This window comes from Loxodonta africana, chromosome 4 (assembly GCF_030014295.1).
Source record: "Loxodonta africana isolate mLoxAfr1 chromosome 4, mLoxAfr1.hap2, whole genome shotgun sequence".
Lineage (NCBI taxonomy): Eukaryota > Metazoa > Chordata > Mammalia > Proboscidea > Elephantidae > Loxodonta > Loxodonta africana.
The window spans coordinates 111,341,211-111,485,389 of NC_087345.1; the positions used below are offsets into that span (position 1 = coordinate 111,341,211).

The 144,179-nt window shown below is 38.7% G+C and overlaps 1 protein-coding gene across 4 annotated transcripts; it reads right to left on the reverse strand.

Moving 5' to 3' along the window:
• Positions 1-4,309: 4,309 nt before the first annotated feature.
• Positions 4,310-106,887, reverse strand: STK38L (serine/threonine kinase 38 like). 4 transcript variants are annotated; one of them, XM_010595520.3, is made up of 14 exons: positions 106,771-106,887; positions 41,258-41,402; positions 35,666-35,717; positions 27,697-27,819; positions 27,184-27,267; positions 20,100-20,223; positions 18,292-18,446; positions 17,827-17,929; positions 17,582-17,643; positions 13,045-13,162; positions 12,461-12,584; positions 10,061-10,156; positions 7,120-7,211; positions 4,310-7,018 (listed from the first exon to the last, which is right to left on the reverse strand). In XM_010595520.3, exons 2-14 carry the CDS (start codon positions 41,389-41,391, stop codon positions 6,891-6,893), a joined length of 1,395 nt encoding a protein of 464 aa, XP_010593822.1. In that variant the 5' UTR covers positions 41,392-41,402; positions 106,771-106,887; the 3' UTR covers positions 4,310-6,890. The 4 variants fall into 4 exon arrangements, 3 of the variants coding, with proteins under 3 accessions (XP_010593822.1, XP_064140520.1, XP_023410741.2); XM_064284450.1 differs by lacking the exon at positions 106,771-106,887 and adding an exon at positions 80,924-81,317; XM_023554973.2 differs by lacking the exon at positions 106,771-106,887 and adding an exon at positions 56,010-56,145.
• Positions 106,888-144,179: the final 37,292 nt, after the last annotated feature.

The following is a 144,179-nucleotide window of genomic DNA, read 5'->3' on the forward strand; positions in this document are numbered from 1 at the left end:
TTTTAGAGATTAGATCTTTGACTGGTTTGTAATAGCCAAATTTTTTTTTTCCCCAGTCTGGAGGTTCTTTTACTCTTTTGATGAATGTGTTTAATTGTGTCCCATTGGTTAATGTATCTGTTGTTGTACCAGTACCAGGCTGTTTTGACTACCATAGCTATATAGTAGGTTCTGAGGTCAGGTAGTCCAAGTCCTACTTTATTCTTCTTTAATAGTGCTTTACTTATCCGGGGCTTCTTCCCATTCCATGTAAAGTTAATTATTACTTTTTCTTAGATGTGAAAACATTTCAAGATTAATCTTTGGTGAAAAAGTAGGGCCGCCCACAAAATGCAGTTATTTAATTAATTTATTCACGAATATTTATTGAGTGCCTACTATATATCAGGCACTACTGTAAACACTGACTTTTATACTTCACCTATCACGTGTCAATTATTTTGTATAGGTGTTCTTATAACAATCAGATGAGGCAGGTATTATTTCTGCCTAGAAAAGTCCAACCAGTGTCCTTATCTTCTTAGTTCAGCAGCTCTCAAAGTCTGATGTGCATAAGAATCATCTGGGAAGTTAATGTTCAGAATTTCAGACCCACTCCCAGAGATTCTGATTTAGTAGGTCTAGGGTGACATACTAAATTTTTATTTCAGATAAGCACCCTAGTTGAGATGGAGCCCTGGTGGTGCAAATGGTTAGCACTGGGTTGCTAAATGAAAGGTGAGCCATTTGAACCTACCCAGCTGTTCTGTAGGCGAAGGACCTTGAGACCTGCTTCCATAAAGGTTACAGCCAAGAAAAACCTACAGGACAGTTCTCTTCTATCTCTGCTATGGGTAAAAAATGCCTCGACAGCACCTAAAAATCCTAGCTGAAACAGTTGCTCTGAATACTACAGTTTAGGAAATACTGTTTTAACTTGTCAAAAATGAGTTTTTGTAAGCCTAGGTTGTTGCAAGGGATAGGATGTACATATGCAGCAGAATTTCTACTCGCAACAAAAGGTCAGGGTAGCAGTAAATTAAAATTTCAAGAAAACTATAAGAGAGAACAGAATTTAGGACAAGAATGAGGGAGTACTTGTACAGGTATCTCTTTATATGCAGAATTACTGCTTAAAGTTATTTTTCCTTTAGGTACTGTGTGCATTTATGTGTGTGTGTATGTGTCAAGCATGCAGCTGACCACGTAGGTTAATTTTTACTTTTACAGGTTTTGGACACTCTTAAAGCAAATTTGGTGTCCCAGGTCCTCTCAGTCCTCTCACTATTATATAGAATTGTACACGAGGATTCTTCAAGTTTTGTTCATAACAATCTTGCTCTAGAAGACACGGAAAGGCAAAAACGTTACGCCAAACACTGAGTTTCCCTTTCCTGTTATGATTTTCTTCCTTTGAAGGAGACTTAAAAGTCATCCTAGGTTTAGGCGTTTGATAATCATTTCCTACGAAAAGTAAAGTAACTGAGAGATAACTTTGTGGTAGTTAGCACACTCTCACCTGAGAAATGTCTTGACTTTTATTAGTGAAACCCATCTTCCCAAGTTAGACAAACCAGTTGCATCAATACTAATTAGACCACCTAACGCATGACTGGGTTTTGGGAGGAGTAATGTAATGAGGTCCTCTAACTGCTTTGGGGAAGATGGACCAATGAAGAGGTGACCTGCTCTGATGAACAGGAGCTGGGAAGGGTGGCAAAATCTCTGAAAATACAAACCCTGGTCACTGGGCCATATGTCCATCCTGTTTGTATGACTCTCTGAAGGACAGGGATCCAAGCAGCTGAGCAGTGGTCTAGCACAGTGGTCCTCAGTATTTTGTAGATTTTGGGCCAGTCGTCAGTTCCTAGGAAATGGCACAGCCAACAACAGAATCCAAGTACAGTGACTTCAGATAAGAACCACTGCTATAAACCTGTATGGGATGCTTTTGATTACCTTGCAGTTTGTTAAAAAGAACCCCAATTTGGTTCTGGTATCAGGTGTACCTTAGTTGAGTCCTCACTTCAGTACCAGGGATTTGAACCTTGATAAACTTGAAGCCAATCATGGTAATTAAGGTCCCCAGGCCAGGCACTGGTTTAGGAATGGAAAGATGACACAATCATGGCCCCCAATCATACAGTGTGGGGGTCAATCTGCTTAGAATGCTTCTGGAAAAGATTTTCCTTGCTCTTAAAAATGGGGGTGCACAATAGTTTCTCTTTTTAAGGCCTTTGGGTGTTATATGAGGATTTTGATACCTGCAGCCACCTAGTCACTCTGAAAGGACAAGACTTAAGAGAGTGCCAACATTCAGAGGATGACAAAGTTGAAAAATGGAAAGAACCTGGATTTTCAAGGTGTTTGAGTCCCTATTTTGGAAACTTCCTATCCTGGGTCTTTGTGTTACACAAGAAAGTAATTTTTCTTATTGTTGAAGCCACTTTTACTTGTGTCTTTAAAAGTGTCTTTGGTCCCTTGCAGTCAAAAGTACCCAAAGTGACAAATCTGTCACTATCACCCTATGTATTCTTCTGAGGTCCTGGAAGTGTATAAGGTAAGTAATCTGTTAACGAATCACGGCTGTCATTTGGGGGAGTAGAAGGAACACTGGGGCTCAAGAGCAATTTATTACCTGTGTTTTGGGCACATCACAATCACTCAGACTCATATTCATCATCTGTAAAATGATGGTAATTATGTTTATGTCACAGAGTAATTGTAAAAAAGAAAACAAATAATGTAAGTGAAAGCATTTTTGTACAACTGTAAATTCTTTTTATCCATTAGATACTTTTGAAGGATGAATTTAGAATTTCCAAGTATTCTCTAATGTCCGAATTTTGACATTCAACGTTTTCTCTGTTTTGTCTCAGTCTTACAATGGCATTATTGAAATGATGTGAACCAGGGAACAACTGGCACAGCACACACCACAAGTATGCTGAACAGGATTCGGAGTGGCTGTTTCTGGGTTCGCAGATAGAGTATCAAGGTCTTCATGGCACAGGATGTAGTGGTGCCCAGGTACCTGGGCCACTTGTATCTCTAGTCTACATACTATTTTGAGGCATTTTCAATTTACTGAATGCTCACCAGTTTTGGCCCAGAAGTGTAATTAAAGCCATACTTAGGAAAATTAGTCAGGGAGTTGTATATAAGCTGTGTATCTACTATGTACCTCATATTATAACTTGTAATTTGTGCAATCACATGCTTTTAGCTGCAGCTCTGAACAGAAATTTTAAATATAAATTTACTGAACTACCTTGATTGTTTAAACATAACATGATTGAAACTTCAAACGTTTATCTTGTTCTTGATGTGATCTTTAGGTGTAAAAGTTGGATACATTTACAAAATAGTCTTTGAGTTTTTGATAAAACTTTTCTCAAAACTCAAAAACAAAACCAAAAAACCTCACCAACAGAAATTTTATAAACACAGCTTTTATTTTTGTCTTACCTTCAATGAAAAAGCTTTCATGCCAAAATATTTTTAACTCAGTAACTGAACACAGAACTCAATAGCCTGATGACTAGTTTTCTAGACAACTGCTGAATAATTTATATTGCTTTTTGTTTAAAAAAAAAAACAAATACCTATTCCTATTATTCATTTTGAAAGCAGCAATATCCCCTCACATTTTTTCATAAAAATCTAAAATATATATAGTAGTCCCAAGTGTCTTGTATTTGTATTTGTTCTGTTTCATTAAAAATTTTCAGAAATAAGTGCACTTATAAAGAGAAAATAAAACTTCAATAAATAAAGACAAGGCAAAATAATCATGATTGTAGCAAAACAGTCTCTTAGAATGTTCTGAATCTTAATAATTCCAAGACGATGTTTAGTAGCTAGTATCTCTACTGATTAAAATCTCAATTCATTTATTTCTAGATCATCGAAAGAGGGATAGTTGTTTCTTCTACCAGCAGAGACCATTACTGATTGATTGTCTAAAGGTTTTTCTATAATAATCTACCAAAAAAAAAAAGCACTTAAAAATATTTTAAAATTTACAGATTTATACAACGATATGTGAGTGTTTAAAAAAACAGAAATATTATGCTGCTATAGAAATAAATGAAACCCTATCTTAAGTTCTGGCAACCAAAGAATGTTTTCAATATTCCACATTTGTTCTTTTCATTCAACTAACTAGCTTAAGTGAACTAGTTTCTTTAACTAGCTCAATCAGCCATATATTCCATTCAGAAGAGGCTGATTCATAAGCAATTGCTTATTTTCAGATAGCACTATGTTTCAATAAATTTAAAGGAGATTTAAAGCTACAAGAAATGCATATAAAGAAAAATAACATAACTTGTTTTAATACAAATATTTTTAATAAAAAAGTCGAAGTCTACATTAAACCAGGAAATCAATAAATCTGAGTTATACAAGCTTTCTATATACTTAGAAAAACCAAAAACATAGTTTATAATAAAACTCTTTTAATTCAAAATAGAGTCCAATTTAAAGAAAACGTCATTGTGCCCAGTTGATCAGATAGGGTTTTGTCATTTAAATTAAACAGTTCACCTGAATATGGGAAATGTATAATAGAGGAAATTCAATCTTCAGGGTACTTTGCAAATTATTTGGTTAATTTGCAACATGAATCAAATTCTTAGCTTCCAAAGGGCAGACACAGTCTTTAATTGTTTTTAGATAGGCACTTAAGAAACGTTTATGATGAGGAGAAAACCCCAAAGATTGTGAATCACCCTATTAACTCCAGGGAAAAATGAGACTCTAAACAAAATAAACTTTACAGAACTACTCTTCCACTGCCAGGAAATCATAATTATTTCCAAATCCTTCCTAATAATAACACAATGCTCTATTTTTATACAATTAATAAGTAAATTTAGGTAATTCAGCTTTTATGTCAACCTCTCAACTCTCTCTCAACTTGAATCAATGATGTTCTTCTGTACTAGAATAGTATGACACTGCAGTGTCCTCATATCTTACCTATTCACTATCACCCTAAGAAAAACAGTTCTTTTTTAAAAAGGGCAGGTGGGGAGAAAATCTGTTAAATCCCAGCAGACGTTATAGATAATTTTTAAAATTAAAAGCAGTTACAGTTAGAAAAATCATAGCCAAATTCAGATAATCCCAGAATTTTAATAGCTCTTTCCGGGACACTCAGCCACATGATCTAGTCAAGAAAAACAGAGATAAAATATTAGATAAACACATAAGTACTCAATATACTTTAAAAAAAAAAAAAAAGAGGAAAGAAACCCTTGATGGCCTTACTGAAACACTGGAATTACCTAGCAGCAATATTTGTAAAAGCTTTTGCAGATCTGCATAATGTTCCTATGCTAGTCTTCCCTTCTAGGAAGAACATTCCTATAAATAAATCCCTTTAGATTTGGATCACAGATCATTTGCAATGCTTATAATTGTTATATTTAAAACGAATTCTATCAATCAACAGTTAAGACAAACATCAGGCCATTCTTTGATAAAGTGTTATTCCTCAACTTTTACTTATGAAACCAAAACCTCAGAAAATCATTTTAGAATGAAAATGTTGACTTAGAAAAGACTATTTCATTCTTAGGGAAACATCCAAATTACTTAGTGCTGACATTCTCTCTCCTAACCTCTCATTACAACCTCCGTGGACTGCATTTACTTCCCCAAGTCCACCTACATAAGCCACAGTGATGAAGCTGAACATGAACAATATTACCCTTGAATAAGCTGACCTCTATCAATGATCTGTCATGTCTGAATACAGCATTCCCACAGGAAAGGAAGTCTACTCGGCTGTGAACATCCACTCTGTTCAGAATCTTTGGTACATTTGGAGTATAAGAAAATAATGGCACAACAATACAAGTATAATCAAAGGAAAATGTTTCATTAAAAGAAATAAAAGCCATGATATGTAACAACTTTCTAGAAAACCAAAGTAAACAGCTCTTTGTTCTCTACAAGTCCATTTATGTGATCGGAAGTCTGACATTTAAAAAAATATTTTAATAAAAATACACTAGTTGTACAAGCAGCCTTCATGGTCTTTTCTTAAATTCAACTCACCATAATCAAATTAAAATAAAGCCATGTCCTCTTATTAAAAAAGAAGTCTTCTTGTCTCAAGAAAAGCAACTTTACATTTTATATAATACAGTACATCTCCCTATGAGTATAGAGACTACGTATATAAAGGTCATCAGTATTTCTGAATGCAAAGGAAATATATTAGTGAAGTCATTGGGTGAAGGTGTTAAACTTCCTCTTCCTTATAAACCTGTCACTCCCTACTGTGGAGTTTGTGTGATAACATGATCATAAATTTTATTTTTTAAATAACCAGTGCATTTCCTTTTTTAAATTTCTTAAAACCATTACAGAAATTGATTTCATATATAGTCAATAGATGTCCAAACCAAGAGAGCAAGTCTTCTAACACCAACTATGCAAGATGGCTTTTACTGATTATCTAGACCCATAAGATTTGCTGTAAAACAGCAATACTGCAGTGTTACCTACAGGTTAGCCTATGTTGCTTTAAATGATATGTGTTTCTCCTGAATTGATTAAAAATGTTACAGTACAAAGCCACAGGACACACAGGCAGAATGGACCTTAATACGCATGTAGGCAGTGCAGTTAGAAAGGGATGTACGTTCCTTTTATTCCAGTACCTTCGCATAATAAAGTTAACAAAAACAATAAAATATTAAAAAAAAAAAAAAAGCCAGCTGGCACTGCCAACCAATTCCTGTAGTAGTCTTAGAAATCCTAATCCTGTAGAATTTCCTCTTGTAGTCAATAAGCACCACCGTCTTCGGGAGTATTTCAGTGTATTGTTATCTACGCCAAGCAAGCCTGGTGATGCAGCTACCTGAGTTCTCTTGGGTATGGGTGAATGGGATCTTCGTTCATAATTTCCCAGCTTTCATGTAGGTGGGGATAGAGCCACGCTGAGTCAAGCCTTCAAACCTCTTATATGTATAATTAAGAAAAACCCAGTCTTTGGATTTGTAGTCCGGTTCTGTGGTGTTTGGCACTTGAAAGAAAGATTAACAAAGAGCAAGATAATTCATTAGTGAAAATGACATCACCTTCATAGTCTTTTAACAGAGTTAGTCATGTTGCAGATTGTCTTACCTGGTTGTAAAATATCAGATTCAGGAAAGTCATCAAAATTTGAAGTATCATCAATGCTTTTGATTTCTATAGGGATTGCTGCTGGTCTTTCCCTATAAAAAAGTGACAAAGTATTGAGCAGCCATGGTAAATTTTCTTGAACTCTTAACTTTCCAATAAATAATTCTACTTGCAAATTCTGCATGCTGTTCCACAGGTATTACAAGAGCCAAGGAAATTTACTGTGGAAATAGTTAAGAAGGTTTCAAAATAGTGATGGAGTGTAATTTTTTATAAAGATATTTTCATGTAGTTAGAATTTTTATCTTTTTGTACCAAGACTTTCTCATGCTACCTTTAAAATGGAAAACCAAGCGTTAATGAAAAGAAATAGTAAAACAGAAGAAAGAAAGAGGTTTTATAATTATATAAAGTAACTTGGCTGTTGTGGGACTGATCTTACCTAATTGATTCAGGAATAGAAGTCTTCTAATAAAGCGTCCATAAATCAAAAGTAATTTGGGAAAAAAGTGGCGCGAAGGTTGAAGGGACTAATATTTGTGATGAAATCTGAATGTGACAACTTCTCAGTTTTTACTGCTTCTAGGCATAAGGCTATTAGCTTTATTTATTCAAACAATATTTATTGGTGCATATTTTACAAAATTATGTAAAAGCATGTATACATTTTTCCTAAAAATAAACTTACATTAGTTTTTTAGTGGAAAGAACCATAGACTCTAGAGCCAGGAGCCCTGAGAGCTAATCTTTCCTGGAGCAGTAAGACCTTAGACAGTCAAGTCCCTACTCTGGGACTCTTATATCCTCATTAAGTTCACAGTCTCTAAGCGTCCTTCCAACAATATGAATGGGGGTATCATAGTTCTATTGAATGAGATGATAAATGTAGAGGACAGTGCAGCACAGCAGAAGCACACTGCTGGGTTCCAACTCTAGCTCTGTCACTTACTAGCTGTGGCTGTGCAGGCAAATAACTTCTCTATGTCTTAGTTTCCTCACCTGTAAAACAGGATAATAATACAGCGAAACTGTGAGAGCCAGAACACAAAGGGACTGTCTTGTTTTTCAGGGTCTCACAAGTTTTCCACCTTTGACAGCCTGCAGTCTTACCACTTTTCTATCGCTTTCTCCTAGTGGAAAATCTTTGCATTTTTCTTCTCTGACAGGTTTCTGCCTTACACAGGTTCCGGCTGTCACAGGTTTTATTGTAGTACCTGTTTAATAGGTTCATTGTGAGGATGAAATAAAAATTGCATGTGAAGTGCTTAGAACAGTGCTGGGCACGTGGTAAGTGTCAAGAAATACTATTATTTTAATCAATAGAGTGCCTAACACACAGCAGGATCTCCAGTGAAGATCTGCACTGAGGAAGCGCCATGTAAGCTGTCCTGAAGGGTGAAAGGAGCTGGCTAGGCAGGGCAAGGACAGGAAGGAAAAGAGCACTTCAGTCAGAATGAATACCAAATGACAAAGCTCTGAGGTGAAGGAGTGGGAAAGGTCATCTAAGATGCCACTCATACAGTGAGGTAAGAGCCATACCAGGCAGTCCTGAAAAGCAGTTAGGGATTCATAACCCAGTTCTAAGTGCACAGGGAAGGAGGAATACGGCATGATCAAATTTATGTTTCTAAACTGCTGCTGTGTGGTGAACAGACCAGAACTACTGAAGGTAGTTTGGCCACAGACTGAACAAAGGCCAATGCCCACAAGTAACTACAAGCAAATTCTTGAAAGATACTTGCATTATTTAACTCCCCTGCCCCTGATTTTAAAAAAGGGACTGTATTTATTATGAATTAATAAAGGAAAAGCCATATGCTAACCAATAAACCAAAGCCACTGCCATCAAGTCAATTCCAACTCATAGCGATCTATAGGACACAGCAGAACTGCCTCTATAGGATTTCCAAGTTGTGGATGGTGGATTCAAACTGCCAGCCTTTTGTTAGCAGCCAAATGCTTAACCATGCGCCACGAGGGCTCCGCCATATGCTATAGAGAGGATAAAAATGAAGGATTAGAAAGTCTGGCTTCCAAACATAACCCTAGAATTTTGACTTAAGCAAGTTATTTTACCCCTCAGAGGCTATTTCCTTATCTGTAAAACAATAATATTAATCAATGACTTACCCTGTTGTTTTTTAATTTCTTTAATGGCTAAGTGATAATAAGGAATCCTTGGGTAGCGCAAATGGTTCAGTGCTCAACTACTAACCAAAAGGTTGGGAGTTCAAACCCACCCACAGGCGCCTCAGAAAAAAGGCCTGGTAATGTGCTTTCAAAAGGTCACAGCCTTGAAAACCCTATGAAGTGCAATTCTATTCTGCACACTTGTGGTCGCCACAAGTTGGAATTGACTCAACGGCAATTGGTTTTAAGTGATAACAAGAACACAGAAATGTCTGTGGAGACTGGTACTCTGGACTAAAGTGAGAGTGCAATGCTGCTGTAGTTAGGTGACTCACAGCCATTCCATGTGATAGAGCAGAACCGCCCCGTAGAGTTTTCCAGGCTGTAATCTTTGTGGAAGCAGTTCACCAGGTCTTTCTCCAGCAGAGCTGCTAAATGGCTCCAAACCGCCAACCTTTCAGTTAGTCACTGAGTGCTAAACCATGGAGCCACCAGGGCTCCTTAGTGTGCAATGTACATACACATCTTTTCTGTGCTAACAGCCTTCCTCGTGTAACTGAATAAAAAAAAATCTAAACAGATATAAAATGTGTGTGGTTTTGTTTTCCCTTAAAGTGGACATTAGTCTAACATGAATTATTTAGCTGTAGCTGTGATAGTCCCAAGCATTTATATAACCTAGAAAACCCTGACTTATATATAACAGTGTTACTTCTCGTATTTAATCTAGCAGGATCGGAGGCAAATTAATCACTAAACCTAGAAATTCGTTTTCATGGAAACCTCCCCTGTCCAAAGCCTATGAACATACCTGATGTGTCCCCAGTCTACACCTTCAAAAAAGGGGTGGCCTTTTATTTCTTCTACTCCACTATTCCCAATTCTATTTTCAGAATCAATACAAAACCTAGAACATGAAAACAAAAGTTACCATAAGCAAGTTACATCTAAAATATTCTACGGATTATTTCAGACATGAATCTTTTTAATGCCTTTTTTTTTTTTCCTGTTCACTGAAGTTTAACTATGTTTATTGTGGGATATATGGGAGAAAATCAAAATCATCCACCACTGTAGTGCTCAGAGATAACCACTGTAAATGTTTTGACACATTTTCCTGCAGTCTTTTATCATAATTTTTAAAACTGTTGATACAATAGTAATTTAGGACTACTTTTTTCATTTAATATACTGGGAACATTTTCCAAGCTCATATATATTTTTCTACAACTTCATTTTTAAAGTTTACATATGGATACATGATTATTTAGCCAGTCCACTACTGTTAAATTGAGACCATTCCCAGTTTTCACTATTAAAAATAAACATATCGTAGCTTAATCTTTATAGGCATGTGATTATCTCTATAGGCAAAACTCCTAGGAGTGGAGCTACTGGGCCAAAAGTCATGCACAGTTTAAAGGTTTCTGATAATATGCTGCCAACTGGCTGTTCCCACAGGTTGTCCCAATTTACATTTCCTTCCAGTCATTCTGCACAGCACAAAACACTTTGTCCCTAAGTTGAGGAACAGAATGAAATCCTTTATTTAGAAGAGATTTCACATATAGACTTTCCTGATATGAATTTCTGCTACTAACAATTTCTTTTTTCTTTAATACGATAGTGTTATTGTATTTTAATAGGCATGATCTTTTGCTTTTAATGTATATCAGAAACTGAATATAAGACCCCTTCCCTCTCCTTAAGTCTTACTTTTGTTTGTGTATTTCTTCTAGAAGTTCACATTTTTTTTTTTTGCAATTTAAGAGCTAGAGATTTTTTTTTTAATTAACTTTTATTGAGCTTCAAGTGAATGTTTACAAATCAAGTCAGTCTGTCACATATAAGTTAATATACATCTTACTCCTTACTCCCACTTGCTCTCCCCCTAATGAGTCAGCCCTTCCAGTCTCTCCTTTCATGAAAACTTTAGCAGCCTCCAATTCTCTCTATCCTCCCATCCCCCCTCCAGACAGGAGATGCCAACACAGTCTCAAGTGTCCACCTGATATTACTAGCTCACTCTTCATCAGCATCTCTCTCCCACCCACTGTCCAGTCCCTTTCATGTCTGATGAATTGTCTTCGGGGATGGTTCCCGTCCTGTGCCAACAGAAGGTTTGGGGACCATGACCGCCGGGATTCCTCTAGTCACATCCAGACCATTAAGTATGGTCTTTTTATGAAAATTTGGGGTCTGCATCCCACGGATCTCCTGCTCCCTCAGGGGTTCTCTATTGTGCTCCCTGTCAGGGCAGTCATCGATTGTGGCCGGGCACCAACTAGTTCTTCTGTTCTCAGGATAATGTAGGTCTCTGGTTCATGTGGCCCTCTCTGTCTCTTGGGCTCTTAGTTGTCGTGTGACCTTGGTGTTCTTCATTCTCCTTTGCTCCAGGTGGGTTGAGACCAGTTGATGCATCCTAGATGGCCGCTTCTTAGCTTTTAAGACCCCAGACGCCACATTTCAAAGTGGGATGCAGAATGTTTTCATAATAGAATTATTTTGCCAATTGACTTAGAAGGCCCCTTAAACCATGGTTCCCAAACCCCCGCCCTTGCTCGGCTGACCTTTGAAGTATTCAGTTTATCCCGGAAGCTTCTTTGCTTTTGGTCCAGTCCAGTCCAATTGAGCTGACCTTCCATGTATTGAGTGTTGTCTTTCCCTTCACCTAAAGCAGTTCTTTTCAGCTAATTAATCAGTAAAAAAACCTTCTCCCTCCCTCCCTCCCTCCCTCCCCGCCTCGTAACCACAAAAGTATGTGTTCTTCTCAGTGTATACTATTTCTCAAGATCTTATAATAGTGGTCTTATACAATATTTGTCCTTTTGCCTCTGACTGATTTCGCTCAGCATAATGCCTTCCAGGTTCCTCCATGTTATGAAATGTTTGACAGATTCGTCACTGTTCTTTATCGATGCGTAGTATTCCATTGTGTGAATATACCACAATTTATTTACCCATTCTTCCGTAGATGGACACCTTGGTTGCTTCCAGCTTTTTGCTATTGTAAACAGAGCTGCAATAAACATGGGTGTGCATATATCTGTTTGTAGAAGTTCACATTTTTGAAAACTCTTTTTCTTTATTGATTTCCTTAACTATACAGATCAGGGTTACCTCTCCCAAAAGTGAAATGGGCAACTTAGTCTTTTAGGTACCCGTGATGTTTTAAGATACCATGAACTCCTCTAGGCATTTAATCACTAACCTTAGAATTAAATCCTTGGCTTTCTCAGATATAGGTACTTCTGGTGGAAATACCAGTGTTTCTTTCCAGTTCATCACTTTTCTGTATGTTTCTTGAGGTGTTTCAGAGCAGAATGGTGGATAGCCTACGTATCAGAGAAAACAAAGTTTTATGAGCTTTTCTCATTTAATGTGTTATGCCTACTTCACATGTGCTACAAGAAACAAAATAATCTTGAGAGCTCTATTTAATAATAAAAAAAAAGCCACCATGCATCAATTTACCACAAAACTGTAGTTAGTCAATAAAACAACCAAACAAAATCAAACAAAGGATTTAAAGCACTGTCCTCCCCTCCTTTTACCTGAAAGGCCATGCAGATACAATTTCTATTCATGGGGAGTTTGGGTTAAATACTTTCCTTCCTAAAAGAGGATCCCTGGACAGCTCATTGGTATTTATCATTGTGTATTTAATATTGGGAAATGTCAGAACTAGCTTTTAAAGAGTTCAGATATTTTAGCCTATGATATCTGCAATATGCTCAATCAATGGCACTCAAGGACATTTATATATTATGTACATAAATTAATGTTAAAACATACCTATTAGCATTTCATACATAATCACTCCCAAAGACCACCAGTCACACAATTTGTTGTAACCAGTCTGCATGAATACTTCTGGGGCAATGTAATCTGGTGTCCCAACTGTGGAATATGCCTGCAAAGGAGAAGCTTATCAAACCAGAATTCCTTTTTTTTTTTTTGAAAGATCTGAGTTTGAGTATGGCTTACTACTGAAAAAAGCAATATATATATAGAAGTTAAATTTTTCATTCAGTACATTTTTTTTTGCATGTTTATCATGTGTAAGGCTCAGTGATAGGTACTGAGTCAGATAAAATATTATGTAAGACATGATTTTCGTCCCTCCACCCCCATCTGAGGAAGCTTACATATCTATATAACAAAACAAAACAAAACCCATTGCTGTTGATTCCAACTCATAGCGACCCTACAGGAAAGAGGAGAACTGCCCCATAGGGTTTCTAAGGAGCAGCTGGTGGATTTGAACTGCTGACCTTTTTGGTTAGCAGCTGAACTCTTAACCACTGTGCCAGTAGGGCTCAAAGTTATCTATATATTTAACCCTAAATCTATTTCAAAAAGAATGAAAAGCCAATTAAAAAATGGGCAAAGGATATGAACAGGCATTTCACTAAAGAAGATACATGCACACCTATGTTCACTGCAGCACTATTTACGACAGCAAAAAGATGGAAGCAATCAAGGTGCCCATCAACAGATGAATGGATAAATAAATGATGGTATATTCACACAATGGAATACTATAGAACGATAAAGAACAATGATGAATCCATGAAACATTTCATAACATGGAGGAATCTGGAAGGCATTATGCTGAGTGAAATTAGTCAGTTGCAAAAGGACAAATACTGTATGAGACCACAATTACAAGAACTCGAAAAATAGTTTAAACAGAGAAGAAAATATTCTTTGATGGTTATGAGAGTGGGGAGGGAGGAAGGGAGAGGGGTATTCACTAGTTAGATAGTAGACAAAAACTATTTTAGGCAAAGGGAAAGACCATACAATACGGGAAAGGTCAGCACAACTGGACTAAACCAAAAGCAAAGAAGTTTCCTGAATAAACCGAATGCTTTGAAAGCCAGAGTGGCAGGGGACCATGGTTTCAGGGAACATCGAGGTCAACTGGCATAATAAAATCTATTAAGAAAACATTCTCCATCCCACTTTCAAGAGTGGCATCTGGGGTCTTAAACACTAGCAAGCAGCCATCTAAGATGCATCAATTGGTCTCAATCCACCTGGAGCAAAGGAATGAGAACTAAAGACAAAAGGTAATTATGAGCCCAAGAGACAGAAAGGGCCACATAAACCAGAGACTACATCAGCCTGAGACCAGAAGAACCAGATGGTGCCCGGTTATAACCAATGACTGCCCTGACAGGGAACACAACAGAGAACCCCTGAAGGAGCAGAAGACCGGTGGGATGCAGACCTCAAATTCTTGTAAAAAGACCAGATTTAATGGTCTGACTGAGACGTGAAGGACCCCAGAGGTCATGGTCCCCAGACCCTCTGTTAGCCCAGGACAGGAATCATTCTCAAAGCCAATTCTTCAGACAGGGATTGGATGGGCCTCTGGGATAGAAAATGATACTGGTGAAGAGTGAGCTTCTTGGATCAAGTAGACACATGAGGCTATGTGGGCAGCTCCTGTCTGGAGGGGAGATGAGAGGGCAGAGGGGGTCAGAAGCTGGCTGAATGGACAAGAAAATGGAGAGTGGAGGGAAGGAGTGTGCTGTCTCATTAAAGGGAAAGCAATTACCAGTATACAGCAAGGAGTATATAAATTTTTGTATGACTGACTTGATTTGTAACCTTTCACTTAAAGCACAATAAAAAAAAAAAAGAATGAAAAGGCTGAATCCACTAGACCTGGCTTCCTCACCTACTACTTATGGGTTCTTGGGCAAGTTATTCAACCTCTTTGAATCTCAGCTTCTGCCTCCATAAAACTACAGTAACAATACCTGCCCTAACAGAGTTGATATGAGGACCAAACAAGAAAAGAAACGTGCGTTGTAAACTATAAACTACTATCAAAACATCAGGTGTTTTAATTATAAATTTAATTTCAGGGTACTCTTTGGTACAAATGGTTAATGCACTCAGCTGCTAACTGAAAGGCTGGAGGTTCCAGGCCACCCAGAGATGCTTCAGAAGAAAGGCCTGGTTATCTACTTCCAAAAAATCAGCCACTGAAAGCCCTATGGAGCACAGTTCTACTCTCACACACACGGGTTGCCGTAAGTCTGAATCAACTCAATGGCAACTGGCTTTTGGTTTATCCATCAGGATAATTCATGTAAAATCTTACAAAAACGATTCATTTAAGGCAGTTGTTCTCAATTAGGGCTAGTACTCCAGGGATCATTTGAAAATGTACGTCAACAGATTTTATCATCCCAAATGACTTGTGGGAGGGCATAATTGGCATTTAAGTGGGCAGAGAACACAGGTGCTAAAGAACTGTTCTGCCCAAAATGTTAATACAGTCACAGTACCCACCTCCCCTCCACCCGGAAACACTGATATAAGGCGTGATTACTGGCTACAGGAATAGTAAAACATGCACGTGATTACTAATCTGTGATATTCTGGGATACAGAATTCCCCTTAACATATTTTAAAGTAGTATTTTTTCCCTTTAAAAATAAAAATACTGCAATTCTTTTCTCAATTGTAAAATCTGACCTAAAAGTGACACATTTAAAAGTAGAACAAAGTTTTCCTCCTTAATCCATAGCTCAATACATTTTAAAAACTTTTTTTAAACATTTAAAAGCAATGAATGTTTTACAATCACAGGAAGCTTGCAATTACTTTGGCTAATGAGAGAAAGAGCTCAAGAATCTAAAGGTCATTGTATTTTATTTTAGTGGGTATCAGACTTTTATTTTTCAGTCTATTTACTTTCCTAAGGGAAGGCTGTATGAGTCTCCATTTCATGACTTGGTTGAATACAGTAAGTATTTATAAAGTGTATGTATGTGCCAGGCATTGTACAAAAAATTAGGAAAACAAAGTCGAAAAGCACATTCTAATCCTGAGATTGTTCATGGACCTACTCAACAGGATTAAGAGTAAGTGGAAACGGGGAAGCATTTCTTATATTTGATAAGTAACGGAGGGGAAACAGTGTGGGTTTAAAAAGAGGTAGCAGAATTTCACATAACAAGCAGTCTCTGCTCTGACCAGGATCACAATAGAGAATTCTGGTTAGAATGGGTGAAAAATGTAGAACAAAATTTGAATTCATAAAAAAGAGCAGGCTTACTGGTCTGATAGAGACTGGTAGAACCCCTTAAGACAACCTACTACCATGAACTGAAGCCACTCCTGGAGGCAACCTTTCAACCAAATATTAGACTGGCCTATAAAATAAACAATAATATCCATGAGGAACACGCTCCTTAGGACAGCCAACTACAGGACACCAAAATGGCTGCATCCACCTAAAAACAAAGATGAAAAGGCAGGGAGAGGGAGGGAACCAGGACAAATGGAAACAGGGACTCCAAGGTAGAAATGGGGAGAGTGCTAATACTTTGAGGGGATTGTAACCAATGTCATGAAACAAATTGTGTATGAATTATGGAATGGAAAACTAATTTTCTGTGTATATATTCACCTAAAGCACCATAAAATGATTGAAAAAAAAAAAAAAAATCCCCAGATTACAAATGAGTTCCACTCCTAAACCTATCTTTAAATCGAATTTATACTTAAGTCAAAACAGCTGGATACAGTTTGTACCTAGCATCAGTCAAATGTTTGTTTTAGTATAACAGTGTATCTTTCCATGCATAACGAACATTAAAGAAACACTTTGAGGTACACTGAGAGATCTGTAACATAATAATACAGTTGTAATAATGTTTTGATGTGTGTTGCAAAGTAGCACCAATTTGGTATTATGAACCACTGTATGTACCCCGGATTTTTAATATAATAGGCTTTATGGGGTTGCTTTGTAACCACAGGTTGGACGTTCGTAACCTGGAGGATGCCTGTAAAAGATTAATTAAATTTATACGTGGTAAAGTCTGCTTTCAAAGTTTGTTTCCTCCATTCATTCTAATGTTGTTGACATCCAAAGCTTTGTTAATTTTGTCTATAAAAAATTTCTCAGAAACACACAACCACTTTATTTGTTGATTGATATTTGTTGTATCAGGATTTAACCACAAACATAACATGAAAAAATGGAAATCATGAGTTATCCGCTACAATCACATTATTTTAGTGTGTTTTACCTAGAGAGTTAAGTAAACAGATGGGTTACGAACTTATAGATCTGCTCAATAAAATACTAATTTCAAGTTAAATCATAAAGTAAAAACCAGAATTCTACTTGATGGACAAAAACACTTCACAGAGTCTAAGATAATAGCGTGGCCCCAGAACAAACTCTATTTTTGCCACGAAGTAAGTGCTAATCGTTGTGAAGACACAAAACAATCAAGTAAAACCCAAATGTGATTTTAGGTCCAGGGCACAAAATTCTTTCTCAAAAACATGACTGACTCACCAGTTGCCTCCTGTTCTTCTTCCACGTTTCTGCTTTCCTCTTTGAGTTCATGTTCTGAAATGCTAATTTCAACAAGACAGAATTGTAATTATGAAGGAAAAATTCTCACCAAAACCAAATTCACGCAGATACATTTAAAACATATTGTTTTAAAGAAAGAGAAAGGAAGGGGGAGAACCTTTGGGTATTGACAGTACTGAATTAAACCAACTATTATATTTTAACCAGAGAAACATTAAACTTACAGAAGTCACTTGGTGGGTTGTGTGTGAGGTTTCTGTAGAATTCAGTTCTGTGAGCTTTCTTTAATCCGGTGCATAAGCCAAAATCAGATAACTTTACATGACCCTAAAAAATAAAATCCAGTAAAATCAAGAGATTACATTAACTTTGAAAACAAAAAAAAAACCCTTACTACAAACTCTTCTTTTGAATGCCTGTTATAAAAAATGTCTTAGTTACAAAATTCATATAGGTGAAAATGTTAAATTATAAACGTTTGATGATGATGGCTTTAAAAAGCAGAAAATGGGGAAATAAAAAGTCAGCCATATTCCCTTGACGTCATTTCACTCCAGAGTCCCCTCCTATTGCATCATTCTATGAAATAACTTAGTTTAGCAGCTATATAAGCTGCAGCTACCCAATCAGAAAATCAGCTCATTATAAAATAATTAGCAAGGTATAAATTCATCACTTTATTCACATGCCTTGGCATCCAATAAAAGGTTGTCTGGTTTAATATCCCGATGGATGAAACCCAACTGGTGGATTGCATCTATTGCCAGAACCGTTTCTGAAATGTAGAACTGGGTTTCCTCTTCCGTCAAGGTATCTTTCTTCATTAGCAATGTCATCATGTCACCTAAATAAAGATAAGTAAGTATCATATTATTGGAAACTCCTTTTAAAAGTTTTCTTTGTATAAATGCAACATATGCCTATTTTACATTTTATAATCCATCAACCATACCTCTAACCATCTCTACAGTCAAATAAAAATAAAGCGTCATTGCATAAGTAAAACTTTTATGATATTTAATGGCTTTAAAGTAGAAAGTATGTGAAAACAAATCAGAGCAGAGTGGTAATGAAGTAATAGCCACAATAAAACATCCAGAATGATAAGCTGCTAAGGAAAACGTGTCAAACTCTGCAAAAGAATCAGAATAAGCACACTTGGAATCTAGATATAGTCTTTCAAACTAAAATTTCAAAAACATCTTGAATTCTTTAGGTCCATCAAAAATAGGACATCATCCCACCAAAAAGTCACCATTAGAAATTCTTTATTTTTCAGGAATTTCTTCTTAAAATGGGACAAAGAACTTACAACCCAGAACTGAGAACATTAACATTTTTTCACGTGTGCTTTGAGTCTTTAAAAATACATACATGTGAAGTATTCTTTGTTCTCTACACCCACTTCTTTTTCCCCTTACAGAATAACTATTCTTACAGATTTGATTTGGTCTGTCTCCGTCCAGCTTATTTTTAAAATATATATTTTATACACACATATACTAACCTATGGATATACGGTGTCTTGTTTTAAAAAATTACACAAACGGTATCAAACTGTATCTATCATTCTACACTTTGCTTTATTCACCCTACTTGGTGTTTTTGAGATCTTCCCATTAACGAGCTTTTTTTTTTTTTTTTTTTTTAAAAATTACACAAACGGTATCAAACTGTATCTATCATTCTACACTTTGCTTTATTCACCCTACTTGGTGTTTTTGAGATCTTCCCATTAACGAGCTATAAAGATATAGCTCATGACTTTTAACTGCTGTAAAATATTTCATCATATAATTATGCCACGTTATATTTATCCATTCTTCTACTGCTGGGTATTTATGCTGCATCTAGTTTTTCACTATTACGACAATGATGCAATGAACATTCCTGTACCGACCTCTTGTGCACACGTGGGGAAGTCATTAGGGAATACAACTAGTTGTGGAACCACAGGATAGTAAGATACCTGCATTTTCAACTTTAAAGGATATTGCAAAATTGCTCTCCATAAGAGTTAGGGATCAATTTACATATATGATTTAAAATTTTTTGTGTGCTCTAGTTTATGAGTATAAAATGGTATCTCATTCTTGTTTGAATTTGCATTTCCCTGAATATGGGTGGAGTTGAACATTTCCCTATGTATACAGACTAGCTAGACTTTCTCTTTTGTACACTGTCTATCATTTGCTCATTTTTCATTAGGTTGTTTACCTTTTTCTTTGCTGAGTTGTTTTTAACCCTAGACTTACAACAATCTAATTATATACAGTGAATCCAGAATGGGAGTATTTAAAATACGCCAACCTTATCATTCCTTCAAAATATGATTTTTGTCAAAAAGGATTACCAAGGAAGGAAATACTGAAAAACCCTGACTGACTACGTAAAACCTCAAACCTAGGAAAATAAAAGTAAACCTACTTAATAAAATTATTTTGACACCTAAAGATGTGCCTGTGTCAATTTATCATTGCTATTATGTCTGCTTTACCTCCAGGTAGAAATTCCATGATTAGATAAAGGTTCCTCTTATCTTGAAAACTGTAAAACATCTTCACCACCCAGGCACCATCTGCTTCTACCAAAATATCTCTTTCTGCTCGGATGTGGGCCACCTAGATGAATATATTTTGAAAAAATAATTGCAACACATTATACATTTTTCAGTGTATCCACCCAGTTTCTTAACTGTCATGAAGTTTTAGAAAATATACAGTTTGAAGCATATACACATGTCCATATTCTCATAGGGTCGCTATGAGTCTATGGAGTACTTTGGGAAACAGTTTTAGCTTATTATCCTTAAGCCAGAAAATATGGGATCCACAGATATACTATGAGAAGCTGAGGCCTTTGAGGTAGGGCAATGATTAGCCTAAAAACTTTCTAACCAGAATCTCCACCCAGCCAAAATCCTGGCTTTGTCGTGACAAAGCTAGGATCCTTAGCAAAATATTTTTAACTGTTAATAGTCTAACAAAGGGCCCCTGGCTTGACTTTTACCTATTCGGCTGACTTCTTAAGAATAAAAACTTTTGTATCTTTATATTAACTTATTATTATTATGTAAAATTTGTATCATATCTATAAACGTGAGCCCAGTAAATTAGTCTAACTGTGGTTTTGTCACCAATTTTTGTGAGACACATAATTACTTGGGATACTATTAAGTGAAATTTTTCATAGACTGGCAAGTTTTATAAACTAAATAATTTATGGGGGTGGTAACTGAAAGGTCAGGGGTCCGAACCCACTAGCTGCTCCACGGGAGAAACACGAGGCAGTCTGCTTCCATAAAGATTTACAGCCTTGGACATCCTATGGGGCAGTTCTACTCTGTCCTGTAGGGTTGCTATGAGTCAGAATCAACTCAACAGCAACGGGTTGGGCTGGTTTGGTTGGTTGTATAATTCATACCATTGACCATGGGATTGGTCAATTTGCAGATACTTTTGCATTAATGTTCTTATACATTCTTTCCTCAAAGATTAATTGACAATTAGATTTGATTTTATGCTTCTGCTGCTTTCAGCGTGTACCAATATAAATTCTGGCTCCAAAACACATGAGAAACAGATTTTAAAAATCTTTTCATGATAATATAGTATAACCTGCTTAAAATATCATATTTAAAATTACTGTATTATTACATAGTGCAGTAAATGCTCTGAGATCAAAACACAAGAATAAGAGTCAGGAACTAAGACCTTGCTTTCTGGTACCAAAAAACTTCATGGTCTCTCTGAATCTATTTCCTTAAATGAAAAGTGGTAGCAAAAATACTTACCTACCTCTTGTTTCTTTTTTTTTTTCTTATTTTTAATTGTGGTAAGATATATATAATACAAAATGAGCCATTTTATCCAGTTTTAAGTGTACAATTCAGTGACATTAGTTACATTCACCACGTTGTGCAACCAATCACCACTATTTCCAAAACTTTTTCATCACCTCAAACGGAAACTAAGTTCCTATTAAGCAATACCTCTCCATTCTCCCCTTCCTCCAGCCCCTCAACCAAACCAAATACATGGCTGCTGAGACAATTCCAACTCATAGTGACCCTACAGGACAGAGGAGAACTGCCCCATATGGTTTCCAAGGCTGTACATCTTTACAGAAGCAGACTGCCACATCTTTCTCCAGCTGAGCAGCTGGTAGGTTGGAACCAGCGCTCATCTCCAGCCCCTTATAACCAGCAACTACTCTGGTCTCTAAGAAGTTGCCTATTCTTGATATTTCATATATGTGGGATCATATAATATGTGGCCTTTGTGTCTGACTTATTTCACTTAGCATAACATTTTTCAGGTTCATCACGCAGCATCTATCAGAACTTCATTTCTCTTTATGGTTGAATAATATTCCATTGTATGTATATACCATATTTTTTTGTCCATTCATCTATTGATGGGTTGTTTTCCACCTTTTGGTTACTCTGCATAATGCTGCAATGAACACTGATGAAATGTATCTCTGAGTCCCTGCTTTCAAGTCTCTTGGGTACATGCCGCACACACCTAGGAGAGGTACTGCTGAGTCATGTGGTAATCCTGGCCAGTGCACCTCATGTGCAGGCACCATCTGTCCACCAGTGGAGGCTTACATCCTGCTATGATGCTGAACAGATTTCAGCAGAGCTTCCAAACTAAGACGGACTAGAAAGAAAGGCCTGGCGATCTATTTCTGCAAATCTGCCAATGAAACCCCCATGGTCCAACCCACCATCGTTCATGGGGATGGAGCAGGACCCAGCAGCATTTAGCTCTGTTGTGCATGGGGTTGCTATGAGTCAGGGACCAACTCACTGGCAGCCAGTAACAACAACAGTAATCCTATGTTTAACTTTTTGAAGAACCGCCAAACTGTTTTCCACAGATGACACACCATTTTACATTCCCACCAGTAATGGATGAGGGTTCCAATTTCTCCATAATCTCTCCGACACCTGTTATTTTCCTTTCCTTTTCTTTTTTTTTTTAATAACAGCCATCCTAGTGGCTGTGAAGTGGTATCTCATTGTGGTTTTGATTTGTATTTCCCAAATGACTGATAATGTGCATTTTTTCATGTACTCATCAGCCATTCATATATCTTCTTTGGAGAAATGTCTACACATATCCTTTGCCCATGATTTTGTTGTTGAGCTGTAAGAATTCTTTATATTAAATTCTTATCAGACCTCTTGCCTTTTAAAAAGCATTTTACGGTCATAATGGAAAAGCCATAACTTCTGGTGTTACATCCGGTGTTGTCAGGAATAATACCTACACCATAAAGTTGACTTGGTTATTTTTAAATATCTTAAAGGCAGTTTACAGGATATGTTTCCAAAATGGGATATAAAGAATGTGAAGTCTGACTCACAATAATCTGGTACCACAGTGAGGAAGTTACTTCTTACTTAATTTTGTTTGGAAGTTAGAATAAAAGTAAATGTGATAAAACTTAAAATACTGACATACTAGAATTTAGTGGAAAAGGTTTTCTGAAGTGAAAGTCAGTGGCGACAAATGCGTATTAATTTATGTAGGAGGAAAAACAACCTCAAATGCAAAGCAGACTTGATGCTGGGCTCCCGTGAGACTGCTCCTTCATAGGAAAGAACAGTGGCCCAGAGGCTCAAGTTTCAGCAAAACGTACTATACCACGAACCACGTATGTAAGTTTAAATTTTTTAGTAGCCATATAAAAAGAAATAGGTGAAGTTAATTTTAATAATATAGATTATATAACTCAATGTATCCAAAATATTATCATTTCAACATGTAATCAATATAAAATTTGAGTTACTTTTTTTTTTTTTTAAACTAAGTCTTCAAAATCTGGTGTGTATTGTACACATACAGCACATCTCAATTCAGGCTAGCCACATCTTAACTGCCCAGTCGCACTTGTGGCTAGGAGCTAAAGACTATAGCTTGAACTAACTACCCCCTCTGTCCTTCCTCTAAGACTCTATACCCCAGGACTAATCCCATTACAGTTTAGCTAGACTCCTATTTTACCTCCTTGTCTCTAAGGTCACCTATTTTCACCCAGACCTTTATTCCCATCATTATCTGTAACTCTCTAAGCCAATTCAATATCCCAAACTTCCTTGCTTTCCAAACCTCTTCCATTCTATTCCCTTGAATGAAAAACATCTTCAACAAAGTCCCCTTTTGCCAGTTCCCATCACCTTCTCACTCTAATGGAAACCAGGCTGTCTACTGAGGGTTCATCCTTCTGCAGCCTGCTCTTCTCTCACTTGTTGGTGACAGGGTAGGTTTCCTCCTCATTCCCCATGGCAGCTTCGGAACCATTTTGACACCTTCCTTCTCCAACAACCCCAACTCCTTTAAAGTGCTGCTGTGAGACTACATTAGCCATCATCTGTCCTCAGAGCCATCATTTCAGACCTCCTGGTCAGTCTCTTTCATGAATTCATGATTTCAGCTCATGGCTCACTCTTCCTTTCTACTCATTCTTAATGACTTTAGCACTCATATGAATGAACCATCAAAAACCCTATCTACACAGTTCCTTGACCTTTTACTTACCTTCAGGGATCCACTACACATTCACTATACCTCCGTCACCCATGGTAATCTTTTTGTCCTCCTCATCATCAGTAACTGCACCCCCCACACCATAAAAAAAAATCTCAGTTATAAGCAACCCTCTTTCTGATTCCCACCTCTTATTCTTGTCTCTCATTCTGGAATTTCAACCTCCATTACATGAAAACCCTACCACTTCTTCTCTATTACCCTCCTCATAACCTCACTTCTTTCTCTACCTACCTAGATTCTTACATTATTATGATCACTCTTGTGCAAGTGATTTAAACTCCCTTTTCCTTCTCTCTCTTTACTGTATCTGACTGGCAAAACACCAACCTTGGTTTAAACCCAAGTTTCTGTCTATTCTGTACCTGCCCCTGAGCAACTATGTTTTACTAGAGAAAAATCACCAACCTATGCTAACTGGTTTCATTTTAAAGTCATGGCTGCAAATCTCAATGGGTGTTCAAACTGTTTTTCTCTAACAAATTTGCTTTCTCATACTTCATAACGGCTATTTCACAACTTCTCTTTCTTTAAACCTCTAACAACCCATCCCTCCTTTAACTCTGAGCTGATGACCCCACTTACTTACACTCAGGCACAAATTCAAAATTTCCCACTGCCAGATCTATCAACCACCTTCATTTGTTTCAATTTCTATGGTTTTTCTTCCAATTTTAATAGAAATACGAAGAATACCAAAGGCCAACTTCTCCAACTGCCTTCCAGTATACTCCTGTAAATATCTACCCTCTCTTTACTGCATCTTCACTTTTTTCCTTTCTAATGGATTTTCCCCATCAGCATTCTTCCATATGCTACAGAATTTCCCCTCTTAAAAACAAAACAAAACAAAAAACTCTTTTCGGTCCTAAATCTTACATTATCAATCTACTCTTTGTTCTGTTTCACATGAATGATTTATCTATACTCACTTTCTCCATTTCTTACTTCCCATCCTCTTTTCTACCATTCCAGTTAGGCTCTTCCCCCTAATCCACTGGAACTGTCCTTGTCAGCTTACCAAAATCTCCATGTTGTTAAACCCAATGGCCTGTCTTCTTGCTTTCTCTCTTAGCAGCATTCAACATAGTTGACCATTTACCTCTTCCTTAAATATTTTTTTCTCTTGGCTTCCATGACATCACATTTCCTAGTTTTCTACTATTTGACTAGATAAATATTCCTTTCTGGTGTCCTCTGCTGGTTTCTCTTCTATCTAGTGTCCCCTTGGGCTTGGATCTAGGCTCTCTTCTTCTCTATCTACACTCTTTACCTAGGCAACTTCATCTTGTCTCCTTGTGTAAATATGATTGACACATTGACGATTTCCAAATGTATGTCTCCAGCTCAAGTTTCTCCCCATATTCTAACCAACTGTCAACTTAATATCTCTTCGTGGATATCTAATAGGCAGTTCAAATATAACGTGCCACAAGGAAAACTCTTCATTCCATTGCCCTCAAACCTGTTCTTCCTCCTTTCTTTTCTAAATCAGAAAATGTCACCATCATGTATCCCATTCCCTAAGACAAAATTCTAGGCATTATCCTTGATTCTTCCCTTACCCTCACTGCTCTTATCCCCCAACATACACTCTATCAGAAAATCCTATTCAATTTTACCTTTTCTTCAGCTTTATTACTATAACCCTAGTATAAACCACATTCACATCCGGGCTGGACCTGCTACACAGTCTCTTAACTACTCTCTCTGTTTCAACTCTTGCTTCTTCTACAAAGAGAAATCAGATCATGTTACTCCCCTGTTTAAATAAAACAAAACCCCTCCAATGTCTTCCCATTATATTTAGATAAAATCCAAACTCTTTATCCATGACCTTCAAAGCCCTACATAATCTGGCCCCTGCCTAGCTCTCCTACTTTATGTCCAACTGCTCTTCCCCTCAATTAATTCTAGCCACAATGGCTTCTTTCCCTTCTTTTGGCATTCTTTTTCTTCTTTGAACTGGCTAATATTATTCTAGTCTCAGGGCCTTTGCATATGCTGTTCCTTCTGCCTAGACCTTTCTCCTAACAGATCTTTATATGTGTTACTTCTTCTCATTCTCAGGTCAAATATTCTATCCTCAGAGATGCCTTCTCTGAACTTAATCCTCTCCTAAACCCAGATCATCTGTATCACATTATCCTTTGTAAAAATTTTCTTCATAGTACTTATTAACCACGACAACCTAAAATAGCTGTCTGGCTTCTCCACTACTACAAAAGAATAGGATCAGGTTTATCTTGTTAATCACCGCATTCCCAGAACCTAGAACAGTACTTGGCACACCTTAGGCACCCAATAAATATTTGTTGAATGAATGAAAATACAAAGTGAAAAAATGCAGTAAAAAAATAGATCCAAGTGGGTTACAGTTAAATAAAAATCAATATTATATTGCTGTAATAACAAAGTAAGTTTTGGGTGGCGATTAAAAGACTGAAATAAAGCATAAGGTACAGAGAGGTGCCATCTCCCTCCATGGCCTCATTGTTGAGTCCTTCACTAGACTATGTATTCAATTTAGGGTTCTAGAGAGGGTCCACCCAGACTGGAATCAAAGGTAAACACATAAAATAATTTATTATAAGTGTTTTCACACTTTATGGCCATTACATAGAACCGCATTAAGCCACAGGAAATATGGAGAGAGCCCAGGTACACCAAAAAGAAGTAGTTATAGATTTTGGAAATATATCAAATCAACAAAATTTCAGGAAACTAGTTTTGCATATCTGATATACGATAAAGATAGAGGATGCTGAGAACTGTCCTTTATTTTTTGACTGAAGTAAAAAAAGTAAATATTTCAGAAGATATTTAGATTTACAAATTTGGAAGAAATTTTTACTCTAAGAACTGAGAAACACTGAACAAGCTACCATTAATACAGAGGCATTGATTTCTTTTCTAAAAATCTAATACTTACATACCTAATATTTATACGAAATAAATTCTATTTCTAATATACATTTTTAATATTTATGGTCCTTTAGGTTACATGTGTTAAAGAACACATACCTGCTCCTTTTCAAGCATATCAGCCTTTCTCAATATCTTCATTGCATAGATATGGCCTGTGTCTTTCTTCTGGACCAGCCGCACCTAAAATTTAAAAATATATCATATTATAAACATTAAACAGTCACTATTATTTATTTGGAAACCCTGGTGGCATATGGTTAAGAGCTATGGCTACTAACCAAAAGGTCGCCAGTTCGAATCCACCAGGCACTCCTTGGAAACTATGGGGCGGTTCTACTCTGTCCTGTAGGTTGCTGTGAGTCGATAATCGACTCGACAGCAATGAATTTTTGGTTTTTATTATTTATTCAGGTGTGAAAGGTAGGTTCTTTTAAATGAAGCAGGGGTTTGCCATTGTTGGTAGTTCAGGACTTATATTTTAAACTATCTTTAAGATACATGTATTTTGTGGCAGATATGGATTCCTATGTATGCCAAAAGATAATCAGGTGCTCAGGGGATCAAATGGGTAGAATTTCCAAGGAAGGTAACTTTGAGAAAGCAGCACACCTCTCCAAAAGCTCCTCTTCCTATAACTTTTAGAGACTCAAAGTCATCCAAGCCAAGTCTGGTCCTCTTGAGCCGTAAGAACTCTGTTTCTTTGCGAGCATGCTGTGATCGGCGTAACTTTTTCTATTAAAAAAGAGAGAATTTTATAATCAGATTGTTTCCAAGGAAACCTACCACACTAAAGACAATACACATAAAAATGGGGTAAGGTATCATAAATATTATATAGTAGTACAATAACTTATTTACCTAAGTATTAAGCATTCAAAGAACAAAACAAGCTAAAGAAAACATTTTATACTTTTTAACAATTGGGAATCTTGAGGTGGACTCTATTAAGTATTTCATCTTAACCAGTTCATCTTTTATGTGTATGTATCTGTGTGTACACATACAGATGTGAGTTAAGTGCCATTGAGTCTATTTCTACTCTACTCATTTATTCTTTCATCCATACACTAACTTAATTCATAAAGATTAAACTTCAGTAAGTGCTAAGAGTATTCTGATACTGCTTTTTATTCTGTCAGGAAATCTACTTTGCTTGAATTCCATAATTTCCAAGGTTGCTCTGTCACAGCTACCAAGGCTTACAACACCTAAGTAACACAATGTCAGTGTTTCCATAGAGATTTATTTATGGTAGAGTTTATTCTTGAACAAATTTTAATAAACTGCTTGAGGTTCGACACACAACATCTCAAAAATATGAAATTAGAAAAAAAGCAATTATGAGGAGAACGCATTAAAATATTCAAGCCAGGGATTTCTTAACTGATACTACAATGATCACAGAAAATAACTACTTTAAAATATCTTTACGAGATACACATTTTATAGCATTATGAAGAAGTACTATGACATAGGCTGATTATAAACAAGCATTTATTGCATTGTTCTCAACCTTATTTTTTTCCCTCACCAAACAAAGTTCTGTTTTTCGATACAGTTAATTCCTAGAAGAGGTAACACAGTGTGGGAAAAATAAATAAGTGAAAATGCTGAACTCCTGTTCATCTTCAGCTAAGCACTAACAAGCTTTCAGTGGTTCAGTTCTGAGGGTAAATAAGTCAAAATAATAAGGAATGACCATAAAAGCTAGAAAGCATTATTCCTTAATGTAGTTCAAGGAATAATCACTGATTAGTCCCTTCTTACTCCTGTTTATATCTGTTTTAAAAAAGGGTAAGGTGAACTATTAATTAGAAATATGTACATGTGTATCATCAACACAGTGAATTCTGATACTTCTAAAAAAGTCAATCCAAAAGGATGCAATCAAGAAGTTATGCAAGCGTCTTCAACTGCAGTCAAACAGCTAAATGAAATGACATGCTTAGGCACATCAATAGTGGAAATTATGGCAGTATGAGTATACAAATTAAATTAATTAAAGTATATAAATTAAAGAGGCCTAGTCTAATTTCCTTTTCCATATCCAATACCGATTGCAACATACAGTGGTACTATGGAAAAAATAAGTAGTCAACAGTGAAAGAAAATTTCCTTTTTTTAAGAAGGCAGGCAATAAAGGAAATTAAATGGCTACAATAAAGATGCAATAATCATTACTCTATTTAACTAAAAGCTATTCATATCTGGTGGCTGTGTATTAGTTTAAAAATAGATTTCTATAATCATGGAGTCAGGTTTTTTTTTTTTCTTTTAAATATCAGGTTAATATAGTTATAATTACATTTATGTAATTATAAAAACAAGGACGATGGAACATAGGGCAATGGGGAAGACTCTTTCCTTCTTTATACCTAACAAATGCCAAATACACTTTTTAGCACATAGTAGATATTCAAAAACACCTTTTGAATGATAAAAAATAACTGAATTACTAATAAAACAAAGCCCTTGTGGTGTAATAGTTAAGCGCATGGCTGCTAATCCAAAGACTGGTGGTTTGAACGCACCCAGCAGCTCCTTGGAGAAAGATCTAGCTATCTGCTCACATAAAGACTATAGCCTAGAAAACTCCATGGGGGAAGTTCTACTCTGTCCCATGGGGTCACTATGAGTCAGAATTGACTGAGGGCACAAAACAACAAAGACAGCCATAAGACAGTCATAAAAGTAGCTTTGAAACTTTTAAGAATGTAATTTAAAAAGCCACATGGTGGCACTATAGTAACAGGTCTTCCAAGGCTGTAAGGAGTTTTTTTTTTTTTTAATTGCATAAATGGATAATTATAAGAATTTTAAAAGACACTTTGGATTTCTGCCTTCGTGGATTATAAAGCAGAATATAGTTGGATGTAGGTGCAGAAACTTGCTTAATTTGAATGGAAAACATGACCTATTACACAGCTTCATAAAGTGTGCTCAAATTGAGATGCAGTTGAAGAAAATAATGTTCATCAAGCATCTGCTGGGCTATATAATGTGACAAATAAATGATGTGTATGTATTTTGGGGCACAGCTATTTAGTGGCAAAAAGAGAATCACAAGTGTGTGAAACACATCATTCTACAAAAAGGAAATCACTTATAATGTCATTATACCACTTTAAGAAAATCTACTCCATGATTTTAATCTTAAAATCACTGTAATGGTTCCGAGGTAGCTGAATCAATTTTACATTAAAAAAAAAAAAACTAATAAAAAAGCATTTTGACACATCTGGTCAAAACTTAAATACAGATCGGGAACCAGACAAGGATGCCCTTTATCACCACTCTTATTAAACACTGTGCTGGAAGTCCTAGCCAGAGCAATTAGGCTTGATAAAGAAATAAAGGGCATCCAGATTGGCAAGGAAGAAGTAAAAATATCTCTACTTGCAGAGGACATGATCTTATACACAGAAAACCCTAAGGAATCCTCCAGAAAACTACTGGAACTAATAGAAGAGCTCAGCAGAGTATCTGTATACAAGATAAACATACAAAAATCAGTTGGATTCCTCTACACCAACAAAAAGAACATTGAAGAGGAAATCACCAAATCAATGCCATTTACAATAGCCCCAAGAAGATAAAATACTTAGGAATGAGCCTTACCAGAGATGTAAAAGACTTATACAAAGAAAACTACGGTACACTTCTACAAGAAACCAAATGAGACTTACATAAGTGGAAGAACATACCTTGCTTGTGGATAGGAAGACTTAACATTATAAAAATGTCTATTCTACCAAAAGCGATCTATACATTTAATGCAATTCCAATCCAAATCCCAAGGACATTCTTTAATGAGATGGAGAAACAAATCACCAATTTCATATGGAAGGGAAAAAGGCCCCAGATAAATAAGGCATTGCTGAAAAAGAAGAACAAAGTGGGAGGCCTTACTTTACCTGATTTTAGAACCTATTATACCTCCACAGTAGTCAAAACAGCCTGGTACTGGTACAACAACAGATACATGGACCAATGGAACAGAATTGAGAATCCAGACATAAATCTGTCCACGTATGAGCAGTTGATATTTGACAAAGGCCCCGAAACAGTTAAATGGGGGAAAAGACAGTCTTTTTAACCAATGGTGCTGGCATAACTGGATATCCATCTGCAAAAAAATGAAAACAAGACCCATACCTCACTCCATGCACAAAAACTAACTCAAAATGGATCAAAGACCTAAATATAAAATCTAAAACGATACAGATCATGGAAGAAAAAATAAAGACAACATTAGGAGCCCTAATACATGGCATAAACAGTATAAAAAACATTATAAAGAACGTAGAAGAAAAACTAGACAACTGGGAGCTCCTAAAAATCGAACACTTATGCTCATCCAAAGACTTCACCAAAAGAGTAAAAAGACTACCTACAGACGGGGAAAAGTTTTTAGCTATGACATTTCTGATCAGCACCTGATCTCTAAAATCTACATGATACTGCAAAAACACAACTGCAAAATGACAAATAACCCAATTAAAAAATGGGCAAAAGATATGAACAGACACTTCACTAATTTAGTGAAGACATTCAGGTAGCTAACAGATACATGAGGAAATGTTCACAATCATTAGCCATTAGAGAAATGCAGATCAAAACTACAATGAGATTTCATCTCACTCCAACAAGGCTGGCATTAATCCAAAAAATACAAAATAATAAATGTTGGAGAGGCTGTGGAGAGATTGGAACACTTATACACTGCTGGTGGGAATGTCAAATGGTACAACCACTTTGGAAATCTATCTGGCGTTTTCTTAAAAAGTTAGAAATAGAACTACCATACAACCCAGAAATCCCACTCCTTGGAATATACCCAAGAGAAATAAGAGCCTTTACACGAACAGATATATGCACACCCATGTTTGCTGCAGCACTGTTCACAATAGCAAAAAGATGGAAGCAACCAAGGTGCCCATCAACCGATGAATGGATAAATTATGGTATATTCACACAATGGAATACTACACATCGATAAAGAACAGTGAGAAATCTGTGAAACATTTCATAACATGGAGGAAACTGGAAGGCATTATGCTGAGTGAAATTAGTTGCAAAAGGAAAAATATCGTATAAGACCACTGTTATTAGAACTAGAGAAATAGTTTAAACTGAGAAGAAAACATTCTTTTGTGGTTACGAGAGGGGGGAGGGAGGGAGGGTGGGAGAGGGACATTCACTAATTAGATGGTAGATAAGAGCTACTTTAGGTGAAGGGAAAGAAGACAGCACGCAATACAAGGGAGGTCAGCACAACTGGACTAAACCAAAAGCAAAGAAGTTTCCTGAATAAACTGATTGCTTCAAAGGCCAGAGTACCAGGGGCAGGGGTCTGGGGACCACGGTTTCAGGGGACATCTAAGTCAACTGCCATAATAAAATCTATTAAGAAAACATTCTGCATCCCACTTTGAAGAGTGGCATCTGGGGTGTTAAACGCTAGCAAGCAGCCATCCAAGATGCATCAATTGGTCTCAACCCACCTGGATCAAAGAAGAATGAAGAACACCAAGGACACAAGGTGATTACGAGCCCAAGAGATAGAAAGGGCCACATGAACTAGCAACTACATCATCCTGAGACCAGAAGAACTAGATGGTGCCTGGTTACAACCGATGACTGCCCTGACAGGGAACACAACACAGAACCCCTGAGGGAGCAGGAGAGCAGTGGGATGCAGACCCCAGATTCTCATAAGACCAGACTTAATGGCCTGATTGAGACTGGAAGGATCCTGGTGGTCATGGCCCCCAGACCTTCTGTTGGCCCAGGACAGGAACCATTCCCAAAGGCAACTCTTCAGACAGGGATTGTACTGGACAATGGGTTGGAGAGAGACGCTGGTGAGGAGTGAGCTTCTTGGATCAGGTGGACACTTGAGACTATGTTGGCATCTCCTGCCAGGAGGGGAGATGAGAGAGTGGAGGGGGTTAGAAGCCTGTGAAAAGGACACGAGAAGAGAGAGTGGAGGGAGAGAGTGGGCTGTCTCGTTAGGGGAAGAGTAATTGGCAGTGTGTAGCAAGGTGTATATGGGTTTTTGTGTGAGGGACTGACTTGATTTGTAAACTTTCACTTAAAGCACAATAAAAATTATTAAAAAAAAAAAAATCTTAAGTAGATTAATTAGCCTTAAAAGGGGAATCAAACATTTTTGTGGTAATCACATCCTTTCTTCTCCAAAGACAAAAAATAAGAAATCAGTGAACCAAACATTTCATGGCTCTCTCTTGCAGCTTGGACTCAGCTATTTTCATTTTCCAGTAAACTAAACCAAACCCAATGCCATCAGTCAATTCTGACTCATAGTGACCCTACAGGACAGAGTAGAGCTGTCCCGTAGGATGGCCAAGGCTTTAATCCTTATGGAAGCAGGCTGCCACATCTTTTTCTCACAAAGCGGCTGGAGGGTTCAGAGAGCCAACCTTCTGGTTATCAGTTGAGCACTTTAACCACTGCCCCACCAGGGCTTCTTTCATTTTTCATTAGAGGAAATAATATTCCATTTTTGATGGGATTTTCTTGACTGAGATGCAACTAGTAACACATCATTTTCTTCCTTTGTCCATTCCTTTTTAAACGGGTTTTTTAAACTCAAGATCTGTAAGGTACCTGGTTTTTATAGAAGTTTTTTATAAAAAACTTTTTATAAAAGTTTTGAGGTATGAAAGGGTTCAGATAGCAATTTCATTTTAGTATATATGTTCTACATGGCCAGATTATACAGTTTAGAGATTTTGCAATTTTCACAAATTATTATGTAAATAATTTTCTATTAGAGGATGAGTTAAGGATGAACACTAGTTTTAAATTAAAAAAAAAAAAACTAGATTCTTGAGTTTATAAAATCATTTTGTTCAATTAAAAAAAAAAAGAAGAAGCCACCCCACATAAACACACTTCTCCAAGATACTTTACATTAAGGGTAAAAGAGTTTACCTATTTTATAGAATTTGACACGATACAGGACCTAGTTTAGGCCCTGACAACAAGCATTTGTGGAATTAAAAATATCGTTATGGAAAAAATTTTAGAAACTTCATAAATAGTTATAATAGGTCACTGACTTAGGGGCTAATTCATCTCAAATTTCTCTAAGTTATTTGTAAGATTCAAAGAAAATAGCTCTAAATGAAGTCAATACTTGCTGTAGACCAGACGCTGCAAACTAAAAAATGTTAAACTTCTTAATCTGAGTTGTGACTCTCTATTGCCTAGAAAATAAACTATAAATCTCTTAGAGTAAGCTATTCCAAGCATAGCCTTACATTAGGAGCTATTACTACTTCCTTTATTGCACCCTTTTAGCTCAAATGAAATTACCTATTACTCTGCATGTATTGTACATTCATTATTTTGTATGTACTTCTTATCTGCGCTATAGATTCTACCCATTCTTTAAGGTTAAAATTAAATGTTAACTCTTCAATGAAGCCTTACCTGATACCCTGAATTAAAAAAAAAAAACTCTGTATTTTCAAAGGTGGCAACATTCCGTCTTCTGTACATAATTTAAATACATGCACCTGCCACTCATATAATTTCTCTTCCTAACCTGATCCTATAGGGTCGCTGTGGGTCGGAATCTACTCGATGGCAACAGGTTAATGGGTTAATCTGAAAACTCCTTGAGGGCAAGGTCCATTGTTCATTTGTTATTTTACTTCACCAACATTTATTCTCCTCCTCTGCCTCATGCTGAATAAGACATGAACCGGGCGTATGGACTTTCTACTTTATGGGGAGATGGTATGTTAAGTGCCGTGACAGGTAAGGGAACAGAGTTACAGCAGAATGTAAAGGAAGCACCTTGGGAGGTGGGGAAGTTTTCCCAGTGGAACAGATGCTTATGTGAAGTGAGGCCTAAAGCTCTTTGAAGAATGAGGGTTGAGTGGGGGTAGTTAGGAAGAGTTCCGAATGGTAGAAACAGCATGTCAAAAGCGCTACAGGCGAGGGAGGGTGGGTTAATGTAATTCAATATCGTTGGTGAGATGACGCTAGAGACAAAGCAGAGGCCAAATCCTAAAGGATCTTGTATACCAATGTTAAAAGTTTGCAGTTATCCTGAGAGCACTCTGGAGCCAATGAAGGGTATTCAGCAAAAGAATAACAGGATCAAATCTGTTTTTAGGAGATCACTGTAGTTGCAGTGTGCGGAAAAATTAGGGGAGGGAGTAGGGCCAAGACTGGAGGTAGAGGGACCAATTAGGGATAGCTATATGGGGGTTTAAATTAGGATAGTGGTACTGGGGCTAGAGATGTGGCTAGTTTTCAGAAATATTTGGAAAAACTCTGAAAGGATTAGGAGCTGATTGATCCTCTTGGTGTCCCACTTTCTTGTTCTACATACCTAGAATAGTGCAGATACTCTTCACTAAATATATGTTCTTGGAATTAGAAAAAAAACTGCTGCCACCTTTTAACGGTATTCATAAGAGCTACAAAGAAGCCCACAGTCAAATGATGAAATTCACGTTATCTAGCGTTATAAAATCATTTGATATCAATAATGAGAAAGTCACTGGGGTTGCTTTTCTGCAGTAAGTACAGCTTACGTTACCTCTTCATCTGCTAATCCTTCTTCTTCCATGGCCACTTCTAACTTCTTCTGCCTTTTAAAAAGAAAAAATAATTTCTTTTCACGAGGTTTCCAACTACTCATGTTTAAGAAATACACATTCATTTATCCAAGTTTATCACTTCAGGTTCCTAAGCTAAAATGCAAAATCTTTTGCATTAGATCACAATAATCACTAGGAATAGTTTTCTTTCTCAAAATAAAAACCCAGATTTAGCTTTCCTACTAGCCAAATGAATAATTAATTATAAAACTTATTCCACTCTCCTTCCTAAGTGAATTGTTAGTCAAGATGACTAATGTTCTAATATTGAAAATTCTGTATTAATATCCAATCTACTACAATCATTAATATTTACCAGTGTTTATGCTAGAGATATGCAAAACTAAGGACAGCAGAGCAGCTAAAAGTAAAAAACTTTTAAGGTGGAAAGGCCTGTGTTTGAATCCTGATTCTAACACTAATGAGCTTGTCTAAATTCCTAGCTTAAACTCTGTGCTCAGTTTTGCTAATCAAGGAAAGATGCTCAATGGAGTTGAATGTTTTTTATTCTAATTCTTCAAAAATTGGAAAGTCATACACATATATAAAGTAGCCCCATTAACCATCAGAACATTTGCCTTACAACTCATTTCTCAGTGAATATTAGTAGCTCTCTTTCTGTTGGGCTGGTTTTTCCTAAAGGTAATCCTGGGAGAACTCCTCCAAACTAGTTCTAGAGTCTGACAGAATAAGGTGAACATTCCAGGATCTCTGCAAGTGGACATACTCGTTGAGGATTGAAACTTCACCCACATGCTTCTTCAGCACTTGTAATAGGTACCTATCGTGGAATTTATCACACTAATTTTTATCTGTTGTTTACACTTTGTTCCCTTAGAATGGAATAAGTTCCTAACATCAGATTCCGTACCCTGGCATCATGCACTCCTAAGCACTGCTTCTTGAATGGTTTCTGGTTTTCTCCTTTCAGAAAGAAGTCAAGAGAGTAAGAGAACCATTAACCTGGGAGGGACTATCAATACCTAAGCAACTTCATTCTTTCAACAAATCTCCACTTCCACTTTCCTCAGTCCTTGCCAAGCCTAACACTGCATGAAGTCATCCCTAATTCTGGGGAGAAATGTAGTATCTTTCAACTATTTCTGCCATATCTAAACAGAAAGACCCACGCCTTCTCTCGTGCTAAAAAAAAAAGAAAGAAAAAAAACTTTCCTCCTAAAATGCTTTTACACTTAGCTCCGATTGTTACTTTATTAGGCTTATTGATTGTTGTTGTTAGGGGCCTTCAAGTCGGTTCTGACTCATAGTGACCCTATGTACAACACAACAAAACACTGCCCAGACAGTCCAGCGCCATCCCCACAATTGTTATACTTGAGCCCATTGTTGCTGCCACTGTGTCATTCCATCTTGTTGAGGGTCTTCCTCTTTTTTGCTGATCCTCTACTTTACCAAACATCAGGTCCTTTTCCAGAAACTGATCCCTCCTGGTAACATGTCCAAAGCAAGTAAGATGAACTCTCACCATCCTTGTTTCTAAGAAGCATTCTGGCTGTACTTCCAAAACAGATTTGTTTGTTCTTCTGGCAGTCCATGGTACATTCATCACTCTTTGCCAACACCATAATTCGAAGGCATCATTCTTCTTCGGTGTTCTTTATTCATAGTCCAGCTTTTTCACACAATACCATGGCTTGGGTCAGACACACCTTAGTCCTCAAACTGACTTCTTCGCTTTTTAATGCTTTAAAGAGGTCTTTTGCAGCAGGTTTGCCCAAGGCAATACACTGCTGCTTCCATGGGTGCTGATTGTGGATCCAAGTATAAGGAAATCCTTGACAACTTCAATATTTTCTCTGTTTAACATAATGTTGTTTACTGGTCCATTTGTGAGGATTTTTGTTTTCTTTATGTTAAGGTGCAATCCATACTGAAGGCTGTAATCTCTGATCTCCGCCAGTAAGTGCATCAAGTCCTCTTCACTTTCAGCTAGCGAGGCTGTGTCATCTGCATATCACAGGTTGTTAATGAGTCTTCCTCTAATCCTGATGCCCCACTCTTCTTCATATAGTCCTGCTCCTTGAATTCTTTGCTCAGCATACAGATTGAATAAGTATGGTAAAAGGATACAACCCTGACACACATTTTTCCTGACTTTAAACCACTCACTATCCCCTTGTTCTGTTCCAACTACTGCTTCTTTATCTTTGTATGGATTTCTCATGAGCACGATTAAGTGTTCTGGAATTCCCATTCTTTGCGATGTTATCTATAATTTGTTATGATCCACAGAGTCAAATGCCTTTGCATAGTCAATGATACACAGGTACACACCTTTCCGATATTCTCTGCTTTTAGCCAAGATCCATCTGACATCAGCAATGATATTCCTTGTTCCCAGTCCTCTTCTGAATCTGGCTTGAATTTCTGGCAGCACCCTGTCAATGTACTACTGCAACCATTTTTCAATTATCTTCAGCATTACTTGCATGTGATATTAATGATATGTTCAACAATTTCCACATTCTTTTGGATCACCTTTCTTTGGAACGGGCACAAATACTGATCTCTTCCAGTCAGTTGGCCAGGTAGCTAGTCTTCCAAATTACTTGGCACAGATAAGTGAGCACTTCCAGCGTTGCATCCGTTTGTTGAAACGTCTCAATTGGTATTCCATCAATTCCTGGAGCCTTGTGTTTTTGCCAATGCCTTCAGTGCAGCTTAGACTTCTTCCTTCCATACCATATGCTACCTCCTGAAATGGCTGAATGTCAACCAATTCTTTTTGGTACAGTGACTGTGTACTTCTTCCATCTTCTTTTGAAGCTTCCTACGTCTTTCAATACTGTACTGGTATTTGAAATACCAGTGGCATAGATTCCACCATCACAGCAACACACAAGCCACCACAGTATGACAAACCAAAAGACGAGTGGAGGATTCAATTGGTTAAGTCCTATGAATTCATTATGTCTTCTTAAAGTGCAAACTTTCAGAAAATAAGAGCTGATGGTTTAATCGGACCTCCATGGCCCCAAACTAAGATTGATAATTTATTTCTTTTAGTATCAGGAGACACTTTTATTTTTACTTTCCTTTGCTTGGAAATAGGGGGCAAAATGGAATTTAAGGTTTCAGCAAGAAGAGACAGCGAACTTTTAAAATTCTGATGAACAGCTTAAGTGCCTCCCTTTTGAAAAAATAGAGATCTTTCTTTACTTGGTTCTCTTCTACTTTATTCATTCTCCCTTGATCTGATCTACTTCCAGATACTTTAATGACACCATAATTACTGAGACATTTGCACATATTTCTAACTTCTTTTTTGTGCTTTCTACTTATGCCTACTTTTCTGTACTTCAGTTTTTCTCTTTTGCCTTTTTTGAACTGATTTTTTCCTCATCCCATTTTTTTCCCCCTTCTACTAGATTTGGAAGTTACAAACTGTTTTATTCTCTTAGTGGTTACCCTTGAAATTACATGTATGCTTAATTTATGAAGTCTGAACTTAATCAATCTTTGCCTCCTTTTTACTTTGATCTCAACCCTTAGAGATATAAAGATCTTCAAGAACATTTTTATTCCAATTATTCTCACCTGACTTATAGTCCACTGTTGGCAAATATTTTAATTCTATTTTTAAACGCATAAGACATTATATTGTTATTACCATCGTTTTGTACAATTTTTGTTTATATTTACCCACATATTTACCACTAAGATCTGTTTGTGATCACTTTTTCTGCCTAAATTGAATCTTTTAAAATTTCTGTTGACAGCAAACTCAGTTTTAGCTCGTCTTTGTTCCAGTCTCTCTCTTCTCTTAGGAATTTTTACTAGATATATGTAGCTCTTCTCACTATTCATCATGTTCCTTAACTTTCTTTCAAATTCTCCTATTAGGTTTCTCTAAGCTACCTTCTGAATAATTACTTAAGTTTTATTTTCTAGTTTACTAATTCTCTCTTCAGTGGTGTCTAATCTAAAATTAAACCTGTTCACTGAGATTTTAATTTCAATAAGTATAATGTTTATTTCTAGGAGTTCTGCTAGTTTCTTTTGAAATTTTTAAAACTGTAATAAAAATATATATGAAAAACACTTGCCATTTCAACAAGTTTTATGTATACAATTCAGTGACATCAAATGCCCTCCAGGAGAATACTCAATTTTAGTGTTTTACTTACTTCTTTAGGTCCCTGCCTTCACTTGATTGCTGGCCCAAGGATTCCTTTCTTTCCGGATTACACACGAACTTTGACGATTTTAATAATTTTAAATGTAAGTTGTTTTCAGTGTAAGGGTTGATCTGAGCACCTAGTCCATCGCATTGCTAGAATGGACTCCTAAGGTGTCAGCTACCACCTTCACACAAATTACTTAATTTTAGTACATCCTCTCTCTCAAAATCCTAATTTTCTTCTTTATCTATCAGTTAAAGTTCGTACTTCACACTACCTAAATGTCTTTCCAGAATCTCAAACATAATATGCCCAAAATTAAGTTCAAAATCTGACTCACCTGCTCTTATTCTTGGTTCCTAAATTGGACCACTATGCTCTCAGGTGCCCAGGCATGAAATTTCAGAGCCAAGATTAACTTATCTCTGTCACATTTTATATCTGGCTAGTAGCCATACTTTGTTAATCTTTCTCACCTGTCATTTCTTCTACTGTCGTCACAATTCTAGTTCAAGCCTCCCTTCCATTTGCCTGGACCACATCACTAGCATTTACTGTTTCTAATCTTTCTCTTCCCGCAATCCATCCTACACACCACAACTATTCTTCCAGAGAAAACACTTCTGATCATTTACTTCTTTTGCTTGAAAATCTTCATGGCTCTCTACTACCTGAGAATAGCTAACTTAACAAAGCATCCAAGGCATTCGAGGCTTTCAAATGTTGAAATCCAGCACTTCCTGTGCTTGTGCTAAATTGGACATTGCCTGACCTAGCCATGGTGGTCTCTACTATCCTTCCTCCAGCTCTTTTACCTCTTTCTCCTTTTATGAATGTATAAATAGTACTCTTCCTTTGGTCCTATTAAATGCCACCACTATTTATGAAGCTGTCCCAGTTGCTTTAGTCAAAAGCAATCTCTCCCTTCTTTGTCTTTCTATTAGTGATACTTCTTATTGTTTCTTGTAATGCTTACGTACATTATCTCCTTGGCTATATTCTATGTTTCCTGAAGGCAAAATAACATCATTCGTTTTTTCATTCTTTCATTCCCACTAGAATACACACAACAGTGTAAATGCTTTTGAATTAAAGTCAGTCATTCATAAAAAGAAAGTATAAAGATATAATTTTATGATTGGAAAGTTTTGTTTAATATATCAACCGAATGTGATCTAAGTACATGAGTGCACAGGACTTTGGGTCTCTCAAGAAATTATTTTTCAAAAATAAAACAAGTAAGTTGGTGCACTGTTAGTTCAGGAAACTTAAAAATAGCATTCAGGGATCTACAATTCTCATATTATTAATGAAAAACATACTTACACCCCACTCACGACATAACAGCTTATTTAGCGAAGGAAAAAAATTTCACTAGCCTTACTATACCTGGTTTCTCTCTCTTCATGCTGTAATATTAGATTGCTGTAGAAATTCTCCAATGTGAGCTTGGCTACCGTCACTCTCTCTCGGGTATGGTTGCTCATAGGAAAGGTTGTTGTAGTCCCTGCCGTCATTGCCATAGTAACAGAAACTGAAACAACATATCAAAACAAAGTATTCAGTAGAAAACAAAACAAAATTTTAAAACTTTCTATTGCTTATACAAATCCTGGAAACAGTTTAATTTTTACTAAAAAAAATTCTACCCCAAACAGTTAACACACCCAAATTTTCCACATTATAAATAATAAAAAGCTAGTAAAGAAAGAGAAAGATCCACCATTCCCACAGCAATAGAAATGAATTTTGAGCTGGCAAAACCCAGAGGTGAATTACGGTAAAGAATCACCAGTGATAGTCCACATGCAATAAAGACATATACAAATGGTCATCTTCAGTAAGCATTCAGAACAAGAAGGTTCTATCTCTTTGGTTGTTGTTTTACTGATTACTGAACAAAATCTTTAAAATTTTACAAATACTTATGCTCCCCCATACCCCCTGCCTGCTAAGATTTAATGTAGTTCTCTTAAATAGTAAAAAGTAACTCCTGCCCTATAAATTCTGTGAAACATGAAACATCAGTCTAATACAGTCCCCCTGGGCATATGTTTCAGGGAAAAACTACTTTTTGAAAAACGCCCCTTTGAATGGGGCCCATGCCATTTCAGATAGTATTATAACAAAGATTAGTATACTTCTCCATATTCTGAGATTGATGCCATTTTCAAATGAAGCTTAAATGCCTGAAGGAACTAGGGAGGAAACACAAATGCATGAATCAGGCCAGGTGACAAAAGGGAAGTTTTGTGGCCTTAACCGGGGAGTGTGTATGTGCTTAAAGGCATTCAAGTGCCAACTTTTAAAAATCACTGATCCAGCCAAACAGAGCACTGACAAGATAAGGAATATCGCAAAATGGTTGCTCCACAAGGGGGCAGTCTCAACTTTGGTGGCTGCTGTACATAGGCATTAACCCTAAGAGACTTGCCTATCACAGGCCCCATCTAAACCAGAAGGACTAGAACAATCCCATACATTAAAGAAGCTTTTGCTTATCTGGACTGAGATCGTAACAGCCCATCCTAGAGAAGATCCAGATTGCCAAGAGGGACCATCCAGATTTGCATTCTTAGCTGAAAAGTATTCCTCCAAACCTGCCATCTACACCCATTTCTCTTTAACTACATGAAGATATAGACCCTGGATATGGACCTGAACTGGACTAAACTCCAGAGATGATGCAATGAACAAAAAAGACCTTTCTTGTTCTTTAATGGCAAGCAAGTCAAGTATACCCATTGCCATTGAGTCAGTTCCAACTTATGGCAACCCTACAGGACAGAGTAAAACTGCCCCATAGGGTTTCCAAGGCTATAATCTTCACGGAAGCAGACTGCCACATCTTTCTCATCCCTGCTACCCCCAGCAGCTGGTAGGTTTGAACCGCTGACCTTTCGATTAGCAGCCAAGTGCTTAACCACTGTGCCACCAGGGCTCCTATCAAAATACAGGTTGAAAGTAAACAATTTAATAAAGGTACACTCTCAGTCTCATTGTCCTTATTGAGTTTATACCTCAGTGTACTACCTGAGCCTCAAACTCACTATGTCTAAAATTTGTTTTGACATCATAAATGAGTTCCTCTGAAGATTACTCTCAATATTTCTATAATGGGAAGCTGATGTCACTTGTTTAAAATCATTCATAGCTCCTCACTGCCTACAGCAAGTCAAATTAACATACCATGATAAACCAGGGCAACTCACAATATACTGAGTGCTGGCATATACCAGGAACTTTATGATATTCTATTCACTGATTTCCCTCTTTTTTTCCCTGAGGACTCAAGGTAGAGGCACCTTCCATGTGTGCTTGCATTTCCCGCTCACAGCAGCCCTATAAGGTAAGGAATTGAAGCTTGGAAAAGTTACATAGCTAGTAAGCTGTGGAGTCAGGACTCCAACTCCAAGTGCTGTCTCCAACTTGTCATTCTAGTCTCTTCCTCTGTCCTTCCTCACCACTCACTCTTTTCTCAACATACCTGATACTTTCACGCCTCCCAGCCCTTGAATGGCCTATCCCTGAAACAGTTATGTCCTGTACATTGTTTGTAGGAACCCTGCCAAAAGGGACATTACATTTGATGTTCCTTTGTAAGTGCTCTCTAGCATTTGTACCAATATATTTCAGGCACTAGAGTTTATCACTTCATTTGCCTATCCCATTAAACTAGGAGCAACTCTAGGCAAGAATTTTTCTTGATTCATTTTTTAACATTCACCAAGATAGCATCATATCTGACACACCTGTAAAACCAAAAAAACAAATCCATTGCTGTTGAGTTGATTCCAACTTATAGCAAACCTATAAGACAGAGTAGAACTGCCTCATAGGGTTTCCAAGGAGTGACTGGTGGATTCAAACTGCTGAGTTCTTAATCACTGTGTCACCAGGGCTCCATCTGACAAACAGTAGGTATTAATGAATGAATGGGTCAAACTATCAGACGGAGGAAGGCAGGATTAAAAGAATTAGCACAAAGTATTAAGTGCAGTTGTGGAAAGAGTTTAGAGATTTAATCCAGGCTCTGCTGCTGTCTCAGATATCCAGTGCTGCTATAACAGATATATCACTAGTGGGTAGCTTTAACAAACAGAAATTAATTTTCTCAAAGTGGAGACTTGATGTCCAAATTTAGGGCGCCAGCTCCTAGGGGAAGGCTTTCTCTCTGTCAGCTCTGGGGGAAGGTCCTTGTTGTTCCTTGGTGATGATCTTCATGTGGCATAGCATCTACCTTCCACCATTTCTGCTTGTTTGCTTGCTTGCTTAATCTCTTTTATATCTCAAAAGAGATAGACTCTAGGCACACCCCACACTACTCGTGCCTCATTAACGTAACAAAGACAACCCATTCCCAAATGGGGATTATAACCACAGGCATAGAGGTTATGGTTTACAGAGGTTACGGTTTACAGAGGTTATGGTTTACGGGCATAGATGTTACGGTTTACGACATATTTTTGGAGGACACAGTTCAATCTACAACAGTTGCTGACTGATCACATGGTCTTATTCAAATCACCAGAACACTCTGAACTCAAGTGACTTTCCCCCAAGACAGGGATTACAATATTTGCTCTGCCTAGTTCACAAGCCGAGTCTAAGGCCATCTGAGATAACACATCTGAGAACGGCTTATACAAGTGTAAGACATTAATTCAGAAACCTACTTCACTTTTTTAATGTGCTAAATGCTTTAATAATCATGATATTTAAAAACTCCCAATAAAAAATAAAAATAAATTAAACTAAAAAATTATGCCCAAGTGATTCTAAGCATTAAGCTGCTCTTCTTGGTATGCTACCTAAGGTAATGTTGCCAAACCATATTTGGAAATCATGTTCTATATTTCAGGACCAGATGCAGAAAAGTCAAGGAAGGAAAAATGAAACATCTCCCGAATCATGTTTGTTAACCAGAACTTGCTGGGAGGAGAGGGAGGTGGTGGACTGGAAGTTGAAGAATTCAAGTAAATTTTAGAAATTCAGGTTATACAAAGTTAAACAGGTTTTTTCTTACAGCACTTTCCAGGATCTTTAAAAAGCTAACATGCATTCTAAACCTTCAAAAGGGGTATAGGTGTACGATTTTCGGGAGTGGTATTCTAAGGAACCTCCTGTAAGCATGTAAAATATAAGTTCATAGATAATTCTCTCCAAATACTTCTTAATAAAAAAAGTCTGTTTCTTTTTTCAACAAACATTTAAGAAATAAAAATACAAAAAAAAAAAAAAGCTCAGAATCTCCAACAAAGAACAATACCTAGGGATTTTAGAGTACTTTCTGATTTGCCTTTCTTCTAGTGAGCAAAGACTAATGAACAAAGAAATGTCCAGAAGATAGCACTTGATAGACAATTTTCATATTGGGTTGCCAGTTCCCAGGGGGGAAAAAGGTCAAGACTTAATTAACAAGAGTTGTCCAAGGTCTATACATTTCTTTCAAAAAGTGAATGGTGAAAAATGAAACAAAACCTTTCATAATGAATTTTGAGAAAAGCCCGAAGAAATAACACATCAATTCTAGAGTTACATGGTTCATAAGCAATGCTTGTAGGAGTCAGAAAGAAAGGTGTATGATGAACTCAGGGTGTCCTTGGAAGGCAGCTGACTGGCTGCCAACAGACTTGGTAGAACAGGTTGCCCTGTTTACTCTGCCAAAATGCAAGGTCTGGCCTTCAGCTCTGTCACAGTCACAGGACAATCAAATTCTGGAAGCCACTTTACCCTAGCAAAGGTCACAAAAGAGAATGGTAATTTATTAATTTATATATAATAAAAAGTCTAGCAACAAGAGGAACAGACTCTTTCATCTTCTGGCAACCACATTCTATCATTATAGGCAAGCTACACAGGAAGTCTTAACTGGAATTAAAAGATTGCTTTCAGAAGACTGTTTGGTGAGCCTGGCATCAAAACAAATAACTGTTATTCAATTTAAATGTTTAATGGTTTCAGGATAAGGCGGCATCTTAAAAAAAAAAAAAGACTGACAGCCATCTTACCCAGGGCACCTCTGCCCACTGGAAAGTGGCAAGGGGATGGCCCCTATTAAACTCTGCTGCTGGATGGACTTTCGCAGAAGGAGAGTTTAGGGGCTAGAGGTGGGCAGAAATACTAGTTACCAAGACTTTTGTGGAAATTTTTGTGAAATATAGAAGTATGTTAGGAAATTCAAAACAACTGTAATGCACTACTCTAAAATCTACAAAATACTTCAACACCTCAACAACAAAAAGACAATCAAATTAAAAAACGGGCAAAGATATGAACAGACACTTCACCTAAAAAGACATTCAGGCAGCTAACAGACACATGAAGAAATGCTCGTGATCACTAGCCATTAGAGAAATGCAAATCAAAACTACAACGAGATACCACTTCACCCTGACAATACTGGCACTAATCAAAAAAAACAGAAAATAATAAATGTTGGAGAGGTTGTGGAGAGACTGGAACTCTCATGTACTGCTGGTAGGAATGTAAAATGGTACAACCACTATGAAAAACGATATAGTGCTTAAAAAGCTAGAAATAGAAATACCATATGATCTAGTAATCCCACTTCTAGGAATATATCCTAGAGAAATAAGAGCCATCAAACAAGTAGACATATGCACACCCGTATTCATTGCTGCACTATTCACAATAGCAAAAAGGTGGAAACAACCTAGCACATCAACAGATGAATATTGTTGTTGTTGTTAGATGCTGTTGAGTCAGTTGAGACTCATTAAAAAAAAAAAACTTAGTAGCAATCCTACAGGGCAGAGTAAAACTGCCCCATAGGGTTTCTAAGGATTGGCTGGTAGATTTGAACTGCTGACCTTTTGGTTAGCAGCCAAGCTCTTAACCACCATACCACCAGGGCTCCAACAGATGAAAAGATAAACAAATTATGGTACATACACACAATGGAATACTATGCAACAATAATGAATCTGTGAAACATCTCACAACATGGATAAATCTGGAGGGCATAAGTCAATCTGGAGTGAAATAAGTCAATCACAAAAGGGCAAATATTGTATGAGACCACTACTAGAAAAACTCAAGAAAAGATTCATACACAGCAAAAAGCATTCTTTGACGGTTATGAGAGTGAGGAAGGATCCGGAGGGCAAATCACTAACTAGATAGTAGACAAGTGTCAACTTTGGTGAAGGGAAAGACAATGCAATATAGGCGAAGTCAGCACAGGCTGACCAAGGCAAAGCCATTGAAGCTTCCTAGACACATCCAAAAACCTTGAGGGTCCGAGTGGCTGGGGCTGAGGGCTATAGCTTCAGGGACATTTAGGTCAACTGGCATAACATGGCTCATAAAGAAAATGTTCTACATCCTAATTTGGTGAGTAGCGTCTGGGGTCTTAAAAGCTTGCAAGTGACCATCTAAGATACCTCTATTGGTCCCATCCCATCCAGAGAAAAGGCGAATGAAGAAAACACAAGAGACATAAGGAAAATATTAGCTCAAAGGACTAAAGGACCACATGAACCGCAGCCTCCACCAGTCTGAGCCCAGAAGAACTAGATGGTGCCAGCTATCACCATTAACCTCTCTGACAGGGATCACAATAGAGAAACCCAGACAGAGCAAGAGAAACATACAGAACAAAATTCAAATTCACAGAAAAAGACCAGACTTACTGGTCTTATAGAGACTGGAGGAACCCCCCAAGACTATGGTCCCCCAACACCCTGCTAACTCAGAACTGAAGCCACTCCTGAAGTCCACTTTTCAGACAAAGACAGGCCTATAAAGCAAAAAATAACACACGTAAGGACTATGTTTCTTAGTTCAATCAAATATATGAGACCAGATGGGTAACTCCTGCCCAAAAGCAAGACAAGAAGGCAGGAAGGGACAGGAAAACTGGATGAATGGACACAGGCAACCTGGACAGGAAAGGGGGAGCGTGTTGTCACACTGTGGGGATTGCAACCAATGTTGCAAAACAATATGTGTATAAATTTTTGAACAAGAAACTAACTTGAACTGTAAACTTTCACCTAAAACACACTGAAATTAAAAAAAAAAAATGTTTACACTAATAATATAGTAATAAATAGTTTAGATAAAAATTTATGAATCTGAGGACTTTACAAAGGAGAGGGATAAATGGATCAGGTTTCTCCCATCATAAGATGGAAAAGTTTAACTTCAAAATCCAGACTTGGATGTCAAATAATGAAACACATGTCCTTCAGATACTATATAATGTTATTGTGTTTTTTCCATTCCAGTTACACATACAGGCAAGTGAGTAGGCCTTGTTTAAAAACCAAACCAGAGCAAAAATTATGTCTTATTCATCTTTGCAATGAAAGTGTTACAGCACCTGGCAGAGCACTGAACACACAGCAGGCATTTTGTAAATGAAGACAAATAACTACAATCAAATTTTATCTTAAATTATGTATGTGTTTTATAAATAATAATTTCATTTGAGCTAAAAACTAAAGAATCACGTAGTGTTAACCTTCAGGAACAAATCTTCAAATACAAATGCAGAAAAGTAAAAAAAAATCCTACCTTTAGTCTTGATTAAATTGTATCTTTTGGAGATTAGCTTAAAAAGCAAGAAAAAAATATTTTCCTTCTAACCAGACACAAACGGCTTCAAATTATACAAAGCTAGGAAGACAAGTGATCAAATTATTATGAAGAATGACACAACAGGTCGGAAAAAGCTGGCATATATCTAGATGTATGTAAATTTATTCCTCCAATGGATTTAACACTATTCTTTGTCTTTTACTAAAGCCTTTTCTTTAGCCAGAAAAAAGAACAGGATACAATTTACAAGTCTCGAATTCCTAGACTGATAAAAACAACACCAGGTGCTCCTGAATTTCCTGCTCACATGTTTTCTAGAGACTCCCCTATTCATTAATGGAGACAATACCAATAGTCAAGCCCAACATTCTTTAGTTTATCAAGACTGGGGAAAGGAGATTAACAAATCTGGCACTCAGACTATCTATAAATAGATGTGGTATCTCCAATCACTCACCATCAACCTTCTAAAGCAGAAAAATAGAACTGTTTTACCTACCGGTGAAACAAACCAACCGAGGGCTTCACCTTAGTTTTCACACGCTACATTTCAGCGGAAGGACTATCCTTAATGCTACTGTATTGCCTTGGAGTATAAGAGTCTTCCTGTACACATCATTAGGTGTAATCACAGTGGACTAGACTCCTCAGGTTGGGAAGTGTGTATGCTGGGTCTGTCCTAATGAGAGAGCAGTCACAGCCTCTTGTGAGAACAGTCCAGAGAGCAGGAGATTCAGTCAGACACAGGGTCAAGTGCCAGCATTCAACTTTTACTAACTGCATTATCTCCCACCAATATTTACTGCAGATATACACTATGTGTCACCACTATACTAAGCACTGAGAATATAAAGGATGAATAACATATAATTACTGCCCTTAGGGAGTTCAAAGTCTTATGAGGACACAAAAGAGGGGCAAATTAGTTCTCTAAAGGGAAGAGGAAGAGATGCCTGAACTAACTGAATCTTAGAGGGAAAGGAGTAAGAGTTTACCAGCCATTCACTTAAAACACCATAAAAAAAAAAAAAAAAAAAAAAAAAATCACCAGTCAGATGGACAGGGCAAAAGAGGAAGGGGGCATAAGACATGAAACAGACTGACACCCTTGAGCATATAGAATGGCTGAATGTGGTGAAATCGCAAAAGATGAAGATGGAAAGACAGCTAAGGATCATCATAAAACACCTTTTTTGTCATGTTAAGAAATTATCCTGAGCACAAGTAGGAGTCTTGCAACGACTTAATTAAGTGAAGAACTAATAGCCAATAGAGAACATTTATTGAGTGTTCACCCAAGTTCCAGAAACTCTTCTATGCATGTTATACATTTTAAGGCATTTAATCCTCATAACCACCCTTCAACCCTAACTGATTTGCACTTCAGATAGGTTACACTACTATAGGGAGGTTGGCAAGGGGCTGGGGGTAGAGATTAGACAAACCAAACCAAACCCATTGCCAGCAAGTTGATTCTGATTCTTACCAACCATACCGGACACAGTAGAACTGCTTCATGGGGTTTCCGAGGTTTTAATCTTTATGGGATCGGACTGCTGCATCCTTCTCCCGAGGAGCAGCTGGTGGGCTCGAATCACCAAACTTTTCAGTAGTTAGCAGCCCAGTGCTTAAACACCACGCCACCAGGGCTCGTGAGATTAGACAAGAGGAATGTAAATCAGACTAAAAAACCAAAACAACAAACCCACTGCCATCGAGTCAATTCCGACTTATAGGGACCCTATAGGTCAGAGTAGAACTGCCCCGTAGAGTCTCCAAGGAGCACCTGGTGGATTCAAACTGCAGACCTCTTAGTTAGCAGCTATAGCACTTAACCACTATGGCATCAGGGTTTCCAAATCAGATTAGAAGGCCTCAATAACAAGTATCCAGGGGTTACAAACTGGTGGCCTGCAGTCTTATTTTGTTTGGCTTGCACTGTGATTTAGCATTTGTAAGATTTCACATAAAAATCCAAATTTCTGGTACCTCTTAGAAAATTAGACCTGTCAACAATGACCTGCACGGAAAGAGAAAACTGAACCAGAGAAGTGCTTGCCCCCACCTGACACTGCATGCTGCCAGAGTCCACCAATTTTGTACTTTCTCATGTCCAGCCTCCTTTGTTCATTTGATTACATGCCTGATCCCATTAAGCAAGTTATGTATAATCTATTGGTTTTTTTTTTTTTTCAAACTCTAAATAAAATAGGTATAGAAAGGAAATTTCTCAACACAATCAAGGGCATCTATGCAAAACCAACGACCAACATCATTTTTTTTTCTTTTAATTGTACTTTAAGTGAAAGTTTACAAATCCAGTCAGCCTCTCATACAGAAATTTATATACACCTTGCTATATACTCCTAATTGCTCTCCCCTTAATGAGACAGCACACTCCTTCCCTCCACTTTCTCTTTTTGTGTCCATTTGGCCAGCTTCTGACCCCTCTCTGTCCTCTCATCTCCCCTCCAGACAGGAGATGCCAACATAATGTCATGTGTCTATTTGATCCAAGAAGCTCATTCTTCACCAGTATCATTTTCTATCCCAAAGTCCAGTCCGATCCCTGACTGAAGAGTTGGCTTTGGGAATGGTTCCTGTCTTGGGCTTACAGAAAGTCGGGGACCATGACTACCGGGGTGCTTCTAGTCTCAGTCAGACCATTAAGTCTGGTCTTTTTATGCGAATTTGAGGTCTGCATTCCCACTGCTCTCCTGCTCCCTCAGGGGTTCTCTGTTGTGTTCCCTGTCAGGACAGTCATTGGTTGTAGCTGGGCACCATCTAGTTCTTCTGGTCTCTGGTTTATGTGGCCCTTTCTGCCTCTTGGGCTCATAATTACCTTGTGTCTTTGGTGTTCCTCATTCTCCTTTGCTCCAGGTGGATTGAGACCAATTGATGCATCTTAGATGGTCGCTTGCTAGCATTTAAGACCCCAGATACCACTCTCCAAAGTAGGATGCAGAATGTTTTCTTAATAGATTTTATTATGCCAATTGACTTAGATTTCCCCCGAAACCATGGTCCCCAAACCCCTGCTCCTGCTATGCTGGCCTTCAAAGTGTTCAGTTTATTCAGGAAACTTCTTTGCTTCTGGCTTACTCCAGTTGTGCTGACTTCTCCTGTATTGTGTGTTGCCCTTCCCTTCACCCAGGACAGTTCTTGTCTACTAATTAGTGAATACCCCTCTCCCTCCCTCCCCCCACATAACCATCAAAGAATATTTTCTTCTCTGTTTAAACTATTTCTTGCGTTCTTATAATAGTGGTCTTATATAATATTTGTCCTTTTGCAACTAATTTCACTTAGCATAATGCCTTCCAGATTCCTCCATGTTATGAAGTGTTTCACAGATTCATCACTGTTCTTTATTGATGTGTAGTATTCCACTGGAAACCCTGGTGGCGTAGTGAATAAGTGCTATGGCTGCTAACAAAAGGGTTGGCAGTTCGAATCGCCCCAGCGCTCCTTGGAAACTCTGTGGGGCAGTTCTACTGTCCTATAGGGTCGCTATGAGTTGGAATCGACTTGACGTCACTGGATTTGGGTTTTTGGGTTTAGTATTCCATTGTGTGAATATACCATAATTTATCCATTCATCCATTGATGGGCACCTTGGTTCCTTCCATCTTTTTGCTATTGTAAACAGCGCCGCAATGAACATGGGTGTGCATATATCTGTTCATGTACAGGCTCTTATTTCTCTAGGATATATTTCAAGGAGGCCAATGTCATTCTTAACAGAGAGAGACTGAAAACATCCCACGTGAGAACAGGAACAAGACAAGGATGCTCTTTATCACCATTTCTATTTAACACTGTGCTAGAAGTCCTAGCTAGAGCAGTAATGCAAGAGAAAGAAATAAAAGGGCATCCAAATTAGTAATGAAGAAGTTAAACTGCCCCTATTTGTGGATATGATACTATAGATAGAAAACCCAAAAGACTCCATGAAAAAACTACTAGAACCAATATAAGGATTCAGCAGAGGAGCATTACACAAGACAAACATAAAAAAGTCAGTTGGATTCCTATACACCATTAAAGAGAACAATGAAAATGAAATCATGGAAACAATACCATTTACAACAGCCCTAAAAAAAAAAAAATACTTAGGAATAAACCTAACCAGGGATGTAAAAGACCTTACAAAGAAAACTACAAAACACTACTGCAAGAAGCCAAAAGGGATCTACATAAATGGAAAAACATACCATGCTCATGGATAGGTAGACGCAACACTGTGAAAATGACAACTCTACCCAAACTGATTTACAAATACAATGCAATACTGATCCAAATACTAACAACATTCTTTAGAGATGGAAAAAACTATCATTAACTTTATATGAAAAGGGAAGAAGCCCTAGATAAATAAAGCATTACTGAAGAAGAATAAAGTTGGAGGGCTTGCACTACCTGACCTCAGAACCTACTATACAGCTACACTAGTCAAAACAGCCTGGTACTGGTACAACGACAGATACATTGACCAATGGAACGTAATTGAAAACCCAGATGTAAATCCATCTACCTATGGTCACCTGATCTTCAACAAGGGCCCAAAGTCTATCAAATGAGGAAAAGACAGTCTTTTTAACAAACGGTGTTGGCAAAACTGGATGTCCATCTGCAAAAAAAAAGAAATAGGACCCATACCTCACACCATATACAATAACTAATTCAAAATGGACTAAACACCTAAATATAAAGCTGAAAACTATGACATTCATAGAAGAAAAAATAGGATCAACACTAGAGGCCCTAATACACAGCATTAACAGGATACAAACCTCAACCAACAACACACAAACTCAAGAAAATGAGCTAGATAACTGGCATCTTCTAAAAATGAAATAATTACGCTCATCTAAAGAGTACAAAGAGAACTTATAGACCGGGAAAAAAAATTTGGCTGTAACAAACCAGACATAGGTCTAATGTCTAAAATCTACAAGAAAATCCAATACCCCGACAACAAAAAGACAAACAATCCAATTAAAAAATGGGCAAAGAAAATGAACAGACACTTCACCAAAGAAGACAGCAAAGAAGCCAACAGACACATGAGGAAATGTTCGCGATCAGCAGCCATTAGAAAAATGCAAATCAAAACCACAATGAGATACCATCTCACTCAGCATCACTGGTATGAATCAAAAAAAACAGGAAACAACAAACGTTGGAGAGGCTGTGGGGAGGTCGGAGCTCTTATGCACTGCTGGTGGGAATGCAAAATGAAACAACTATTTTGGAAAACGATATGGCGCTTCGTTAGAAAGCTAGAAATAGAAATACCATATGATCCAGCAATACCACTCCTAGGAATATAGCCTAGCTAGAGACATAAGAGTTGTCACACAAATAGACATATGCACATCCAAGTTGACTGCAGTGCTATTCACAATAGCAAAAAGATGGAAACAACCCAGATGCCCATCAACAGATGCATGGATAAACAAACTGTGGCACATACACACAATGGAGTATTATGCAACGATAAAGAACAACGATCTATCTGTGAAGTATCTCGTAACATGGATAAAACTGGAGGGCATTATGCTGAGTGAAATAAGTCAATCACAAAAGGCCAAATATTGTATGAGACCACTACCGTAAAAACTCATGAAAAGGTTTACGCACAAAAAGAAACCATCTTTGATGGTTATGAGGGAGGGGAAGGGTGGGGATGGAAAAACACTAAATAGACAATAAGTGGTAACTTTGGTGAAGGCCAAGACAGGACACAATACTGGGAAAGCCCTGTAAAAGGAAAGGTCATGGTAGCTCCACAGATACATCCAAGCTCCCTGAGGGACCAAATTGCTGGGCTAAGGGCTGTGGGGACCATGGTTTAGGGGAACATCTAGCTCAATTGGCATAACACAGTTTATAAAGAAAATGTTCTACATTCTACTTTGGTGAGTAGTGTCTGGGGGCTTAAAAGCCTGTGAGCAGCCATCTAGGATACTCGACTGGACTTACCCCTTCTGGAGCCAGGAAGAATGAAGAAAACTAAAGATATAAGGGAAAGTTTAGTGCAAAGGTCTAATGGACCACATCTACCACAGCCTCCAACAGATTGAATCCAGTACAGCTAGATGGTGCCTGGCTACCACCACTGATTGCTCTGACGGGGATCACAACAGAGGGTTCCAGGCAGAGCTGGAGAAAAACGTAGAACAAAATTCTAACTCACAAAAAAAGACCAGACTTACTGGCCTGACAGACACTGGAGAAACCCCGAGAGTATGGGCTCCAGACACCCTTTTAGCTCAGTAGTCACTCCTGAGGTTCACCCATCGGCCAAAGATCAGACAGACCCATAAAACAAAATGAGACTAAAGGGGCACACCAGCCCAGGGGCAAGGACTAGAAGGCAGGAAGGGATACCAAAGCTGGTAATAGAGAACCCAGGGTTGAGAAGGGGAAAATGTTGACATGTTGTGGGGTTGGTAACCAATGTCTTAAGACAATATGTGTACTAACTGTTCAATGAGAAGCTAGTTTGTTTAATGAGAAGTGCATTAAAAAAAAATTACCTCAGGTGAAATGCAAAACAACTTCAGATATTTTATAACTTAGCACCACAATGGAAAAAAAAAAAAAACTTAAGACTCTACAACTTTCAGATAGTAGAGGCATCCCTAAAAGAATTTTAAATCAATTTATTTTTTATCGGTGCAAGCAAAAGCACACACAGTCACACACTTGCCCTGATGGGGCTAAATGAGAGGGGAAAAAAAAAAGTTGGGGAAGGGGGTTGGAACGTGAGGAGGACCAGAATGAGGACTTTTCAGTTATTTGTAAAGGAAGAACTATTTGAATGTAAAACACAAAACAACAGCAAAACAAAAAGAAACAAGAATTTATAGATTTATTACTAGCCTAAGGAAACTCTTAGGGCAAGAGAGCATAAGAGAGAGGAGATTACAGGGATTTAGAGAATTCTGGGCTACCACTACGGCTCTGAATTGGGAGTTTGGATGAGTGAGGTGAACAAAGAAGGTATTGAATGTACCCAGAAGGAACTATCCTTCCCTTTGCTTTGTCAGCCCAACCATGCTTCCACCAAACTTTCAACATCTCAACACTGTGGGTTTTCTTCTGTAATTTTCACTTCTCTAAAGAATATGCATCAGTGAACATTAAGAAAATTCTTTTTAAATAAAAAGTTAAAGTTTAAAATTCATACCTTAAAATATTTTAAGATATCCATTTAGAAGTGGAAAAATAATCCTGCTCACAAAGTAGCAAAGAGGAGATAAAGAGCACCATTTATGAATAACCTTACTCCAAAAAAAGTATAGGCGTTTTATGAGGAAATCTAATCACAGACTGTTGGAGGAAGAGAATAATTACTCAAGGAACGGTGTCGTAACAGGTTATCTATTTGGAAAAAATAAAATCAGATGCTCATTTCTCTCCGAAGGGCAAAATAAATCCCAAGTGGTTAAACAGGGTGAACATAAAAAATAAAGGAAAGAAGAAAGGGAAATAAGAAAGTGGGAGAGGGAAGGGAGAAAGAAAAATTAAACTTAAAAAACTTTAGAAGAAAATATAGATTAATACCTACCCATCTGATCTTTGGAAGGTGTCATGGATTGAACTGTGTCCTCCAAAGATACATGTCAACTTGGGTATGCCACGATTCCCAGTACTGTGTGGCTGTCCTCCATTTTGTGATCTGATGTAATTTTCCTATGTGTTGCAAATCATAATCTCTGCCTGTGGTTAACGAGGCAAGATTAGGTTATGTTAAAGAGGATTAGGGTGGGATGCAGCACCCTTACTCAAGTCACAGCCCTGATCCCAAGTAAGGGGGGTTTCCCTGGGGCATGGCCTGTGCCACCTTTTATCTTGTTGTTAGCTTCCTTCCAGTTGCTTTCACCTGATAGCCATCCTATGTACAACAAAATGAAACACCGCCCAGTCCTGTGCCATCCTCGTGATCGTTGTCATGCTCGAGCCCATCGCTGCAGCCACTGTTTGTCAATCCACTTGTTGAGGGTCTTCCTCTTTTTTGCCGACCCTCTACTTTACCAACGTGATATCCTTCTCTAGGGACTGATCCCTCCTGATAACAAGTCCGAAGTACGTGAGACTATGTATCGCCATCCTCACGTCTAAGGAGCATCCTGGCTGTACTTCTTCCAAGACAGATTTGTTCATTCTTCTGGCAGTCCATGGTATATTCAATATCCTTCACCAACACCATAATTCAAAGGCATCAATTCTTCTTCGGTCTCCCTTATTCACTGCCCAGGGTTCGCATGCATATGAGGTGACTGAAAACACCATGGCTTGGGTCAGACACACATTAGTCCTTAAATGGACATCTTTGTTCTTTAACACTTTAAAGAGGTCTTTTGCAGCAGATTTGCCCACTGCAATGGGTGGTTTGATTTCTTGACTGATGCTTCCATGGGCACTGACTGTGGATCCAAGTAAAATGAAACCCTTGACAAATTCAGTATTCTCTCCGTTTATCATGATGTTGCTTACTGACCCAGTCGTGAGGATTTTTGTTTTATGTTGAGGCATAATCCATACCAAAGGCTATAGTCTTTGATCTTCATCAGTAAATGCTTCAAGTCCTCTTCACCTTCAGCAAGCAAGGTTGTATCATCTGCATAATGCAGGTCGCAAATGAGTCTTTCTCCAATTCTGGTGTCCTGTTCTTTCTTCTTCATATCTGCTCAGCATACAGATTGAGTAAGGATGATGAAAGGATACAACCTTGACACACACCTTTCCTGACTTTAAACAACACAGTATCCCCTTGTTCTGTTCAAACAACCGCCTCTTGATCTATGTATAGGTTCCTCACGAACACAATTAACTGTTCTCCAATTCCTATTCTTTGCAATCTTACCCATAATTTGTTATGATCCACACAGTCGAATGCCTTTGCATAGTCAATAAAACACAGGTAAACATCTTTCTGGTATTCTCTGCTTTCAGTCAGGATCTATCCGACATCGCAATGATATCCCTCGCTCCACCTCCTCTTCTGAATCCAACTTGAATTTCTCACAGTTCCCTGTTGATGTACTACTGCTACAAACGCTTTTGAATGATCTTCAGTGAAATTTTACTTGCGTGCAATATTAACAATATTGTTCGATAATTTCTGCATTCAGTTGGATCACCTTTCTTGGGAATAGGCATAAATATGGATCTCTTCCAGTCAGTTGGCCAGGCAGCTGTCTTCCAAATTTCTTGGCAAAGATGAGTGAGCGCTTCCAGGACTGCAATCATTTGTTGAAACATCTCAGTTGGTATTCCGTCAATTGCTAGAGCCTTGTTTTATGCCAATGCCTTCAGTGCAGCTTGGACTTCTTCCTTCAGTACCATCTGTTCTTGATCATATGCTACCTCCTGAAATGGTTCAATGCCAACCAATTCTTTTTGGCATAGTGACCCTATGTATTCCTTCCATCTTCTTTGACACCTCCTGCATCGTTCAGTATTTTGCCCATAGAATTCTTCACTATTGCAACTCAAGGCTTGAATTCTTTCTTCAGTTCTTCCAGCTTGAGAAATGCCAAACATGTTTTTCCCTTTTGGTTTTCTATCTCCAGGTCCTTACACATGTCATTATAATACTTTACTTTGTCTTCTTGAGCCGCCCTTTGAAATCCTCTGTTCAGCTCTTTTACTTCATCATTTCTTCCTTTTGCTTTAGCTACTCTATGTTCAAGAGTAAGCTTCAGAGTCTCTTCTGACGTCCATTTTAGTCTTTTTTTCTTTCCTGTCTTTTTAATGATCTTTTCCCTTCTTCATATATGATTTCCTTGACATCATTCCACAACTTGCCTGGTCTTTGGTCATTAGTGTTCAGTATGTCAAATCTATTCTTGAGACAGTCTCTAAATTTAGGTGGGATATACTTAAGGTCATATTTTGGCTCTCACGGACTTGTTTTAATTTTCTTCACCTTCAACTTGACCTTGCATATGAGCCATCGATGGTCTGTTCTGCAGTTCGTCCCTGGCCTTGTTCTGACTGATGATACTGAGCTTTTCCATCACTTCTTTCCACAGATGTAGTTGATTTGATTCCTGTGTACTCCCCATCTGTCAAGGTCCATGTGTATAGTCGCCGTTTATGTTGTTGAAAAAAGGTATTTGCAATGACGAAGTTGTTGGTCTTGCATAAATCTATCATGCAATCTCCAAAATCGTTTCTATCACCAAGGCTGTGTTTTTCAACTACCCATCTTTCTTCTTCGTTTCCAACTTCCGCGTTCCAACTGCCAGTAATTATCAATGCAACCTGACTGCATGTTTGATCAATCTGAGACTGCAGACGTTGGTAAAAATCTTCAATTTCTTCATCTTTGGCATTTGCGGTTGGTGCATAAATTTAATCGTCATATTAACTGGTCTTCCTTGCTACAGACTCACTATGAGTTGGAATCGACTCGACGGCACTGGGTTTGGTTTTGTAAGTGTATGGATATTACCCTATCACTGACAGCATTGTAGTTCAGGATAGATCTTGAAATGTTCTTTTTGATGATGAACGCAACACCATTCCTCTTCAATTTGTCGTTCCCGGCATAGCAGACTATATGATTGTCTGATTCAAAATGGCCAATAACAGTCCATTTCAGCTCACTAATGCCTAGAATACAAATGTTTATGCATTCCATTTCATTTCTGATGATTTCCAATTTTCCTAGATTCATACTTCATACCTTTCACGTTTCTATTATTAATGGATGTTTGCAGCTGCCTCCTCTCATTTTGTGTCATGGCACATCAGCAAATGAAGTTCCTGAAAGGTTGCCTCCATCCACGTCATTAAGGTCGACTCTACTTTGAGGAGGCAGCTCTTTCCCAGTTGTCTTTTGAGTGTCTTCCAATCTGAGAGGCTCATCTTCTGGCACTATATCAGACAATGTTCTGCTGCGATTCATAAGGTTTTCACTAATTTTTTTCAGAGGTAGACCGCCATGTCCTTCTTCCTAGTCTGTCTTAGTCTGGAAGCTCTAATGAAACCCGTCTACCCACCATGGGTGGCCCTGCTGGTATCTGAATATCAGTGGCATAACTTCCAGCATCACAGCACCACACAAGCCCCCACGATATGACAAACTGTCAGATGTGTGAGGGCCTTTTGTTTTACAAGAGATAAACGGAGGGAGAAACAAGCAAAGAGAGAGGAATCTCATACCATCAAGAAAGAAGCACCAGAAGCAGATGGTGTCCTTTGCACCCAGGGTCCCTACACCAAGAAGCTCCTAGACCAGGGGAAGACTGAGGACAAGGACCTTCCCCCAGAACCAACAGAGAAAGAAAGACTTCTTCTAGAGATGGCACCATGAATTGGGACTTCTACGCTCCTAAACTATGAGAGAATAAACTTCCATTTGTTAAAGGCATCCACTTGTGGTCCTTCTGGTACAGCAGCATTAGGTAACTAAGACAGAAGGGAAAGGACTTTCTTAAGTGGAAATCACTACAATGAAAAATAGTGCTGCTAGACACCAATATAAAAAATTTGGAATATACATAGTATGTTTATCAAACAAGACTAAAAGACAGTAATTTGGGGGAAAACACTGGAAACTAACAGTATATATTAAAAGTATATGTTAAAAAGTAACAGAATATATTTATTAATGAATATGTAAAGCTCATATTTTTTTACATTAAAGTTATAAAGACCTTAAAGATAAATAAATGATACTGAATAAGTTAAAACATCTAACAAACATATAAAAGATGTTCAATTTCACTGGTAAATCAAATGGAAACTTTAAAATAATGCAATATGTTTCCAATATCAAAGTAGCCGTAATTAAAGGGAAAAACCATTAGATGCTTTTCTCATACACCATCTGTGCTTGCGTTAACGTAGGGATATAAACAGTTCTGGTAAAATATATGGCAATTTGTATTAAGAACCTTAAAAATACATGTTTTTTCTTTTGACATAATTCTACCTTTCGGTATCTATTCAAATAATCAAAACTGCAACAACTATTTGTAAAGAATTGAGTTTTTTTTTTTTTAAATCAAAGCATTATTTAAAATTGCAAACAACTTAAACCAAATACATAAAATTAAGTGATGCTATTGATGGAATAATGATAGCATGAAATACCATAGAGAGAATAATGAATAAAATTGAAAAAAACATTTTTAACAACATGAGAAATAATGTTATATAAATAAGTAAGATATAAAATTCCACCTCCAGGTACAATATGAACTCAACTATATTTTTAAAAAATGTTAATTTATGGTGTGAAAATTTTAATTATAGATGATTTAAATTTCATCCTGTACAATTTTTTAAATTTTCCATAATGGGAAAAAAAATCATTTTTATAATCAGAAAAAAATAAGTATGAGGGTGGTAGAGGCAGTAGGTGGTAAAAGGGAACCAATTCACACTTTCAGTACACAGACATGGTTTTTTAGGTACATTGTATTTGGATTTTTTTCCTACGAATGAAGTTCTTAGTTCTGGTTTAGTGCAGGATTATAAAGAACAACAAAAAGAATATGATGTCATGGAACAAAACTAAAGACAAACAAGATGACCCTAATGAGGGAAATTTCGAAGAAAGTTTTTCAGTCATATTTTAGACTTTCTTTTTCTTTTCTTTTTAAATTTTTATTGTGCCTTAAGTGAAAATTTACAAATCAAGTCAGTCTCTCATACAAATATTTACATACACCTTGCTATATATACTCCTAGTTGCTCTCCCCCTAATGAGAGAGACAGCACGCTCCTTCCCTCCACTCTCTATTTTCGCATCCATTCAGCCAGCTTCTGACCCCCTCTGCCCTCTCATCTCCCCTCCAGACAGGAAATGCCCACATAGTCTCATGTGTTAGACCTTCTTTTAGGAAACTGCTTTTGTGTCTTTTACCTGTGCTTATTTACAAGGGCTCAAACTGTTGCTCTCTTCCCCAATATTTTTTCTATTGGTGACTTGAAAGACACATATCAAAAGCAAAAGGCAGGGCAGCACAAATCACATCTAAGTTATCTTCAAGCCTTACTTCTGGGAAGGGAAATATTCTTCTGAAATCATACAAAAAAGAGACAAAATGGATGCTCTACCTTTAAAGGTCTACCCCTTCCACCTTTACTCCTCTATCTGTTTAAAAGAAGATAATGCCTAGTTCAAAAGACCAGTATAACCAAAATGCATATTTCATGCTAAAAGGTGAAGTTTTGGTGTGACCAGAAAACCACCAATGAGTGGCCAAGGCAGGAAAACAAGGAGTGGTGAGAGGTGGTGTGACATGCTGGTTAAGGAAACAGGAGGAGCAAGCTTTGGGATACAGCCAGAAACACGTAAATCACTCAGCAGCCCAACTATAGAAAGTTTAGTCATCTTTGAACACGTGCTTTTCATTTTCTTAACAGTAAAGTTTTACAAGAATGAGACAGAGAGAGAGACATTCACACACAAAATGCAACTTGAAACTGGACTGAGTTTAAGGGAGAATGGAAAATATAAATTTCTCAAACACGAGGATTTTAATTTCAAATGTCAATTCGTATTTTAATTTTCCCACTCATTCGAAACACTCAAAGCTTCTACATCACTGAATAGTTTCAGGACAGACATGTGCACTCCCCAAGTGTACCAATTCATTTTTATCTTCACATTTCTTAATTTTCAAATTGCTGTGTTATTTTGTTTGCTGTTCATTTTCAAATGAGAACCACCCACTAAAAGAGAGTCAGAAGCAGCAGCAACAGCAGTCACAGTCCTTTTATTTTTTTGGGCAAAACTTAGATAAGACTAAAATTAAAACATGACACCACACTTACAATTTTAAGATATAAGTAGCTATGAGTTACTTTTAGTTTTTTTAAGTTACTTAAACTCTCCCAAGAGACTCTGTGAACATCATAAGTTACCACAAAAACTGCTCCCAAGTAAAAGCAGACACTAGCATATGGCTCATCGGACTTGGATGCTGTGTTAAATACACACAACGCTTGACTTCTACGATCCTGAGAAAATCCAAAAGGCCCAACTTCATTAGGACACCAGGGGACAAAAATAAAGTGCTAATAAACATTATAATTAATATCTGAACAGCTTATTATCTGACCAAGTATCAGACTAAGGCCATACCATTTTATCAGTTTGTGATCTTTAGAACAAAATTCTGGTTTACTTTGAGAAACAAATACGAGAGAGAAAAAAATACCAAAGTGTAATAAAAAGTAAATTGTATAGTTTGTTGTCACCAAGGAAATCCTGTAATTCAAGAAAGTATACTGGAAAACCCTCCCATAAGTCAACTTAGGAGCTCAATTCTGTTCGGCATTTTTATAGATTCCACTAGAGGTCTAAGAATTGCAAATTGAGTTCACCAAGAGGCAAAACTGTTAGCCTTACAGAACCTGAAAATACAGAATATGTTATCAAGTCTCATCTTGGATAGCTATCTGGTAGAAAAGCTCACATCAGAATTCAGGTCATCCCGCCATTAGGTGGCTCTCCCATTCTATCTGGAGAGTCCACAGTGCAGTGGCAGATCTAGGACACAGTACTGCCCCTGCAGAGATGTTGGCTATCAGAACATGTCAGCCAGGGCCCATCCAGGACTACATGGTATCTATTAGCTCTAAGGCCATTTTCCAAGTCTAATTTTAAGTCACTGCTTCCTATCTTAAGATTATGGATCTGTGAATCAAATAACTGTTTTTTTGCCTGCTTTTTTTTTTCTTTTTAATTGTACTTTAGATTAAGATTTACAGAACTAGTTTCTCATCAAACAGTTAGTACACACATTGTTCTATGAATTGGTTATAACAACCCCACGACATGTCAACACTCTCCCTTCTCAACCCTGAGTTCCCTATTACCAGCTTTCCTGTTCCCTCCTGCCTTCCAGTCCCTGCCCCAGGGCTGGGGCACCTCTATATTATTGTTTCGTTCTATGGGCCTGTTCAATCTTTGGCTGAAGGGTGAACCTCAGGAGTGACCTCATTACTAAGCTGAAAGGGTGTCTGGGGGCCATACTCTCAGGGTTTCTCTAGTCTCTGCCAGGCCAGTAAGTCTGGTCTTTCTTGAGTTAGAATTTTGTTCTACATTTTTCTCCAGCTCTGTCCCGGACCCTCTATTTTCATCCCTGTCAGAGCAGTCAGTGGTGGTAGCTGGGCACCATCTCATTGTACTGGACTCAGTCTGTTGGAGGCCGTGGAGATGTAGTCTGTTAGTCCTTTGCACTAATCTTTCCCTTGTATCTTTAGTTTTCTTCATTCTCCCTTCCTCCTGAAGGGGTGAGACCAGTGGAGTATTCTAGATGGTTGCTCACAGACTTTTAAGACCCCAGATGCTACTCACCAAAGCAGAATATAGAACATTTTCTTTATAAACTGTGTTATGCCAACTGAGCTAGATATTCCCTGAGATCATGGTCCTCACAACCCTCAGCCCAGCAATTCGGTCCCTCAGGGAGTTTGGATGTGTCTACGGAGCTACCGTGACCTTGCCTTGCAGAGGTTGTGCTGGCTTCCAAAGTGTTGTGTACTTGCCTGCTTTTTCTGATGACGAAAAAAATGACATTTTACTCAGGCTTTCTGGAAATTGGAAACCCTGGTGGAATAGTGGTTAAGTGCTACAGCTGCTAACCAAAAGGTCGGCAGTTCGAATCTGCCAGGTGCTCCTTGGAAACTCTATGGGGAAGTTCTACTCTGTTCTATAGGGTGGCTATGAGTCAGAATCAACTCGATGGCAGTGAATTTGGTTTTGGTTTTTTGAGTTCTGGAAATCAAAATATTATGACTAAGGCTTCATGAAGGCTATCAGAATTTCTATTACATTAGCTGGTCACCATGAAGTGATATAGATTTAGCCTGGGATCCTGCTTGTTTATAATTATTTTCTTGTAAAAGTGCCTCCAAGTGAGAGTCTCAAAATCTTATACACTGTATGAGGTTGTAGGCGTTCCTTACCCGGGACACTTGAGAATGTGGGCAAATCTAAGTGTGCATACATTCATATCCTGGAATGAGGTATTCTATAACATATGAAATAAGATTTCTAAAATATAAAAACATACAGTTTCTTTCCAAAATGGATTTTTTTTTTTCTGTTTATGAAAGTAAAATACACCTCATGTGAAGATATCCAGAAGTACATAAAATGCAAGGGGAAAGTAACTTCACAATCCTACCTCCCATAATATTCAGTTTCAACTACTGGGTGACAGACTGAAGCTAGGCTGCCTGGATTTAAATTTTGGCTCTGCCACTTATGATGTGAGACCTCTCAGGGTGTCATTGTCTTCATTTACAAAACAGAGATAATGGCAGTACGTGAGAATTAATAACTAGTGTTTATCGAGTACTTTACAATACAAAGTGTAGGTATTGTTTCAAGACCTTGAAATATATTGATTTTAAAAAAGTGACAGAGTGATATGTATGTAAAGCACTTAGAACAGTGCCTGAGACTTAGTCAAGTGCTCATTAAAGTTACTGTGATGATGTCTTTCCAAACACTTTCATGCATATATAAACACAAACGCAGTTTTATTATAAATGGGTCCATAAAAACAATTTTGTAACTTGCGTTTTACCTTACTATATTACAGACATCCTTTGATATTAATACGAACAGACCCACTTCATCTTTTTAAGGAGCATACAGTAATATTTTCTATCATATAATGAGCATTTTGTGCTTGACGCTGTGCTTTACGTGTATCATCTCTCTTAATTTTCATAGCAACCCTAAAAAGCACATGCTGTTATTATTTCCACTTTAGAGAGAAGAAAAGCAACACTTAACAGAATTAAGTAACTTGCCCAAGAACATACAGCTAGAAGTAGGGGAGCCAGGATTTGAACTTAGGTTCGTTCCTTTTAAATTAAGCCACGATGGCACACTGTATCCCTTCTATAGTGCCACAGTTTTAAACCTATGTCCACTAACAGATGTTTATACAGGTTCCATTTTGGGGAGGTATTTTTAGCAATTCTGCATGAACATAGTAGATCATAGATTGTGTACTCTTTCCCTACTTCCTTATTATATACTTCCAGATGTGCAACTGCTGAGTCAAAGAATATTTACATTTAAAATTCTGATACACATTTCTAGACTGTTTTCCAGAAAGATGGTCCTAAATGACCATCAAGAGTAAGTAATATAAGAGAGCCAACACTGGGTACTCTCCACTTTTTTAATCCGTGTCAATCTCAGAGATAAGAACATTTTAGTTTCACTTGCATTTTTTACTACAATGAGTTAAACCTATTTTTATACATTTTAAATAATTATTTCTTCTTTTACAAAATAGATTTAAGTCCTTTGCCCATTTTTCTATTGAAAAGTTCACTCAACAATATAATGACCGTAGCCCATTTTAAATATTTGAATAATTTCAATTTATACAACTTAAGAGAAATCAGAGTACGCTTTAGCTCATGCAGGAGCTATAGTTACTACATCAGAAGCAGGGCACTTCCCTAGATATCAACAGGGTCAAATCAAATACTGCTGCCATATAATTCAAAGGTTGAGAATGGAAGTAGAAACATAGTTTTCCAAACTAAGATTCTGTTACTCATTTGTGACATTAAGACCTTGTTGCTAATATCTGGACCAGCATATAAATTTTTTTTTTTTTTTTAAATAATACCAATTCACTCTTCAACAGAAAACTTCCCAGCTTAGATGATTCTCTAGAAAGCAACTTATCATTGTCATCACCACCATGGCACCATTTATTAAGCACCTTCTCTGTGCTAGGCTGCACTATATGCATTATCACACTTAATCTTCACAATCACCATATGAGGGAGGCACTATTTCCCCATTTTACAAAGAAGGAAATAGAGGCTCAGGGGGCTTAAATTACTTACCAGAGGCTTCTTCAACCAGAAAGTGGTAGAACTGGGATTTGAACTCTACCTAACTCTAGAACCATTGTTCTAACCATTGTGCCTACCCTTTATAACCAGATTCATATAGTCAAATAAAGCTAAAGCCAAGGATAAATTTATAACTTTCTAAAGGCAACTCAGAGGCCTGGTGGCACAGTGGTGAAGTGCTACAGCTGCTAACCAAAAGGCTGGCACTTCGAATCTACCACTCACTCCTTGGAAACCCTCTGGGGCAGTTCTACTCTGTTCTGTAGGGTCACCATGAGGAGGAATTGACTCAACAGTTTGGTTTTGGTAAGGACAACTCAAGAGAATTAGTGCTCTTTTTTTCCATGATCACCTTATTTATTCTTGGAAACTCTTAAGTCACTGGCTTTAAAGAAATTTAAAAGGATCAACTCATCTATCCTTCTACCACAGGCAAGGCTGTGGGAACTCTCCCTCCACCCCCCTCCCAACCAACCGGCCCTTTTGCTGACACAGCTCTCTGAACTAGTTAAAGGAGTTTTATAAACTCTGCTGGGAACTTCTTCAATTATTTCATAGATTATTCAAAACACATATTGTCTATCCTATGCTGTCTTCACTCACTTGTCCAAATAGGAAAAAAAGTATCAGAATGCTCTACTGTAGGAATGGGAGGATTAACCAACACTGAGTGGCAGCCCGAATTCAGGCAAAGATGCCATCAGCAGGGAGTTAGGGTTAAAGTCCAAGCTTAAGCTCTATCTTGATAGGTTCCCAGAAGCTTCAAAATAGCCTCATGAGACCAGAAAGGGAAAGTTCCTCTGGCAAGGTCTCCTAGTGCTGGTAAAGGAGTCCCTCTTATCTGCCTGGTAGCCTTACAATGAGAATATTCTTCTTACATCTAACCTAAATCTCTCCCACTGAAATTCAAACCCAGTTCTTTTTCTCATATTCTCTGTAAAAATGAAGAACTTCACTGAAGCGCCTAACTGGCTCAAATTCTCACAGCTGGTTAAGTAAAAGGTGGCTGGAATCAGTACTGGTTTTCTCTAAGCCTCTTGCATTACATAACCAAACATTTTTAAACTTTCAGTCCATTTTCCTAAGGGAATAGTAACATCTCCCTCAAGAAACCTGTGAAACTATCTGAAAATAAAGCTGCCTGTCTGAAATCTCCATGACTAGTACATATCTGAGAATGTAAAAGTAGAAACCCTTCACAGTGCTTTTAAAGGTCTTTATGGATAAAAAAAATAATAACAATAATAATAAGTTTCATCTAACTTTTATCCAACGCTCCTATGTTGGGTACACTGCTGAACATTTAATATGCATGGCATTCTTTGATCTTCAAAACAATTCTATAAAGTAGGTGCTTCTCAATTTATAAATGAGGAAACCGAAGCTTAGTTAAGTCACCAGCCCAAAGACATACGCTAGTAAATGGAACTTAGTCTACCTCATACTAGAGCCAAAGCCCATAACCCATTCAGCAATGTCACTTCTCATCTGATCTTTATTTTCAAATGGGAAAGCCTCCCTTTGTAGAGGATGTCGTTCCTGAAAGCATCAAATTATTCATAATAATAAATTTTCTTATCTCTTTCCATTATGAAATTGATGGAAAAATAACAACCTCAGGTTACACAAAACCAAAAAGAGTCATACTTAAGAATGCAACAAACATTCAGAAAAAACAAAGGAAGAAAATATGTGCATTAAGACTTTGGGAGAGTGCATATCAGCAACTTTAGAGATTTTGCACTAGATAACCATTTGGCAACAGTCCATTTAAAGAACCTACTCTGTTCCCTTAATCTATTTATTTATTACCAAACTATTTTATTTTCATATCTATATATTTTGAAGTTCCTGGGTGGTGCAAATGGTTAAGCACTCAAATCCTGGTGGTTCTAACCCACCCAGAGGTGCTTCAAAGAAAGGACTATGGATCTGCTTCTGAAAGGTCAGAGCCTCGAAAACCCTATGGAATGCAGTTCTACTATGCGCGCACACGGTTGTCACGAGATGGAGCCAACTCTAGGGCAACTAACAACAATAGTGTTTATTTTGATACCTGCTTCTTGGTACAAGCCCCTCCTCTTTTTCCTTTTTTCTAAAATTCTTACACACTTACTCTTTCCTATGAATTTTAGCATCTGGCTTGCAAAGGTCAATTAAAAATACTGTTGAGATTTTGGGAAGCCCTGGTGGCTTAGTGGTTAAGTGCTATGGCTGCTAACCAAAAGGCTGGCAGTTTGAATCCGCCAGGTGCTCTTTGGAAACTCTACAGGGCAGTTCTACTCTGTCCTATAGGGTCGCTGTGAGTCGGAATCGACTTGACGGCAGTGGGTTTGGGTTTTTTGGGGCTGAGATTTCGAATGCGTATAAACCTTTTTTTTAAAAGGTGAAATTCATATAACATACAATCAACCATATAAGGTATACAATTCACTGGTATTTAGTGTATTCACAATACCATAGAACTGCCATCTCTATTTCAAAACTTCTTCATCACCCCAAAAACACACCCCGTACCCATTAAGTAATCACGCCCCTAGTAACTTCCAATCTGCTTTCTGTCTCTATGGATTTGCCTATTCTTGATGTATTATATAAAAGGAATCATACAATATGTGAACTTCTGTGTCTGGCTTATTTCACTTAGCGTAATATTTTTGAGGTTCAGCCACAAAAAGTAGTGAATAATGTTCCACTGTATGTTTATGTCATAATTTGTTCATCCATTCACTAACTGATGGATATTTGGGTTGTTCCCACTTTTGGGCTATTATGAATAATGCTGCTATAAACATTCAGTGTAGACATTTCTGTGTGGACATATGTTTTCATTTTTCTTGGGTATATACCTAGGAGTAGAACTGCTGAGCCTTATGGCAATTCTGTGTTTCACATTTTGAGGAACCACAAAACTGTTTTCCACTGTGGCTGTATCATTTTATGTTCCTATCAGGAGTGCTCTTATTTCTCCACATCCTCCTCATCACTTGTTATTTTCTGTTTTATAGATTAAAGTCATCTGAAAATCAGTCGATCTGTTTTACAGATTAAAGTCATCTGAAAATGGTCTGATTTGCAACTGATCACTGGGACGGCACAGGAACAGGCAGCATTTCATTCTGTTGTGCGCAAGTTTGCCAGGAGTCCACTCAATGGCAGTGAACAACAACGTGGGTGTGAAGTGGTATCTCGTTATGGTTTCGATTTGTATTTCTTTGAAGATCAATGATGTCAAACATCTTCTCATGCGCTTGATGGCTCTTTGTATGTCTTAATAGGGTGGTTTGTCATTGCTGCTGAGTGGTAAGAGTTCTTTATATGTTCTGGATATTAAACTCTTAACATACACATGATTTGCAAATATTTTCTACCATTCTGTAGGTTGTCTGTGCACATTTGTGATAATGTGTTCTGATGCACAAAAGTTTTTAATTTTGACAAAGTCTGGTTTATCTCTTTTTTTCTCTGTGCTCATTCTTTAGTGTCAAATCTAAGAATACACTGCCAAATCCAAGGTCATGAAGATTTACTCCTGTGTTTTCTTCTAAGGACTTCATAGGTTTAACTCTTATAGTTAGGTCAATCCATTTTGTGTTAATTTTTGTGTATGGAGTGTGGCAGGGGTGGGCTTCATCTTTTTTAAAAGCATAGTTTAAATTATCCCAGCCTGGAGGATCTCACCACTACCGAAAAAGAAGAGCGAGGAGTGGAGTACATCCTTTGGACCCAGGATCTCTGCACTGAGAAGCTTCTGGAACCAAGAAACCAAGAGAGGAGCTGCAACATGGAAACCAGAGGGGGAGTTCTGTAACACCGGAGATGGCGAGAAGCAGTGAAATGGTAGCAGCAGAACCAGGAGACCAGCAGGAGGCTGGAGGAGACCCGCAGGAGACCCGCAGGAGATGGTGAGGTGGGCTTCCGAGCTCATCGAGTGAAAAAGTTGAGCGCCTTTGGGCAGGGGGCTTGCTGGCTGAGTAGGTTTTCTCCAGACACTTGGTGGAACTCCGTTTGTCAACACACAAGTGACAGCTAAGCACCTGTTACCCATTACTTCCCTAAAAATTATGGAAAAAAGAAAAAAATTATCCCAGACTGGGCATTGGGTTTCAACTTAGCATTCTGATAGGGGTTCCTTTGCTGAGGTAAGGCATTTCCAACACCTGGTGGACAAACAGCCAAACTGAAGCTAAGGTTTTTTGTTTGTTTGTTTTTTAATTTTTATTGTGCTTTAAGTGAAAGTTTACAAATCAAGTCAGTATCTCACACAAAAACCCATATACACCTTGCTACACACTCCCAATTTTACACACTCCCAATTACTCTCCCCCTAATTTTTTTTTTTAATGAGACAGCCCGCTCTCTCCCTCCACTCTCTCTTTTCGTGTCCATTTTGTCAGCTTCTAACCCCCTCCACCCTCTCATCTCCCCTCCAGTGAAACTAAGGTTTTTTTGTTTTATTTTACTGTTGAGAATACACAGCAGAATGTAACATCAATACAATTTCCACATGTACAATTCAGTGACATTAATCACATTCTTCAAGTTGTACAAGCATTCTCACTCTCCTTTCCAGAATTTTTCCTCCCCCATTAACTCACTGCCCCTTAAGTTTCCTATCTAATCTTTTGAGCTGGTGTTGTCAATTTGATAACATATAGATAGTTCTTAAAAAAGCAGAATGCTCAGGCAGACATTCTTCATTAAGTAAGCTGTTTGGTTTAGTAGCCCTGTGGCGCAGTGGTAAAGTGCTCAGCTACTGATGAAAAGGTCAGTGGTTCGAATCCACCAGCCACAGATGTGGCAGTCTGCTTTCATAAATATTTACAGCCTTGGAGGCCCCATGGGGCAGTTCTACTCTTTTCTACAGGATCGCTATGAGCCAGAACTGACTCTATGGCAACGTGTATTTTTGATTTAAAGAAGACTTCAGGGGATATTTTTGGTTAAAGGCTTAAAGATTACCTCAGAGCAATAGTTTCAGGGGTTCACCCAGCATCAATGGCTTCAGAAAGTAGGAGTGCATGAAAATTTCAATTCTGTTCTCTATTTTCCCCCTTTTGATCAGGAGTCTTCTACAGAATCTTTGATCAAAACATTCAGTAATGGTAACCAAGCACCATCCAGTTCTTATGGTCACATGACAAAGAAGGCAGTTACATGAAGGCAATTAGCCACACATTCCATTTCCTCCTCCTATTCCTGACTCTCTTTCTTCCTCTGTTGCTCAAGATGAAAAGAGATCAATTATTGTACCCTGAATGACTGCTTGCAAGCTTTTAAGACTCCAGGCACTATGTGACTAACTGGGAGGTAAACAGAAGCACTAAACATGACATTAGGCTAATTAACTGGGATGTCCCATGAAACCACAACCCTAAACCTTCAAACCAAGAAACCAAATCCCATGAGGTATCTGTCTGCACATAAGCAACCTCAGCAGCAGTTCTTTTTGTTGTTGTTGTAAATATATCTATCACACAACATTTGCCGATTCAACTTTTCACAGGTGCACAACTTCCATTAACCAGCTGCGCAACCCATACTTACCCTTAAACAATGTGATTCTTCCATCACTATAAACTGAAACTGAGTGCTCCATAAGCAGTAACCCCCCTTTTTCCCTTTCCTCCTGCCTTTGAAGTAAAGGTTCTTAAAACTTCTTTTAAAAAGCTGCATCCAAGCTTATAGCCCACCTGAGTGGCATATAGGGTTTCAAAAGCTAGCAAGCGGCTGTTTAAAATGCATCAATTGGTCCCAACCCACTTGGAGCAAAGGAAAATGAAGGACACCAAGGACACAAGCAAAATATGAGCCCAAGAGAAAGAAAGGGCCACATAAACCAGAGACTTCATCAGCCTGAGACTGGAAGAACTAGATGGTGCCAGCTACCACCAGTGACTGCCCTGACAGGGAACACAACAGAGAATCTTTGATGGAGCAGAAGAAAAGTGGGATGCAGACCTTAAATTCTAATAAAAAGACCAGACTAATGGTCTGACTGAGACTGGAGGGACCCAGAGGTCATGGTCCCCAGACTCCGTTAGCCCAAAACTAAAACCATTCTCAAAGCCAGCCTTCAGACAAAGCTGGACTGGATTATAAGATATAAAATGATACTGGTGAGGACTGTGCTTCTTAGCTCAAGTAGACACATGAGACTATGTGGGCAGCTCCTGTCTGCAGGTGAGATGAGAAGGCAGAGGGGGACAGGAGCTGGCTGAATGGACAGGGGCAATACAGGGTGGAGAGAGGGAGTGTGCTGTCACGTTGTGGGGAGGGCAACTAAGGTCACATAACAACGTGAGTTTAAGTTTTTGTATGAGAAACTGACTTGAATTGTAAACTTTCACTTAAGGTACGATAAAAAAAGCTGCATCCAAACTTACAGTATCTGTTACTGATTATAGAAAACAAAACAAGATGTTAAATAAATCTATTAGATGGTACTTGCAAGGTACTCAGGCTTTCGGGATGACCAAAAATAGAAAAATAGAAGAAACCCGTACCTGCTGCTGTTGAGTCGATTCTAACTCACAGTGGCCCTACAGGACTGGGTAGAACTGCCCCACAAGGTTTCCAAGGAGTTCCTGGTGGATTTAACTACCAACCTTTTGGTTAGCAGCTGTAGCTCTTAATCACTACGCCAGCAGGGTTTCCTAGAGGAAACCAGTGAAGTTAATAGTTCCGCTGGTTTTACGTAAGGCTGATCAATAATTGCACCATTACCACCTGACATGTACTTAGCATTGAGCTAGTAGGAAAGAAGCTCAACCAGAAAGAGAGATGATACGAATGCTAAATTCCACAATAAAAAAAAAAAAAAAAAATTCCACAATATTGTTGGAAAAAGCAAGACTAAACGTAAACAATTAGTGCATGTAACAAACAAGGTTGAGTGGACCTTTCTGATATAAACAGGGCTACAGAACAGGGAAAGATCAGTGTGGGCTGCAGGAGCAAAGCTTTCTGAAAAAAGTGAGAGTTGAGCTAGGTATTGCCAGAAGTTAGGACTTGGACAATATGCATACTTCATGGGCACAAGGTGGCTCTAGCTTACAACATCTGTATGTTGATTCATTGATTTAACCTTCATTGTGTACCTATTTATTATATGACAGGCACCTAGTTATTGGGTACTTATTATGTGTCAGGTTTTGGAGATAAAGAGATGAACACATATCTTTCATTCAAGAAGCTTTTGGTTTAATGAAAAGAAACAGAAAACTGACGCAGCAAATACACTACAGTGTGGTAAGCGCTGTGAGTGTCCTTCGGAGTAATATGTAAGCACAGAAAACAGCCAATGCAGTTGTGACCAAAGGGATTAGGAAATCGATGAGAACTTGAAAACACTTTCCCTCTGAATATTATACGTAATAGTCTCTACACTGATGGAACTTTCACTAAACCAAAACCAAACCAAACCCACTGCCATCGAGTCGATTCTAACTCATAGCGACCCTATAGAACAGAGTAGAACTGCCCCATAGATTTTCCAAGGAACGCCTGGGGGATTCGAACTGCTGAGATATTGGTTAGCAGCTACAGCACTTAACCACTACACCACCAGGGCTTCCCTCTCACTAAGGAGTAGTCAATTTCTAAAAATCTGTATGTATTTCAATTCTAAATACTGAGAAATGATTTGGTCAAGAACTTTTACAGGCATCAGTTTTACCCTGAGAAATCAGCTAAGGTGAGCATTTATTACATCCCTCCCTCCCCAACATTTTTTTTTTTTAATAAATAAAAGAGGAATCTGTTACTATGGGTCACATAGCTAACAACAGAGCCAGGATACTTACACAGATCTTATAATTTTATGCCTTACAAAATCTGATTAAATGCCTGCCAATTTACTAAATTGAAAAATTGACCATTTTATCCACTATATTTTTCTCCTTCTTTCCGAGATAAAATCAAATCTCCCCATGATCTTAGAAGAAAATATGGCATATTCCTCAACATTCTAAATAATATATTGCTCAATTCTAGGAAACCACTGTTCATAACATGTGCCCTTGATTTTGTAAACGATCTTTAGAAAGAAAAACGTTCAGTCCCATTAAATGAACTCTGATTGAAAAACATACCCCAATTTCTCAAACATTAAAAATGTAAAATAACAAACACCAGAAGAGAAACTAGATAATTGGGAGCTCCTAAAAATGAAACACTTATGCTCATCTGAAGACTTCACCAAAAGAGTTAAAAAAAAAAAAAAACCTACAGACTGGGAAAAAAATTTTGGCTACAATAAAACCGATAGGCATCTAATCTCTAAAATCTGTAAGATACTGCAAAACCTCAACAACAAATAACCCAGTTAAAAAATGGGCAAAGACTAATACATGGCACAAACAGTATATAAAATATTACTAACAATGCAGAAGAGAAACTAGATGACTGGGAGCTCCTAAAAATCAAACACCTATGCTCATCTAAAGACTTCACCAAAAGAGTAAAAAGATTACCTACAGACTGGGAAAAAGTTTTTAGCTATGACATTTCTGATCATTGTTTGATCTCTAAAATCTAAATGATACTGCAAAAACTCAACTACAAAAAGACAAGTAACCCAATTAAAAAATGGGCAAAGAATATGAACAGACACTTCACTAAAGAAGACATTCAGGTAGCTAACAGATATATGAGGAAATGCTCACAATTCTTAGCCATTAGAGAAATGCAAATCAAAACTACAATGAGATTTCATCTCACTCCAACAAGGCTGGCATTAATCCAAAAAATTTAAAATAGTAAATGTTGGAGAGGTTGTGGAGAGTATGGAACACTTACACACTGCTGGTAGGAATGTCAAATGGTACAACCACTTTGGAAATCTATTTGGCGTTTTCTTAAAAAGTTAGAAATAGAACTACCATACAACCCAGAAATCCCACTCCTCGGAATATATCCTAGAGAAATAAGAGCCTTTACACGAACAGATATATGCACGTCCATGTTTAATGCAGCACTGTTTACAATAGCAAAAAGATGGAAGCAACCAAGGTGTCCATCAACAGATGAATGGATAAATAAATTATGGTATATTCACACAATGGAATACTACGGATCCATAAAGAACAGTGATGAATCCGTGAAACATTTCATAAAATGGAGGAACCTGGATGGCATTATGCTGAGTAAAATTAGTCAGATGCAAAAGGACAAATATTGTATAAGACCACTATTATAAGATATTGAGAAATAGTTTTCACTAATTAAATAGTAGATAAGAACTATTTTAGGTGAAGGGGAAGATGACACACAATACAGGAGAGGTCAGCACAACCGGACTAAACCAAAAGCAAAGAATGAACTGAATGCTTCGAAGCCCAGCGTAGCAGGGGCAGGGGTTTGGGGACCATGGTTTCCGGGTACATCTAAGTCAACTGGCATAATAAAATCTATTAAGAAAACATTCTGCATCCCACTTTGGAGAGTGACGTCTGGGGTCTTAAACGCTAGCAAGTGGCCATCTAAGATGCATCAGTTGGTCTCAACCCACTTGGAGCAAAGGAGAATGAAGAACGCCAAAGACACAAGGTAATTATGAGCCCAAGACACAGAAAGGGCCACACAAACCAGAGACTACATCAGCTTGAGATGAGAACTAGATAGTGCCTGGATACAACTGATGACTACCCTGACAGGAAACACAACAGAGAACCCCTGAGGGAGCAGGAGAGCAGTGGGATGCAGACTTCAAATTCTTGTAAAAAGCCCAGACTTCTGTTAGCCCAACACAGGAACCATTCCCAAAGCCAACTCTTCACACAGGGAATGGACTGGACTATGGGATAGAAAATGATACTGGTGAAGGGTGAGCTTCTTGGACCAAGTAGACATATGAGACTATGTGGGCAGCTCCCATCTGGAGAAGAGATGAGAGGGCAGAGGGGGTCAGAAGCTGGCCGAATAGATACGAAAAGAAAGTGGAGGGAAGAAGTGTGCTGTCTCATTAGAGGGAGAGCAACTAGGAGTATATCCAAAACCAAAAACCCAGTGCCATCAAGTCAATTCCAACTCATAGTGACCCTATAGGACAGGGTAGAACTGCCCCATAGTTTCCAAGGAGCTCCTGGCGGATTCGAACTGCCAACCCTTTGGTTAGCAGCCGTAGCACTTAACCACTACGCCACCAGGGTTTCCACTAGGAGTATATAGCAAGGTGTATATAAGTTTTTGCACGAGGGACTGACTTGATTTGTAAACTTTCACTTAGAGCACAATTAAAATTTAAAAAAAAAAGGGGGGGGGGCAAGGGATATGAACAGACTCTTCGCCGAAGAAGACATTCAGGCAGCTAACAAATACATGAGGAAATGCTCACGATTATTAGCCATTAGACAGATGCAAATCAAAACTACAGTGAGATACCATCTCACCCCAACAAGGCTGTTAATAATCCAAAAGACACAAAATAATAAATGTTGGAGAGGTTGTGCAGAAACTGGAACACGTATACACCGCTATAGAGAGTGTCACTGTGCGTTGAGAACTGTGAAGTGTTGCCCAAAATGGAAACATTACCCACGATTTAAAAAATGTGCCTGGCCTTTGATGGTTACAAGGGTGAAGAAGAAGGAAAGGGGCATTCCCTAATTAGAAAACACTCTGCATCTCACTTTGGTGAGTGATGTTTGGGGTCTTAAAAGCTATGGAGCAGCCATCTAAGATGCATCAACTGGTCCCAACCCACCTGGAGCAAAGGAGAATGAAGAACACCAAAGACATAAGGAAAACATGGGCAGCTCCCGTCTGAAGGCGAGATGAGAAGGCAGATGGGGACAGGAACTGGCTGAATGGACAGGGGCAATACAGGGTGGAGAGAGGGAGTGTGCTGTCACGTTGTGGGGAGCGCAACTAGGGTCACATAACAATGTGTGTATAAGTTTTTGTATGAGAAACTGACTTGAATTGTAAACTTTCACTTAAAGCACAATAAAATAAAAACAGCCACATAGATACAGAGACAAACAAGCACAAATGAGGCAAGACAGAAGCTGTCTGATGACAATGGAGGCAGATAAATTCACAAGGCAGATCAGTCTACAAGGACTGCCCGATAGTAAAGTCTGAAATACACAAAGATCTCCCCCTAGAGTTACACTCTGAACTTGAACTCTGGCCTCCTAAACTGTGAGAAAATAAATTTTTGTTCTTTAAAGCCAAAAAAAAAAGTAAAATATATTCATCTTGACACTATAGAAATGTAAAATCTATGCTTAGGACTTAATTTTTTTGGTAGATAAAACTTAGATCCTCTTGAAGACTTTTTATTGTTATCTTTCTCAATCAGGGCTTAAAATTTATCCTTAACTATAGTGGTAAATTAAGCAGGGGGTTTTGATGGAATGAATGATACTTTTGTGAAATAGACTATTACTTAAGAAGACAAAGAAAAACATATTTTTGAACAACTTTAACCACTTTTATGGCATTTACGGGATTGAAGTTCTACTATGAAAAGGTATAGATTCAGAATATGTCTACCTTACTGAACTATTCTTAGTCCCTAAAAGATGCAGAAGCTAAGACTGTGTTTTTCACCCAATACTGACGCACTGTAGACACAACCAGGGATTGTGTAGCCTCTTAAAATTTAGTTTGATCAGATGGAGAGTAAGAGTAAAGAAAAAGTGAAAATAGAAAGATTTGTTTTTTAACTCCGATTTGGATACTGCAATACTTGAAATAAAAGGTATGGACGAAAGTTTTGAGAAAAAGCCAAAAATGGATTTTCAGACATCCTCTTCCTGATGCCAAAGAAGTATGCCTTTACCACACTAAAGAGAAATGAAAAACTGAGGTTCTGTCAATTTGGATATTCTATTTGGCAAAAAGATAAATATCTGGATATTCAATAATGTCACCTGGAAGATCTACCATTTTCTTTAAACAAAGCCTAAATACATGATAGTTTCAAACTGGAGGAGGGAAATGACTCTTCTAAATGGGCACTACTGATTTATACACTGGACAAATACTTGTTACAAGATGTTACAAGTCCTAGGGAGGGATATAAAGGTGAATAAGGAAGATGTGCTTCTGACTTATGGAACTTGCTGAGACTAAAAACACTTAGGTTAAAAACCCAATAAAAACTACTAAGTTGGGTACCTTGGCTCTAGCTTAACTGAATGCTTGGTGGTAATAAAAACTTAATGGCACCTATTTAGAAGCCCACATGAAGAGATATAGCAATGATTTCAACTTGGTTTGTAAATCAAGACTGAGTGCACTTACAGGACCCTAAAAAATAGGCAGAGATCCTGTAAGCAAGCATCTCTTGTTCTTGCAGCATTTACTCCAGATCACGTGCATAAACTGTGGCTAGCACTAGATTATCCCAATGGGAAACCCCCAAATGCTTGTGGCTCATAGGGTATCCAATACCAGAAACTGATCCCACTCCTATACATGACTTGAAAAGTCCCCATTCCACACAACGTGCATCCACAAAAACTCCCACCAGTGTCTTAACATCATGGAAATTTACTACTCCACTCAGAAGACCTAGTTCAGGTCTTATCTATTTGTGGAAAGAGATAGTTCTTTCCAAAATTACTCAGTTAGAATCTAGTTACCAGCACTAGGATTGTTTTTAAAAGAATAGGGGAAAAACTTTTTTTTTTCTTTCTAGTTGAATAAACAGGATGAATACTGTATCTCCTTGTAAGGAGCAAAAAATAATGCTAAACATAGCTGGGAAAATTGGTTGGCAGGAAATGAGGTGGAAACTTTTTTTAAATTTAAATTATAATCCGACTCTTATAGTTACTTAATTTTTAAAGCATTATTAGGTAATGCAAAGCAAGACATCTCACTGACTTCGACATCTCACTGACTTCTTTGCCAATCTGTCATGTCAGAAAGCATTACTCAAGGAGGGTTGACAGCATTTCCTTCTTGAAGTGTTTTCTTTGAAAACGGGAAGAAAACTTACATGAGTTGTTTTTAAGAAAGTTTCACTCAAATCAGGAAGTTAAGACTATATAGCCCCCTGAGGTTCCCACCCATCCTACTGCTGTTTATACTTTTTAAAGGTAATTATTAGTACTTTAAATTAAGCAAGGAAACAAGGCCGGGTGTGCAAAGTTTTCTTAGAAAGTAAAAACCATGCCTTATATTTCTAATAAAATACCTTAAATCATAAAATAGTACTTTACTTCACACCCTACAGCTTTTTATTAATGAAACTGGGAAAATGTGGTGGGCTGTACGTTTTGAAAATTGAAGTAAATATACAGTCCCCTGCATACCTCACAGAGTTATGAATAGCAACTGGAAGAGGTGAAATGAAACTGTTTTATAAAAGGCAAGCTACTACTCAACGTAAGGTTATATGTGTATTAGAATGATAAAAATTCCAAATTTAGGATAATGGTTATCCCTGGGGAGGGAAGGGAGAGAAGAACCACAAAGACATCTGAGCTCTAACTGTATTATTCTTTTGCTTAAATAAAGCTTGAAGCAAATATGACAAAATATTAAGATTTGATCAAGTTGCGCAGTGGACACACGACTATTCCTTACATGTTTTTCTCTGTAACTCTGTGTATGTTTATAATAATTCATAATATAAACTTCTTTTAAACTACAAATTTAAAATGTCATTTTGAGGAAATAAAAATGACAGATTCTAAGGAACTTTAAAGGCTTCTCACAGATAAAAATTTTAAAGCTACTTAACTTCATACATAAACAGTACATCTGGCTTTCTACTAACAAATATCTCCTCTCCTTATGAATATCATGGCCATCTCTTTTCTTCCTTACATCTCCATCTAACAGAATTTAAACAAAAGAGTGCTGCAAGAATTGGCAAATCTTTTGTTATCTATATATTTTTACCCACCCCCACAACCCCACACCCCCCCCCAAAAAAAGCACAACTCTCTCCAGGGCATGTGAACAAAGAACACTCAGGGAGACCGGTTCAGTGGGAGTGGTGGTCCTGGGAGCAGTCAGGTAGAGGAAGAGACAGCACAGGGATGGGAGACCATGGCCCAGGTGGAGCAGCCTACAGATTTCTGGAGCCAAGTCTTCAATGGGGCTTCATTATTTTGTTTGAAGTTTCATGACTTCCCAGAATGCCAGAGACACATATTTAGAAGATTAAAAATATATCTCATACATACTGAAGTATTTCCAGATGAAATAATAAAATATCAAGGATTTGCTGCAAAATAATATGAAGAGGAATAAATGAAACAAAAATTGCCATGGGTTAATTGTTCATGTTGGTAATGGGTACTGGGAGTACATTATACTTTTCTATTAACTTTTGTGTTATTTAAATTCTTCCATAATAAAGTTTTTTTTTTTTTTTTTAATTCCAAAGCTAAAATAAATGATTTAACTATCATCACATTAAAATTCTTTCACACACAACTGGACTAAACCAAAAGTAAAGAAGTTTCCTGAATAAACTGAATGCTTCGAAAGCCAGTGTAGCAGGGGCAGGTGTTTGGGGACCATGGTTTCAGGGGATATCTGTCAACTGGCATAATAAAATTTATTAAGAAAGCATTCTGCATCCCACTTTGAAGAGTGGCGTCTGGGGTCTTAAACGCTAGCAAGCAGCCATCTAAGATGCACCAATCGGTCTCAACCCACCTGGAACAAAGGAGAATGAAGAACACCAAGGACACAAGGCAATTACGAGCCCAAGAGACAGAAAGGGCCACATGAGACTACATCAGCCTGAGACCAGAAAAACTAGATGGTGCCCGGCTACAACCGATGACTGCCGTGACAGGGAACACAACACAGAACCCCTGAGGGAGTAGGAGAACAGTGGGAGGCAGACCCCAAATTCTCATTAAAAAACCAGACTTAATGGTCTGACTGAGACTAGAGGGACCCTGGTGGTCATGGCCCCCAGACCCTCTGTTGGCCCAGGACAGGAACCATTCCTGAACCCAACTCTTCAGACGTGGATTGGATTGGACAATGGGTTGGAGAGGGATGCTGGTGAGGAGTGAGCTTCTTGGATCAGGTGGACGCTTGAGACTATGTTGGCATCTCCTGCCTGTGGGGGAGATGAGAGGGTAGAGAGGGTTAGAAGCTGGCGAAATGGACATGAAAAGAGAGAGTGGAGGGAGAGAGCAGGCTGTCTCATTCGGCGGAAAGTAATTGGGAGTATGTAGCAAGGTGTATATAAGTTTTTGTGTGAGAGAGTGACTTGATTTGTAAACTTTCACTTAAAGCACAATAAAAATTATATAAAAAAAAAAATTCTTGCACACATTCCAATTTGTCAGGCCTATTCATGGCAAGAGGAAAGTACCCTGGCCTGAGAATCAAGCAGTCAGGCCAGAGTTAGTTCTGAGCTACTCTGAATTTATCCATTTGAAAATATAACAGGGTTAGATGAGATGATATCTAAGTTCCCTTTTAGCTATTACATCATTACCGGATTTACAAAAGTGGATTACAGTTCTTGCATAATACAGTTAAGAGCTTCAAATGTTACTAATGATACAGTCTGGCCATGTGGGAGTTATCTTTATCCCTTCATTTATTTGACAACCATTTAGAGAATGTGTACTATGAGCCAGGCAGTGTGTCATGTGGGTAGAATACAAAGTAAAATGACACAGAATCTCTGCCTTCAAGATCCAGCCTAATTATGAAAGATAAATGTATAAACAAATGACAGCAATACAATGTAAGTAAAATACTAGTGACGATGGAGTTGAAAATACCAAAAGGCCTTCGTAATGTGAGAGAGCAAGGAATTGTAAATCATTTCATATGCAGGAGGGAGACAGAAGTAGGTGGTAGGAGATGAGATTGGATAGGAAAGGAGAAATGAAAGTGACAAGGACCATGAACAGGATGCTGAGGAATTCGGATCCTATCTTGGAAAAGTGATAAGGAAGCCATTTTAAAGATTTTAAGCCTGGAGGCGACACTGTTCAATTTACATTTAAAATGAACTGGTGAAGCAGGAAGATAGACTTGACAGTTGTCGGTGCTATTTGGGAGACAGGACGAAAAAGAAGGGAAGAGAGGTTACCTAGTAGTTAGGAGATAAATAAAATGATGAGGGCTTGAACCAAGGAAGTAACAGTGGAGATTCCTGGCATACTATTATAGTGGTATCTTGGATTTTAGAGTAGGAAAAAGAAAACATACTAAGATCTACGGTTAAGTAAAATAAAGGTAATCAGTTCTTTCTCCAAAGTATAAATGAAGCAATGATTTCAGGAATGCAGATTTAAGGTTCTCTGCTGTAATATTTCTCCTCTTTCAGCTTGAAATGATAGTTATCTACAGTGGGTATGCATCTATAGGTTGCCAGCTTCCAGCAAAGTGCCCAGCACATAACACACAACAGGTGCTTCATAAACGTGGGTTGTGTGTTGAATACATGAATAAAAACACAAACGAAACAGACAGGGTCTGTTCTCTACTCAGTGCCATGCAGCACAGGTGACAACTCCTTGCTCTCTAGCCATAGTTGCAGTGACTTGATGTGAAGTACAAGTAAAGAACAGAATTCTTGTCCTAGTGATTTTACACCCCTCAGTAATCTTTCACTCCAGGATTTTAGATCAGTAATGATTCTTGCTGTTATTTCTTAAAACAATGCAGTGGATAGTTAAGTTTTTCTTATTTAAGATTTAGACCACTCCCCACATTTAGACAATAATAGAAGACTCTTATTTTTCCCTTATGAGGTACACAGTGCTTTTTACCTGGACCCCAAAAAATACATTTCTAAGAAAAGTATTAAACAGACGTTTTCAGCCATTCCTAGGTACCACAAACGACATGGACTTTTGCTTCAGTTTTTACAACACAACTACGATATAATTTTCCTGGGGGGGGGGGGAAATTATTTTTATTTGACTAGAGATAAAAAGTAAAACACAGGGAGGTAGATTACCTAGACAATGCCATGGTAGTAGTGGCTACTGGTCTGAAATGAGAAAATCCTGCCCATCTTTTAATTATTACCTCTTTACACTTCCAGATTTTCTTAACAGTGAGCTGCAGTGCCAAACATAAAAACCTGAAAATTTGATCATTCTATTCCATACCCATAACATTATGAAATGCTATTGACAATAATGACATATCATTCATAATAACTACCTGAACATTAATTACGTACCAAGTAACCAAAACATCGGCAGTACGAATCCACCAAGCATTCCTTGGAAACCCTAGGGGGCAGTTCTACTTTGTCCTATAGGCTCACCAACCCAACCAACTGCGTCTATGAGTCAGAATTTACTTGGCAGCAATCGGTTTGGGTTTTTTCGTTTTGTTTTATTTTAATATGCTTAACATTTTATACATATTACCTCATTTGATTCTGATACTGACATAAACCCTAAGAAGTAGTACAAATGTTAATATTTTATGGAAAAAAAAATGGGGCTCAGAGGAGATGTTTATCTTACCCAATGGTCTACTACAAAAAACAAGTCTGTCCAACTCAAAAGCCCAGGACTCTGCACCAGTGTGCAACATTGTCTCCCCCAAACCATGTGAGATAAAAAAAACCCAGTGAGATGGATAGGAGGTATCATTATCTCTATTTTAAAGGTGTGACACAGAGGCGAGGAAGTTGACAAGACTTGTCTAAGGTCACACACTTAGAAATGGAGCCAGCACTAGGCTCTTAGTCGAGGGGCCCTTCGATTCCACCTTTAATACTGGACCTGTTCCATGAATTGAATCATAACTACTCAGCAAAGTACAAAATCCCCACCCTTGTTTAAAAGAAAAAAGATAAACTTACAAATAAGGAAGAATAAAATCAAACACAAAATGGCTTTGTCAACATAAGCATAAAGGTCAGGGTTTTTTAGTTTAGTTTTTTTTTTTTTCTAAGCCAATGAAATTTCCTTTAGGCAAATCAATGCCAGCTTTAACTCAAATCATAAGAGGAGCTAATTCAGGAAATAATGCTTTTCAGCTTTCCAACCTGTGGGATGATTTTGTTTTCTCAATATTTGTGTTCATTTTACATTCCATATTCAACTGCCAAAGTTTTCAGTACTTATTGAACACTCGAAAAAGGTTAGAGTAATTTTCTGCTCCCAACCCACAGAGAAAACAATGTCTACCGTTAATCCTTAGAGACCCAATTGCCATAAGCAGCAAGCAGGTGCAATATTTCTCTGAGGCACTGAGTGAGGAATGAAAGAGAGTAGAGAGAAACGTTAAAAATAAACCATGGGGGGGGGGGGTGGGTTCATTTCTTCTAAGTAACTTACATCTTTCAAGGCATTTAGCTGATGACAAGATGATCCTGTCCTTGAATACACGGAAGTTGCACCCAGTCTCACAAGGCAAAGATTCAGTCACCCCAAACAGAAGTCTGGACTTCCCTCCAAGACAAATATGGAAATCAATCTGTGTGATGCCTTGAATGCAGCTAATTAATTTGCAATCCTTTATTATGACCATACAAAGGAGGGAAAAGAGAGTCCTTCCTTGAGTAGGAAGTAGTAGAGGAAAAAGTGTAACACTTAAATCCCATAGCAAAGTTTTAAAACTTTTCCATTAAGATACACACCCTAGCTGAGTCATCAGCATAATACTCTACAGTGGATCACCTCAGTCCTAACTACCTTTCCTTTCTTTATGTGGTCTTTCCAACTCTGTGCTAACTCTAGTCAAAACAGAATTGGTATGAAGCCATATCTTGTTTCATTCTTTTCACTTAGTCATTTAACCCTATAATTTTTGGAGCAAATGCATTGACCTTAAATACTTAATCTATAGCTAAATGAATGAACTAACCACAGGTGAACGATAACTACACCTGAAACAGCCAATAGCCAAAGCAGTAATAGCAACCTAGAGAAAATTGCTTCATGAATCAATGAGAATGTTTTAAATTCAAGATAAAGATTATGAGGGAAAAAAAAATTCTCTTAGCCTAAAGTGAATGAATGGGTACTTTTGAAAATATGTTTAGCTATTTTGCTATGTTGTAGTCTTTTAGGATGGCTCTATCTCAAAATGATAGTAAATATCCAAGCTCAAATCCAACTGGAGCCCTCTGTGATATTTTAAAAACCATTCTCCACTGACTACCCTCCACATATTTGCACATGGCATGTGGAGGACTGAATTAAAGGATATGAATTTTCTGAAATCTTTCACAGGCCATCATCCACTCACATAGATTCAAAGCTGTTCATAAATGGGTGCCTGAGCCACCATACACTTCAATCAGGCAACTGTAGCTCCAAGCTTTGCTCCTACCTTAAAAGTACTTGTCCCCACCCGCCACACTGAAAATATTTTTTACCATTTTCTCATCATCACATTAAAAAAAAAAAAGAACTTTTAAGTGAATTCTTCTCTTAGAACTAAAAACTATTATATACTAACTTGGTAAGTACCTTATGAATCTACCTCTAAAACTCTGCAACTGGACTCCTCAGTTTGAGTCGCTGATTTCATTCTTGCTAGCTGTGTGATCTTAAGACAACGTATTTCATCTGTCTAAGCCTTGGTTTTCTTTTTCTTCACAAAAATTGTTGTGAGTTAATATATGTAATGCATTTAAAACAGTACCTGGCACACGATAAGTGGTCAACTTGAGGAAACAATTATCATTACTACCAACATCACTATTGTTGGCTTTACGATCATGCTGTTAACAAGTCCCTTTTGCCATCCTTCCAGTAGGTGGAAAAATCTATCAAGAGATAAGTACTCTACCCACTACTGTCAAGCAGATTCTGACTCATAGCAACCCTATAGAACAGAATAGAACTGCCCTATTATTATTTTTTTTTAATAGGGTTTCCAAAGCTGTAATCTTTATGGAAGCAGACTGTCACATCTTTCTCCCGTGGAGCAGCAGGTGGATCTGAACCACTGACCTTTCAGTTAGCCACTGAGTGCTTAACCACTACACCACTAGGGCTCTAAGAGAGAGATAATTAGGACCTCTAAACACTAAGCTAAAAAAAATAATACATTGACAGTTTGGTCAGTGAGTTACATATCCCAAAGAACGTAAGCCTGTGATTAAGCATCATAAGAACCCAACTATAATAACTGTTTAAGATGCATTTGGATCTTTTATGGACAACTGTTATAGATTTCAGGCAGTCCCTAACTTTAGCATTAAACTTTTGGAATCATGAAGCCAAAAATGTTCTACCTTCAAAATAATCATAATATATTTGAAGAGACAGAGGCATCTACAACTAAGTTATGACATGGGAAATAAAATTATAGCAGTTTGAACAAGGGATTAAAGGGTTACTTTTTCCTGGGGTTTAAAAAAAAAAAAAATTGGGACAGCAGCAACAAAAAACAGTAGTGAAGACTGAAAAATTATGGGTTATGAAATACATACACCATGAGTATATCATGGTTACGTATATGTAGAGTATTTGAGATTTTGTATAAAACTTAATTTATATATATTAAACCATATAAAAAAACCTTTTAGCATCACAAAATGGAAAAAAAAACACAAATTAGCAAAAGATATTTACGACACATAAAAACAAAAAATTAAATATAACAGTGGTACTATAATAATAGCCACTGTTATATAATTCTTACTGTGTATAATTTTCTTTCTTATCAGGCACTGTTTTAAACAATACACATTATGTTAACTCATTTAATGCCCATAAAAACCCTATGAAGAAGATGCTAACATTATTTTCTTCTTCCAAACAGGGAAACTGAGGCACAAAGAGGTTAAATAACTTGCCACAGACAGTAAGTGGGAGAGCTGGAACTCAAATCAAGACAGTATCCAGGGACTACACTCTCAATCATTATGCTATACTATCTCTGTATCTTAAATAAGTCAAGAATTCCCTCTGAATCAACAAGAAAAACACAAACAGCAAAGCAGAAAATAGGCAAAAAAAAAAAAAACCCACAGGAATTTCACCAAAGAGAACACACAAGTGGCCCAGTAATACAATGAAAGATGCTCAATTGCAATTCTAACCAAGTAAATGAAAATTAAAACCCCAACCAGGTATCATTTCATGCCCCAGATTGGCAAAAAATTTTAAAGGCTGTCAATATCTAGTTTTGTTGAGGAAGTGTAGCAACGGGAACTTTTATACACTGCTAGTGGGCGTGTAAACTGGCACAAGTGCTTTGGAAAACCATTTGATACCACTCAGTAATGCTGAACACACACACCCCCAACAACCAAGCAATTCCATTCCTAGGTATATACCATAAAGATACTCCTGCATATGTGGAACAGGTGACGGTGTACAACAATGTTCACTGGTGCACAGTTCCTAAGGGGGGGGAATGTACATGTGAATGTATATGTATATGTTATGTATATGTGTATATACCTAACACCACAAACATCCATCAAAAGTAGAAGTGGAATTTTAAAAAATATTGTGGTATATTCATGTAACTGGAAATTACATAGCAGTGAAAATGAACAAAGTACCATTACATGGACAAATCTCAGAAACATAAAGCTGAAAAAGGAAGCAAGTGACAGAAGAATATACACAGTAAGTTTTTCACTTAAAGTTCAAAAACAAGGAAACTCAAAAAATAATACTGACTATGGATATATTCCTAGGTGATGAAACTATGAATAAAAACAAGGGAATGTCTGCCATAAAATTAAAGACAGTAGTCACCACTGGGAGGAGAGGGTAGCAGATACTTTGGAGAAAAGGTACACAGGGAGCTTGTGAAATAGCGGTAAAGTTCTGTTTCTTAACCTCTTTAGTTCTTTAAACTATACAGATGCACTTTATAGTCATATACCTTTTAGATTGTCAAGCAAATTCATCACTGAAACAATATACATTTCAGAGTAGGAAAGTAATTACTATTTTAAGATAAAAAATACATAACCTTAAACCTGCAAGAGAAACAAATTCCCGCCTTTAAAATCGAGTCCAAGACAAACTAATTCACAAGCAGAAAAATAGCAGCGATATAAAGTCTCATTTGTCCAAATGTGCTCTATGTTCTTGTTGGGTGCCGCCAAGTTGGTTCCCACTCATAGCGACCCTATGCACAACAGAACGAAACACTGCCCAGTCCTGCGCCATCCTAACAATCGTTGTTATGTTTGAGCCCATTGTTGCAGCCACAGTGTCAACCCACCTCACTGAGGGTCTTCCTCTTTTCCGCTGACCCTGTACTTTGCCAAGCATGATATCCTTCTCCAGGAACTGATCCCTCCTGACAACATGTCCAAAGTATGTAAGACACAGTCTCGCCACCCTCACTTCTAAGATGCATTCTGGTTGTACTTCTTCCAAGACAGATTTGTTTGTTCTTCTGGCAGTCCATGGTATATTCAATATTCTTCGCCAACGCCACAATTCAAAGGCATCAATTCTTCTTCAGTCTTCCTTATTCATTGTCCAGCTTTCGCATGCATATGATGCGATTGAAAATACCAAGGCTTGGGTCAGGCACACCTTAGTCTTCAAGGTGAGATCGCTGCTCTTAACACTTTAAAGAGGTCCTTTGCAGCAGATTTACCCAATGCAATGCATCTTTTGATTTCTTGACTGCTGCTTCCATGGCTGTTGACTGTGGATCCAAGTAAAATGAAATCCTTGACAACCTCAATCTTTTCTCCATTTATCATGATGTTGCTCATTGGTCCAGTTGTGAGGATTTTTGTTTTCTTTATGTTGAGGTGTAATCCATACTGAAGGCTGTGGTCTTTGATCTTCATTAGTAAGTGCTTCAAGTCCTCTTCACTTTCAGCATGCAAGGTTGTGTCCTCTGCATAATGCAGGTTATTAATGAGTCTTCCTCCAATCTTGATGCCCTGTTCTTCTTCATATAGTCCAGCTTCTCATATTATTTGTTCAGCATACAGATTAAATAGGTGTGGTGAAAGAATACAACCCTGACGTACAGTTTTCCTGACTTTAAACCAATCAGTATTCCCTTGTTCTGTCCGAACAACTGCCTCTTGATCTATGTAAAAGTGCCTCATGAGCATAATTAAGTGTTCTGGAATTCCCATTCTCTGCAATGTTACACATAATTTGTTACGATCCACACAGTCAAAGGTCTCTGCATAGTCAATAAAACACAGGTAAACATCCTTCTGGTATTCTCTGCTTTCAGCCAGGATCCATCCGACATCAGCAATGATATCCCTGGTTCCATATCCTCTTCTGAAACCAGCCTGAATTTCTGGCAGTTTCCTGTCGATATACTACTACAGCCATTTTTGAATGATCTTCAGCAAAATTTTGCTTGTGTGTGTTATTAATGATATTGTTCTATAATTTGCACATTCAGTTGGATCATCTTTCTTGGGAATAGGCATAAATATGGACCTCTTCCAGTCAGTTGGCCAGGAAGCTGTCTTCCATATATCTTGGCATAGACCAGTGAGCACCTCCAGCGCTGCATCTGTTTGTTGAAACATCTCAATTGATATTCCGTCAATTCCTGGAGCCTTGTTTTTCGCCAATGTCTTCAGAGCAGCTTGGAGTTCTTCCTTCAGTACCATCGGTTCCTGACCATATGCTACCTCTTGAAAATGGTGAAACATCAACTAATTCCTTTTGGTATAATGGCTCTGTGTATTCCTTCCATCTTCTTTTGATGCTTCCTGCATCATTTAATATTTTCCCCATAGAATCCTTCACTATTGCAACTCGAGGCTTGAATTTTTTCTTCAGTTCTTTCAGCTTGAGAAACACCGAGTGTGTTCTTCCCTTTTGGTTTTCCATCTCCAGCTCTTTGCACATGTCATTATAATACATTGTTTTCTCCAGATGCCCTCTGAAATCTTCTGTTCAGTTCTTTTATTTCATCAATTCTTCCTTTTGCTTTAGCTGCTCAATGTTCGAGAACAAGTTTCAGAGTCTCCTCCGACATCCATCTTCGTTTTTTCTTTCTTTCCTTTCTTTTCAGTGACCTCTTGCTTTCTTCATGTATGATATCCTTGATGTCATTCCACAACTCATTCAGTCTTTGGTCACCAGTGTCCAATGTGTCAAATCTATTCTTCAGATGGTCTCTAAACTCAGGTGGGATATACTCAAGGTCATATTTTGGCTCTCATCGACTTGTTCTGATATTCTTCAGTTTCAACTTGAACTTGCACATGAGCAATTGATGGTCTGTTCCACAGTCGGCCCCTGGCCTTGTTCTGACTGCTGATATTGAGCTTTTCCATCATCTCTTTCCACAGATGTAGTGAATTTGATTTCTGTGTGTTCCCTCTGATGAGGTCCATGTGTATAGTCACCGTTTATGTTGGTGAAAGAAGGTATTTGCAATGAAGAAGTCGTTGGTCTTGCAAAATTCTATTCAAAAAAAAAAAAATGTGCTCTATAAAACATTTTTTTTTCTTGTACATGGCTGAGGAAAAATGGGTTCTGAGGACAACATAAATTCAGGAAAAGTTGAGTTATTCAAGTGAATTTCCTAAGGGAGGAGTAGAATTTCCCAAACTTCTTGACTCTGGAATTTTTTTTACATGGCAATTTATACAGCCATACTGCTAGGACTTGCTTTTCAAAGAGGATGATACAGGAAACACTTCACAACATAGAACAGTGCTCCCAAGACTGAAGTGAGAGCAGGAGACAGACAACCCAGTAAAAGGTACCTAGATATCCACGTCTTTAGTAGCTGATCTGTCCAACCCAAACCCTGGACAGCTGGGATCAAAGTCTATAACCAGACAGAACTCTTTAGGAACTAAGTGAATGATGATTCTACGTGTTCTATGAACACAAGCACAAGCTTTTCTGTGATTCCCCCGGGGACAAAACAAGGTATGGGCATAAAGTACAACAGAAGAGATCCAGGTGAAATATCTGTAACTGTTCAGGTTATGGTAGAATAGACAATCTTTGGTTGGATATGTAGAAACGTAAAAACAGAAGGTCTTACTTGATGTAGGCAGAGTTCAATGGAAGCTCCCAGCACAGAAATCTATGTTTTAAATTGGATCTCTCAGTTTCCATTAATCTTCCCCTATAAAAACTTAGGGATTCTCTAATTCTCTACTAAAGTCTTCCCCAGGTACTTGAATCTGTGAACTGGATCTGAATTTTTTCATAACGTGCTTTTTGTTACCATAGGAAGATAAAACGATAATGCCCTTCGGAAGGGAATATAGACACTACATGTTTATTTTAAAAAGTTATCTAGATGTTAAATGGGAACCTAATTTGCTGTGTAAACTTTCTCTGAAAACACAATATTAAAAAAAAAAAAGTTCCCTAGACCAATATCATAACTTTTGCACATACTTACTTCTCTTGGAATTCAACTCCTGAGTGCCAATGAAATATATTTTAAGGAAAAAGTTGTTAGACACAATGCCTTGACAACTCAAATATGTTAAAACATTTGAAAAGAGTCAAACATCTGTCTTTCCAGGGACTCAAATTGGAAAACGTGGCAGTGCCAAGGGGACTGTACCTGGTAAAGTTACAGACGGTCTTCTGCAGAGAGCTTTTGAGAGAGCAGCATTCATTACCTTGACAATTTGCCATTGCCCAATCCTCAGCTTTTCAGGTTCAGAAATCTTATTTTATTAGCACCAATAAGGTAGCTGATCTTTCAGAAGCAAATATACATTAACCAAGCTTCAATAGAAATTAGAATACAAATACAAATTTATTATAAAAATATAACTGTCACAGAAGAAGGAATGTCTGTTTATGGCCATACATGGCCAATATTTTCATCATAGCCAAACTTACATGTACAATAAAAGCATAATCAGAAGGATTCTGGGTAAGCATGGAATCGGAACAAATGAAGTAAGAGGAATTGAATATGTCGTGGTCTTTTTTCATTCAAGCAATAATTTTTTTTATTAATTAGCAATTACTATATCCCAGCACTTTCCTAGGTGCCAGGGATACAGAGGTCTCTGCCTCAGACAGCTCATATCTGAGTAACAGCCTGAATAGTGAATTTTATTGTAATATTGCTAGTAAAAGAAAAAAAATTGGAAGCAATCAAAATGTCCAACAATACAGCTCTGGTTAAATAATAATAAATCCAAATCATGAAAAAAAAAAAAAAAAAAACAGCCCTTTAAGAACAGTTTTCTAACAGTAATTAATGACGTGAAAATTATCATGACGCAGTATTAAATGAAAAAAAGCAAGCTATAAAAGTGTATGTAGTGCATAATCCTAAGTATGTGTACCCACAGGCTTACATGTATGTATTTCTTATGCCTTTATATACGTATGAAAAAGACCAGAAGGAAAATCACCAAAGCACTATTAATGATTATCTTTTTTTCTTTGTAACGTTTTGAATTTCCTAAAACAGGATTATATTCCTTTTATCACCAGGAAAAAAAATTACCTTTAAAGTAATTTAAGTTAACATGAATACTAGGAACTCTTCAGAGTGATCTATTAGAAGCTATGCATGAAAGCCAGCCCTTGAACCTCTATCTTTGAACTCTCACAGAGAAGTCACCCCTTCCCATGGCTTTAAGTAATACCTTTACAACGCTGAGTAACGCTCCTGAATTTTCTAGCCCTGTCTTTTCATCCAGCTTTCCAGTCCCGTATTTCTAGCTGTCTGTTGAACATTTCAACTCAAACATCTTACAGGTAACTCGTATTTAACTACGACCAAAAGTAAACCCATAATTTTACCCCTCAGCCAATCTTCCAGCAACCCCATTCCATCCATGGCTCTAACCCTTTCCCCAGTCAGAAAGCCTGGAGGCAGCCTTAACTCATCTCTCTTTCCTGTTTTAAGTTCATCACTAATCTTTGTCAAAATCCCTCTCCTATCCTGCCCTACTCTTCACTCTCACTCCTATCACCATATCAGTCATCACCTTGTCAGTTAACATTGCTGCACCAGCATTCAAGCAGGCCTTCCTGAAACCATTCCCTCCCATCTCTTCATCAGTGTTCCTTATACAGAATGTGGATGATGTCATTCCTAGGCTCAAAACTTTCTAGAACCTTCCCTATTCTGGGTGCAGTATGAGAATGCTTATTCTTCCCATACCATCCTATCACCTTCTGCCTGATTGGAGCTATACATAATCTATGGATTTAATCTTAAATATTTTGCTGCATTTTAGAAATGTGCCTATAATTTTCACTAATATTTAAAGTGTGTTGGTTTGTTTCCCTTTCTGCTCAATTCTAAAAATAGACAAAGGTACACACACAAATTTTTTTTACTAATTCCAGAAACATTCGATGAAAACAAATGGCTGTTTTTAGCATAACAATACACCCAGTGTATTTTCAGATAGGACTACTGTCAGTTTAACTTAATCCTAAAATATGGCACCGTTCCCACCAACCAGCACCTGGAACAGGTGGCTGCAGACACTTAACCTCTTTTAACCAAATGCACCTTCTCTACCATCTCTACCTGTGCACCCCCTCCTGCCACTCTGCAAGCCTTTTTCTTCTCTTGCTTCTTGTCTTTCACTTTCCTCCTGGTGGTGCCCATAAACTTTAATTATCACCACTAGTGACATTAAAGCTAACACAGCTGCCAACCCCTGGCCTAGAAATACAGTGGACATAATTTTCACTGGTGTCTACCATTAACTTTTTTTTTATAATTTTTATTGTGCTTTAAGTGAAAGTATATAAATCAAGTCAGTCTCTCACATAAAACTTATATACACCTTGCTACATACTCCCAATTACTCTCCCCCTAATGAGACAACCCGCTCACTCCCTCCCTCCACTTTCTCTTTTCATGTCCATTTTGCCAGCTTCAAACCCCTCTACCTTCTCATCTCCCCTCCAGGCAGGAGATGACAACACAGTCTGAAGTGTCCACCTGATCCAAGAAGCTTACTCCTCACCAGCATCCCTGTCCAACCCATTGTTCAGTCCAATCCATGTCTGAAGAGTTGGCTTCAGGAACGGTTCCTGTCTTGGGCCAACAGAAGGTCTGGGGCCATGACCACTGGGGTCCTTCTAGTCTCAGTCAGACCATTAAGTCTGGTCTTTTTATGAGAATTGGGGGTCTGCATCCCATTGTTCTCCTGCTCCCTCAGGGGTTCTCTGCTGTGTTCCTTGTCAGGGCAGTCACTGATTGTGTACCATTAACTTTTTGATTGTGCTTGGAAAACAACTGCATTGTTTCAGTGGCCCATTCCACAGGGTAGAGAAAGGAAATAACCCCTCTGGGAAGGAGATCTATGTGAAAAAGAAATCTGTAGTGCTTTTAGCTTTAGAAGGCTCATGTAGGTTATACATACAAAGATCAGAATTATAATTTGCAGATGCAGATCTTTAAGCAACAAAATAAAGGGGGTAAACTAGAGACAGCATTTGATACCGTTTAAAGTTTGGAATTATGCTAAGTTATTAACTTGTGTTATTTTAAAATACAGTAGGAGTTAGAGTAGAGAAGGTAATATACCTATCTCAAGGTTAGAACCAGAATAAAAGGACTTCAGCACTAGGTACTACAGCTTTGGGAAATGTTTTAAGGGTTCCATAAAACCTTATAGGAAAGGTAAATAATTATGTCCTTACCATAATCCCTTCCCCTCAAGTGAAGTGCTCTTGAAGCTATGCTTTGATGCTGTGTACTCTTTACACAATAACCTTAGTGGTTCTAGGTACTCATCAAAGAAAAGGTTTTTAGTGGATTTCATTCTCTCTTTATCTCTGTAGCTGATGACATCATTAATTTTTCTAATTTCTCAAAATGGAAGCAAGAGACAATTTATCACTGGCAGAACACTTTCAGGCTGGGAGTGGGAAGCAAGAGGCACCAGGGACACTTCCTTAGAAGTGTAATGAAAAATAAGGCTAGATAACTAGTCTTTGAACACACGGTGCTAAAGCTGGATGCAACGAACATAAAAAGAACACAGCAAGTAAACAGTCATCTTATTAAGACAAGTTCATTTATCCTATCCAGCCTCATGTTCCAACAGTGAAACAATCCAGGAGCTTGGCTTTCTGAAAATGCTTTGTTCTGTTCTATCCCTATGCCATAACATAGCTTGTCGGCCTGAAAAACTCCTACCACCCTTAAGTTTAAGTCTAAGCTTTCCTTGGAAAGCTTCTCTGAGTCTCTCGTGCAGGGGCTCCTTTTCCGTAGGGACTCCTCACACTGCTCCTTCATTACAGCATCTGTGTCCTACTGCAATTACTTCTACACTGTGAACGCAGCTCTGCACTTGACTGCCCACTTGCTAGGGGAGCCCCATGTCTGTCCTGGTACACAGCTTGCACCTCACAGGCAACTGACAGAGTGGAAGAACTCCCTAAGCCTCATACATTAAGGGGCATCACCCATCAATCCAAGTCTCTCCTTTCCAATCCCACCACCGTATAGTAGCAGAACATCATTATCTATCTCCTAGATTATCTAGTCTCTTCATTGGTCTTCCCGCTTCTGGTCTCTCTTCCCTTAAATTCATTCCATATGCACCAGTGCCACTGTAATCTTTTCAAAAGAACAACCCTAAATTTACCATGTTGGGTAGTGTACTAGTCATAGAGAGTGAAAAGCTGCAAAACACCTGTTCCCTGAGCTCAATGGGCTCAAATGCAATAATAGAGCAGAGATAGGTAAACAACATATAATTTATCAGGTGATATAAACTCATCTCATGTTAATCCTATGACTGGCATATCTTTCACTCTTAAATGGCCAAATCCTACTTCATTTTTCACAGAAAGCTTTCCTAATCTCTCCAGCCGGAAGCAATCTCTTCTTCCTCTGAGAAGTGCCCTGTCACTCATCTCTTTCTGTTTGAATTATATCTATTTGTACCCATACATTTTTGTCTCTTACTGGAATGAAATGTCCTAAGTGGAATGGCAATACAAATTACTCATCTCTATTTTGCCACAGTACACGGTGACCTGCAAGAGTTGATAGATCTGAGTTACGATAATTAACCTAACAAATGTTATGAGTCTGTGATTCCTTGAGGATTTGCCGTGTTAAGAATATCAAGAGGTCAAATCCATGCACTTCAGGACTAGTATGTTTCCACTCTAGCTAAAAAATAGAAAAATTCCTGTTTGGCAAGATTATAGATAACATATGAAGACTATTCTCAACCAGATTTGAAAGATGTGTCCAAATAAAATTGATCTCCATTGTAAAAACACAAAAAAGGGTAACTCCTTAGTGCCATAAACCAGGCAACCAGCCTCTGCTGACAAATATAGAAAAGTCAGTAAGGACAAACATGGTGTGGTTTTCCCAATGGGGGCAAGTCCCTGGGCAAATATTTAACTATGTAAAACTTTCCATCACCCTGCCAGTGCCATCGAGTAGATTCTGTCCATAGCTTAGTAAAAATTAAATCTAAATAAGATACTGATACAGCTGCTGTCGAGTTAGTGACCTACTCAAAGTGACCCCATGTGTGTCAGAGTGGAACTGTGCCCCATAGGGTTTTCAGTGGCTAATTTTTTAGTAGATCACCAGGCCTTTCTCCTAAGGTGTCTGGGTGGACTGGAACCTCCAACCTTTCAGTTAGCAGCCAAATGTGTTAACTGTTTGTACCAGCCAGGAACTCCAAGATACTGGTATAAGATATATTTCAAAAGCGGATCATTAAATAAGCTCTCTGACCTCTCAAATAATACAGCTTTCCAAAGTAAATATTTGCAGTTTATCCATTCTTTGAAGTTTACATCCAATTTCCTACAACATTGCAGTGCTACTGTAAGATACCTCATATTAAGCCTTGTTAGCATCACCAATTCTTTAACTTTTTATATCCCCCACACACATTCCTTAATCACAATTGTTTTAGTTAGAATGCAAGCAGTTGAGTACAGGATGAAGTAGACAGCAACTTAACTACTTAACTGCCTGAATCACAAGAATTGAAAAGGACTTTTCACATGTATGAGCTCTGGCGGCACAGTGGTTAAGTGCTCAGCTGCTAACCAAAAGATCAGCGGTTCAAACCCACCAGCCACTCCACAAGAGAAAGATGTGGCAGTCTGCCTCTGTAAAGGTTACAGCCTTGGAAACTCTATGGGGCAGTTCTACTCTGTCCTATAGGGTCACTATGAGTCAGAACTGACTCGACAGCAGAGGGTTTGATTTGGTTTTCACATGTCATGATTATTGCAGAACAGTCCAGCTTTCCAATTCTGACAAAAAAACTAAAGCTCAACACTCAAAAGTATAACACATTTTAAGAAAATGCTGTGATATAATGATATTCCAGTACTCCTAATTGGCTTGAATGAAGTCAGAATGTTTGATTATATAATTTATTTCAGCATTAAAATTGCTGGGGACAAGAACCATGTCTCATCAACTAATTTTGTAGAGTCCTTAGTAAACACTCCGTCTATACCAAAAAAACCAAACCCATCACCGTCGAGTCGATTCTGACTCATAGTGACCCTACAGGACAGGGTAGAACTGCCCCACAGTTTCCAAGGAGCACCTGGTGGGTTCGAACTGCCAACCTTTTGGTTAGCAGCAGTAGCACTTAACCACTACACCACCAGGGTTTCCACTCTGTCTACAGCAACTTTTAATCTACCAAACTGACCAATGTGTTAAACAAAATGTTTATGTTGGAGTCAAAAGATTCGAATTTAAGGCTCTGCATCTTATTTTGACATCTCAGACAAGTCACAAAACCTGAGTTTCTCTCTTCATCTGTAAAATGGTTATAATCTTAATATCCTCACTGCCCACACCACATGATTGCTATGAGGATTAAGGAAGAAAATGAGTTAAAAGTGCTTTGTAAAACTATAAACCATAATAGAGATATAAGGTGTCACTAGTATTAGAATAAACTTTAAGAGTAAGTTCTTTTCTATAGGAAATCTGAATATAGCTGAATCATTTCTGAATATTTTCCCCCAGAGAATTTATTTTTGACATGCAATACTGTAAACAACTCCTAAAGGAGAAATTTCTCAAAAAAAGTAGAGAGATGGGGAAGAAAGAAACTCTGGCAGCAGTAGAGTGAGGTAAATTCAATAAAAGCCAAGAAGCTTTTGTAATAAAATAAAGCAATGCAAGAGAAAGCAAACTTGGGGTCTTGGGAATCAATTTCTAATTCCACCACTTACTATCTACTTGTGAAATCCTGGGCAAGTCATTTCACCTCTTTAGGCTCCAGTTTCCTCATTTACAAGTAGAGACAGTAACTCATAGGGTTGCTATATTAAATGAGATAATATAAAGTACTTAACACTATGTCTGATACATAGTAAGTGATAAGGAGATGGTACTGTACTGTTCGAACCCACCCTGGGGCTCCACAGAAGAAAGACCTTGCGATCTGCTTCCGCAAAGATTACAGCCAAGAAAACCATGTGGGGCAGTTCCACTCTGTCACGTGACTTGCTATGAGTTGAAAATGACTCGCCCGCACCTAACAACAACACTGTTGTCGACAGGATTATTACTAGACCTGTATCCTGATGGGTACCACTTGGAAGAAAAAAGGAGCTAAGAACATGTAAAAGGGGAAGATGATGCGCAGTTATCAGGAAAAGAGTTAAGATTATATATTACCGTGGGTTTGGAAGACAAAAAAAAAAAACATTTTTATATTAAACATACAAATTACTTATGTGTCTCCAGGATCACTGAGGAACCGAGAGAACGTCAGTCAAAATCTCCAAGTCATAAAAGCAGAGTAGCAATGACTCTATGGAATGAGAACCCAGACTCCCCCAAAATGTGCTTATTAATATGTATACAGAAGCTTCTCTGTTTCCAGACTTTCAATTTGCTAAACTTTCACAGACAAAATGAAAGCTAGGCTCCACAGCAAAAGTGCTGTAACTCTGCGTGCCAAAAATAGATGGCATTAGCAATCGTGCAGTAATTTTAGTTTCTGCCATCTTGTTCTTCATTCTGGAGAAGTATGTTGTATTTGTGGTTGATTTTGAGTTATTAAAATTATTAATTTCATCACATTCAGTAACTGCAAAAGCGGTAAGAGTGTTCCATGAACCAGGAAGTAGAGGAATAGAATCCTCTCCTGAATAAGATGATAGCAAATAAATGAATAAGGTAAGAAAACAATGGATGCTGCCCAAGCATACAGGATTAGAGGCATGTAGGTGAAAATCTACGCATGTCCGATCTATAAGAATCAACAAAAGACAAGGTAAACAGGAAACCTGTGTGTGGGGCCAGATAATCAAAATCAACATGGGTTGCCGAACGGTCTGGTGTTAATTCAGGGCAAGGCAAGGAGATTAGTCAAGCATTTAAAAGTGAAGCATGGTTTAAAAAAAAAAAACACACTACCATCAAAAGGCACAGACAATTGCAAAAGTTGGAGACCTGTCTGAATTTATACATCAATGTGAATGGCCAGGTCATAACTGTGACCATGTAACTGTTAAAGTCTCCCTAAGACCTGTGCAGAGATCATCTATGAGGAGGCGTTACTTGTCTAAGTGGATTTTAGGTGTAGACAAAACTACTTTCCAAAATTTTTATCAGCAAGGAGGAGGTAAGAGTATGCATGGCTTCTCTTTGACGAACCAAGTCACAACACATTTTTACTAAGAACTTTTCAAAACCATACCTGTACTCAGGAGAAACTTGATTTTTTTTTTAATAAAGTCGATTTATGCCCTGACAGGGAACACAACAGAGAATCCCTGATGGAGCCAGAGAACAGTGGGATGCACATCTCAAATTCTCATAAAAAGACCAGACTTAATGGTCTGACTGAGACTAGAAGGACCCAGGAGGTCATGGTCCCCAGACCTTCTGTTAGACCAAGACTGGAACCATTTCCAAACCCAACTTTTCAGACAGGAATTGGACTGGACTATAAAATAGAAAATGATACTGGTAAGAAGTGAGCTTGTTGGCTCAAGGAGACACATGAAACTATGTGGGCAGCTCCTGTCTGGAGGGGAGAGGAGAAGGCAGAGGGGGACAGAAGCTGGAAGAATGGACATGGGGAATACAGGGTGGAAGGAACGAGTGTGCTGACTCATTAGGGCAAGAGCAACTAGGAGTACATAGCAAGGTGCACATAAGTTTTTGCATGAGAGACCGACTTGATTTGTAAACTTTCACTTAAAGCACAGGAAAAAAAAAAAAAAGAGTAAAAAAGTCAATTTATAAGCATCTCAATGAAATTATAAGCTTAAGATCCTGAAAATTCTGTCAATCAGAGGATGGGAAGTAGAAATAGTATATCATCACTACTAATTTACACTACACTGTGTTAAAATTTTTTTTTTAATTTAATTTTATTTGTTCTGACTTCTTTGCTTGATTTTAATAATGTAAATATATGGGCTTTAAATCCTGGCTTCAGTCCTGTTGCTTTTCCCATTAGACTTTAAGCTCCTAAGCCATAAATTATTTTTTACCCTACTCAATCAAAGAGAGAAAACATATTCGTTCACAAAGACTACCCCTCTGGAACTCCACTGAAAACCAACAGCATGGTCAATGAGAGCACTGAAAAGTCTGGATCTTGCTAGACAGGTAAAGGTAGGCAGTATCCCTCCCACCTCTTACCTCCACTGCATTCTAGGCCCAGATATACTTTTTTCCCTAACCTTTAAATCCAATTGGATTTATTGTGATTCCAATACTTACATAAAAATAACAAATGTGGACTATCCCTGAAATTTCATAGATAAAAATAATTGGGCCATTCATTCAACAAGCATTTACTGAACGGGCCTACACCATGAACTGTACATTACTATAGCACCTTTGGAGCCCTGGTGGTGCAGTGGTTAAGAGTTCCACTGCTAATCAAAAAGGTCATCAGTTTGAATTCACCGGGCCCCCCTAGCAAATCCTATAAGGCAATTCTACTCTGTCCTATAGGGTCATTATGAGTCAGATATGACTGGAGGGCAATGCATTTGTTTTTTTTTTTTTTTTTTTATAGTACCTTCAAAGGAGCCCTGATAGGGCAGTGGTTAAGTGCTTGGCTGCTAACCAAAAGGTTGGCAGTTCAAACCCACCTGGCACCACACGGGAGAAAGTCGTGGCAGTCTGCTTTTGTAAAAATTACAGCCCTGGAAACCCTATAGAATCCCTATGAGTTGGACGCGACTGAACGGCAACAGTTTAATGTTGCTGTTGTTAGGAGCTGTTGAGTCGGTTCTGACTCACAGTGACCCCATGTACAACAGAAAAAAACACTACTCAGTCCTGTGTCACTCTCATAATCATTGTTATGCTTGAACCCATTGTTGCAGCCACTGAGTCAACCCATTTCATTGAGGGTCTTCCTCTTTTTCACTGATTCTCTACTTTACCAATCATGATTGTCCTTCTCCAGAGACTGATCCACCCCCAACCCCGGTAACATGTCCACAGTATGGGAGGCTAAGTTTCGCCATCCTTGCTTCTATGGAGCATTCTGGCTGTATTTCTTCCAAGACAGGTTTGCTCTTTTTATTTTGGCAGTCCATGGCACGTTCAATATTCTTCACCAACACCATAATTCACAGGCATCAATTCTTCTTTGGTCTTCCTCATTCACTGCCCTGCTTTCACATGCATATGACTTCCTCATGCATATGAGGCCACTGAAAACATCATGGCTTGGGTCAGGTGCACCTTAGTCCTTCAAGTGACATACTTACTTTTTAGCATTAAAAAGGTCTTCTGCAGCAGATTTGCACAATACAATGCGTCTTTTGATTTCCTGACTGCTGCTTCCATGGGTGTTGACTGTGGATCCAAGTAAAATGATATCCTTGACAACTTCGATCTTCTCTCTGTTTATCATTATGTTGCTTGTTGGTCCAGTAGTGAGGTTTTCTGTTTTATGTTGAGGTGTAATCCATACTGAATGCTGTAGTCTTTGATCTTCACCAGTAAGTGCTTCGAGTCCTCTTCACTTCAGCAAGCAAGGTTGTGTCATCTGCATATCACAGGTTGTTGAGTTTTCCTCCAATCCAGATGTCCCGTTCTTCTTTATATAGTCCAGCTTCTCAGCATACAGATTGAATAAGTATGGTGAAAGGATACAACCCTGACACACACCTTTTCACTTTAAACCACACAGTATCCTCTTGTTCTGTTCGAAGGACTATCTCTTGATCTATGTACAGGTTCTGCATGAGCACAATCAAGTGTTCTGGAATTCCCACTCTTCACAATGTTTTTCATAATTTCTTATGATCCACACAGTCCAAGGCCCTTACATAGTCAATAAAACACAGGTAAACATCTTTCTGGTATTCTCTACTTTCACCCAGGATCCATCCAACATTAGCAATGATATCCTTCATTATCTTTTATTTTACAATCTCAAAGAGCTTTCAAAATTTCCCAATACAACGTATAAAAAAAATGGGTGATTGAACTTCTCATTTTATACATGTACAACACTCATCTCTCAAAACCTTGTTTCAGCTATTACAAATTTAGATGTTTGTGGAAATAAAAACTAAAAGGGCCATGCAATCATTAACTAAACCCCAACTTCACACTTAAATCGAAAGCATGCCCAACGTCAAGTGGCCAAAAAAATTACAAGTCAAAATATTCAGTGATTCAAACGTTTTACTAGGCAAAGAAGTTAATATGGTTATAACTTCTTAATTCTAAATCCTTATGGGGATGTTAGTAAGTAATATAAGTCAAATTTATCAGAAGTCCCACTCCACGGTGATATTTAATTTACACCAAGAGCAACTTCCAAAAATGGACTCAATATCTAACATGCCCAAGATAACATAGGTACCTGGGTTATCACTGCTTTGGAGCTCTTTTTAGCAGTTAAGCACAGGAATACAGGGTTAAGCTAGAATGCCTGGGTTGTCATCCCGCTTCTGCCACTTAACTAGCTATATGGCTTTGGTATCTCAGTTACCCCATCTGCAAAAGAGGAATAATTAAAATAACTACTCTGTATGGCTGTTGTGAGTATTAAGCCCAGGTGAACAAGTAGTACATTTAAATGTTTGCTTATTATCATTATTATATGACTAAACCCATTGCTGTGGAGTTGATTCTGACTTACGGGGACCCTATAGGACAGAGCAGAATTGCCCATAGGGTTTCCAAGGTTGTAATCTTTACAGAAGCTGACTGCCACATCTTTCTCCTACTGGAGCAACTGGTGAGTTCGAACTGCCAACCTTTCGGTTAGCAGCCAAGCTATTAACCATATCACCTCCAGGGCTTCTTTATCATTGGACTAACAAAACCCATTGCCACTGAGTCAATTTCAACTCACAGCGGCCCTATAGAACAGAGTAGAACTGCCCTGTAGGGTTTCCAAGGAGCGCCTGGTAGATTCGAACTGCTGACTTTTTGGTCACCCAAATCATCTATGCAAATGCTATTTCCTATTCAAAGTCTTCCTTAATTGGTCTAAACCCAAAAACTCATTGCTGTTGAGTTGATGCCGACTCTTAGTGACCCTATAGGACAAAGCGAAACTGCCCCATAGAGTTTCCAAGGAGTGACTGGTTGATTCCAACTGCCATCCTTTTGGTTAGCAGCCCTAGTACTTAACCACTATACCAACCCAGGGTTTCCTTAATTGGTATAGCAGGACTTAACCCTTCCCTTCTTGGCTTCCCCCATAAAATGCATGTGTATCATAGTTATTTGAATACATTTCTTTCCATTGGAATATAAATCCTTGAAAACAGAGACCACAGCTCACCTGAGTGTACTGGGCAGGGAATATTGTTCATTGTTGCTTTTTTTTTCCCCCCTAAAGTTTCTCAACAACAATACTCTGTCAACTAGCAAACCTTTACCTGGAGACAGAAGGTTTATGTAACCTGTGCACTTAAGTACTGGTCATTCTTTGCTAAATATTCTCTAAGACTTAAACAAAAACTGGGAGGGCAGAGAGATTCACTTGTTTTTTAACAGTTGGCCAAGAATACCTTTAAAAAAAAATTTTTTTTTTAATTTTTTGCCTTAAAAGCTTGCTGTCATTATCTCATCCTAAAAGCCCATGGTGCTTTGTACAGTAGCATAATTTTTGCATATGTCAAGTCTAACCTAACCATAACTTGCCCATCTGCTGATTTAATGTAATCCTAGGAATGGTAGATGACAATATGCTTGCTTGATTCACCCTACATTATTTATGTAAAATAAAATCATCTTAACATTACACTGAGAGGCAAAGCTTTCTGGCTTTGATTTGTGCCTTTTCCCTTTTGATAAAGTGCCACCAAAAAAAACAGTCTCTAGGACAGAATTTCAAATTCTCATGGAATCCAAACTTTCTGGAGCCACTGAGGCCAGACGACCCTTAATATTATTACCCTGAGGAAACCTTTAACCGGGAGGTTAAAGTCATCTTTGAACCAAGTAACAGTTCAGCCTAATTAGTAAAGAATGTCTGCATTAAGCATTATACTCTTTTAAAGGACTTTTCTATATGTGATCAAATTGTCAAAAACTCCAAAGGAGAGATGAGAAGCTTAGGGAGGCAGTGAGTTTGTGTTAATCATGGTGAAATAGTTTTGGGACGGTGGTACAATCTGAAGAATGTAAACACTGTCGCTGACTGTACATGTAGAAATTGTTGAAGCAGTGTATGTTTTGTTGCATATATTTTCACTGAAAAAAAAAAAAAAAAGACTCTAGCTTATCCCGGATCACTTTCTAAAGTATGTTATCTAACTTCACTAACAATGATATGGCCCTAACTTTGAGAGAACAGAATTTTTCTGAAAACAAATGGTTTAATTGAGTTAGTTGCTTTAAACTGTCATCATTTTCTAGAAAGTAAACTTAGTTCTTCATTCTTACACTGCTCTACCTTTTGAAATTAATATTTTCAGCACAAAAACTGCTGAGGACACCTATTTACCTGCACAAATATTCCTCAACTTCAGTCCTGAGTTTTGACTTATTTTAAAACAAACTCTCAAAAACAACAGGCTAGAGGAGAATTACACCCACTTAATGTGGTTTTTCTCAGTTTAATTTCTTCATTCCCCAGTGCCAGGGCTTTTCAAAAGAGTACAAAACTACACCCAAATTTGTTTCTCATTCTAAACACATCCCAACTAAATGGGAAACATTCTCAGCCATCTTAACAAGGAGAACACAAAGCTAAGCCACGTGAAACCTTTTTTTTTTTTTAACCCTTGTACTGCTTTTGAGATCAGAATTTTTCAGATAAAAGTACCCTGATGAACCTGTGCAATGAACAAGTGCCAACATAATTTACCATCTCTTCCCTCCAAAGAGTCACAAGAGTGGCTAACTCACACACAATACCTCTCAGCTACTTGCGAGCTGAGTATAATAAGCTTAATTGTTTTATATACCCGGAGGCATACAGAGAAAGGCCAGTCAAACACAAAGCAGTTTCCAGTGTTTTATATACATATACGGCTAAGACAAAAAACTGCATTGGGGTCAGCAAAACTGGGCTTACAACCCTGCTTTAAAGTAGGGAGACCTGACAAGTTTAAAGACTCCTCATTCCCCCATCCCCCCAAAAAAGACAGGGTCTCACTCTTCAATTCCCACTTTATGACCGGGGGCATAAATTAAAACAAAGTCGTTTCCTCAGATTTTAACAGTAATAAAGTTAATACCCAGGCCTTTTTTGAGTAATTAGCTTTTATCAAAACGCATCACAAGTTACATGAAATAGACAAGAGTGTTGATTCTGCATTTTATCACGTGAGCAACAACAGCATCACACTTCTGGACAAACCACTACTTACAGCACACACCTCCCCCCAACACACACAATTTCTTTTTATAATCATTGCTCCAAACATAGAACCCAAAAAGAAGTCCCACAAAACAAAAAGTAGCATCAGTAAACGGGAGGCTACTGGTTTTGAAAATAAAGTCTGTTCTTTTGCTATCAACCTGGCAACTTTTTAAAGGTGAAATGTCCCCTACTTAACCGGGTCCCCTACTTAAATCTTTATTTCCATCCCAAATAACCACTCCAGTTCGTCCCCGACACTAAACGTGAAAAAAAACAGCGTGGAAGATAAAGATGTTGAAAGGAAGGGTCTACGGTACCAATGGAAGGAACAGATTAGATTTTAAGACTGGCTTTGAACAATCCGTGGCTTCTGAGGCTGGGGGGCTTTACTGTGTCTATCGGAGAAATGTTTAGCTATCTGACGCATCAGTTTTTAGGAATGGTACCAAACAGCCCCCACAATTTAAGAGCTGTACCTAGAAACCTTCCTCTTGGTAACACAGGCTAGAGGGCACGGGACAGGAGACCAGGGGATGCCAGGAGACGGTCCGCGACATTTGTTATTGTTTATGAAGCCCAAGCAGGGACCAGGAGCGCGGTGCTCCGGAGCAGAGGAGTGGAAGGGGAAATTAACAGAGAAGGACGAAGATTCCTTCCCCGGTTCGAGGCTACCTCTCCGGACAGACGGGGTCAGCAGCACCCCGAAGAACAGGAGGGCCAAGGCCGTCGCCAGAGCGTCACCGGAGACATTTCCAGCCCCGAAATTAGCCCGGCATTCCCTGGACATTCAAACATACATAAGATCTCATTCTGCTCGCAGAGCTAGGGCCGGTGCGGCGAGCCCGGGTCCCTCCGCCGCGGCTGCGGAGCGCCGCATCCGCGCACTCACCTGCCTCCGGTCGCGCCCGCAGCCGGCTCAGCCTCCGCTCGGACCGCAGCCGGCCGGGAGCCCGTCCGCTCCTTTTTCCCTGCTCCGCCCTCGCCCCGCCCCCGGAGGTGGGTCCGGCCGCCGCGCCGGAATCTCGGGACGGCCTCCTTGGATTCTCGCGAGCCTTTCCTCCTCGGCTTCTCCGTGGCTGGACCCGTCCGCCTCGGTCCTGACGTCATACGCACTACAGACGGAAGTAGCCTTCTGTCGTCAACGCTGGCCCCTGGCCCCACCCACTTCCTGCTGGTGGAGGGCTGACTGGCCTTGGAAAAGTTTACTGGTCGGTTGTCACCTTCTCCTGCTAGAGCCCCGCCTCGCTGCCCTCTTATTTACTCAAAATTGGTTCAGGCTTGCCTTGAAAGTAAAACTGTGTGTTGGCACATTAGTTACATGGCCTAATTGTCGTTAAAGTTTTTCCCAGTGCTTAATGCAATTTTTTTTTGAATGCAATACAAAGAATGTTAGAAATAGGAGCTTAGAGATAATCTTCTTGAATCCACACATTTAGCAGATTAGAAAAACATGGTCAGCGAAGATGGACTGGGTGACCAAGTTGCTTAGTCAGTAGCTGAGTGGGGACTAGAAGCCAGTCCACGAAAAACCAAACCAAACCCAGTGCCGTGGAGTCGATTCAGACTCATGGCGACCCTACGGGACAGAGTAGAACTGCCCCATAGTTTCCAAGGAGTGCCTGGTGGATTTGAACTGCCGACCATTTGGTTAGCAGCTGTAGCACTTAACCACTACGCCACCAGGGTTTCCAGTAGCCAGTCAGGTTCCTTAATTCCCACTTCACCAAGTGTCTAGACCCTAGTGATTTGGATTGGAAAACTATACAAAATGCTTGGCAGTGTACATAAAAGACTTGCTTGAGTTACCTTGGAAAATCTAAAATAATTGACAACACCGGGCTGCTTTATCATTAGGATTGTAGAACTGTGAGGAAAATCACCTCCCTGTAGGATGACTCAGAAGGGATGACTTTGGGGAAAATGATGAAATTTACGTTTGGGGACAAAACTGGTCTTTTGGAAAACCAAGTAAGAGTCACTCCAAATTATTGGTGACAAATTATTCTTAATATGTATTATTAGAGTTTTTAGAAAAGACTCAGCTTTTGTACTGCTAAGGGTTTCACAATATACGAAGATGGTACTGTGCATGCAGAAAATATCTTTCAGAGATGCCAACTGTTATCTTTAAGTTCAGTAAAAGTAGATGACACATATGCAGAAGACTTCGAGAAGAGTTACACCATCATTTCTCCCTTCTTCCTCTCTTAAACTCTGTGTGGTCTCACATATAGCTTGGTAGTGGGAAAAACAGTAGTGTGGTAATCAGTGTATTGGGGAAATCAGCTCCACTTATGTGGTCAAGTGAGAGTTGCCATATTCAAACATAAAAAAAAAAAAAATCAAACCTCTTGCCATGAGTTGATTTCAACTCATAGTGACCATATAGGACAGAGAAGAACTGCCCCAATAGGGTTTCGAAGGCTGTAATCTTTACCAAAGCAGATTGCCATATCTTTCTCCTGTGGAGCAGCCGGTGGATTAGAACCCATGCTGCTCTTCGGGAGAAAGATGTAGCAGTCGGCTTCCTTAAGACTCTATCCTTGGAAAACCTATGGGGTAGTTCTACTCTGTCCTATATGGTCGCTATAAATCGAAATCAACTCAGCAGAAATGGGTTTGGTTTGGTTTTGATTTTTTACAGACTAGAACTCCTCTAATAGGGTTTTCTTGGCTGTAATCTTTATGGAGGCAGATAGCCAAGCCTGCTTCTTCCACGGTGCTGCTGGATGGGTTCAAACAGCCAACCTTTTGGTTACCAGCCAAGCTCAAACCATTTGGACCACCTGGGGACCTTAAGTTTGTTTGCTTGGAAACAAAGGCTGTCTTCTATAAGCTGTAGGTGACTTTCAGTGAACAATCTAATCATACACATGACAATCCATTCAGAACTCTCACCAGACTGCTTTCTGCAAAGCACTTTATAAACATGGAGACAATGACTTCTAATTGATCCCTGCCTTAATATTTAACCGACTTGATTAAATTGAAAATTATTTATTGTCTAGGGTTTAAGTTGTTCCAAGGGTTAGGTTATTTCTCCCCCAAAGTGAAAAGCATTGATGTAAATTAGAAGCCTGAAGGAAAGCATTAAGGAAAGGCAAAAAATATATTTCTCCCTTTTCATTACATTTTTGAGATTTGTATCCCAAGGGTCTGCTTTTGTTACTAGTTGTATGACCTTCCACAGGTCAGAAAAAACTCTCTGAAGTTCTATTTCCTCATCTGCAAAATGGCAAGAATATCAACATCATTAGTTGCTGCAAAAATGAAATATGATTATGTGTGGTGAAAGCACTTTGTAAACTGTAAAATACCATTGCCACAATAGAAAGAATACCAGCTTGAAGATAGAAAGAACTCAGTTTGAATAATAGATGTCTTTTAGGATTGTTGTGAGGATTAAATGATTTTAAGTAAAATAATATGAATTAAGCACCTAGTACAGAACAGAGAATATGTTCATGTTCAATTCAAGGTAGCTGTTATTATTACCAGAGTTGCTGGGTGGTACAAATGGTTAACAAACGCAGCTGCTGACTGAAAGGTTAGAGGTTTGAGTCCACCAAGAGGCACTTTGGAAGAAAAGCTTGGTGATACACTTCTGAAAAACCAACCATTGAAAATCCTGTGGAGCACAGTCTACTTTAATACACGTGAGGTCAACATGCGTTGGAGTTCACTCCATGACAACTGTTTTCTTATTACGATTATTATCACTCCACAACTCATCTATCAGTTTGTCGTACTCTGGTGGCTTATGTGTTGCTTTGATGCTGGAAGCTATGCTGTCAGTATTTCGAATACCATCAGGGTCACCCATGGTGCATAGGTTTCAGTGGAGCTTCCAATCTAAGATAGACTAGAAAGAAGAGCCTGGCAATCTACTTCTGACAAAATTGTCCAGTGAAAACCTTATGGAATATTGTCTAATATAGTGTCAGATGATGAGCCCATTGGGTTGGAAGGCACTCAGAATGCAACTGGGGAAATGCTGTCTCCTCAAAGTAGGGTCGGCTTTAATGATGTGGGTTGTGTCAAGCTTTTGGGACCTTCATTTGCTGATGTGACATGACTCAAAATGAGAAGAAACAGCTACAAACATCCGTTGATAATCAGAACATGGAATGTATGAAATATGAATCAAGGAAAATTAGAAATTGTCAAAAGTGAAATGGAATGCTTGAAGATAGAAATTCTAGGTATTAGTGAGCTGAAATAGACTGGGTACTGTATATTTTGAATCAGACAATCATATGGTCTACCGTGCTGGGTACTCTATGGGGCAATTCTACTCTGTCCTCTAGGGTCGCTATCAGTCTGAATCGACTCGACAGCACTGGGTTTTGTACCATGCTGGTAGTAACTCATTGAAGAGGAATGGTACTGCATTCATGGTCAAAAAGGATATTTCAAGATCTGTGCTGAAGTACAACGTTGTCAGTGATAGAATAATATCCATATTCCTACAAGGAAGACCTGTTAATATGACTATTGCTCAAATTTGCACACCAACCACTAATGCCAAAGATGAAGAGATTGAAGATTTTTACCAACTTCTGCAGTCTGAAATTAAACAAACATGTAATCAGGATGTATTGATAATTACTGGTGATTGGAATGCGAAAGTTGGAAACAAAAAAGAAGGATCGGTGCTTGGAAAATAAAGCTGTGGTGACAGAAATAACATGGGCGATTTCATGATTAAATTTTGCAAAACCAATGACTTATTCATTGGAAATACCTTTTTTCAACAACATAAAGTGTGACTATACATGTCGACTTTGCCAGATGGAATTCACAGAAATCAAATCAATTACACCAGTGGAAAGAGAAAATGGAGAAACTCAATATCATCAGTCATAACAAGGCCAGGGCTTGCTAATATGCAAGTTCAAGTTGAAGCTGAAGAAAATTAGAAAAAGTACACAAGAGCCAAAGCACCACCTCAAGTATATCCCACCTGAATTTAGACACCATTTCAAGAATAGATTTGATGCATTGAACACTGATGACCAAAGACAAGTTTGGAATGATATCAAGAGCAGCATACATGAAGAAAGCAAAAGGCCATTAAAAAGACAGAAAAGAAAAAAGACCAAAATAGATGTCACAAGAGACTCCAAAACTTGCTCTTGAACATAGAGTAGCTAAAGCAAAAGGAAGAAATGATGAAGTAAAAAAGCTGAACAGAAGATTTCAAAGAGCAGCTTGAGAAGACAAAGTATTATAATGAAATGTGCAAAGATCTGGAGTTAGAAAACCAAGGGAAGAACACGCTTGGCATTTCTCAAGCCGAAAGAACTGAAGAAAGAATTCAAGCCTCAAGTGGCAGTATGGAAGGATTCTATGGGCAAGAAACTGAACAATGCAGGAAGCATTGAAAAGGGATGGAAGCAATACACAGAGTCACTGTACCAAAAAGATTTGGTTGATGTTCATTCATTTCAGGAGGTAGCATATGATAAAGAACCGATGGTATTGAAGGAAGAAATCCAAGCTGCACTGAAGGCATTGGTGAAAAACATGGCTCCAGTAATTGACAGAATACCATTTTAGATGTTTCTTCAAACGGATGCAGCCTGGAGCTGCTCACTCGCCTTTGCCAAGAAATTTGGAAGACAGCTATCTAATTAACAGACTGGAAGAGATCCATATTCGTACCCATTCCAAAGAAAGGTGATTCAGTGGAATGCAGAAATTATCCAACACTATAGCACACAAGTAAAATTATGCTGAAGATCATTTAAAAGTACTTGCAGCAGTACATTGACAGGGAATTGCCAGAAATTCAAGCTGGATTCAGAAGAGGACATAGAACGAGGGATATAATTGCTAATGTCAGATGGATCCTGGCTGAAAGCAGAGAATACCAGAAAGATGTTTACTTGTGTTTTATTTACAACATAAAGGCATTCGACTAGGTGGATCATAACTTATGGATAGCATTGCAAAGAATGGGAATTCCAGAACACTTAATTATGCTCTTGTGGAACCTGGACATAGATCAAGAGGGAGTCATTTGAACAGAACAAGGGGATATTGAGTGGTTTAAAATCAAGAAAGGTGTGTGTCAGGGTTGTATTCTTTATGCTGAGCAAATAATCCAAGAAGCCAGACTATATGAAGAAGAATGGGGCATCAGTATTGGACGAAGACTCATTAACAACCTGTGATATGCAGATGACACAACCTTGCTTGCTGAAAGCCAAGAGGACTTGAACCCCTACTGATGAAGATCAAAGTCTGTGGCCTTCAGTATGGATTACACCTCAACATAAAGAAAACAAAAATCCTCACAACTGGGCCAATAAAAAACATCGTGGTAAACAGAAAATATTGAAGTAGTCAAGGATTTCATTTTACTTGGATCCATAGTCAGCGCCCACGGAAGCAGAAGTCAAGAAATCAAATGATGTATTGCACTGGGCAAATCTGCTGCAAAAGACCTCTTTAAAGTGTTAAAAAGCAAAGAGGTCACTTTGAGGACTAAGGTGTGCCTGATCCAAGCTGTGATATTTTCAATCGCTTCATGTGCATGCAAAAGCTGGACGATGAATGAGGATGACTGAAAAGAATTGGTGCCTTTGAGTTACAGTGTTGGTGAATACGGAATATACCATGGACTACCAGAAAAATGATCAAATTACAGCCTGAATGCTCCTTGGAAGTGAAGATGGCATACTTTGGATATGTTATCAGGAGGAACCAGGCCCCGGAGAAGGACATCATGCTTAGTAGAGAGTCAGCAAAAAAGAGGAAGACCTTCAATGAGATGGACTGACGCAGTGGCTGCAACGGCAAGCTCAAGCATAGCAATGATTGTGAGAATAGCACAGGACCAGGCAGTGTTTCATTCTGTTGTACATAGGGTGGCTATGAGTTGGAACCAACTGGGTGATACATAAAAACAGCAACAACATGATTTTACCATTAATAATAATAATTAGTGATACAACAAAAATACATACTTCAGAATAGAAACCTTTTTTCTTTTGTCAACTACAAATTAAATAGATCCTCTGCATCTAAGAAACTTTTTTGGTGATATTTACATCTACCATGAGAGAAAAAGGCCCTGTCAGAAACTTTCTTGCTTTGATTCTACTTTACTATTAATTTTTACAAATTCCTGATACTAACAAAGACACAGACACAGCTGATTTTCCACCTGTGAAATAAAAAATATGAGGTATAGGTAAGACTAGGGTAAATGATGCTGCAGTGATCATAGTATTTTAGTTGCTTAAAAGAGCAAAGATTTATTTATTGCTTATGCCCTGTATCTTTCACAGGTCAGCAGGAAGGCTTTGCTCATCAGAGTCCCTCAGGAATCCAGGCCAATGGAGCAGCCATTATCCTGAACATTGCTAATCTTCATGCCAGAAGGAAAAGACAAGACAGGAAGGTCTCAGGTTAAGACTTCTGCTCACAACTCATTGGCCACAAGTAGTCACATGTCCAATACAACTGAAAGGTAACCAGGTAGTACATGGTTAAGCACTCAACTACTAGCTAAAAGGTTGGTCATTTGACCCAACCCAGAGGTACCTTGGAAGACAGGTCTGGCAATCTGCTTCCAAAAGTCACGACCTTGAAAACCCTGTGGAGCAGCTCTACTTCTACTCTGCAATACATGGGGTCTTCATGAGTTGGAATACACTCCACAGCAACTAACAATGACAACACCGTCTTTTGACATTCCAGGAAGGGGGGAAACCAGAAATATTTGGTGAATGGTACTTAGGGCTACCACGTATGTATATGTGAAAAACACTGTACAAGTTATTGTATGATTCCCTTTATCTGCCTATCTTGACAGTTAAGCAAAATGCAAGATACTGTAATATTTTGTGATAATTTATGCTATGTTAAATATAGTTTAAATTTTTTAAATCTCAAAAAAGAAAAAAAAAACTTTTGGTTCCTACAGTCTCCTTAAAATGATCTTCATTGTCATTAAAAATTCACTGTTAGCTTTATAACTAAATCTTTAAAAGACTTCTTCTTTTTAAAACTAAAAAGTACTGTTATTTTCTCTCAATTTCCACTGTCTTTCTCAGTTCTAGTTTTAGAATTAATTCCAAATGTTTATTCTCTCTCAAACAAGAAAAAAACTTAAACCCCTCCAAAAAAGACAGTTTTCATTACAATGATGGAATTCAACTTACATTCATATTGTAATATGGCAAGTCCAATAAAAGCTAAAATAATTGAATAAGTTCTAGAAAATTATTGTAGTTACTTTGTTGTAGAGTACCTATTTATATCCTGTGATTCTAACATTTAAAACTATTACACCTCTAAAAAGCTATTCGTTCCAAGTTTTTAAAAGAATATTAATGATACCAGCCATATTTTTAACTAGAAGTTGGATGGGTATAGTTTGGTTTTTGGATCTGCACTACAATTCCTATAGTTTATTTGGTTCTTCCTCTTCAAACTATTAGTTCATTTAATATATGTGAAAAAGTTGATTTTCTTATAGGAATTCTGACTCTGCTTCAAAGGTTAACTGAATTGTCAGAATTAGCTCTTTAGGGATGGTGTTAAGTCTCAGGAAATCTATAAACTAAGAAAGTTTAGAGGGAGTTTCCTTTTTATACCTCCTATCTTTTGAAGTGGAGATTCCTGTCCTTTTCTCATAGCCACCCTGTTCAGTGACTCTAAGTTTAGGTCCTATCCTTTCAGCCATTTGATTTCCCTATTTTTGTTCTTTAGATGTTGAAATTCCTGGAACCTGTCTGTGTTAACAGGCCAGGTGGAGAATGTCTCTAACTCGTACCCCAGTAGTGGCCTGGGTACTAGCAGATGTTTCTACTGTGGTCTGAACCTGGAGGGAAATAGCAGATCTGTTTTCCGAGCTCACAGGTAGGTGACAGCACAGAACAAGTAGACAAGCAAGGCAGAGGGCCCCTATTGAGTCACATTATGTAATAGAAAAAGGAGGACCATATTTGGAGTCCACATTTGGACTGAGAACTGAATCCTTAGTCTTATGGTCTTAGGCAAATTTCTTAAACTTTTCAAAACTCAATTTCCTCATCTATAATGGGGATAATGTAGGAGGTCCTCATTATGAGGGCGGGGGGTTATGGGGGGAGGAACATTTTAAAATATTGGAAAGAGGACTAGTATTTCATAGCAAATATGGGGAAAAAATTCTTTTGGAGGAGACTCTACCTTGAAAAATAAAATGTAAAGTTATGAAAATAAGCTTCTGTTTAAAAAATTAGGTTACAATGGCAGCCATGCTTAGACTAAACATTAGGGATTTTTTCTAGCTTTTTTTTTTTTTGTCTGATATAATTGTATGATATTATGGATTGACATCCTTTGGTTCACTTTCGACTTTACATCACAATCATATAGAAGGCTGCAGTTGTAAAAATATCTCAATTTCCAGAGATGTTTTGACGTTCACATGTTTTCTTTTTTAAGCCATTGTTTGCAACTGTTTCCACTATGTTGAACTTCCTTCTCAGTTACCTCTTCACACTACAGAATGTCGTCTTTAAGGCAAATTCCTAGAAGTAGGTTGAAGGGAATGCATGTTTTACACTTCCAAACCCATTGTCAAAGGACTTTGGAGGGAGGTTGTTCTCATTTCCACTGCTCCCAGCAAGCAGTACAAGAGAATGCCTGTTTCCCACATGCTTGCACTAATTTTGTCCTATTTTTAATCTTGCCGAGAAGACAGAGAGACTAAAACTTTGGCATGATAGTTAGGGACAGACTCTAGAGTTAAGCAGAAAGGGATGTTTGTGTGGAGACTCATTTTGTAACAGGGCAATTGGTTAGCGACTATTTTCATGATTTTATGACTTTTACTTCCTTGTACAATCTTGAGAGAGTGGGTACTCAAATGATGAATACCTGGACAAGGAGGATTTCTCTCTCCATCTGATAAGAATTGCAGTGAGAATTAAATGAGATAAGGTATGTAAAATGACAGCTACTTGACAGATATGCAATCCTATTTCCTATTCTTCCTTTCAGCTCTGAGGCTCAGGTTGGGTCAAGGGTGTATAGGGAAGTGAGTTACAGAACCCATGTCTTCTTTAAGTATAGAGAATTCTAGTGGGGTCTGGGGCAGGTAAGATGATTACTAGTGTTGATTTTTGCTGTATTGATAATTTTCTTTGTGCTGGCTGACTTTTTAAATCCAAGGATGGGGATTATGGGGGAGAAGTTACTGGGTCTGCCTCTTTGCTATACTCTCCAACCTCCCTGTAAGTCAGATTGTTATTTTCAGAGGGTTAGCTTTATCCAGTTTATACTGATTTGGTTTCATAGGGAGAAGTAAGCCAAATAGGGCTTTCAGAAAATTGGTTTCTTTCTGATTAGACCACATTGGGCCTTGTGGACAAAGTTAAGGAGATTTATCTTCACTTCAAAGCAATAGGAAGCTATAGTAAGGGTTTTCAGCAGAGGGATGACATGGTCGAATTTGCATTTAAAAAATACTCTGACGTTAGTATGGAGAATTGGTAGGAGGGGAACCACAGAGGAAATTAGTTGGCATTAGGAGGCTGAGGATTATATTTATAAGTAGTGGTGCAGTGGTTAAGAGCATAGGTAGCTGCCAAGCAAAAGGTCAGCAGTTTGAATCCACCAGCTGCTCCTTGGAAACCCTATGGAGCAGTACTACTCTGTCCTATAGGGTCACTATGAGTCAGATTAACTCAATGATAACAGGTTTGGTTTTGGTTAAATTGTATATTGTGAACTGTCTGGGGGCAAAAGTGCCTTGGAAAATAGAAATGAATATCTGGTCTACCTGTAGGTATGTCACCCGGGCTATGCAAAGGCTAACAAATCAAGAAAAATTGGATAACTTAAAATCAGACAAATCATCTTATTCATCAAGTAAAATTTGGTTTCCCATGTAAATTTTCTTATTGGGTAAAAGTGTGCTAATTAGCTAATAGAAATTTTTTGTTTGCTGGGAAGTTACATTTCTCATTATAAATTGCCACTTGGTCTTTTGTGAGTTACTCTTACTCTATGTTAGTTTCTCTGAGTTTGATCACCTCTGACAAAGTTAAATTTCTGAACACGCAAAACTAAGGCTCAAGCTCTGACTATCCTAAGCAATCTAGACATCTTAATATCTTCGTGTTGTTGTTCTCCGTGTGAAACAACATCTCTGTGTTACTTCCCTATGGCAAAGTCATGATGGAGTAAAATTCTTATTTAAAAAAACTAGCTGCCGTCGAGTGGGTTCTGACTCATAGCAACCCGATAGGACAGAGTAGAACTGCCCCATAGGGATTCTCAGGAGCACCTGGATTCAAACTCCCAACCTTTTGGTTGGCAGCTGTAACTCTTAAACACTGTGCCACCAGGCCTCCAAAATTCTTATAACAGGATTAAGATTCACACTAATTCAATTTAATAATTTTAATATGTTTACAAATAGGGCAGTTTTAATGCTTGCAATGCTTGTTAAAAGACCTGCTCACATATGTAAAATGGCCCAGTCACAAGTCAAATTTTCTGGGAAAAATACCCTGTGACTCTCAGATTAATGTGCAGGAGATTTATTGGGGAGTGCTCTCTGGAACAACTCAAGTCGGGGAGGGAAGGCAGCTTGATTAGGCAGAAGTTCGAACTGTGATGCAACTGCAACAGAGGCCTCACTCAGCGCATCCCCCAGGGAGCTAGGATGGCCCTTCAGAGTTGTCCCTGTTGAGGCAAGGGACTAGGCCATTGTATACCAACTTCAGCCAACCATTGGAGTAAGAGAGATCACTGGAATGAGGGATTGACCAAAGAGAATCAGCTGTGGGCTATCAGAAGCCAATGCTTCCAGCAACTGTGGTAGTGCCTGCCTTGGTCATAGAGGGTGGACCAGGAAGTGAACCACAGCGTTTACTACCAGCCCACTAAAGTTTGTCCTAGGTTTGTTACAGTGCGTATACCAATAAAATTGTCATAAACACTGCGTGTGGTGAAATGAGTTCCTTTATGTGGCCTTTTGCCTTGGTTCTTTGGAAAAACAGCTTGAGAGGTCCCCCCCCCTCCGGCCTCCCGAAACCATGAGGAGTTACCTTTGCCCTAGTTTTCTACCCCAGGGAGTTTGTTACTTTTTCCATGTTGTTTGACATTTTCTGGGTACACGGTAAACAACTTGGTTTGACACTTTTTGTCTGGTCCTGGGCTGCAGCCTTCCCTGTGATTGGTATGCACCTTGCAGGAATTGGTCAGTAGACTATGCAAATGAAGTGACTCTAAAAACCAAACCCGTTGCTGTCGAGATGTTTCTGACTCACAGCAACCCTACAGGACAGAGTAGAATTGCCCCATAGGGTTTCCAAGGAGGGGACTGGTGGATTCCAACTGCTGAACTTTTGGTTAGCAGCCAAACGCTTAACTACTGTGCCACCAGGGCTCCTGGAAATGACTATAAACCCAAAAAAACCCATTGCCATTGAGTCAATTCTGACTCATAGCAACTGTATAGGACAGAGTAGAACTGCCCCATAGGGCTTCTGAGGAGCAGCTGGTGATTCAAACTGCCAACCTTTTGCTTGGCAGCCGAGCTCTTAACCCCTGTGCCACCAGGGCTCCTCCTGAAGGGACTATAGACCATGCAAATGAAGTGTTTGTAGCCTTCTATGCAAAGGAAGTATATGTGGCCTATCAAGAGGGGATGGGTCAATTCGTGGCCGTGCCTTGAAATTTACAAGGAGTTGTGTATACAGTCAACACCACAGAGGAGTTTTTTGAGACAGAAAGAAGTAGGAAGAGAACCAGCAGGAAGAAGCAGAAGAAAGCAAAAAGAAAAAAAGGAAGAAGTAGCAGAGAGAGAAAGGAGGCAAGAAACCTCCTAAAAGAGCTGTAACACAGGTCAAGGGCTGTAACAGTGAAGGCGGCAACTGACCCAGAAAGGGCCCTGCAGCAGAGTTGGTGGGGACAAATGGCAGGGCCAAGAGGAGCCTGTCCTGAGGGGACAGTGGGAAGCCTGTCCTCAGAGGACCTAGGGGAGGCCTGCACAGAGCTGAGCGAGCTGTCCTGCGCTGAAGAAGGGAGACTTTGCTTACATGCTCCCTGATGCTGATCCTAAGTTATAGCCTATTACTTCCATTTCCGTAATATAGACCACTTAACATAAAGTATGGTCTGTAAGTTCTGTGTGACCATTGCAGTGGATTATGGGACCCAGAAGAGAAGTAGAGTGCTATCGGAGGGACAGCTGGTATCAGAGCTAGTAGAAAGGTTGGAGGGTGGAGGTATGTCTGACCTTCACCTCATCGGATTCAGTTTTGGTGTGATCCTGGTCATTATTCCCCTGAAGTTAAAGAGGTTCTGATGCTACTACTTCTCCCACCATTTTACACTACTCTTTAAAAATGTTCCATGTTGCCTCCTGATATGTTGTACTGAGAACACATCCCTTCTGTATTACTCTGTTTACCCTCAGTGTAATCATGAAGAAACATCAGACAAACATGAAGTAAAGGATATTATACAAAACAACTGGCCTATACTCTTCAAAATGTAAACATCATGAAAAACAAAGACAGACTGAGGAACTGTTCCAGATTTTAAAAGACTAAAGAGATAGGACAACTAAATACAACACGTAATTCTCGATTCGATCCTTGACCAGGGTTTTATTAATTGTTAAAAAGGATATCCAATCTATTTCTGAAAAATCAGCCACTGACAACCCTATGGAGCACAGTTCTCCTCTGACACACGTGAGGTTGCCATGAATCGACTCAACAGCAACAGTTCGTTTTGTTTTGTATAAAGGACGTTATTGGGATGACTGGCAAAATATTATTAAGATCTATAAATTAGATGTTAATGCTAATTTTCTGATTTTGATAATTGTTTTGTAGTTATGTAAGAGAATGCCCTTCTTAGGAAATAGATACAGTATTTAAAGATAAAGGGATAAAATGTTCTATTCAGACAGTACTATTCAGTTTTATCTAAAATATTCCAAATTTTGCTCTGAAAAACTACAGTATCTGTCAATGGGAAACATGCCATTTTAAGTAACTAGGACTAATTACACCTCACAAAAATATATGCTTACCTAGAATGCATACCAGCTACTCCTTGGAAACTCTATGGGGCAGTTCTATTCTGTCCTATAGGATCACTATGAGTCAGGATCCACTTGATGGCAATGGGTTTTGGTTAGAATCCATACAAACAGAATAGATCCTGTTTTCTAAAACGGCCATTTTTAACAGCTCTTTACAAGAGCCAGGTGGCTCCGTTTATTTCAAACTTGTACAACTACCTCCTTCTGGCCTATACAATTTTTTTTTTTAGGCCCAAAGGCCTTGTATCACTTAACTTCTCACTTTGATGTTTTTTAAAAGAACAATTTGTTGTGAACTGGTTCCATATTATGTAAATATTGTTAGTGAGCCTCCATGGAAATTACAGTGTCTAATAATGGCAGGGTAATCCCTCTGTGTTCAGTCAGTGAGGTGCTTTGGATCCTGTTAGATCCCTCTGATTAAAATAAGAATAATACTGTTATAAACCTTTACAGTCACTTAGTGCTTTCACCAAAGAATCCCAGAGCAATTTACAAACATTAATTAAGCAATTCAAGACTCCTGTGAGCACACTGCATATTATTTTCCTCGTTTTAAAGATGATTCAACTAAAGTAAAAATTAAGAGTATATGTGTATATATATGTGTGTGTGTGTTTGTGTGTGTGTTTATACACTCAATGTTATCATGAAGAAACATCAAACACAAAGTGAGGGATATTATTATACGAAATAACTGACCTATACTCTTCAAAATGTAAGCATCATGAAAAACAAAGACAGACTGAGGAAATATATAAATTTAAGTTATTATATGGGATATAAAGTTAATAGAAAATAATTTAAGCGTTCTACCACATGGGCCTAATCCCCTGTATTTATTTATTTTTATACCTGTAGTATACACAGGGTGGTCAACTTATCCTGGAACTTTCTTGGTTTAGCACTGAACATCAGCATCCGGGAACTCCCTAAGTCTCAGGCAGATCAGAACAGTTGATCACCCTGTGTACACCCTCTGAGTTTCTTTCTGGGTTAATGGATGAAAACTGACTATAAAAGTCAGAGAGATCCCACTAGTTAAGCAATAAATTACAAACTATTCCAGGAAGGTGAATTTAGAAGATAAAGTTAGAAAGGTAGATTGTGTTTGAATGCTAGAGTAAAGATTTTAAACTTGATCTAGGCAAAGAGGAGGCAATAAAGGTTTTGAATTCAGGGATGATAAAATCAAAGACCTCTTTTAGGGAGATTGGTCTGGTGGCAAGGAGTGTGACGGATTAATTCAACGGGGGAAAGGAAGGCACAGAGTTCCATTTAAAAGGCCAGGGAAGTGGTCCAAGTCAAAAAGACAAGAACTCAGGAATTTGGAGATCCACCAGTGTAATGGCTGACTCTCATATACTCTGAAGTGAAGTCTGCCAATGAGCAAATCTCACCCATCAAATCCCACCATATATGCTATACAGTTAAATTTTCTATTGTCTCAGTCTTACATATGAGTAGATAACCAAGAAGTAATCACTAGGCATTTGATGAAAGCCTATAACATTAAAGAGAAAGATGAAGACAAATAAATAGAAAAGTGACCCTGGAGAAAACAGATAACACAGGGAATAGGATAAAACTTAAAAAAAAAAAAAAAAAGCCAAATAAAATGTTCAGAGAAATTGAGGTAATATTATATTCCTAAAATATGAACAGGATGCTATGGAAAAGGAAAAATCAGAGAACTAATCTCATTCTTGGAATTTAAAAATATAACTGCTGAAAAATAATAAAAAGATTAGAAGATAAAGCAAAGAAATCTTGCAAAATATAGAACAAAAAGACATTAAAGTGAAAAACAGAAAGTAATAAAGGATCAATCCAGAAAGTCTAAACTGACTAGAAGACATTTCAGAAAGACAGATCAGCAAGATAATAGAATTGCTAGATGGCAAAACAAGCTCTCTTCAAGTTGAAAACTCATTGATGGAAGAGCAGGATGTGTTGGGGAAAAAAAGAAAAGAAAAAAACCAGATACATCACTGGCGATTTTATAAAGATAAAATCCTAAAAGCTTCTGAAATAAAGTTCAGACACACACACACACTATCACAAGTCATCATCAAAGGAATGAAAGCCAGACTTTTCATCAGTGGCAGTCAGCACTGTTGAAATTCTGAGAGAAATTGAGTTTCAACCTAGAATTCTATATCCAGCCTAACTATCAATTAGGTTGAAGGCAAAACACAGACTTTTTTCAAATATGAATAATTTTGAAATTTAAATCCCAGAGCATCTTTTCTTAGGAAGGTTTTAGAAAGTTACTTGAATATATTCTCCAGCAAAACGGAGAAATAGACATGCATTCAATCATGGATAGCCATAAAGAGAGGTTCCAGGATGACATGCATTTAGCAGGTTTAATGGAGCAACTTCAGCAAATGTTTGCTCTGCACCTACTATAGCTGGAAACCCTTGTGGTGTAGTGGTTAAGTGCTATGGCTGCTAACCAAAAGGTCCACAATTCAAATCCACTAGACGCTCCTTGGAAACTCTATGGAACAGTTCTGCTCTGTCCTATAGGGTCGCTATGAGTGGAAATCGACTTGACAGCAATGGGTTTGGTTTTTTGGTTTTTACTATAGCTAGCTATTCTTCTAGGTGCTGGGGTTACAGCAGTGATTAAGAGAAACATCATAATGCTTATGGTTTAATGGGGGAGATAGAAAATATGTAAACAAATATATATAAACTAATTGTAGGTAGTGATAAGTGCTATGATGAAAATAAAGAAGGGAAAGGAGAGGTGTGCAAGTTTAGGTAGAATGGATCAAGAAAGCCTCTCTGACGGGTGACACCTGAATGAAATGAGGAACTGGGCCACATGAAGCCATATGAGTATTTCAAGAAAAAAGGGACAGCAACTATAAGGGCCCAGAGGTAGAAATGAGCTCCGTGAGCTTCAGGAGTGGTAAGAAGGCAACTGGGGCTGAAATGATGGGAGTGAAACAAAGGGAATGATATCAGAGAAGTAAAACAGGGTCAGGTCATGTGTGCCTTCTCTACTGTGTTAAATGTGAGGAGAAGTCATTGGAGGGTTTTAAGCCAGAGAATGAAATGAACAGTAGGATAGAGGAATGTAAGGAAAGGGAGACTTCACGGGCTACATACCCAGTGCCATCAAGTTGATTCCGACTCATAGTGACCCTATAGGATGGAGTACTACTGCCCCATAGAGTTTCCAAGGAGCGCTTGGTGGATTTGAACTGCTGACCCTTTGGTTAGCAGCCGTAGCACTTAACCACTACGCCACCAGGGTTTACTTCAAATGATGAAAAATATTAAGGATAAATGCAAAGAAAGAAAAAAATGGCAGGCAATTGGAAACTATAGGATAAAAGGTTTTACAAGGAAAGAAATGTAACTGTAGCGCATTTGGCTCTTCATTAAAAATACTTAACTCATCATAAAAATATAATTTTTAATGACTTGCAACTTTAAGAATCAAAGTACAATGAAAGCAAGTAAGATTTAATCATGTTTGCGGGAGTTGGGAGATCTTTTCAGTAAGATTGATGGAGAAAGAAATAGAAGTTTAAATACATTTTTTAAAATTCTAAAGTAACCAATGGAAGAACTAAAAATATTTAGTTAAATATATTGGCAATAGAGGAGAAAGGAGAGTGTAGTGTACAAGGGAATTCTCAACAATCATAGCAGGAAGTCAATAGATAACATCTAAAATTAATAAATCAGAAACATCTGTATAAGCATATTATTTAGAACGGTGGCGGTAATCACTAGAATTAGTTGTAAGTTCTGGTCTCTGGAAAGCAAGGGGCAGGGGACTATTAATTATTGTAATAAGCCCTTGGTGTGTTTAATTTTTCTTAACCATGCACATATTTTAGTTTGACTTTAAAAACATTTTAGTTTAATAAAAATAAATAAACCTAGACCCACCAAATCTACTTCAACTTGTCTGCAGAAAGCCAAGATTTTCTTTTATGATCCATCAATATATCTAAGTGAAATAGAATTATCTACTAAAAGATTTGTCCAGGAAATGTGTGGGCATGAATGTAGGAGGCTGCGGCTGGAGAAATTGTTAAACAGAGCTAGCAGAATAGGAGCATGGCTTCTAGAAGCAGAATGCCTGAATTTGAATCCTAAAAGTATGAAATTCCATTATTAAAGATTTGTTGAGGGCTTTTTTCTTTTACAGTGTTTTGGAGCCACCAGTAAAATAAGAGTTCTCTTAAGAGAATGACGTCTGCTCCAAACTTGCTTGAATTAATCCAGTCCTTTCCAACCATAATCATTGTCTGAGAGCAAAGGCCATTTGGTTAGGCAGCTTCAATAAATCAAGAGGGTAGTTCAAAAGGGAATTAACTAGGAAGAGTCCAAGACAAACAACCTCAAATTTGGCCAAGAACCAGACTTTAGCAAAGAGTCTTGGCTGCTGTTTCCCCATGGCCAATCAGGTTCCTGTCGGTCTCACATTGACACGTTTAAACCAGGATAGACCAGAGAATGTGTTCCGGGTCTGGCACAGGTTCAGGTTATTCATTACCAGACTAAAAAACTATGTTGTTCCTGGGGCTGCCATGCAGTCACACCAAGCCCCAGAGACTGCTTTCTTTGCATTTATTTTTATCCAAGGCTCGGAGGCCCCAGATTTGAATCCGAAAGGGTGGTCCCTGAACCAGTTCAGCCTCAAGGGCTCGGGAGGGGCTGTTTGTTCAGGCAGGAAACAGCTCATAGAAACTAGACCCGCCTTTGGGAGTGGTTGCCTTGGGAGACCTTTCAGTCCCCTCAGACTAGGGCTTCTGGCTAGCTAAACTCTATTTTTACAAGAAACAGTGTCTGCATTTGAGTGGAAAGAACACGTGTACAGCTAGGACTTGCCTCATTTCAAGATGAGAATTTCTAATCCATAGACAATCTGTGTTGGGAATTGATAAAATCTGAAATGTAGCCATTTATAGTAAGCTTTGTCAGACTTTTTGGTTTCAGTTTGAGAGAAACATAATACGGGGGAAATTGTGCTGGTTTAAACAGTTACCGTCTGTATTTGCATTTGAAGTACAGAAATCATAAAAATTTTAAAGCTGGAAGGGATTTTAGTTATCATAAAGCCTCCCTCCCCTTATCTTTATACGTGAAGAACCTAAGATGTGAGGAAGTACTATGGATAACTTCACACTCCAGTCTATTGAATAACTGACCAAGTAAAACTCAGGTGTAGTAACTTCCAGATTAATAATTCAATTCATCACACACCATATGTAACCTGGACAGGATATGGAGGAGACTATGGTGGCACAGTGGTTAAGAGCTTGGCTGCTAACCAAAGGTTGGCAACTCAAATCTACCAGCCACTCCTTGGAGACCCTGTGGGGCAGTTCTACTCTGTCCTATAGGGTTGCTTTGAGTTGGAATCGATTGGACAGCAATGGGTTTACATGAACCTTGGTGCAAACATATTTTCTTTGTGTGACATTATTAGTATATATAAAAATGCAAAAATAATTTCAAGTGCTATAAAAATTTTAATAGTTTTTAAATGGTTGTAGAAAATTTAAAGCCACCTGCATCTCACAGACACCTGTAACCTGTGATATACCCACCAAGAAACCCTACAAAAGCAACTCACCTAAGGAGTTGGTAAAGACTTCCAAAGTAGGACGTTATTGATGGGGAAAAAGAAGCGTTTGATGTCTCCCTTGCAGTTCCATTCCTGCCTCCAAAGACTAGCCTTAGATATCTAGGAGTTTGTGAGGTCAAAAGAAACCTAGAGATCTGAGCATAGCCATGGCTAGGCCATTCCAGGTCAGGCTAGCCCAATATGTCCACTGTATTGAGGGCCCAGAGGTTCTGGGCATAATGCACCTAGGAGCTGGGGGAAGAAAAAAAGGAGAGGAGGGAAGAGGAAGTTTTGGGAGCAAAGAGGTAGAACTGACACAAAGAGCTAGGAATGAGCCCATTGCCCTGTGACTATCTCCACATGGGCCATCAAAGGTCTAGGCTGCAAAGTGTATCCTACTCTAACATGCAGATACTAATATGAGACAGACTGAAAAAATGAGCACATGGAGAAAAACAAAGTGACTGGATGCTGAAAAGGGCAGAGGTGTAGGAATGGAGTGGGGGAATGGAGCATGTCAGGGAAGGAAAGCAACTTGCATTAACTAACCTCTGCTACCTACCCACCACTCCCATCCCTCTCATACTGGCTCCTCAGTCCTCACTTCTGCTCTTAAGTTTCATTACATCTGTGTCTGTTCGAGTGACTGCCGCTAGAGCAGCATAGTTGAGGGTAAAGAAGTTGAGGACAGGGACAAGTGTTTCCCTCTTATGCCTATACTGAACTGGAGTTCATGTCAAGGTGCCTGGAAGGGTGGCCAGTGGAAGGGAGTGTGGAATGGAAGGGAGAGATAGTGATACTTACTTCACCAGTTTTCCAGATCTTGTGTCTGATTCTTGGCTATTTTTTCTCCTCGTGCTTTCTTTGCTCAAACAGCCATGGATGGCTGGAGGTGCCTTTTCATTCCCTGGGTTCTAGACAATGCTTCCAAAATTCTTAATGCAGAGGTGACGGGTCCTTGAGTTTGCTCTTTTACATCCTGGCTACCATCTGGTCTTCAGAGAGATATTTCCTCCATGAAGCAATCTAGGAAATTAAAGAAGATACTTCTGCTACTTTATCCTTTCAGTTTGCACCTACTTTTCACTCCCAACCTCCTGGCAGGCCTGGGCCAAGTCAGGTGGCCAGTGGTACAGTGCCCTCTAAGCAACATCCATCAAATGTGTGTTCAACATTTATTTTGGTCACCGAATGGAGACTTCCATTGACTAAAGAGAAAGAAATATTCTAAAAAAAATTTTTTTAGAGTCTAATTCTCATTTCTCTGAAGCTCTTTTTCTCTCTTCAGTTTTGTTCATAATTTTATGAACCAGAAAACACTTGAGAGCATATGAAAAGGTGAATAAAACAAGCCACTCACTCCCAGGAAATAGCACTAGGCTGCACATGGGTTGATGAAGGAATTTCACCTGACCACTTGTGCACACGTGCATCTCAAAACATCCATCCCAGATGGGCTGCTGCTAGTGAAGAGTGGTGTTTTGAGCCATCGTCTACCTCAGTGAGGTTGGCACCAATTCTCATTTCTACAACTATGTAAGGAGTTGCATAGAAAAACCCAAGTTAGTGGACATTGCATTCCAGTTCATTCCAGTGATGTGTTGGAGATGGTTTATTTTCACCAGTGATATTTTAGCATCCTTTTAAACCATCCCTCCTCCATCCCTCTATCCATTCCCTTCCCATAGCTGTCCACTGCCTCTTTAATCTGGCTCAGAAACTTTGGATGGTCCTACCTAGCCCAGTCACAGAGGTTCTTTCTGAAATGCTTTGCCTTGGCTCACTTACTTGAGGTTGACAACTTTCTCCTGAATAATTTAACTCGTTTTTAAGAACTGACCCCTCTTAAGGCTTCCTCTCTTAACTTTCATGTCTGAGGGTAGGAAGAAAATGAAGGTATCAGAGACCTAATATGTAATTGGCTACAGGGTGCATTGACTTTTTTTTCTATTTTTTTTAGATGAGTAAAGGCAGTGTCAATGCCTCCCCTCCTTGATACCAAGGGCTTTTACTCAGCCTGATATATGAGCATAATATAGTGCTATCTTGGTCTATAGTCTTATTTACCACTTTTATTCACAAGTGAGTGTAATAATTTGATTGGAATGCTTTGCTTTAGCTTCTGGTAGGAGGTGGGGGGGAGTGAGGGGCGGAAGGGTAGAAATATGTAAAGAAGAGATAAAATTGATTCATGCTTTTTTTGCTGTAATTCTACATTGACCCAATGCTGCATTGTTAATTATAATTCAATTTAAATTTCAGTGTTCCACCAAGTGTATTTGGCAATATCATTCTAAGAGTTAATTTGAAAGTATGTATCAAAATCTTAAGAATAAACAGCTGGAAGGAGGGGGAAAGGGAGAGTTATTCTTCAGGAAGCACTGAGCATCTGTTAATTGTTCACATCATGATTAATGTAACCAATGCCATCGAATTGTGCATGTAAAACACAGGAATTGACAAATGTTGGGAGATATATATATATGTATGCCATAATTAAAAAAAAAAAAAACCTTAAGAACAGCTTTATTAGTGAAGAGTCTTGGTTGCCAGAGGCAGAGAGTGACCACAAATAATGGAGTTTAAGCAAAAAAGGGAATTTATTAGGTCAAGTAATTGGAAGAGCCTAAGGGTTCATCTTTTGGCATGGCTGGAACAGCAACTCAAATGATGTCGTCAGGAATCCCCCCCTTCTCTCTCCATTTTCAGCTCTGCTTTCTTCCATGTTGTGGCAAAGATGGCCCTTGTCAGTTGCAATCTGACATGGACCTTGGTGCTCATTAACTTCAGAAGAGATGTTTTTATTCAAGCATGATGATTAGACTTAGAAAAATCCCCTCTTATTGGCCTTGCTTGGATCATATGCCCACTCCTGGACCACTCATTGTGTCTGGGGAGGTAGGAGACAGGACACTTACTTCTATAGGTAGGAAACAAGGGCTTATTTGTATCAGTTTTCCCTGGCTCCAAAGAGCCTCTGCATTATTGATCTCAGGAGAGAGAATTGAATAATTGGTCTCCCTCCAGTTTACCAACCAAATCAGTCCCATCCCTGTGATAGATGCCATGTCATCTATACATTTTATCTGTATAAAACAATGTATAAGTTATATGAAACATTGAAAGAATAGACTTTGTAATGTTGGTTACTTCTGGTTCTGTTTGGTAAAATTAGGGGTAATTTTCATCTTTCTGGGACTTTCCTATATTTCTACAGTAAATGTGTATTTTTAAGATTAAAAACATTATAAAATACTTTCATTCCTCATTACCAGTTTATAACTGATCATGCTATTTCTCTCTGTGGGAAAAGGAGCTCAAACTGAGGTCCCAGCTACTGGCAAATAGCAAACTTTGGTTAGACTTTATGGAAACAAAGTAGAAGAATAGATTATTCCCCAGTTTACTAAGATTGCCAAAACCTAAATGTATTCTCCATCACATCTTATTTTTATATTTTGAGGCTTTATTTGTGTGCATACCATTAACTCCTTCTGAATTATCAGCCAGGCAGCTCCATGCTCAAAGCACGGGTCCAGATAAAAGCACAGGGAGAGAGACTCAAGGTATCCTTTCGAAACAATAATTACTCTGGAATGTGCCTGGAGAAAGCTAAATGCATTTTTCTGCTGCTAGAGACAGGGAACTTTTCTCAATAGCATTAGTAACGTTCAGATTAAAGGAAACTACTTCAGCAAAATGGAGAGCAATGAACATCCGAAATGACCAAATCTATATCACCTAAATTACTCGTTTCAGTCTTCCTTGGAGAACTCAGTTTTGAATGAGACTTTGCATCATTCAAAGACCCGCTGCATTATCTGACCTCAGAAGAGAGGGCTGTATAATTGGTCTCCCCCTAGCTTACCAACCAAATATCAATGAGCCAAATCTTTATAAGCCCAAAGAGAAAACCCCAATTATGCTAGTGACTTTTAGAAAAGAACAGAATTTAGGAGAGGGAACGGAAAGCAACACTCATGTTCACTTACCTATCACTTGTAAACTAGCTCCGTTTCTTTCTGGATTACCCAACAAAAGCGACAGCTGGATGGCATGAGAAGATGGACTACCAGGGTGCTCTCTAAGCCTGATTTGTAAAATGAGGATGATATTTCTTTTCTTGGCACAACACCCATTCACCATGGGACACAACTACTCACAGAAGCTTGTTCAACAAACAGCACCCCCCGCCGCACACTCTTACCTAGCAAGATTGTCTTTTTGTCTTTGTTTCCTGAGTAGGAAACTTAACGGAGTATGTCAGATAGAACAGCAGCCTACCCAGTATCCTTTCTTCTTTTTTACTGACAGAACTTCAAATTTCCTTGGGGTGGCAATGTACCCAGTTTCAAAACTGCATTTTCCAGTGTAGCAGATGTGGGGATGTGCCACTCAGACCCTCTTGCTTCAAGAAAGGACTTACTGCCCAGCTGTGAGGAGTGTGGTTAGCTGACAGCCTCCAGTTATTAGCTCCTGTCAGTTTTCAGGCCGAAGTCGTGCTCTTCTAGGGCAGCCCCCAGCCAATGACTGAGCAAGACTCTGGTACAAAATCTAGTAATTTCCACCCAACACAGGATTCCTGGTGAGCAATCTCTGCTTTGGAGCTCCACGCTGGGCGGCAACTTTGTCAGGTCTGCATCAGGCAAAGATGACTCCCCTGCCCAGTTCTGTTTCCAGCCTCTTTCACAAATGTTGTTGTTGTTGGTTGCTGTTGAGTCGATTCAACTGATGGTGACCCCATGTGTGCAGAGTAGAACTGCTCCATAGGGTCTTCAAGGCTGAGACCTTTTGGAAGCATATCACCAGGGCTGTCTTCCAAGGTTCCTCTGAGTGGGTTCGAATCGCCAGCCTTCTGGCTAGTAATCAAGCACTTAAATGTTTGTACACTCAGGGACTCCTTTCACAGATGTTACTCCCCAGCAAAGCTTTTATACTTCTAACTCCAGCTCAGCGTCCTTTTCCTGAAAAACAAAATTGGCAACATCCAGCTTCCCTTGTGGCCTGGGACAGCAATATGACACAGTTTTGGCCATGAGAGCTAAGTGAAAGTTGTTGGGTAGGCTCCTAAGAAAGCTCTTTAATAGAAACTTTCTCAGCTGACATGTACCTTTTGCTCTTTGCATTTTCCCTTCCTTTTGCCTGGAACACAGATGCATTTTTAAGGGTGGAGCAGCCACCGGGACCAGGAAGTAACAAGCACAAAGTCTAAAACCACCTGCAAAGGATGGCAGTGTAGAAACCTGGAAGGCGCCTGGGTCCTGGAAGGCATTGTGAAGGGATATACCGGCCTTGAACTGCCTATCTTTAGATTTCTTATTTTGTGCATTAAATAACCCCTTTTACTTGTATAAGCCTCTATATGCCAGCTTTTATGGTGGAATGCAAACCTATCTAATACTTAGAGGGGTATGCTTAAGAAAAGGAAGCAGGGTGATGACACGCATGTATCCAGACAAGTGAACTAAATCAACCTCCTTCAGTGAGGGGCTTGGGAGAGGCATCCAAGTTCATCCTTCTCTCCTCTCGTAATGGTTTTAAATTAAACAATCAGCATCTGGAACACTTTTTGTGCAAGGCAGAAAGCAAATATTTATCAATGATCTAACACACTTATTGATTTGTCTAGGAAACTGCAAAGCCAAATACTGTATATAACGCAAGTCAAATGATTCTTTCCCTGGGAGAGGAGGATAATTCTAAATTGCTACCTTGTCATTACCTAAAAGCTCTCAAAAAGAATGTGAGACACCCAACCTTTAAATTTCTAAATAAGGGAAACCTGGCAGCTACCTATGCATGGAGGGGTAGAAAAGCTTTTCAACTAGAAATTAGAAAACCTAAGTTCCTCACCTAGTGTACCGAGTCAAGTAATTTACCTAGTGATCTTTTCCTCCTCTGTGAAGAGGGGAATATGACTTGTCTTACGTCACAGAATTGTTGTGAAAATCAGATGAGATAATTATAGTAATATGCCTCACAAATAAAAATTAACAGTAATAATAACAAAAACTCTCTGCATGTTCTATATACTTTACACATTTTTTCACCTCCATTTTTAAATGCCTTTAACAGAAATGTAATATCACTCTCCTCACCAACACACACACCAACCCTGTAAATTATTCAATCATTGTTGAGTGGGTTCCCATCCTGGGAATTTTCTCCTAATGTGTCCTCTACCTAATTGCCTTTCATTGAGCCATCAGGTGTTCAATTAGGGCAGTTAGCCTAGACTTTACACACTTTTAACTCATTTAAACCTCTCAACAATCCATTAAGATTTTGTGATACGATATGGGGACCAGAAGACTGGGTCCCAAAATATCTAGAGATCAATTCTCCCCTGATATATGCATTTTATGTGTGGTTGTATGTATATTTCACTAGTCTTATACGTTAATGAGTAACAGTAAGTATATTTAATTGAACACTGAGCCACTTGTATTTCTTTGCACTTCTTTTTTTTTTTTCGTTTTGAAGTATAAAGAAGACACATGAGTAAGGAAAACTGTTAAAGAGGGAATCTTTTTTTACCTTTTCCTCGTGGGTTTACCCTAATCTAAAGAAGAGGGAACCTGTACTACACTTCTGCCCTCTCTCACTTCACCCCTTTTTTACTGCTTCTCATAGGAGTGACTGAGAAGATTTGTCAGTGTTGGGGAAATTCATTTGGCCAATTTCTTTGGTGGGCTAGGGAGTACTCATGCCTATCTTGTCCTTCTTTTTACTTGTGAGCCGAGGTTCCATGGGCTCTACTTCACTTCCTATTGGAGTGGCAGGGCCTGGAGCTCTTGTTCTAGAGGAAACCTTCTGCTCCTTTCCTCTTGTTTGGTAAGAAGACTCAGGGTCTGTTCTGAAGGCCCTGCCTGTATTTTCTTCACAGCAGCATGCCTCAGTGTGCAGGGACCAAGGTCTAGAATCAGAATGCAAAGTAGAAAACCCCACTGCATCCTTGGCCAGACTCAAAATTTATTCTCCAGCAGTGTAGTTTATCAGACCCTGGCATTTTGGGGGATATATTTTTTTTTTATGGCTTCTGCCTGGACTAAGAGACTAGTACATGTCTTTTTCATTTGGCTAGTGATCTTTTCATGTATGTTCCTAGAAGAGGGTTGGTGGCACCCTGAACCCCTAAAAGAAATCCAAACTAACTTATGAAACTTCACCTCCTCTGCTAAAAAGGAACTGTGTATTCTTCTTCTATGTGTCCAGGTTGTGGCATAGAGTTTGATCCATAGTAGTAGCTTTAAAAATACTTGTTGGACAAATTAATAAAGCATGTTAAAGAAAGTAGAGTTTGTAAGAAAATTTGGAAAGAAGAACAGGTTTCCAGAAAAGATGAGAAGATAGACTGATCAAGGAAGGCTACAGACTTTCATACAGCCAAGCCAAAGCACCCTGAACTAAAAAAATATACTGGTCTGTGGAGCTAGCAGACGCATCTATACTGAAGGGCCAGGGTCAGAACAGAAGTCCTCCAGCAGCAGCAGCAGCAATGAAAATTTTCTGTTGGCAGGTTGGCTGTGCTATGACACAGGTACCCACTGCTAGGTCTTGAAATGTTCACTATATGATTCCTGGCAGTTAAAACATTATCTTCAGGAGTTTAACCAATCCTCCTATCTGTCAATATCATGCATTTTACATGTCAAAGGGGAGCATATTAGCACATGATAGTTTAAACTTCTTACACCATAGGTGAAACGCAGAGAAAGAATGGGATGGACAGTACCCTACTTTTTTTTGTTTTTTTGTTTAATTTTTTTAATCAAACTAATACTTGTGGAATTAAAAAAAAATCAAATAGTGGGGGGAAAGAAAAAAAGCTTACAATGACAAAGTAAAATAGAGCAGGTCCTGCCTCATCAGTGTAATTATTTACTATTGAGCCAAGTAATGTATTATGATTGTTTCCTTTATTTTATATCTTTTTAAAAATTTTCTCTAGAACTAACCAGTATTTCATTTTTTTCATTTGCAAAGTTTTCAGTGTTCATAATCCTTAGTTTTTTCCATCAATGTGCCATACTTCTGCTGTTGTCATTAGGTGCCATCTAGTCAGTTCCAACTCATAGAGACCCTACATACAACGGAAGGAAACACTGCCCAGTCCTGCGCCATCCTCATAATTATTGTTATGCTTGAGCTCATTGTTGCAGCCACTGTGTCAATCCATCTTGTTGAGGATCTTCCTCTTTTTCATTGACTGTCTACTTTACCAAGCATGATGTCCTTCTCCAGGGACTGGTCCCTCCTGATAGCATGTCCAAAATATCGTTATTTTCCAAATGCCAGATACATCAGATATTCAATCAAATCTGTCTTTTCCCTGAAGATCTGCACTCCGGAGCCCTTCATCTCCTTGCTGCAACCTTGACTGGTTGCTCTTTAGGCACAGTCTGGCATCCAAGGACTTCATTTTGCCATTTTCTTCCACTGGATCCTCTACTTCCTAGATCTCATTTATCAGTTGTATTAAGTTGGTGGGTCCATACTTTTTGCAGAAGTATCACTACTTTCATTTTTCTGTTTTCTATTCATTTCTGTCGAATAATAATTAAAAAAAAATGTTGCTATAGACTCCACCTGTCCTATAGGGTTGCTATGAGTTGGAATCGACTCAACGGCAACGGATTGTATTAAAAAAAAAATTTTTTTTTTACAGTGTACTTCAAGCTAGGATTATAAATGCCCTTTGGTAAGGAACTCTTTTATCCAACTCTGTAGCATCCTAGAGTTTTCCCAAAGCAGGCACTGATAATTGGCAATTGAAGGCTGTCAATAATGCAAATGCGAGAAATAGGTTTACAGTAACATTGATCTTATGAAACCATGGCAGCACTTCAACAGAGGTTCTCCATACTGTTCTTCCCACCTAAACATTTTCAATACTGTCCATTTTGCTTATCTCCCTGTTTAATTTACTCATATGTGTAGAGGAAGAAGTCATCTCAAGAATGCCTAGTATACAATAGCACATTGTTATTTAAACAACAAAATAAAACAATTCTCTTGAAAAAGAAAATGTCTTGTCTAGTGTCAAGCAATTTTCTCAGGAAATTAGTATTATTGTGAACTGGAAAACCCTTGTGGACTTTATTTCCTTAACTATTCACTGTAAAACTGCAGCAGGTAATGAAACTTATTTAGCAATCCAAGTGACAGAGGATCCAATGGGCTTATATGAAGTAACATATTTATAATCTGGGCCCAGCGGAGTCTAGAAAAACAGAAAATTTTGTTTAAAAAAAAAAATTAGCATTGCTGGTTTAGGAAAATACCTGGGGTGGGGAGTGGGGGTGGGTGGGGGGTGGGGCTGGGGGTAGAAGGGTGAGAAGTGGTTGGCAAACAGAGTGCTCATTATTTGTGTAAAAATACTGCACTTTATTTGCTTTTGTATAAGGTAAGGCTCTTGTTGCAAGTGACAGGAACACAGCTTAAATTAGCCAAAGAAAAAGGGGTGGGGTGGGGCTTGCTGGTTCACAAAATCCAAGAAGGATATGAGTCACCAAATGATGGTAAAAACTGGGAAGCAGCTGAGCTTCAGGAACAACGGAACCAGGGACTTGAAGGCTGCCAGGATTCTTCCTTTCTCCATTTCAAGTTGGCTTCTCTCTAGATGCCACTTTTATTCTCTTTCAATGGAGGTCAACCTTCTCTTCCAGGAAGGAAATCTAACCATACATACTCTTTTTGTTTGTTTTTCTTTTTTTAAATCATACACTTTTGCTCCTAAAGAGGGACAGCCCCTCTCAATTTTAATTAGAAAAATCCCAGGGGAAAAAACTTTGGAACTGGTGGGATCAATATCTAATAGTAGATGCATCATATAAGAAAATGACAGCTCCTGACATAGGCATGGGGTGGGAGGACAGAGGGGAGGGTAGAAGGGAGCTAATTCCTAAGAGAAGGGGAGTGGAAGGGTATTGACTTGACCATCCCATAGATGTTCTCTGTTCTTTTAGAGAGCATGGTGGTCTATTTACAAATTCCTAAAACTTCTGGGAAGGCAACAAAGAGCCATACACTAGATACTTTGCTTCAGAGAACAAACTCTCATCGTAGTAGCACAGAAGTCCCTCAGCTAAAAACAAGGAGAGATGAAATACTTGCATTCATTCGAAGTGCAGTGACAACAGACTTCTCATGGGAAGGCATCAAAAAGAGAGGAATTGACATGAAGCACCTAAAATATGTCCCTCCTATACTGGGAGAGGTCTGGTCTATTTCCCTTTGCAAAATGCTATGACTTGGACCTACCTTAGGTTTTTTTGAGCCCTGGTCCCTGCTGCCAGTCCTTTGTGCCTTCCTCAAGGCAGACCCAGCCCCTACCCGCCTCCTTAGCATCATGCCAAGACTCCTGGCCAGTTGAGTGTTGATTTCAGCGTCTACCTGCCACTCAGCCAAGCATCCTCATGCGTGGCCCGTTGCACATGTGTCTGTAACAGCCATGTCCTGCCTGGAAGGAGGCAAGGTAGGCAGGCCGTTCCTTCTCCAAAAGCAAGGACTCCCAACATCAGTAAAAATAAGCCTCCGGTGTTAGCTTGGGCTCAGTGTTAGAAGACAGGAATGATAACTATGGCTACTTTCAAAGGACTCTCCCTGTTGCTGTGGAGTTGATCCTGACTCATTGTGGCCCCATAGGACAGAGTAGAACTGCCCAAAGAGTTTCCAAGGCCTTAATCTTTGAGATCTCTACATTTCTTGGCATCTATCTTACCCCATCCCTCCTCTGCTTGCTCGTCTAATCTCACTTATATCTCAAAGGAGATTGACTCAAAATACACCCTACACTAATCCTGCTCTATAACATAACAAAGAACCCATTCCCAAATGGGGTTATAAACACAGGCATAGTGGTTAGAATTTACAACACGTATTTTGGGGGGAATTATTCAATTCATAACATTTTGTAATAGTAAAAGCGCAGGTACAAATAGAAAATAATAAAAATTCCATTAGAAAAAAAATCACAAACAGGTAACTGAAAACTAAAATGGCCAATAAACATAGGAAAGAATGTTCAACTTCACTAATAGCCAGAGACAAATTAAAATAATAATGAGATAATTTTTACCTATCAGATGGGCAAAGCCTTTTTTATAGGATTTTTTAAAAATTTTATTGCTGTGAAAACATACATAACAAAACACACACTATCTCAACAATTTCTACATGTACAATTCAGTAGCATTGATTACATTCTTTGAATTCTGCAACTATTCTTGATACATAGGATTTTTTTTTATTTTTATTGTGCTTTAAGTGAAAGTTTACAAATCAAGTTAGTCTCTCATACAAAAATTTATAGACACCTTGCTATATACTTCTAATTGCTCTCCCCCTAATGAGATAGCCTGCTCCTTCCCTCCACAGATGGGCAAAGCTTTTAAAAAAATGATTTAAAAAAAAGTTAAGCATTGAAAAGGTTGGAGGAAACGTGCACTCTGTGCCTCTTCTCTGGGTATATAGAACGGTAGAACTTTCCCAGAGGGGAATCTGACAAAAAGTATCCAAATTTAAGATATACATAGTCTTTGGTGCAACAATTCTACTTGTAGAACTTTACCCCAAGGAGATAATTGCACAAATTTGGAAAGATATATTCATATTTTGTTATAATTTTGAAAAGTAGGAAAAACCTACTATGATCTGGTTAAATAAATTGTAGTACAAGCATCCATGGAATACTATACAGCCCTTTAAAAAGTGATGTAAATCTATATTAACAAAGAAAGATGGCTTCCGTTATTGCTTTTTTGAGAATCCTGTCTCAAAATTCAATTCCATTCAATTCCATCAACTGCTACCCTTTATAATCAGCAGAGTTTCTGATCATTTCCCCTGATTAATCTAAGGCTTAGACACCTGCTTCTGAGAAGGCACTGGCAAATGTCTGTGAAAGCAAGGATGGAGGGAATGAAGGAGGATTCCATTTGTGGAGACCAGAGACATCAGCCTGGGATCCAGGACAGGCTATGATACGGCTTATCTCCTTACCGGTGGCCACCAACCTGAGGACAGAGGCCTCCTCCCTGCACTTATATCCTTTGAATGAGATATTGACAGACGTAAGCTAAGAGTCGGAGTATGAAGCTTACCTCACATCAGTTTCAGTAATCATAGCCCCTGTCTGTAGCAGGAAGAAGGACTTTCTCAATCTAGTACCTTTTTTGGAAATCTCTCACATCACACCACATAGCCAGTTCCCTGCTCCACCTATCTAATGTCTGACCTGCTCTGCCTCACATCATTGGCACATTCCTGTGCTTGCTGGCAGACCCAGGGAGACCATCCTGACCTCAGTTTTTCCTCCAGTCTGCTAGTATGTGGGGCAACATTTGTCTCAAGGCCCAAGGAAAGTGTTCAGTCTTAAGGCATGACTAAATAATACTGCTAAATAGTGCTTGCTCTTGGTAAAAAAAAAAAAAAAATTTATAGGAATATTTCTGTTTGCTCAGTAATTATGATAGTCAACAGGAGAACCCTGAAACTGGAAAGAGTGGCAAAACACAGACAAAAACAACTAAAGAAAGTGCAGAGACAACTAAGACAAATACATGTACACCCAGGGCTATAAGCCCCATGTAAAACCAAAACCAAACCCGTTGCTGTGGAGTCGATTCCGACTCATAGTGACCCTATAGGATGGAGAAGAGCTGCCCCATACGGTTTCCAAGGGACGCCTGGTGGATTGGAACTGCCGACCTTTTGGTTAGCAGCCGCAGCTCTTAACCATTACATCACCAGGGTTTACTGCATGGAATATGTATATTTATATATTTTGCCACCAAATCACAATTACTATTGAAGGAGAAATAAGGGAGCATTTATCCTGCAATAATACATGTTATTACAGTAGGTTTTATTCAGAGCAAAAGTAAAAGTTGTGTTCCCTTAAATAGCATGGCTGAAATGTCTAAATGAGAAACTTAAGCTTGGAATCTTTGTGTCAACAATGAGCAGTTTGTGTTGTCTGGTCTCTGCAAGTCTCAAAGAGCAATTACTTGATTTCCAAGCCTTGAACTCATTTATCGGTTGTAGTTATAAACTTGGTGTAGCAATCTGTGAGCTGACATCATGCTTCCAGGAGGGTGGTTTGGAAGTGTTTCATTGGGGAATTCATTTTTAATGGAGGAAGTGAGACAATACCTGGGCCTTTTCATTTTGGGAAATTTGGGGACTTGAAAGTATAGGGCATCTTGTACATTGAGTACAGAACCCAACTGATCTCACAGAGAGTGTGTTTGATTTTAAAGACCTATGTTCATGGACAGCAAACACAGAATGGCCATATTTAGAAGGACGGGGATCCGTGATTCATTCACTGCATTCTCCAGTGCCCAGAATAGTGCCTGGCACACAGTAGGCTCTCAGGAAATTGTTGTTGAATGAATAGTTAATACTTACAATGTGGGCAAGGGAAAAAGAACAAATCAAGAGGTATTCAATTGTCAACAAATTCAGGGCACTCTGAGTAACAGTGTCACAACTCAGACTTAGCCACAAAGCCTGTTGAAACATAGCTACATGAAACAGAGGGGAGAAAGAACCAGAAGTCAGAAGAATAAAGACTGAACCAGCTATGGAAAGGATCCATAGTCCAGGGCAAGCTTGGCTTTGGTTTGTGCAGATCGGTCCAATCTGGAGGGAAGAGCATGATGATGGGAGTCCAGGTGACAGGCTAGAATTAAAATCAGGTAGATGGAGTACACTCAACTCTAAGTAGAACCCAGCCACTGGCTGAAGATACAAAAGAAAGGATTTGGTCTTGTAGGGGAGGCACCTGACAAGAACCAAGCAGGGCAAAAGGGTCTGAGTACAAGCAAAGAACTAGAGTACATGAGAGTGAAACTGAGTTCAAAGCCCAGATCTTATGGTTTAACATGGTAGATGACTGAGAAAGGCTATAATCTGGTGGATCCTCATGGATGAGCAGGGCACATAGCTTTCTAGGTCATTGTTGGCAAGGCTAATTCTAAGGGCCACCAAGAGGTGGGCAGAGACTGATATTATAGGCAGGACTCAGCCTACAGGTAAAGGGCATCATACTAGCTCCCACATTATGTGATTCTGCAGTATCCTTTTGGATAACACTCAGCACACTTGCAATTATTCAATGACTTTTATTCCTTACTAACCTATGTATAAGCTGCATGAGTGCAGGGGCCATTTTTATATTGATCACCTCTATATACCAGCATCAGTACCAGTATATAAGCACATAGCAGGCACTTAGTATGAGTGAAAGAAAGAACAAGGGACTCCCTCTGGAAAAGCATTGGGAAAGCAGAGATAGACTCCATGACTAGCCAGACTTACATCCCAGAAGTATTTCTCATCTTTTCCTCTATTTCTGTGTAGAGGTCAGAACTGGAATCGAGGAGAAGAAAGGCAGACAATAGCCACGACCTGCTCTGCAGAGCAAAGCTCAACAGAGTAGCTCCGCCACTTTTTTTTATTGAGCAGCAACAGATATTCTGTTGCAAACAGCACATTTTACTCTTCGAACAGTGTATTTTCATGCCAGCTTTTTCTTCTGTTTTAAAGAAGAGAACTAGTAAGACAGCATGAGGCTCAAGGAGAGGAAAAGCAAGGAACAGAGAGAAAAGCAAGGAAAGGAAAATAAAAGGTCCCATTACCACTTGTCCCAGGACTGGATTTGTGTTCCCAATTGCCCCACTTTCCAGTTACTGTTCCCATCCTGCCCACCCCTGACTTCCATTCTCCCACATTCCTGTGGCTGTAGCAAACCACAACCTCAGGAGAACCTCCCCAGGGCACAGAGGGCACTGCCCACCAGACTCTGGCAAGTATCCACCTGCGTTCTGACCTTCTGACTTCCAAACCACATATATTAAAGTTCAGCTGTGTTGGAGGTACTGATCTCTTAGGGCTTTTTTTCTTGTCATATGAATATCCAAAAAAAAGTGAGATGGAGCTGGAACATCTTAGAGTATCTCAGAAGCCAAAGCTAATAAACAACTGAAAGAATGGGAAAGAGAAAGAAAGGCTGTCTGTGTGTATGTGTGTATTTTTAAACTAATAAGAAAAACATTTCAAATAGAATTCCAGCAAAACAAAATCCCACCCAACACCAAAGAAAGTAAACTGTTCACAGATAAACTAATGGATGACATCATTGGTCTCTAAGGACTTGGAATTTGGAATTAAAAAAAAAAAAAAAAAAAAACTGGCCTATGAAGCAAACAGCTGTAAGAGATGATATGTACAGATCTGGAATGTGGATTTCTTTACCCTATATTTTTAGGGCAAATAAAAATAAAGAATTTCAAGCATAATCCCAAGAGGGTGGGGGAAAAAAAACAAACCAATGGCTTAGAACTATCAGAAGTAATTTCCCGAATGAGAGGCTCAGACATTTATGGGAAGAACAAGAGGATCAGTATCTCTTTCAGATGTATTGGTCTCTTAGAAAAGAGGGTATTTTTTACTTTCCCTTGTGATTCCTCCTTCTAGTAAAGTTAGCGTTCACTGAGGCACAGATACGAAGCAAAGTAGTTAGAGCTTCCAGGAATGGCAAGCCAAAGGGATCTGTTACCAGGCTATCAATCCAGAGAGATAGTGTGCCAGGAAGTAGAACGCCAGTTAGAGGCTGGTCACAGAGCAGGAGAGACAAGGTAACAATGGGTTGAAATCTATAAATATAGTAATTGCCTTCGTGGCCTGCTTTATTGTTTTGGGGTTATGTTTTCTTTTTGAACAACAAAGGTAATCCAACACAGAAACACCTAACAGTTGTACAAAAGAGGGTCTAAACCTACACTTCACCAGTGCCACAGAGTATAAACGTTAAATAGTTTATTGGGGGTTGGAGACCTTACAAGCATAGAAGTAGCAGAGATCCCACAATATCCCAAATTATCTTTCCCCAGGGAAGTATTCTTAGACTGGGACTAGACATATATTCACAAGAGAAGCTGCCCCCTAATGCTCTGCATACTTGTAGAGAAAGGTGACTGCATAACAATATGGGGACTTTCCGATCAAGCTGTTAGGAAGGGGAGCTACTAGAGCTCAGCCCTGGTGTCTGCCTGTTCCTCTAAGACAGTGTCTTCCTAAACTACTGAAGAAAGGGATGAAATGGACCTCCTGGGCCATTTTTTTCCTCAATAATGTTTAAAGTGAAATCTCCTCATGAGATCCTCAAAAGAATCCAAGATGCCCAACCTCCCCAAAATGGGTTAAGAAGCCACAGGGCAATGCCAGCAACAGCCTCAGTCAAACTGTAAAATGTCAGTGGAGGAGCCTGTTATCAGCAACTTAATTCTACTTGGTGAAATCCATAGAGGTGCCCTGATCTGAGGGGCTGCTCAGTTCTAGACCATTCCACAGGGCAGGAACACTCAGCAGTGAGGGCTCTGTCTGTTGAAGCTGACCAAGTGGAACAGTTGGGTAAAAATGGCATCTGTCAGCAATTGAAGTATCAGTGACAGAGGGAACAGTGAGGCACCAGCAACATCAGCAGGTGGCAAGGGAGAATCCAGAAAACCCTAGGACCAACCACCCTTGGGAGTGCAGAGGAATATGTCCTTGACAATAGTAGTGGCTTGGGATCAGCAGTAGTGTGAGCACTTGGGGCCAAGAGACTGTGTCACTCATTCAGTCAATTCTTTATTCATTCAGTAATGTGGTGGTTAAAAGCATGGTCTTTGCAAAATTCAACACCCATTCATGATAAAAACTCAGCAAAATAGGAATAGAAGGAAAATTCCTCAACATAATAAAGGGCATTTATACAAAGCCAACAGCCAGCATCACCCTAAATGGAGAGAGCCTGAAAGCATTCCCACTGAGATTGGGAACCAGACAAGGATGCCCTTTATCACCGCTCTTATTTAACATTGTGTTGGAGGTCCTAGCCAGAGCAATTAGGCTAGATAAAGAAATAAAGGGGGAGGCTGGGCCAAGATGGCTGACTAGGTAGAAGCTACCTCAGATCCCTCTTGCAACAAAGACTCGGAAAAACAAGTGAATCGATCATATACATGACAATCTACGAACCCTAACTATCAAACACAGATCTAAAGAGTTGACCTGAGTGACAGAGACTCAGCCAGTGCAAGCAGGCTGCATACTGACGTGGCTAACGAGAGAACGAGCAACCACAGGGAAGCGGCAACTGTTTTCAGAGCCTGGAGCCAGCATCCCAGTCAGAAAACCTTGGCGCCTGACTTTGGACTGGGCGCAACGGAGCTGAGCACGGCATCCTGAGACGGCGCAAACACGGGACGAAGCCCTAGCCCCCAGAAGTGAACTTGGGGGAAACCCAGCCAGTGCACACAGGCAACGCAGCAATGTGGCTGACAGGAGGAGAAGTCACCAGGAGGCAGTGACTGGTTTTGGAGCCTGGAGTGCGGCATCCCAACTGGGGAACCTTGGCGCTGGGCTTCAGACTGGGAGCGGAGGAACTGACCATGGCTTCTGAGACAGCGCAAGCACAGGATGCGGGCCTGACCCTTGGGGACAATCTTGACCCAGCCAACGCACACAGGCTATACACCCCTTGGGAATCTCAGATAAAACAGTCATCACCAAGCAAGATAAGTAACTTTGTCTATATTCCTGGGTGCTACTCTCTCCGATCTATCTGATCCCTCCCCTCCCCTTCCCAGGCGGCTTCATTAACACTGGAATTTCCTGGGCCAGAGATTGAAGTGCTTTGTGGTTTTTGTTTTTTTTTTTTTTTTTGTCTTTTCCTAACCCATTCTCCTGCCCTGAGAGAAGCAGCTACAAAAAACCCAGGGACCAAAAATACTTCCCTGACTTCCCGAAATTGGACTAAAAATACAGAACCAGCTCCAGCCAAGCATATGAGATCCACAGTCTAGGGCTTTCATCCCTGCAGGGAACAACGTGGCTATTATAATGCAAAGGCAATTCTGATAGTGATCTGACTGTAGTTGTTTGAGTGGATTACTGGAAAGACAAGTTTCCCAGGTCTGATATCTCTACCTATTAAAGAGACCCCTCAGTGACCCACAATGGGGAACTGAGGGCTGAAGCTCCACCCAAAGCACCTAGCCTCCTGCCATAGGGGTCTGAGGATAGTGACACCTACCAGTCTGTAGAGGTACATGCATTGGGTGCCTAAGGTACAGATGCAGAGCCCACCCACCAAAGTGCTTTAGGAATAGAGACACATCTATCTCACTGGCACTTGGGGGAAGCCTGTCAGCATCCTGCCTCCCCTGGAGTGTGACCCCCTGCTGCTACTAGAATCTGGTACACACAACTATCACCACTACTCCTCTAAGTGAATAGGTGACAGTCTACACCACACACTTGGTAACCCAAAATCAGATTCTACTCAAGAATAGTGAATGGACTCTTAGGCTTATATATCTGGTAACAGCCCAAACCAGTTGGTAATAGGACATAAGTGATTCAAAGGCTACAACAATCAAGACAGCACACTCTAGTAGCCCATCTACGTACACTGGAAGAAAAGAAAACAAGACTCAGTGAACAAATATACAATAAATCATTACAATATCTTATAGATGGCTCAGAGACAGCAGTTGATATCAAACCACATAAAGAAGCAGACCATGATTGCTTCTACAACTCCCCAAATTAAAGGATCAAAATCTTTCCCAAATGAAGATACAATCCT

Excerpts from the sequence above, each read along its gene's own strand:
- STK38L (XM_064284450.1), bottom strand. The coding sequence starts at position 80,996 with ATGTGGCCCTTTCTGTCTCTTGGGCTCGTAATTGCCTTGTGTCCTTGG. Across the intron at positions 27,820-35,665 it reads AAGGATTAGCAGATGAAGAG|AAAAAGTTACGCCGATCACA; the intron begins GTAACGTAAGCT and ends CTTTTTTAATAG. Across the intron at positions 7,019-7,119 it reads ATCTGATATTTTACAACCAG|TGCCAAACACCACAGAACCG; the intron begins GTAAGACAATCT and ends CTTTCTTTCAAG.